The sequence below is a fragment of the Esox lucius genome, chromosome 23, assembly GCF_011004845.1.
Source record: "Esox lucius isolate fEsoLuc1 chromosome 23, fEsoLuc1.pri, whole genome shotgun sequence".
NCBI classification, from domain to species: Eukaryota; Metazoa; Chordata; class Actinopteri; order Esociformes; family Esocidae; genus Esox; species Esox lucius.
Window position 1 is genome coordinate 19757156 of NC_047591.1, and position 121896 is coordinate 19879051.

A 121896-nucleotide genomic window follows, 5' to 3' on the forward strand; every position below is an offset into this window, starting at 1 on the left:
TGGGGGATAGTACTGACTGGTATATTACTAGTTAGTCCAGGGTGGTTTAGGGTGGGGGGATAGTACTGACTGGTATATTACTAGTTAGTCCAGGGTGGTTTAGGGTGGGGGGATAGTACTGACTGGTATATTACTAGTTAGTCCAGGGTGGTTTAGGGTTGGTGGGGATAGTACTGACTGGTATATTACTAGTTAGTCCAGGGTGGTTTAGGGTTGGTGGGGATAGTACTGACTGGTATATTACTAGCTAGTCCAGGGTGGTTTAGGGTTGGTGGGGATAGTACTGACTGGTATATTACTAGTTAGTCCAGGGTGGTTTAGGGTTGGTGGGGATAGTACTGACTGGTATATTACTAGTTAGTCCAGGGTGGTTTAGGGTTGGCGGGGATAGTACTGACTGGTATATTACTAGCTAGTCCAGGGTGGTTTAGGGTTGGTGGGGATCGTACTAGGAGGGTTTAAAAATAGGAGACAAGTCAATGCAAACTGATAGACAGGCTGACAAGAATGTTTCTTTATGAAGAATATCTCAGGCACCAGGAAGAATTTTGCAGAAAAATAATATTTTAATAATAACTTTAACTTCAGATGTCTTCTGGTCATTTATGCTTATATTTATTGGAGTAGTACAGTAATCTTACTGTATGTACTACCTGTTTAATTAACCTGCCTCAAAAAAACACACACAGACACATAGAGGCCTTCATCACCTCAGATAATGTCTAGAAATGTATAAAGGTTAATGCATAATGTCATTCAAGTTTTTATATATGAATAATAATTGTGTCATAAATGTTTCATTTGGGACAATAACAGACAGAATTAAACGCTGCAAACAGAACAGGATAAGCAAGACCAGTGTTTCCACCCGTTTCGGTTCTGAGAGTAACTTTTCAGAGGCCCACATGGTTAACCGATTATGTCAAATACAAAGCATTAATATAGGTGCCGTTAAAACCTGTTTAGTCACATCCTGAGTGATATGCCATTTGAATATTTAAAAAGCTATACAATCTCCTCAGCAGACATGGAGTCCTGCAAACTAGAAGACACATGTAACCAGCCGGAAGCTTTGCAGAACCTCTGACTGATTGCTTAATGTTTTCTCTATTTCCACTGTTTATACACAAACACTGCAGCGGTTGAGGAGTGAGGACCACGGACCAACCCAACTGAAATCCTCATAGTCTGTGTGGAAAGACAGATTATCCCAAAACCAGTTAAATTCATGTGTGATGTGTAAAGAGAGTTTCGATGTGAACAGGTGGATCCCGCATGTGCCCGATACACACTGTTTGTTGATTACTGGAGACTCCTGTCCTGTAATATCACATAATGGCGTGTTTCTGACACCGGCCTAAGTCAAATGCAAACTAAGTGCTACGGTACTCACTAAAGAACGTTTTTGGGGGACTATTTTGGCGATTCCATTGTACCAGGCCAATGGGATGTAGATGTGTCTATAAACCCGAATACACATTCAATTGTGGCTGGGATTTAACAGCCCCCACCCCCACCGTTACCGGATGCTGCTGATGCTGATCTGTTTGCATAACACAGGTAGGATTTTTGTTCTGGAGGTAGATCTCCCCTGAAATCAGACATTATGTGATTAGGTGCGTGAGGACGTTGCGTGAGGACTTAAAATTTCAAATACACTGAATGCTCTGAGGATATTTCAGTAGTGTTTTCCTTAGCCTAAACCTGAACCCTAACCTGGAACCCCTGAATCTGAACACTCAGTACAGCCCCTATCCTTTACCAACCGAGGACATGGGATACATTTTGTTTGACTTTTATTTAACCAACTGAATATAAATTCACATTTTCAGTAATGACCAGGCTAAAAGCAAGATGGCTAGGCAACACACATGATTATATAAATAACGCAAAAAGATGTCATACATTACATTACACGGTAATGATCAAATTACACGAAGTACTGTAAGAAACATACAGATCAGTGATGGGTCGTTTGCAAACAAACAACTCTTTTTTTTTAATGGCTGTTTTTGGTGAACGTTGGAAAACAAATAGCGTTAGTGAAACGAGCCAATGGAAGGTGTTATGAAAGTGTCAAGCTTCTCTGACTGTTGGTCCATGGTGTCTGAATAGTGACAGTTACACATCGTTTCATTTGAAAATATAATTAGATATTTTTTAACACTTGAAATTTGATTGGCTGGGATATCCCACAGTGGGCGTGTCCGGGTCTGGGAATCAGGTGGGGGTAGAGTTCTCACACTGTTTCTGGGGGTTGTAGGAGTAGTGTGTGTGTGTGTGTGGACTAGGGACACTGTTGTTTAGCTCAGGTGGCTTCGTGTCCTCACTTGTTGCTGTACTCGTGCAACTTTGCTAACGTATGGCTCATGTTTATGTCACACACACACACACACCTTTCCCAGCTCAGTTGTTGACATACGGTCACTGGTCTCAGGGTATAAATGACAGTGTATATACTTTCTGTGGGAAGTAAGCTTTCTCATGAAAGTATCATGAGGGCATGTTGGGACAGGTCAGAGTGACTGGTTGAGTGGACATAACTCATACAATATTACAGCACTGTAGTTGACTCATCTCTAATCCCGGTCGCAGACACTTCCACCCAAATTTGCTCAAAGTCGGCTGGAACAATCAGGCAAAGTGGGCCCCCACTAACCAATGCGAAAGTTGCGAGAAAATCCTGGTGCTATTGGAACTGGCTAAATCGGCTTAGTCTACTAGCCAGTCATCTCCCACAACACCTTCTAAAACATGCATCCAAGCGCCATATACAGCCTTGTAAAGTTGCTGTGGCCCAGCTGAGCTCACAGCAGCTGCAGAACACAGAGCCACACAGTTAATTTGTCAATAGGACTTGCTCATTGCATTAAGTGCACAATATCTCACAGAAGTGAGTACACTCCTCATATTTTTGTAAATATTTGAGTATATCTTTTCATGTGAAGACACTGAAGAAATTACACTTTGGAACAATGTAAAGTAGTGAGTGTACAGCTTGTATAACAGTGTACATTTGCTGTCCCCTCAAAATAACAACACACAGCCATTAATATCTAAACCGTTGGCAACAAAAGTGAGTACACCCCTAAGTGCAAATGTTTAAATTGGGCCCAAAGTGTCAATATTTTGTGTGGCCACCATTATATTCCAGCACTGCCTTAACCCTCTTGGGCATGGAGTTCACCAGAGCTTCACAGGTTGCCACTGGAGTCCTATCCACTCCTCCATGAGGACATCACGGAACTAGGGGATGTTAGAGACCTTGTGCTCCTCCACCTTCCGTTTCAGGATGCCCCACAGATCAATAGGGTTTAGGTCTGCAGACATACTTGGCCAGTCCATCACCTTTACCCTCAGCTTCTTTAGCAAGGCAGTGGTCGTCTTGGAGGTGTGTTTGGGGTCGTTATCATGTTGGAATACTGCCCTGCGGCCAAGTCTCCGAAGATCATGCTCTGCTTCAGTATGTCACAGTACATGTTGGCATTCATGGTTCCCTCAATGAACTGTAGCTCCCCAGTGCCGGCAGCACTCATGCAGCCCCAGACCATGACACTCCCACCACCATGCTTGACTGTAGGCAAGACACAATTGTCTTTGTACTTCTCATCTGGCTGCCGCCACACACGCTTGTCATCATCTGAACCAAATAAGTTGATCTTGGTCTCAGCAGACCACAGCACATGGTTCCAGTAATCTATGTCCTTAGTCAGCAAACTGTTTGCGGGCTTTCTTGTGCATCATCTTTAGAAGCGGCTTCCTTCTGGGACGACAGTCATGCAGACCAATTTTCATGCAGTGTGCGGCGTATGGTCTGAGCACTGACAGGCTGACCCCCCACCCCTTCAACCTCTGCAGCAATGCTGGCAGCACTCATACGTCTATTTCCCAAAGACAACCTCTGGATATGACGCTGACCATGTGCGCTCAATTTCTTTGGTCGACCATGGCGAGGCCTGTTCTTAGTGGAACCTGTCCTGTTAAACCGCTGTATGGTCTTGGCCACCATGTTGCTGCTCAGTTTCACGGTCTTAGAAATCTTCGTATAGCCTAGGCAATCTTTACGTAGAGAAACAATTCTTCTTTTCAGATCCTCAGAGAGTTCTGTGCCACGAGGTGCCATGTTGAAATTCCAGTGACCAGTATGAGCGAGTGTGAGAGCGATGACACCAAATTTAACACACCTGCTCCCCATTCACACCTGAGACCTTGTAACACTAACGAGTCACATGACACCGGGGAGGGAAAATGGCTAATTGGGCCCAATTTGGACATTTTCACTTAGTGGTGTACTCACGTTTGATGCCAGCGGTTTAGACATTAATTGCTGGGCATTGAATTATTTTGAAGGGATAGCGAACGTACACTGTTATACAAGCTGTATACTCACTACTTTACATTGTAGCACAATGTCATTTCTTAATGTGTTGTCACACGAAAAGATACAATCAATATATCAATGTGAGGGGTGTACTCACATTTGTGAGATACTGTATGTTCATTTACATCCTGAATTGTCAGAAATGCCGCCCCCATTCGGAGCCTGGCATTGTGTTGACCCGCTCAAATCAAAAGACACCATACACTTTACTCAGACCGGTCACTCCTATACAAAGGTACGGTCCCTCATTAAGGGCAAGTTCAAGTAGTTGCTCTGCTTGGCCCTTATGAGATATGCACCATAGCCAGGGGCCAGATTACCTCATGTCTTACTGCAACGCCTGTCTGTCCCTGTCGTACAGGATTACATCATTTCTGTGGTGATAAAATCTAAAGCCTTCGGAATGGATCAGAGAATAAATCTACTGTTTTTCACAAACAGATCAGCAACTCATCTACAATACAGAACCTCTTCAGAACAGCACACACTACACACTTATTTTTGCACATTTTTAATCACAGATTTGGCCACAGTCAGTTCCAACTTTTAGTTATTACAGACAGTTATATTCAGTTAACACACACAGTGAATACAGACAGATACACTGTCAGCTATTAATCCGTTTATGCAGTAAAGTCGCATTACAGAAGTACTGAACAAAAGAAAGTAAAGTGTGAAAGTAACATTGTAGAATTACGGAAGAAAGTCTGTGAGAGCCTTTGCTAGAAGGACACTTATTTTTGCACATTTTTAATCACAGATTTGGCCACAGTCAGTTCCAACTTTTAGTTATTACAGACAGTTATATTCAGTTAACACACACAGTGAATACAGACAGATACACTGTCAGCTATTAATCCGTTTATGCAGTAAAGTCGCATTACAGAAGTACTGAACAAAAGAAAGTAAAGTGTGAAAGTAACATTGTAGAATTACGGAAGAAAGTCTGTGAGAGCCTTTGCTAGAAGGGCAAAGCTATAATGCTCTTGATTGATGTACATATAAACGGAGACAGGAACTGAGAAAGCCAGAGACAGGGACAGTAACAGTAAGACACAGGGAGACATGGACATAGCCAGAGATTCCACAAATCAGCCAAATGTACTGTGACTCAAGACTCTTCAAATGCAGTTTCTTTAATGTCGTCAAATACAGGAGCATTATTCCTTAAAATTGCTGCAATTTCAAAACGCTTTCTGTATGACGTTCATCCTCACACACTGCCAATCAGCTCCCCTCGGACTGCTCATAAAAAGACATTGTCGTTCCCAATGCAAAATTAAACCCCGGTGAAGTCATTCCAACCGGCCCTTGGCCTGTGAGTGTGGCTGTGTTTTCAGACATGGGAGCTGTATTCAAACACCCCCCATAGCACTGAAATACATCTCTGGCATCTGCTTTGGTGCATACCAGTGGTGCATACCTCACACGTGTTTCCAGTGACATCATTCAGCCGACAGTCGGAAAGACCAGGAGGCCACGGAATTTTTCAGACATCTCTGGAATTTCTGAAATAAGTCCACGGGCCGGGCTAGTGTGACTGTCAAGACATCTGTAGACCTCCTGCACGCAACTCGTTATGAATTAATTTACAAACAAACATGTACAAAGGCTGTAATCAGATGTGACTGATCATGAATACCGACGGAAAGAGTGATCAGAAATAAGAGTATTTATATCTTACTCTTATAAAACGATATGAGGCAATTGTGGAAATGGCCAGTGGCAACTTTCTTTTCAGCAGAGAATCCGAGGTCATCTGATAACAGAAAGGCTTTTTGAAGACGTCTGGTTTAGTCATGACCTGAGTAGGACTAACTACAAAACCAACCCAAAACATCTCCCTCTTATCAGCTGACCTCTTATCAGAGACCTCTGCCGATTGACCAGTCGCTCCTGGCAGTGACAGGTGTCTGAAGGTGAAGACAGGTGGACTGGCACCAAAAATACCAACCCATATCGGAACAGAACACAGCGTTTTGACTGGACACAGTGCTTGACATGATGGGGGCCTTTCCCTCCAGAGTGACTGGGAGGTTTGTGACTCAGTCTGTCCTGTATTCCCGGCTCATGTCAAACTTCTACAGGCAGCCCTCCTGGAGGCCCTCTTGAGATGTATGGTTACAGTGCTACTTTAAATCTTGTATCCTTAATGACACCACTGGAGGAAGAACAGAAGCCAAAACACGCGAACACATTTTATGACTATCTATTGTCACGGGACACAAAAGGGTATTCCCATACAAAATCCTATCTTTCCTGAGCCCAGTCTTAATCTAAAACAAAATCTAACTGCTAACCGTTAACCCTGTTGTAACTTTTTGCATAAAACCTAACCCCAAATGGTCATGCACAGATTGCTTCAGCTAGCCGGCAGGGGCATTGCAATTTAGCCTTCAGCCTCAGCGATAAAGAGAGACCGACGCTCTGTGTACGGGCCTGTTTCAGTGCACACTCATCTAACCAGCTCACCAGACTGGCTGGGCAGCCCGAAGAGTGTCATCCATCATCAGCCGGCAGAACAGAGACTCACAGGTGCCCCGTCATCCATTGTCATCCGTCTTCAGGTGCTCCGCGGCATCCAGTTAGACAGGTAAAGTACATTGTGCGTCTGTTAACTAGCCGGGAGCCAGGGGGGGTGGGGGGTGGAGTCCTGTAACTAAGGTTTTTTTTTTTACATTCAAATCTTACCGGTGGAACCCTGCAGGGCGAAATGGCGGCCAAAGACCCACAATTACATGGAGAGACAGGCACAAAATTTAGTGTCCTATCACAGCATGTTTCTGTCACACCCTCCATATCAGTTAATGAATGGCTAATACTGGGAAGTCTGACAGGGAGCGTTGTCTGGGTATGTCCACATCCGAGTTGACTGACTCATGAACATGTACTGAGTTTTGAAGCAGGGGACAGAAAGAGGCTACTGGCCTTCCCTTTCCAGGCTAAGTAAGTAAACCTGTCTCTGGGTAAACAGAGACTAAATCCCCCTGTCAACTCGCTAATCGTCAATCCAAAGCCGCCCTTGTTAAAACCAATATAATGTTTTTGTTCTGATGTAAGTTTTGGGGCTTGGAGAGTCACAGTAGCCTCGCACAGCCGGATGATCCCGCCAGCTCGCGTTTAAACGCCACACGTACATCAGCAACAACAACATCGTTTTTTCATCGAGTTTTTATCTAATCTTCAACATGGCTGACAAAAAGTACCAAGAGCAATGTTTATATAAAAAAAATTATTGTAACTGAGCCAGAGAAGAAATACTCTGCAGTTGCAAAATTCCCCAGAAACGCCTATACAGTAAACCACTACTACTTAAAAACAATCTCTTAATCACTGACAAAACATTGCATATGGCCCAATGTAACCAAGTGGGATTGAACAAAGACCTACTTTGCACCACAAAGCTAGCCTTGCCGACGCTGCTTAACTCCGTACTTCATGTACTGTACCGTCTGAGAACAATCATGTAAGCACCCTCACACGTTAATATTTAAAAAATAAAAATAATAAATCGGCCACATTCTGAAGCACCTCATCAATGTTATTACAGAAGACACTAGCAGAGGCTACGGTGATCGGGTGCGAACACGCCCTAATCTGGTCCTGGGCCGCGGCCAAGACGCTGGGCAGCAGTTGCTCCATTTGAATAAAGAGGATGTAGACACTTTTTGGGTGAGAGTTCAGTGTGCAACAGACACCACAGTGATGTAGGTGTAACCGAGAGCTGGGCAACCCTCTCTCACACACAGGACCGGAGGGCCATGAGAAGCACTTACTAACCCAGCTACTAGAGAAAGACTGAGGGTTGGGAGACAGGGAGGGAGCGAGAGACGCTGACAGTTCATTGTAGTAATTGAGCAGAACCTCACTGGTCCAAAGCTCTGAAGTGCTATCTGTCGCACAAATATACAAACACACACACACACACACACACACACAAGCGCACACAGAATTATTTTAAATCTAAAAACTAATTTTTATAGCATGGCTTTTACGAATATTTTATCCTTATATTTTGTTTATTCTTTTCACTTCCTTTACTTTAAAACAACAATATTTAATTTATTTATATATATATATACACACACACACACACACACACACACGTTTTTATTATTATTTTAATGTATTTCTATTTTTATTGCGTGTAAAGCACTTTGTGTAATTAGAAAAGTTCTATACAAATAAAGTTCTTAGAATAAAAAAAAAAAAGAAACAGTAACCTGAGTCCATACTGACATTCAGTGAAGCAGAGAGGCCGTACACAATACCCAGAGCTAAATCTCAAACTGCCATCCAGTTCCACCTGTTATGGGGAGGAGGGGGAAATGTTCCGTTTCCGTTTTAGGTTACGTGGTGTGCGACAACACGTTTCCAGGCGGTGTACCGTTGCTTTACACGGAACATAGAATTCTGCAGAAGTATCCTCAGAATACAACATAAAATGCCCAACCATATACCCAGGGAAGATTTTGGATCACACCTACCAGTTATCAAAAGCTTTCATTTATACGCCAACCTAAAGGAAAAGCTATTTTTAAAACCTTCTAAAAGGAAGTCCTCATTTCTGAACATTAACCACTAACCGCAATGACAATTGGGCACCGATGGAGCAAACAGCACTAGTAAACATAACCAGTATTTGATTTATTTTCCCCTACATGTTCACAACTATTTGCGTATAGTTGGGTACACTTTTGCATATTGTTAGGTACAGGTTCTGACATAAAAATTGTCATCATCCGTTTCAAACGTGTGTGTGTAGTGTTTACTTTGAATTTCGTACTTGCACATATGTTTTCGTGGAAAATAAGGACATTTCTACGTGACCCCAAACTTCTGAACAGTAGTGTATTACTCCATTATTATACATTTATCATTACCCATTTGATCATTTTCCAGGCCAATTTTAATTTAAACTAAGAGAGAAAAGTATGCAAAGAACAAATATATCACCTATGAGCAGGCTTTGTGTGATCTTTCCCTGTGATCTTTCTCTGGTCCTGGTAAAGTGACAGCAGATTTCATACCCTGTCACAGTCATGTTGCTCTGCTTAGCTCACAGCCATCCAATGTCACAGCGAGTGTGTGTCAAGAACAGGGGGGGCAAGTGTGTGTACTGTGTAGGGTGGGGCATGGTTATAGTGTGTGTGTGTGCGCGCGTGAGGAAGAACACCCGTGCTCTGTGTGGAATATTAAACCTCCCACCCAAACCCAACCCTGGGCTACTCACAGGAGGAGGCAGAGAGGTGTGAAGCGGCCAGGAATCAGAGAAGCCAGAGGGGGCAGCCAGGGAGTGACCAAGCAACACCTCCCCGCAACTAAGGCCACTCAACGGCAGGAGAAACCTAAGGACCCCCCCCCCCCCCCAACACCATCATCATAAATCGGGAGCAGCGGGGGGTTAGGACGGTTTGAGTCTGGGAGAGGAGAAGGGCCGGGTTTTTTCCCAAGCAGGAGGTGGATTAGACGGGCAGTGTCAGATATCAACTCACACTCTTCTGCTTGTTTTGACACCAGTGGAGCTGGGCCGGAGCAGGAGGAGGAGCAGGGCCGGAGTAGAGAAGTGACATGAGGGGGTGGGGTTCACAGGGCTGGTATGGTGGGGGGAGGTTGACCTGGGGGGATTGATGGTGAGAGCCCGAGAGCCTGAAGTGTTACGCAGGGGGAACATTGGGGGGGGTGTCCGGCATCACGGCCCTGAGGTTTCCCCAAATGGTCCTCAGAATGGAGGGGCAAGGGAGGGGACAGGGGAGAACAGGGGGGGGGGGAGCCCCTGCTGAGAAAGTTAATGAAGTTTGTGAACTATGACCTATGAGCGGTAGGGGATCAGGTCTATTCCTGTACGGACGTGCGACTGGGGATGATGTCATAGTTCGTATGAATTCTGTTAACATGCCTTCACACCACCAGTGTCTTTGTAAATGAAAGTTCAACTGAAAACATTATTCTCTCATTTAACAAGGACTGATGTAGAGCTGCTCTGATGAAGGGACGAACCTGACTCACCACGTTCACGGCACAAATTAAAGTAAACTGGACTGAGCTGTGAGGAAGTGAATGAGAGACAGAGAGAGAGTCAGAAAGAGAGGGAAAACACGCCAACAGGAAATGGCACAGCAATTGTCTTTGGGCTTCGGCATCATGAGACACTGGCGATAAACCAGGCCCAACGCTGATCCCCAAATGACATCCTATCACGTTTAGTGTACCACGTCTGTAGTCCACCACGTAGTCGTACTCCACTAACTAGAACTAAGTGAAACGGGTTCTATCAAGAGTTATATCCGCGAAATGGGTGTTTTTGGCATCCAGAACACTGCCAGGGGGTGATATGTTTGGGCAGGCACTATACTGTTTTACTACAGGATGTAGGGAACGCGAGAACTCTCCAGGAAAAAAGACCAGGAGAAGTAAGAGAAGGACATGGTAGCAGCAGATAGAAGTTTTTCTGATCTAGTGAAAAGCGGCATGCCCTGACCTCTGCTGGTGATGGAAATAATTACATCTAGTGGTGGTAACAATTTATTGTATCATTAAATAAATATTATAAACTCTTCAAATGGAATACAATTCTAATTTTAAATATACAGTTATATAAAAATACCTAAATACCTTGTTTCAACAGGAAATACCTGTTATTATGTTGATTATCAAGTAAAGACAGTTGCAAGTGAAAACTGTAAGTAGACAGAAATGAACAGAATACAATCACAAATACTAAGACATGAGGGACCGCTCTAAGACCTAGGCAAATAATAACAGATCACATTAAATGAGGGCTGACTTTTAAACTATTCTCTTAATGACAGTCAAATTGCTACAATATTGTTATGGGTTGACGTATTATAAAGCCAAAACCTGATTTTGCAACAACACTTAGAGAAAACTATAATGTATACGTTTTCACTAAGAATTCATAACGTGACATTATTCTAAACATGGTTCATGACTCATTATGTGCTGAAGTCAGCACGCACCTCCAGCATATGGTCAGTGGTAGGTTTAACATGTTACCAGGATGTTGTCGTCTTCAGCACTTTGCCAGAATCTCTTGGCAGCTCCTGTATACCTTGACCAGGCAGTTCAATCTTGGCTTTGAACTCTGACAGAGAAAGTAAAGACGGTTATAATTAAAAAGGCAGAACTTAGTAAGGCTACTGCGCTTGTATCCATACATCTCAGAGGAGGACCTAGAATGCCCATATAACTGTATTAATCAGGATCAAAAGAGCAAAACTGATTCCAGATAAGCATTTTATACAACGCCCCAATATAAAACATAATACGTTTAACCTAAAACATTTAACCTAAAAACGACCTACATTCAAAGTACAGTTTTTTATCTTCTTCGTACAGTAACTAATAAGGTCAGTATTAAATAGTAACGAAACCAGAAGGGAAACCGGAAGCGAAACCAGAAGGGAAAATGGAAGGGAAAGCGGAGCACACAACTAAGACAGGAGGTGTATGCTAGCGTTGCCCAAGAGAATGTCTTGTTTTTGCTTTTCCATTGGCAAAACGATTTTCAGGGCTGAAAAACATTTTAGAATGTACATTAACAAATCCCCCAGATCAATAATCACCCAATAAAACCCACCTGAAACAATGGCACCACACTGGACACCCCACTAGGGTCCGAAGGGTCCTTCAGGAGGATACACAGGTAGTAAATAACTCGTTGCTGAAACAAATTAATAGAGAGAAATCACCACAGGGTAATCATCGTAACAATGTTGACTTAAGATAACTGACAGTTACATCAGGCACAATCAGGGCAGCTCTCTCTAAAGTGAGGTATGTTTAACAGCAAGTAGAGTAAGACACAAACCAAATAACAGAACAAACAACCTCAGCTGGGGATTAAATAGTGTAGGAAACAAAATCACCTAACGTCTCACCATGTGTATAGCTTCATTGATGACGATGTCTTTGATTTTGTCCATCTCGATGAAGTCCGTGGACTCTCGTCCGGAGGCATAGCTGGAAGACACCTGGACACCAAGCGAACCGATGACAAGCAGGGTCTCGTGGTCCACCTTCACAAAGTGGATGTGAATCATCATTCCAACCAGTGTGATGATTATGGCACTGGACAGAACAGCAGTGTTCTGAAAAAGAAGAAGCTGCAATTGGCATTTAACTGATTTAATAACAAAACACCAGTAACAGATAAACAGGCATGTTTTACATATGTATGTATAATACATTTCTGAGTCACCTAGCAGAACAGTGCTGACCAACGATGGCCCCGGACTGATACACGGGCACACTTTTGTGCCAGCCCTGCTCTTACACGGCTGACTGAACCAAATGTTCCCAGTTGGTTAAAAGAGACGTGTCAAAGTTGGGCTAGAATAAAAGCCTACACTCGCAGTAGGTCTCTACGGCGGTAGATCCTTGATGGAGATGCCAGTTGGGTAACCAGTGCAGAAAGTCCCTAATGACACTTACGAACCATTTGCTAATATAGTGCATTGGCGTGCTTAAAAATGTTAACGTACAATATAACTAATTGGTTGTCGTTTGGGTTTGCTCTAAGAGTCCTCCTTACCTCAGTAAAAAAGAATATGATGTATGCAGTCATCCAGACTGCACAAGTGTACACCATGACTCTGCTTATAGAGACTTTAGCAGAGCTAACCGTGAACTCCCTACAAAAACCAGAATGACTTTGACACTCCAGAGAAATGGCCTTGCCGTCGATGTCTGTGTATGTTTCATCTTCCATACCGAAATGCTCACCGTTCTGCATAAGATATCTCGAATGTTGACTAAAAATAAGCTTCAGTGGGCTAGCTGGCCAGTGAAGACAAATGAAGCTAAATAATTACACAAAAAGCTGATCATCGCTTCCAAATCAGCAAATAAATAGATTCGAAACGTACTTCCTTTATGTATTGACTTTTTCAGTTGCCTACTCAAAATCAGGACAAATAGACAAGCAAACCCGTTTGACCTAGCTACCGAACTAGCAAGCTATACACATTGAGATGCAATCTGGGAAATGTAGTCCGATATGTAGCCATTTAAATCAATAACACGTAATACTACTACATTTACCAAAATGCTTTGCAGTTGGTAACGTTTGACCTGTGGATGAAAACAAGCCGATCAGCTGATGAATCTGGGAATAACATCTCCTTAAATCTAACTGTTGGGTAGCGACATTAACTTCATTAGCCATCAAAAAGAACTGCGTTTTTGTTCTAAATAAGTTGCCCTGCATACCATGGTTGTCTTTCTAAAGATTATACTGAGTATCTCTTTATGAAGCTACGTTTTTAGATTACGAAACAGCCGCTGTGTGCCGGACAATGTAGCTAGCTGCTCTCACTAAGCTATTGTACAGTACTAACGTAAAGTCGATCTCTCCTGACTTCACGAAGACTTTTGATAATAGGTGGTTTCTTAAGAATTACAATAATTGTAACTGACAAATATGTAAGTAATATTTTTTTAAATAAACGGATTGTTTATGTTTTGCGTAGTCACCGCTGCCTATTTCTGCTGTCAAATTGGCTGACCAAACAGCCATAAGAACAGCTAAACAAACAGAGAAGGTAGTTAATTAATTATTACAATGTTGTTGTTGATGGTTTACAGTTAACGATAGTTTACAGGTGGTGTTTCCAATTTAACTGCGTCTGGACGAGTACAGCAATTAGCAATTTGCTCATTATTTTCCAGTGTTTTAGGCAGATCTGAAACTTATTGACATAAAGAGATCTTAATCAAAGAGATCTGTCAAACGAAAACATTAAATATTGATCTGCTAAGAGTTTTTGGTAGTGTAAATATAGAAGAACAGAACATAGTACTAACAAAAGAAGACATTTATATCCATAACAAAAACATATTAGGCCTTACCATACGTGAAGTCATGAGTGGTCCGTTGGTGGATAAAGGCATAAACACCGTCCTGGTGTGTCAGGAGAGCTATGCCTGTGGCGGCTCGGACGAGGCTGCCTTCGAGTGCGATGAGTGCGGCAGCCTGCAGTGTCTTCGCTGCGAGCTTGAGCTCCATCGCCAGGAACGCATGAGGAACCACGACAGGGTGCGCATCGCCCCCGGGCACGTTCCCTTCTGTGACTCCTGCAAGGGGGATGGCAGCTGCGGGGGGAACAGGGGCCGGCTGAGGGCGGTGGTGCGTTGCCAAGGCTGTAAGATTAACCTCTGTCTGGACTGCCAGAAGAGGACCCATAGTGGGGTTAACAAGAGGAAACACCCCGTCACCCCCTATCCTCCTCCAGGGCAAGCCCAGGACAGGAGCCTGGAGGCTGAGGATGGAGGGGAGATGGAGGCCCTCAAGGCCACTCTGGAAAAGGTGTGCAGCTTCCTACTGGTGGATGAGAAGGAGGAGATGCAGGTGAGTGGTTTTCATACGACCAGGACTACATCTCACGTGGACCCCTGGCATATTATCTATTACACGGGTTAATGCTCCAGCACTGTGTGTTGGGACGGAACTAGCTCACCTCGGGCTGCTGTCTTTTCCCTGTAGTTGAGGAATGAGGAGGACTTTGTGAGTCGGCTGGGCTGCAGGCCTGAGGAACTCCTCAAGGTGGTGTCGATCTTCGGTAACACGGGGGAAGGGAAGTCCCACACTCTGAACCACACCTTCTTCCTGGGGAGGGAGGTGTTCAAGACGTCCCCCACCCAGGAGTCGTGCACCGTGGGGGTCTGGGCTGCCATGGACCCGATCCACAGAGTAGTTGTCATAGACACCGAGGGATTGTTGGGTTCAGGTGAGTACTGGGGAGGGAGGTTCGGGAAGCGAGCGCGGGAAGGGGCGAAATAGGATTAGAGCGAGAGAAATGACAGGAGGCGAGGAGGGTGTGGAGGGTGAGGGCTGTAGGGGTGACAGGTGAAGGAGCTGGGTGGATTTTTGGGATGTAAGGTGGGGTCAGAGTTGTGACCCGGGGGAGGTGGGTTAGGGTCAGCGTGTGGAGGATGTGTAATGGAGGTGAAGGGAGTGGGAGGTGTGGGGTTATTCAATAATCCCATATGTGGCAAAGGAGTTGAACAGAGATGAGGAATGAGAGGAATCTGATAGATGTTACTCTCTATCAAATCTTTACACAAGATGTCTACACTAATGGTCTAGGGTGGTCTATTTGTCTAGTGTGGTCTATTAGTCTAAGGTGGTCTATTAGTATAGAGTGATCCAGAGGTCTAGGGTGGTCTGGTGGTCTAGGGTAGTCCAGTAGTCTAGGTGGGCTGGCTTTCTAGGGTAGTCCAGTATTCTAGGTGGTCTGGTGGTCTAGGGTAGTCCAGAAGTCAAGGTGGTCTGGTGGTCTAGCGTAGTCCAGTAGTCAAGGTGGTCTGGTGGTCTAGGGTAGCCCAGTAGTCTAGGTGGGCTGGTGGTCTAGGGTAGTCCGGTGGTCTGGTGGTCCAGTAGTCTAGGTGGTCTGGTGGTCCAGTAGTCTAGGTGGTCTAGGGTAGTCCAGTAGTCAAGGTGGTCTTGTGATCTAGGGTAGTCCAGTTGTCTTGGTGGGCTGGCTTTCTAGGGTAGTCCAGTAGTCACAGTGGTCTGGTGGTTTAGGGTAGTCCAGTAGTCACAGTGGTCTGGTGGTTTAGGGTAGTCCAGTAGTCTTGGTGGGCTGGCTTTCTAGGGTAGTCCAGTAGTCTTGGTGGGCTGGTGGTCTAGGGTAGTCCAGTGGTCTGGTGGTCCAGTAGTCTAGGTGGTCTGGTGGTCCAGTCGTCTAGGATACTATTTCTGGTGCTCCGCCCTGCTGAGGCATCTTTTGAATCTGGCCTAATGCTTTTCAGCCAAAATGATTCCCTCTGTTTAACCCATTGTCTCTCTGTAATGAAACGTAGATATTTTTCAAATAAATCTGTCTAATATTGACCAAAGAAGCTGAGATATGCTGATCCCGTTGGGAGCAATAACCAGTTGGCAGACATCTTCTAAACCTCTATGTTCCTCTTTATTCCCCACCCCCAGGGTCCAATCAGGGCCAGCGTACCCGGCTGCTCCTCAAAGTCCTCGCCGTCTCTGACCTCGTCATCTACCGTACCCACGCGGACCGTCTCCATGACGACCTGTTCAAGTTCCTCGGCGACGCGTCGGACGCCTATCTGAAGCACTTCACCCGGGAGCTGAAGGCCACCACGGCGCGCTGCGGTCTGCACGTACCCCTGTCCACCCTGGGCCCGGCGGTCATCATCTTCCACGAGACCGTCCACACCAAACTACTGGGGTCAGGTACAGGGTTGGCTTGTACTCTTTGGACTGAGGGAAAATTTGGAATAGCAGCGTTAGCCCTAAACTCACCAGAATTGACCTCAACCCTGCATGGACGTAAACCTAGTTAGCTCATTGTGGCCTTTTTATTATCTATACATGATCTGTACATTTATGTAGAGAGAAAAACGGGTGTAAATCATGTATGTGGAGAGAGTCACAAACAGGGCCTGAGACATACAGGAGACGTAGTAGTCATTTTGCCTCTATTAAGTGTGTTGACCTTGACTTCCAATAACCCCTTTTAATGTCAGGAACTTGTTCCCCTCATATTTCTCCCTCCTCCAAACCCCTTTCCAGCCAAGCCAACAGAGTCTGCGGAGCGTTTGCTCCAGGAGCGTTTCAGAAAGCTGGGTCTGTTTCCCGAAGCCTTCAGCTCCATCCAGTACTGTGGCACTCGGACCTACAATCCTCCGACGGACTTCAGTGGTCTACTGCGTAGCTTGGAGCTGCAGCTGGATAACAACACCACCCGGTCGCCACGCTCTGCCACGGTCATCTACCGGGCCCTGCAGGTGTGGGATTCAAAGGGGAACACACCGGAAACAAAATGTTCAGCCGGGCGTTAGGGGTTAGGGAAGTGTGTGTTTACTGGTGCAACATTATCTGTCCTGACAGAGATAGGGGGAAAACACAAGTGTGTGTGTTTGTGCATGCGCTCGTTCACATCGACGTCTGTGTCCAACCTCTTCCCCTCTCTCTCCCCCGCCACCTCTCTCTCCATCCCCCCCCCACTCTCTCTTCCTCTCCAGGCTCTGAGTGAGCGTTTCAGTGGGGAAATCCCAGAGGAACACCTGGCCAGCAACTCCTTCTTCCCTGATGAGTACTTCACCTGCTCCAGTATCTGCCTCAGCTGCGGGTGAGTCTCTCTGGCTCTCTCCCTCGGTTTTTCTCTCTGACTGTCTTAGCCTCACACGAACGTGTTACCATATACAAAGTAGTATTTACAGTGGATATAAAAGTCTACACACACCCTGTTAAAATGCCAGGTTCTTGTGATGTAAAAGAATGAGACAAAGATAAATCATGTCAGACCTTTTTCCACCTTTAATGTGACCTATAACATGAACAATTCAATTGAAAAACAAACTGAAATCTTTGAGGGGTAAAAATGACCTTACCATAACCTGGTTGCATAAGTGTGCACACCCTCTTATAACTGGGGATGTGGCTGTGTTCAGAATTAACCAATCACAATCACATGATCCATCTTTGTCTCATTCTTTTACATTACAAAAACCTGGCATTTTAACAGGGGTGTGTACACTTTTTATATCCACTGTACCTGAAAGTGACACTTACCAAGACCAGGATATGAAAATATAATAGTAGCCTTCCATCTTAGTGATATAATTCCCATCCCATCAGCTCTGGCTGTAAGAACAGCATGAACCATCTGAAGGAGGGTGTGGACCATGAAGCTAAACACCGCTGTCGCTACTCTGCTCAGCAAGACAATCGAATCTACACCTGTAAGGTAGGAACCAACACACTGCTCAGTAAAACAACTTAATCTACACCTGTAGCTTAATGAACCTTTACTGAGTGTCTCAGAGGGTATTACTGAGTGTCTCCGAGGGTATTACTGAGTGTCTCCGAGGGTATTACGGAGTGTGTCTCCTAGGGTCCTACTGAGTGTGTCTCCTAGGGTCCGGCTGAGTGTGTCTCCTAGGGTCCGGCTGAGTGTGTCTCCTAGGGTCCTACTGAGTGTGTCTCCTAGGGTCCTGCTGAGTGTGTCTCCTAGGGTCCTGCTGAGTGTGTCTCCTAAGGTCCTACTGAGTGTGTCTCCTAAGGTCCTACTGAGTGTGTCTCCTAGGGTCCGGCTGAGTGTGTCTCCTAGGGTCCTGCTGAGTGTGTCTCCTAGGGTCCTACTGAGTGTGTCTCCTAAGGTCCTACTGAGTGTGTCTCCTAGGGTCCGGCTGAGTGTGTCTCCTAGGGTCCTACTGAGTGTGTCTCCTAGGGTCCGGCTGAGTGTGTCTCCTAGGGTCCTACTGAGTGTGTCTCCTAGGGTCCTGCTGAGTGTGTCTCCTAGGGTCCTACTGAGTGTGTCTCCTAAGGTCCTACTGAGTGTGTCTCCTAGGGTCCTACTGAGTGTGTCTCCTAGGGTCCTACTGAGTGTGTCTCCTAGGGTCCTACTGTACATGTCGTTGGGCTGTTGCTCTCATCAGTGTTTGTCTGACTCTTCAGTCTTGCTACGAAGGAGGAAAGGAGGTGATTGTGGTTCCCAAGACGACGGCCTCCTCTGACTCGCCGTGGTTTGGTCTGGCCATCTACGCCTGGTCCGGGTGAGTACTGGACCGGTGCCATGGTAGGATCCACTGAGGTGTGATGAAACGAACGGACATTGTGTTGTGGTTGTTCCAGCTTTGTCATAAAATGACGTTTTGCCGGCTGGATTTTCCAGGTACGTCATAGAGTGTCCTAACTGCGGGGTGATCTACCGTAGCAGACAGTACTGGTATGGAAACCAGGACCCAGTAGACACCGTGGTCAGGACCGAGATTCAACACATCTGGCCTGGGGTAAGAGACGCAACAATTTCCTTAAATTGGTAATTTTTCAAATAAATCTGCGGGTACAGGGACAGTTACTTTAAGGTCTGGATGAATACAGTGAGGGGGAAAAATATTTGGTCCCCTGCTGATTTTGTATGTTTTCCCACTGATAAACAAATGATCAGTCTATACTTTTAATGGTAGGTTTATTTGAACAGTGAGAGACAGAATAACAACAAAAAAATCCTGGAAAACGCAAGTCAAAAACGTTATAAATTGATTTGCATTTTAATGAGTGAAATAAGTATTTGATCCCCTCTCAATCAGAAAGATTTCTGGCTCTTAGGTGTCTTTTATACCGGTAATGAGCTGAGATTAGACGCACACTTAAAGGGAGTGCTCCTAATCTCATCTTGTTACCCGTATAAAAGACACCTGTCCACAGAAGCAATCCATCAATCAGATTCCAAACTCTCCACATTGGCCAAGACCAAAGAGCTGTCCAAGAATGTGAGGGACAAGATTGTAGAGCTGGAATGGGCTACAAGATCATCACCAAGCAGCGATTATTTGCAAATGGAAGAAACACAAAAGAACTGACAGTCCCCCTCGATCTGGGGCTCCATCCAAGATCTCACCATGTGGAGTTGCAATGATCATGAGATCGGTGAGGAATCAGCCCAGATCTACACGTGAGGATCTTCTCAATGATCTCAAGGCAGCTGGGACCATAGTCACCAAGAAAACAATTGGTAACACAGGACGCCGTGAAGGAAGTCCTGCAGTGCCAGCAAGGTCCCCCTGCTCAAGAAAGCACATGTACAGGTCCATCTGAAGTTTGCCAATGAACATCGGAATGATTCAGAGAAGAACTGGGTGAAAGTGTTGTGGTCAGATGAGGCCAAAATCAAGCTCCTTGACATCAACTCAACTTGCCTGGTTTGGAGGAGGAGGAATGCTGTGACCCCATGAACACCACCCCCACCGTCAAACATGGAGGTGGAAACATTATGCTTTCGGGGGGGGGGGGGTTTCTGCTAAGGGGACAAGACAACTTCACCGCATCAAAGGGACAATGGACGGGGCCACGTACCGTCAAATCTTTCCCTCAGCCAGGGCATTGAAAATGGATCATGGATGGGTATTCCAGCATAACAATGACCCAAAACACACAACCAAGGCAACAAAGGAGTGGCTCAAGAAGAAGCACATTAAGGTCCTGGAGTGGCCTAGCCAGTCTCCAGACCATAATCCCATAGAAAATCTGTGGAGGGAGCTGAAGGTCCGAGTTGCCAAACGTCAGCCTCGAAACTTTAATCACTTGGAGAAGATCTGCAAAGAGGAGTGGGACAAAATCCCTCCTGAGATGTGTGCAAACCTGGTGACCAACTACAAGAAACGTCTGACCTCTGTGATTGCCAACAAGGGTTTTCCCACCAAGTACTAAGTCATGTTTTACAGAGGGGTTGAATACTTATTTCACTCATTAAAATGCAAATCAATTTATAACATTTTCATTTTCCAGGATTTATTTGTTGTTATTCTGTCTCTCACTGTTCAAATAAACCTACCATTAAAATGACAGACCGATCATTTCTTTGTCAGCGGGAAAACGTACAAAATCAGCATGGGATGAAATAATGTTTTCCCTCACTGTAGATTACAAGGTTTGGCTGATTCTAATCACCAGGAAGGAAGTCTGACTTGTTGAGTCCTTACTCTCACTCTCTCCATCTTCCTTCTTCCCCACTGTCCCCTCTGTTCTTCTTTCTACCTGTCACTCCTTTTTCAACTCCCTCCCCTCTCTCCCCATTCTTCTGTCCCATCCCTCCCCTATCCCCTCTCCTCTCTCCACTCTTTTCCTCTCTCACTCCTCTGTTCTCTCTCTCCCTTCATCCTTCTGTCCAGTCGGATGGCTTCCTGAAGGACAACAACAATGCGGCCCAGAGACTGTTGGATGGTGTGAACTACATTTCCCAGAGTGTGTCAGAGCTCAGTGTGAAGCCCGCCAAGGCTGTCACGTCCTGGCTCACCGACCAGATTGCCCCAGCCTACTGGAAACCAAACTCGCTCATCTTGGTATGATACAGCCATCTGTTCATGCTGATTTAGACCCAACATGGATCCAAAATGTCCGCCTTATGTCAGAGCCAACTCTTAATGTAGGTGCAGTGACTCAGCGACAAAGCAGTTTATTGGAACGTGGTAGTTATGTGGGTTTGTCCATCTCTCAACTCTTTCTGCTATCTTTATCCTATCTTCTCTCTCTTTCTTGTCTCTTTTACTAACAGGTATAGGACAGGTCAGTGGGTGTCTTATGGCCTGGCAGTTGAGGCATCTGACCAGTCAGATGTACTCAGTTCCAAGCATCTATTCCTTTAGATTAGTTCTCATACATCAGCTGTGCAGTGAAAATATGTAGACAATGTCATATTCTCCTGGACTACTGCTTGTCTTGACAAATTCCCTGTATTCCATTTGTGATAGTTTTCTGTTGTTCATACGTTTGTGATGGGACCTCGCCTGTGCGTTCTCTTGTGTTCCGGCAACAGAAGTGTCACAAGTGCAGCGAGTTGTTCCAGGACAACGACACCAAGCACCACTGCCGGGCGTGTGGCGAAGGCTTCTGTGATGCCTGCTCCTCCAAGAACCGTCCCGTCCCAGAGAGAGGCTGGGGCCTTGCGCCCGTGCGGGTCTGTGACGCCTGCTTCCACAACAGGGGCATCTCAGAGGGTAAACGAGACGATTCAAACCCCAAGAACAATCGGGGAGGCGTTGGCGAAGCGTGGCAACACAATGCGTTGAGAGCTATTAATGTAGTAGATTTGGAAGACGCTATTTGTTCAGCTTTCACCTGCCCAGAGCAATGCTTCAGGAGTATACAGTGAAGTCACACTGTATTATATGTGGTCTTGTATGTAAGAAATGACGCTCAAGGGGCTGTGGCATGGCCAATATATCACGGCAAAGTGGTGGCCGTGGTGTATTGGCAATATATATCCCAAACCCCCAAGATGTCTTGTTGCTCTTATAAACCAGTTACCCATGCAGTTGGAGCAGTAAAAAAGTGATGTCACTTCATACCAGCCAATCAGGATTCAGACAGCCCGGTATATAAGAACGTGCTTCTCTTCCTGCGTGTTACAGAGCTGCTGGATGCAGCTTTGGAGGAGGAGGAGGGAGGAACTTTGAGCAGGCGGGTCGGAGAGGCGGTCCAGAATACATTGGGAGCTGTGGTCAGCGCCACGTACATCCCACTGGGTGAGCAGAGCGTCGTCACGTCCCAAGACTGTATACCACAAGGCTTTATTGCTTAATTCTAAACAGGGTTGGGTTGGACTGTGTGTGTGTGTGTGTGTGTGTGTGTGTGTATGTCTCTCCAGGTTTGGTGAAGGATGCAGCACGTCCTGCCTATTGGGTTCCTGACCAGGACATCCGGTGCTGCTGTGAGTGCCAGAGGGACTTCTCCAGCCCGCGCCTCTCCATTCACCACTGCAGAGCCTGTGGACAGGGCGTGTGTGACGACTGCTCCCCCGAACGCAGAGCGGTGCCCTCCAGAGGCTGGGACCACCCCGTACGAGTCTGCAACAGCTGTCACCAGAAACCAGGGGACCTCTAGCAGCAGACGGAGAACCTGCTGGCACCCTTTTCCCTCTGGGTCCTGATCAACCAAGTGTGCACTACTTAGGGTTAGGGTGTCAGTTGGGTCGAAGCCAGGGCGACAGCCTAGAGTTGTGTTGGTTAGGTTTGAAATGGAAGAAGGCGCTCTTGTGGGAAGTGTTTGTTTTTTGTTTGGCTACAGCGTACCTTAATGAACGCGACTCAGGTTCTAGCTGGACTGACGTGGAACTGGAACTCGTGGAACACCCCCACGCTGCAGCTGTGGTCCTCCCCAGGTGTGTTCCCGGGAGTTCCCATCTATTTTGATCTCATTTGTACTAAGGAGGGGATGTGACGTCAGATGACCTTTGGCCTAATCTTTCTTCCTCACACGTCACCTTCAAACTCTTTTCCTTGCAGTTTCACTTCAAAATACCTGCGTTTTCACACATGAACAGAATGAGAGGAATGTGCTTGCTTCTGAGGAAAGAACACTTCGTGTATGTAACATTTTGTCCTATCAGACCCTGATTATATGACGATGCACAAGACCCAGAGATCCTTGAATGACAATCTATCCAAATGAATGACCCCACACTAATATAGCACGTGCAAAGGAATGACTTGATACAGTGAGGTCAAGAAAGGCCAGGGCGCCTTGCTTCTATCTTTTCTTTTTTTTTTTCATTCTTCATCTTGTCGGAGGTAGTATTTGCTCACACCGTCCTTCTCATACTTGGCTTGAAGAAAAGGAATTGCAGCCTTTGATGTAGCGGCAGAGATGCATTCCGTGTTGATAATTATGATTAGCCCACATAACTACCTGTGTATTTAAGATCTTGGGTGCTGAGATGATGTATATGTGCATTTGAGCGGGCAGACATGACGATAGGATCGCCTAAATTCTACCCTTGTCAACTGGTTTTATTATATATGCTATATTTAAGGAAAGTTTACTATAATTGCGAATATAGCTGATTTTGATTTGTGTAAATGGCCTCTTTGTTTTTAAATAGTTCACACTTCAATAGTACTATCATTGAGTGATATCATTAGACTGATGATAGAGGTTATTGCTGGAAGAAATGAAATTATCTGAATTCTATCTGTTCTAATTCTTTTAAAGAGTGGCTGGTTCACAGTGTAGAATAGCAAGGACACGTGGGCTGGACCCTTAAAGACTATACATTTAGTAATGGAACATAATATCATGTCTCTAGTAATTCTTAATACATTGTCTGTGTCATAGCGAGCTTCGCTGCAGTTAACCCAGCCTGTTGCCGATAGTGGTTCGTGCCGTCTTGCCAGTTCTCATAGGGCCAACAACCACAGGAGTTTGCAAAGACACAGAAACAGATCTCCCGGGCGACCGATGACTGGGCAAGAGCAGAGCAACCGACTGAAACGGGCTGGTGGTCAACCGGGAAAAGTAGTAGTTCCAGAACCCTGGACGGAACCTTGGTAATGACTAGAGAATGGAAAGGTACCAGAGATTACTGACGTTAACGGACGGGATGTCATCACCATGTCTACTACTGTACCTGTGTACCTGCGTAATAAACTTGACAACATCAAAACGTGTCGGTGTGTGTGTGTGAGAGTTCATACTAAGAAAATTGTAATCGAGGTGACTGTCAATCCATCCCTTAAACCGGAAGTTTCTTTTTTATGATTACAATTATATTAATAATAATTACAAAGAAAACAATGAAATTGAATGAAATACTTTGAATGATATAAAGGTTGCATTGTTGCAAAAGTCTGCATTAACTTAATTATTGTAAAAATCTAATTTTTCTCTCACAAACATACTCCATGGTGAGCTCATGAATTGTCGTTCCTGTGGACATAATTCAGGATCCCTGGGAAACATTAAACAGGCAGCCGAGTACTTTGTGAGGCCCCTATTCAGCCAGTCCCTTATATTGCAGATATTCTCCTTGTCCCTTTTCCTTCTCATCTTCCAGTTCTTTCAGACCGGTGGTCAACAGCAACAGAGGAGTAAGTCAGACTCGTGACATCTTCCCCAATTAACCGAGGCCCAGTCAAGCCGTCCGCTGGCAGGCCACCTCCGCCACGACCCCTCCCTCCTGGTAGTCCGCGTTGTAAGGGAAGTAGTAGAGGTCGCGCCTCACAGCCATGAGGAGACCAGGCAGACCCCGCTGGCCTCCTAACTGGGAGGAGAACACCACACTGGGGATGAGGTCCTTCCCTGCGGGGTGGGGGGACGGGATGGTCCTTAGGAGCTGTCCGTCACCAAGCGACCAGATCCGCGTGTAGCAGTCCTGGCCCACTGAGCGGGACAAAATGAACAGGGTAAGTTGATGTTGAGATACCTGACCCAGTACTTGAATGGTCCCACTGATGTAAATATTGGCAATGTCGAACTTAGTTTATAATCAGTTCTAGGAATAACATCGCATTCTGCAAAATACCGGCCATCAGCAGCCCCTCAGCTTCGTTCACATGCAGCGGCAGGTAGGCGTGTTCGTTATGGTGACCTTTGAACTGCTGCACCGGCTTCGTAACGCGCACGTCCCACAGCTTAATCTGCAGAGAAGCACACAGATGAAGACCAGGTCGGGCCGCCTTCAGCGTGCGTGCGTGCGTGCGTGCGTGCTCGCCTGACCCACCTGGCCCAGCATGTCAGCAGCCAGTAGGTAGTTCTCGTCCTGCAGTATTCGCACGGACGTGATCGCCGAGTCGTGGTCGAATCGACACGCCTTCCAGCTGTGGTCCTTCCGTCCTTTCTGACGGAGGTCTATGCTGAAGACTTCCCCTGAACGACAGCCGTTAAACAGTACCGGAGCCTGGGAGAGATCGGGGGGGGGGGGGAAGAGATTTTAGGCGTCTGAAGTTCTTATCTGACAGGGGCCCTCGGGATCAGGAGAAGCTCCTTTCACTCACTCTGAGGGCAAACTGCTGCGCCAGCACGTCACTGCCGACGCCGTATGTCTGTCTCCTGCCCGTCACGGCGTCCGTCACGATCACCCTCCGGGACAGACCTGACGCAAAAAAGACCAACGGAGACGGAATCAGGTCGAGGTCCCGTTGTGTACTGCAGCGGCCCAGCGCCGTCACCAAAACCCCTCTGTCTTCCACCAACGCCTCCGTCCGATAAAGCGTTCGGTGACGAAAGCGAAAATGTACGGCGTGCATTTCTAGAAAGGTGTGAAACGGACCGGTGCTGAAGGTCTTGTCTGCCTGAGGGTTGAGACACCAAGCACAGGACCAGGCTGTAGAGATCTTAAAACTACACAGCATCCCTGGCTGGTCTGGAGAGGAGGGGAGAGCGTTGAGGCGGGGGGAGGGAGAGCGTTGAGGCGGGGGGAGGGAGAACGGTGAGGCGGGGGGAGGGAGAACAGAAGGGGGAAGAGGAGGAGGAGAGGAAGAAGGGAGAAATATACACCGTATTATCAACAGAAAATAATTATGATTGTGGTCAGTGTGAATTTTTTTTTACAGGTCATTAAAAGGAAACGGCTCTGAGAGCAGCTCCAGAGGAGGGTTACCTGGATTGGAGTTGCTGAAGAGGGAGGCAGGGAGTAAGCTAACACAACCTGGGGTCTCTGCCATGCCTACCAGACACAGGCTGGATGCTGGAGTCAAGGGAAACCCGGGCCGAATGCCAGCAGTCACTTAAAACACTAACGTGCAACCCCGAATGGTAACACCCATGACAAACCGACATGTAGTATGTGGCCGCCCCCCCTCGAAGTACATGTAGACAGTTGTATGTTAGCATTCCCTATTAACAATGTGCATTGTTGTCATAGCTCTGCCGCGAGAAGGATACAGGACGTGGGAGTCGTGGTGGGTGACAGACGCCCAGCAGATAGAGTTCACCTGAAACACAGGTCAAAGAACAAACAGTTACGACACAGTTTAAGTGGGTGACACACAGTCCAAGCTCTAAGCCGTTCAGATCAGTTTGCCTCTCAGCGCTCAGCCTCCCTGCCAGCCGTCCTCCTACTGTAGCCTCTGACAGGCCCCTATCATTACCTTACCCTCAGAGTCTGGTTCCTCTCTAGGTTTCTTCCTAACACCCTACTATAGGGAGTTTTTCATAGCCACATTGCTCTTTGGGGTTTCAGGCTGGGTGTCTGTAAAAGCCCTTTGCGACAACTGCTGTTTGTAAAAAGGGCTTTATAAAATTAATTTGATTGATTGAATTTTGCTGACCTTTCTGTTGGTGAAGTAAAGGTTGTCACACATCTCCACGGACAGGGAACCACGGCTACAGCCTCTGAAGTTCATGATGCCATACTTGCAGCCTCCGTGAGACACATCGTTGACCGTGAACACACGCTCACACGCAGAATCTCCCTGAGGAAGAGAACGGAGAGGAAGACGTTGGTTCGGTTCCCACATCGTCAGAGAGCGCAGGGGGGAGAGAGTGCGTGTGTGTTTGTGCGTCTCACCACTATGAGTCTGAAGTTGTCTGTGTTGGGACTGCTGGTGTCAGAGCTCTGAACCTCTAGTTTGTGACGTTTCATCCCACTCACTTTTACCTCATGGATCAGCCTGTAACACACACACACACACAAATAAATTAGTTCCACATAAGCCAATGTAAAGTCATGACAATACAGATACCAAATTGAATTGTGTCTGGTATTGATATCTCACCTACAGTAGGAGTTCCCAGGGAGCAAGCCCAGGTGTCTTTTCTGCAGCAGCAGAGCAGTGTTCAGACCTGCTCTCGGAGCTTTCTGAAGGGACAGAATACAGTACATATACTCTAAAAAGCCTGAATCAATGCGGCACCAAACAGAACCGATTCAACATTAGAGTTCCTGGCGACAGTAGCACCTTCCTGGGCTGCTCGTCCTCGGTGAGCATCCTCGCTCTGTGTTTCTCCTGCTCTCGCTCCTGCAGCAGCTCCCGGGTTAGTGGGTTGCAGTTGTTGTGGCCCGGCAGGAGGCGGAAGTACCGGTTCTTCTCAGCGTCAAAGTAGAACCCTGGCAGCTCTAGAGGTAGAAGGACAAAGTGGTGTAAATGAAAGTAAAGGACAAAGTGATGTGAAATGAGGGAGAGAGCAGGAACGCAGTATCTATGTATGTATGTATGTGTTTAACCTGGAATACTAGAACTAGATGAGGAGGAAGGGGTTGGTGCAGCAGTATCCAAACGAGGCCTGGATTCTGGCGTCCTGTCTCTGTAGGAAGGACGTGTCTCGCTACTGCCATACCTGGCGTGGAGATGAGAGATACATTGCCAACGAATAAACATGATACAACGGTCCACTTGCAAAAACGTAAGCCTCAGTCAACATGTGATCGACTAAAACACATTAATGACGAATACCTATTTAGTTACATTTTATGTTGGTTGCCTTACACAATTCAAAAGTATATTTGATAAACCAACCAAACTGCGGTTGTGACGGCCATAACTTAGTTCAACATCATCATCATCATCATCCAACCTTTGTTCCTGTGACAGTGTTCTGTGTCTCGCGCTGTCCCTCTGCCAGTCGGAGCGGTAACCGTGTCGTCTCCGGTCTCTGCCCCGGTCACGCCAATTCCCTCTCTTCATCCCTGCTATTACTGTGGACCCAAATACCGGACCGTAAGAAGCAATATGAAATCCCTTCTCTGGTGTTTACTTTTTAGCAAGTTAGCCAGTTAGCTCGGCTAGACATCTAGCTTGCTAACCATAACTTGAATTTAGTCATAAACACGGTAAAACTATAAGTGGAATGTAGATTATTTGAATTATATATATTTTATATTCAAATCAAATTCTATTGATCGTGTATTGATAAGATGTCACGTTGCTGAATAAATACATTATTGAACGTAGGCGTTCTACACAAAGTTCCTGTACCTGCTACAACGTTGCGTACATGTGACTGATTTAATACCACCTCCAAAATGTAATTGGCTTATCACTGACAACCGCAAAGACAGTTTGCTGCTTTACGATTGGCTGAGTGTGGTTTCAATCACTCCCTCGACCTCTTAAAGGGAATCGCAGCATATACGGTAATTCCTGTGAATGAAACATTGTAACATTAGGGTTTCGCGGACGCGTAAAGCCTTGTCTCGTGTATGCAAAACCAGCCCCTTATGTAGGCTAGTGGAAGAGATTACTCGTTGCCTGATGTGATAGGCATTATAGTTTGATTTACTGTGGATCCGTGGACGATGGATCTGTCTCTATCATCAGTAGAGGCCAGATTTTGTCGAAATGTGGGTTCAATTATCAAAGACACATCTTTTCTGCATATATTACAGTAATTGACGCTATAACATGCAAATATAATTGAAAACTTTGCAAGGCCACACCTCTTATCACACCCCTTAGAACGAAAGTCTACAAATTAGGTACATATAGCTCTCCTTAAATGTACCACATTTAACTAAACAACATTTGCAAACACTGTCAACACCTAATACATGTAAGAAAATGTATTTTGATTACAGTGGTGCTATAACAGATACATATTGGTATCCCTTGATCCATTTGACCAAGAATTCTGACATTTGGCACATATACTCAGGGATTTGAGTAGCTTACTCATGCCATCTCAGACACCATAGGCCAGATCTTGACAAAAGCGGGTGAGTGATGCATCTTGTCACATAATTGGGCATTTACAATTACACTGATTGGCAAAGGAAGTGCTGTGGTAATTAAATAGAAATGTCTTAGTTAATCACAACCGGAGGGGTTGGCTGCCTCGTTTCGGAGAGAAACCATGTTTACACATGGATTTTTTTTAGAAACACAAGCCATGGCTTGGATATGATTGCTACCCTAAGATAATTTTATTACCTGCACTTAGGAAGTGTATTTTGACGCTCAAGCCCACTTCATAGAATAATATTTATTATCTGATGACATCATATTTGCTGTTCGTATGGCTGGCGCCAGCTTAGGTCACGAATGTTGTGGGGAACTGAAAAGAAGAGAGTCGTCCATATGCTGAGAAAATAAAAGATGGTCTGTTTGGGACAAACACAAAGGACCATATGACCAGTGACCCTGTTATTTTCCCCAGCCAGAAATCGCAGCCCGTTCTTATAACTGTTTCAAGTCCGGGGGAAAATCCACACTAAGCAATGGACTTGTACTCACTAGCGCACTGGTAATGATTTGCATGTGTGCAATATAAAGTTGTACTGTAGCATAGCAAGGCCAGTGTATCAAGCTCACCGTCTTTCTGAAACGCTTTTGACAGTTTTCTCATAAACCACGCCTTTATTCTTGGATCCTGGTATGTTATTGGGTTAGAAGCGGGCGCCTAGTTCCTTATTGGTTCTTTTTTTCATAGGGGTCCCAAACAGCTCCGATATTTGGAATATTTTGTTACAGTCTCGCAGCAAAATGGCGACTGTCATTCAGAATCCTCTCAAATCGTAAGTAATCTTTGAAAATTACATTATCTTACAAAAAAAAAAACGGCGGTGCTTGAATATAACCGGTGTAATTAAGATTGTAAATTGATTGTAATATTATAATAACTCGTGTGATTTTCTTTTGATGTTTTATAAATATATCATTGCGTGTGCATATTTTAACAATTACATGTTAGGTACATTTTTGGTCGTATTTTTTTCTCGTAAGTGTTGTTCTATACTAGAATGTTTTCTGAGCTCAGCATGTGCACGTTTTTCGGAACGTATTTTTCTAGGCATATGAAACGTTCTCGTGCGCTCGGATTTACACTGCGTGGACAAGTGTGTGTGAATTTCTTTACAAAAGTTGGAGCAGGTTGTACTACTTTAATAGCATAACATTAATCTTAGATTTTTTTTCTCCAGTGTTTTTATGTCAAAGGTGCTGGTAGGTCTTTCTTGGAGTTAATGTCAACCAACCAACCATGCGTTTATGGTGCTCGCTCATTCATAGTCCGCCTGCCTGTTATTAAAACAAATTCATAATTTGTGTTCATTTTGATGAAAAACATGTAGCTCTGGTAGACACTCACAAGTGTTGCGGAGATGAAGAGCTAGGCTCTCATTTAAGCAGGACAGCTTTTTACTCTGCGACGTTTCGGGAGCGAGAGGTCTGACTGGCTGTCGCGTATTGAGCGCGCAGGAGCCGTGTCCGCGAAGGGAAAAGTAATATTTTCAGTGCCTTCAGGTTGTCTCGTAATCTTTTATAGAAGTTGTCTAATGTGGTAAAAAAAAAAACGCGTGTTGGCTTCTTTATTTAGCATGGGACTCCTACAGCCTATCCATGAGATGCACATTTTCCCCCAGTCCTGATTGATTTCTATGCAGCAAATAGATTTATCCGAATTCTTTGCTGCTCTTTTGTATTCACTGCTAACCGCTGCCCGGATATGGCTCACAACAACCTCGACTGTGTAGGACCCTGCACGGCATTCGCTGACTGCTCTTTCTGGGTATGAGAAGTGAAGGCAGTGTAAAGTGATGAATAACACGTCAGTCTTTTTGTTAATAGTGTGTCAAGGCTGTCCTTGAGCATTGGACATTCAAATGAGAGGTGTGTTAATTTTTGTAGTGTTTGAGTCCTTGGGAAGCAGCAAGTGACAGCTGCCTGGATATTGTTGACAACAGCCTTATCTCTGTGTGAATCCTTTTACAGCATTCTCCACTCTGACTTTTTACCCACATTCGAGGAATGCAGCAAAAGGGGTCACATAGTTATGACAACCTATTGTATTGTTGTGCAGCTAGTCATAAAAACCAACCGCATTCCTGGTCCTCACTAAACAAGACCTTGTTTGGTCTAACTGATGGGCCTGTACCGACGGCAGACCAGGGCAACCAATCAGACACAGTGCAGACAGCATGCTTGTGTCCGGTAAAAAAAAAACCCATTCAGTTAAACTATGAAGCTGCTCTCCTTACGGTGCTGTCTCCGACGGTCTTGACCTATAACCTCCGGTTGAGGAGCTGGCCCGTGCACACATGGTTATCTGCCCGTGCACACCGTATTGTCTGTGACGGAGAATTAACATCAAGTACAGGGTTATTTCTTCAAGCCTGGAACATGTTTTGAAACTGAAGTGAATCAACGATGAATGCTGTCCCTCCCAGCCCCTGAATGACTGGGGTAGGTGTAGTCGGTCTAGATCATATTATTTACCCTACCTCGGGGCAGTAGCCAAGTCTTTCAGAGTCTTATTATTTACCATTTTCCCTCTATAGGGAATTTGGTTTCAGCATGAAAAAAGGCATTTTGTTTTTTGGGTCGTGTCCCGGGGAAAGAAAGAGCCTGTTTTTACATGGGTGTACGTCAGATATTAGAATATATACCCTTTGTGCTGGGTCTGTAGGTTGGGTGGGGCACATCTCTTCTGTGTTTCCCAAATGACACCCTATATCGTCCACAACGTTGGACCTGAGCTTCATGGCCCTGATGAAAGTAGTGTGGTTTATAAGGAATAACATTTGGAACGGATCTGAGAGGTGTCGGTTTGCGCTTGGCTAGTAAAAACACTGCCCTGTTGTTAGAGCTTAAAAAAACAGTGTCTTGTTGTGTTCTGGTGATAAGAGCTCTTCTGGCCTTCTTCCTGGTTTGGGACAGTGGGAGGCTCCCCCCCCCCCCCCCCCCCCCCACTTTGTACTCAAAATAAAACAATTGTTATATTATTCAGGGCGCTCTCGTGTAAATAGTAAATCCGTCCACGGAGAGTGAATACATGTACACACGTTAATAATTCATAAGGAGTAAATAAATGCACTGATGTCCATGTTCAAAAGATGAGGAGATGAGAAGGAGGGATGTGTGGTTTTGGGAGAGGTGTGTGTATGTGTGAAAGAGATTCTTAAAACATCTGGGTGTGTGTGTAGTTAGAAAAGTTTTTTGAAAAACCTTCTTTGTTGTTAGCCTATACACAAATTGTGCACACATGAATATATTCAGAGATTTTAATCTGCAATGTTCCTGACGTCTTCATGCACTGTTGCACCCACTGCTGTTTAATAACTGATGGAACTCTGCCCTAGAAAGGTGTTCTCTATTGGGGACTTCCTGTAGCTTCCCACTCGAGGGTTTACAACAGTCCTAGGTGACTGTTAATGTCTAATGGCTTTTGTCCTGGTTGGGTTTAAATTATTTTTGCTTGTTGTTATTTTTTTGTAGTTTCATTCCTTACCTGCTTTGGAAATAAATTCCAGTTGAATGGGGGGGGGGGGGGGGGGGGGCGATGTTTGCAGATTAGTAATGTCCTACTGTCAATCCTCCTGGAACCATCTGTCTGTTCAGGAGAGCTGATGGAGATAAGAGCGGAGGAGAGGAGGGCTGGCACTGAAGAGGACTGGAGAGGAGGGCTGGCAGGGAGGATAGAGAGAGGAGAAGGAGGGAGGGATAGAGAGAGATATGAGGGCCGGTGAGGGAAGGAGAAAGCCCCATCTGCTCCCTATGACCTCGATTCTCCTCTATACACACACACACACACACACACACACACAGAGATGCTGATTGAATGTGTGCAGTATGTCATGGCTAAAGAGTGTTATTTTAAATTAATCTGAACATCGCTGTTATCTGGTTATTAGAAGGATTTAAATATGCATTCTCAGACTGTTGGCCGCTGTTTGCAAAGGTTGTGCGGTTAAGCCCAAGCGGGTCCCAGAACATTGTGTTCTATGAAATCTGTCGATTTCATCAGAACCACTCACTTTCATACTTGGCATTTCATTTATAACTGAGGTATGATAGTGATTCTACTTACATATTATGCACATACAAACAACATTGTACACATCCTGACCAAAAATGAAAAAAACTATTTTGTTATTCAAAAAAGTTCTGGAGTGCATCTTTAGAAACAAATGATGAACTCTCTCCTCACTATAACAACTGTCTCATCAATGACATTAATATAGAAGATAACTGCATTCTGCTAGAATGGCTCTCCCATCAATAACAATCAGCATATATATGTCATCATAAGCACATCATCTGGAGTCTTAAACTGCACCATTCACTGACCTTTATTTGAACTTTACAAGGTTTTAGCGGATTCAAAGCTGTGTTTGAATGAGAGCTGGCAACATGTCAGCTAGTAGAAAAGACTGCAGTTGAAGCCTACAAATCATTACATCTTAGTTTTGCTTCCTACAGTACGAAAATAGTCCTGTGGCAGTAGAAAATCTTTGGTAAGGATTGATACATTGTCCTTAAATGAAAATATCTAACTCGAAAATAGCAGCCCTAGAAGCTTTTTGTCCAAGCTTTATTTGACATTATAACGCTTAGGTCTTCAATTTCCTGGATTGAAGGAAGTACAGATTGTACGGTATTACACAGACCCTTCCTAAACGCAAAAAAAACAATTCATAACAACACTGACCTACATAAGTTCAGCCTGTTGTAACGGCCACATTGGCCACCGTTTTACTGTAATGCCTCTTGATATGGTCAAATATTACAGCGAAACTGTTACATAATAACTGTGTTTGCGTGTGTTCTGCCCAACAAAGACCATACGCAATTAGCTGACCTTCAGTAGGAGTGTGTCTCACTGTCAAGGGTTTGTTTCAGCAATTAAAACTGTGACGACGGAGGCGGGAACAGCCACAAGGGTTCTAGAATTAGGTAGCCCAGTTCTGGCTCTGTGTGTGGACCTGAGGGAGCGGTCGGCACAAGAGGAATGGGTTTATAAGAAGGGTGTTTGTGTGTGTGGCGGGATGTTGGGGGAAGTGGGGACTGTGTGGGTGTGTGACCCTTTCTTTGCCTGTGCGTCTCTGTATAATATGATATTGTGCGTGTATGTGTGTGTGCCTAGCCTACAGGAACCCTGCAAACCCTCCCCCATTTTGCCTGTGAGGTAGCGGGAGGGAGGGTGAGTGATGGGGGAACGGTGTGTCAGTCTGGGTGTTCTGCCTGTGAGGTTTCAGGCTAGCCACTCTGAACGGCCTCTCTGTCGCTCCCGGGGCCTTTGTGTTTCCCCGCTCTGCTTCGAGGATGACCGGGGATGCTGGGGTTGTTTTCCAGACGTCGGGAAACGCAACGGCCCTTAACAAGCTCTGCGACCCGTCTGGTACACCATTCCCGGCCCATAAGGCTAAGGTCAAAAGGTAGTGTACTGAATTGGGGAATAGGCCGCTTGGGCACTTTGACGTGATTTTTTCCTGGGGAAACTCATTTGACGGAGTGTCAATCCCTCTTCCTGTTCCGTAGAGGAACCTGGCGCGTTGGGAGGAGGGGGTGGGGGTGTGTGTCTGTGTGTGGAATGCATATTGGAGGATTGGAAGTACGGCAGACATTGATTTTCGTATGGAGTTGGTTTGGTTCGTTCATCCACACTGCTGTTGGTTTAATGGCTGTTTGCCTGGCCCATGGAACTAGAGCAGTTCCCTCTTTCTTTCCCTTTATTCTCTTTTTTCTTTCTCCCTCTCTTTATCTCTCTTTCCCTCCCTCTTAATCACCCTCTCTCTCCCTCTCCTTTTTCACCCTATCTTGTACTACCTCCCTTCTTTTCTCTTCATGCTGGTTAATTCTGTCTGGATGTGGGGGAACATGACCTTGTCTAAAGCCCCCTCTCCCCTCTCTTCCTTTGCAACTCCCTGCCCCCTTCCTAAAAACACTCACAAAGGCCTTCCCTTGCCCCACTAGCCCCCTTCCTTTCTTCCCTCTTCTCTACCCCTTTCTTACTTTCCTGCCCCCCTCCCTTCCCGACCCACCCTCTCCCAATCCAGAGGGGCCACACTCCCAGTTAGTCCTTGCCCAGATAGGAGACCCTGTCCTGGGTGTCTTTGTCCAGGCTGGTGGGGAGTCCCCTGTAGCAGACTGCTGATATCATAACCTTTCCACTAATCTGATTGAGCTCTATGGCTGGAGGATGGTTCTACACAGTCTGGAGGATGGTTCTACACAGTCTGGAGGATGGTTCTACACAGGCTGGAGGATGGTTCTACACAATCTGTAGGATGGTTCTCTACAGTCTGGAGGATGGTTCTACACAGTCTGGAGGATGGTTATCTAGAGTCTGACGGAGGGTTCTATGTAGTGGAGGAGGGTTATATACAGAGGAAGATGGTTCTACACTCGGGAGGATGGTTCTACACAGGCTGGAGGATGGTTCTACACAATCTGGAGGACGGTTCTACACAATCTGGAGGATGGAGCTGATTGTCCCTGAGGAGGCTAACTGAAGCTGATTGTCTCTAATGAGGCTAACCGAAGCTGAATGTCCCTGAGGAGGCTAACTGAAGCTGATTGTCTCCCCCAGAAGGGTCTCAGAGTGAGCGTGGACACGAGTGAGGCGGCAGGCGCAGAGGGAAGTGGTTCTGGATGGTTCAGAATTCACTGTTGAGCCTTCTGTAAATGTGGTGGGCTCATCAGCCCGAACATCTATGATGAAAGGAGCCCATTTCAAAAGCCAAATCGAACAACCGCCCTACCCCCTTGCCCTTGGAAACAACACCAAGCAAAACATTTTTGTTTGGCAACAGTTGGACAGTGTTCTCATTCATGCAGTCGTGCGCTGTGTATTTAAAATGAAGGTTAGGAGGGTTCTGTACAATAGAGTTAATCTTTGCGGATGGTTAGTCATTCCTGAGACCAGGCGTGGTAACTCAATGTTCCCAAAGGTTGTGAATGATGTTCGGTACGGTGGGAGTGTTTGTGAAAAGGCTCAGTAAATGAAAGCCTGGCAATGCAACAATCTATGTCACATCAAAGACGGTCAGCCCGTTTTCTAGTGTACATTGCGGTGCTGTGTACTTAACCAGTCGCCTGTCTCCAAACAAATTGCACTATGGTACACTGCATCCTACCCAAACAACACGTGGTAACGCAGGCCCACGCTCAGTCCGGACGTAACCGTAGAACCACAGCTAATTCTAGTCTGAGGTGGAACCATTTCTCTGATTGGTGTTTACCATTAAGGATTCAAATGACTGGACAGAGAGCTCTGGGCACGCGGGCCTGGAGATCTTCACAGTCGACTGGAGACAGAGAGAAGGTTTGAATTTTTTTTACAGAATTTAATGCATGTTTGTTTGTGTTTGTTTGTGTGTGTGTGATCAAAGGTCCCATACAAGGTTTCTTGTTGGGTCCTTATTTGGGGAAAATGATGTTTCCGGCTAAGTGGTTAGGATTAGGGTAAAACGTACAATTGAAGTCAGTGTTAGAATTGGAGCTACTATTGAGTTTAGGCGTAATGGGTTAAGGTTAGACATTAGGGCTGGGTTATGTCATTGTGGTTAAGAATAGGGTTGGGTTTAGGATTAGAGGATAGGGAACATGGATTTCTGGATAGAGAAACAAATGTGTGTGTGTGTGTGTGTGTACGCTGGAGATATAGTTATTACTGTAAGTCCTGACATAAATGTAATGTATTTCTGGAGGGAACACTGTAAACATTTCCTGTGACTGTCTTCAGAGTGACCCAAGGTTTTAAACTTATACAGATGTGTTGGCTAGTGATACTCTCTCTCTTTCTCTCCCTGTGTCTCCAACACTCCGTTGTGGCTGCAGTGAAAATTAATGAATGGTCAGTTGTAATTAGATATGAAATGAGACAGGTCTGTGGCTTGATGTCCTGGGGCCTCAGTGTCTCTTCTGTTTCACAGTCCCCCTCTTTATTTCTCCTCATCCTCTGTCCTTTCTGTTTCTTCCTTTCTGCGTTGTACAACAAGCCACAGGACTGATACAGGCCAGAAAAACCATCCCATAGAATCCCTGCCCTGCTCAGTCTCCAAGTGGTTTTGTTTAGGCGGTCTTGTTCACGAAGTAGACACTCCTTTGGTTTTGTGTTTTTAGGTGGTTTTGTTTGAGTGTGTGTGTGTGTTTTAAGTGTGTGTGTGTGTGTGTGTGTGTGTGTGTGTGTGTGTGTGTGTGCTAAGGCTGTGTATGATTGAGACTTTTATGGTACGCCTGCAAGTTCAACCAAATTCAATAGTAGTGTGTGGGTCAGATAAGGTTCTCCAAATCACACACACACACAGCACCAGGTGTGTTAAAGGGAGTAATGTCTTTAAGTAGCTGCCTTGACGACATGTTAAAGGTAAACAACAGTAAACTGAGGATGAGTGTAGATACGGGGAGACTGTACTGCTACCTCATTGACTGTACTGCTACCTCATTGACTGTACTGCTACCTCATTGACTGTACTGCTACCTCATTGACTGTACTGCTACCTCATTGACTGAAATGCACTTACTATTATTGGACTCACAACGAATGCAGTGACAGTTAGTCGCGGTGAGCGAGAGCGCCTGGTAAACGACTACAGCGAAAATGAAAGGCAGAATGATTGATGGTGATGGAAATTTCAGGTCTGGGCGGGTTTGGTGGATGAATGGAGGAGAGGTTGAGGGAGGGGGGAGTGTGACATCAGGAGCCGAGAAGGGAGAGTGAGACAGAGACCACTGGAAAGCATAGTGTTTGATATAATCCTGAACTATCTGTACTTTAAAACTGTAGTAACCTGTATCCACTATATTCACCTGTAGTTGTCCTTTAACATGTATCCAATATACTGGCTTGTATTTGTCTTTTAACATGTATCCAATATACTGGCCTGTATTTTTCCTTTAACATATATCCAATATACTGGCCTGTATTTTTCCTTTAACATATATCTAATATATTGGCCTGTATTTGTCCTTTAACATGTATCCATGTTACTGTTCTGTATGTCCCTCTTGATTTGAACACTCATGTTGTATTCATAAGCCCTTCATTGTTAGTGTGGGGGGGGCAACACATGGAAGACAATTAGAACCCCGGCAGTCCAATGCAAAACGGGAGGTCATGATTGTTCTCTAGACAAATGGGACTGGAGCGGGAGGGTGTCTGCAGAGGGCTGCAATATGGCCTTCAGGTAGAATAAAGAAATCACAGACATTAACACCTAACCCTAAACTTAACTGGTAATGCCTAAACCTGAATGTAAAGGCTAACGCAATGCCTGAATGTAAGTGTTATATTCAACCTAACCCCTGAGCTGGGACAATTTTCCTTGTGGGTTCTGGCAACCAAAAAAAACACAGATCTTTCATGTTCTTTCTCCACGTGGATCTCTCTCTCACACACACACACCACAGTCCAGTGATGTGCTCCTCTGTTACTTGGGCCTGGTTCTACGTCCGTATTAATTGGTGTGAGCCAGGGACTAGAGGGGGAGAGGGAACAGGTAACCTAGTTGACATAAATGGGACTTATAACTTCCGGCTCTTTCCACATGTGATGCACCTTATGGTTGTGACGCTGTGAAGCCACATCTTTGTCATGGGCAAGGCTTAAGGACCAGTAATGGTCTTCCTGGCAGGAGCCCTGCATTCCATCCAATATGTGACGCTAACCTTGTTTCCTAAACAACCATTTCATGCATAGGAATAACCTGAAGTAGTCACGTTTCCATCAGTCCAGATCCCGTTTCCATCAGTCCAGATCCCGTTTCCATCAGTCCAGATCCCGTTTCCATCAGTCCAGATCCCGTTTCCATCAGTCCAGATCCCGTTTCCATCAGTCCGGAATCCATGTTTCCATCAGTCCAGATCCCGTTTCCATCAGTCCAGATCCCGTTTCCATCAGTCCAGATCCCGTTTCCATCAGTCCAGATATAGTTTCCATGAGTCCAAATTCCTGACTGATGGAAACAGAATGCTGAAACATCCGTACATGTGGGCACTGAATTGTGTGAGAGATGTCAGTGGAAATGCTTTTATGTGGAAAGTTTGCTAGAATAACCATCAACATGCTGAAGCAAACTTGGTGTCACCAATGATTTTGTTGGTCCTCACAGACTGCGACTTGGGACAGCGTGCAGTTAATTAGGCTAAAGATTTTAAGCGTAGTAAAGTAATGATGAAATTCACGGTGTGGTGAAGGTGATGGTGATGAGCTTCATGCTCCTTTCGAATAAACATCAAGGGTCTTACTCTGACTACATGATTGTTTAGCCGGTCAGACCAGAGTGTTATCAAGTCATTGTACCCAAACTCTGGCACACACACAGGCAATTGATACATACTATTAAGGAGCATCATTCTATAGGGTCCTTTTCATTAAACTCTATGTAATTGTGGACGGTGGTGACAGAAAAGTAGCCTTGTGGTCATCCATGTAATGTCAGGGGTCAACAGAAGTGTAACAGATTGACATTCCCTGTTTAGCAAAACTTTGTTCTCCGGAACATTCCCTAACGTGAAGCCGAGCTATCTGCCCTCCAATAATGGGTACAGAACAAAACCCGCTGCTCGGACCAAGAGTTTTCCTAAGCATTAGACCTCGATATGTATTACATGTTCTCATGGACATGCTATGTCTCTTTTTTGTATGTAGCGTGTCCTTCTGTCTTCCTAATTATACTTTTACCAATACTGGAATTGGACTCAAAAAGAGTGACAGCTGCAAGTTAAGTACTTACATGACATGCTACTTGTATGTTAATGACACAGATGTGTTGGAGAACCTGTTATGTAGTTCCTCTGCTCCTGCACTCCAATGGGTACATAAAGCAGTTTATCTCTGACTGAAAAGGCTTTTTTCTATTGTGCCTGGATTGTTCTTGTGTAAATGAAACAGTTTGAGTAAAAAAAAACTAGCGACATTGCAGCGTCTGTGAGTTACTACTCATCGTTTCTCATCTGGGAGGAAGATGATCGGTAGATTTTCTGATGGGTGGCTTGTCAGTTGGTGATTGTTATATATTTATATATGTATTTTATATTACCACAACTTTCCCTGCTGGGATCTGTTGACTGCGCCAGTACTGACTGACAGTGTGTAATTATGCCCACTCATGTGTGGCCAGACATTGATTGCGATTGTCCTTCAAGCAAACTGAAGATAAAGGCTCACACCTGAAAACATTCATGCAGCTATAAAATAAAATGTATTGAAATCTATTTACCTCAACTCTGTCCATTTTCTCTTCTTTGGCGTGTCATTTAGGACTTTTTATTTGATGTTGCCCTGACTGCTCTGAAACAGCACATGCTGTATGGTCAGGAGGACAGGGCTATATATAAACTACACATTGATTTTGTGAGCAGTGGTCAATGCTGCGGCTCTCCCTCACCAACTGGTCAGCTCCTCCCTCCGTCTCCAACTTCCTCTCCCTCATCACAACCTCTCAATCTATAAATATACCCATCTAGCAGTCTCTATTTCTCTCTTTCCATCTCTCTGTCTCTCAAATCAACATATATCTATCTATAAATGCCTGATCTGTCTATATCCGATCTTTCTCCATCGTACTCTATATAACTATCTAGGAATGCACCCATGTAGAGATGGCAACAGTCTCTATTGCTCTCCCTTTCTTTCTCTGTCTCTTGCTTCCTCTCTGTCTTTCTCTCTCCCCTCTCTCCCCTCTCTCTCAATTAAATTATAAGGCGTCTAATGGAATGGGAAATCTTTGTTTACATTGCCCAAGTGGAAAAGAAAAGGTAAAAATAAAACATTTGTCTGCGTGCAAGGGGACATCCAAACATTGCCAAATGATTTTCTTTTGGGAAAGGCATCGGGTCCTCTGTGAAAGGAATACCTGTCTCCCTCCCTTCTCTCATTCTCTCCCTCCCTCCTCTCATTCTCTCTCTACATCCCCCTCAAACACACAGCCTGTCTGTCTCTGCCTTTCATTCTATATTTCTGTCTCTCTTGCAGTATGTTTACACATCTCCCTCTATCAGAACACTACCAGTCTTTGTGGCCTTGGTGTGACTACAGCCTGTCCTCTTTGTCCTGTCTGGCATTCCTCACATACTGATCTGTGTATCTTCTGTTTGAGAGTGGATTGGGTGGGTAAATATGTGATCTAATCAGGCTAAAAAAATAAACCCACAGAGAGACATCCTGAAAGGTCTGTGGAGATCGGCCTGGAAACACCGGTACTGAAACAGAGCTTACCAAGCTTTATGGACATTTACTGGTTCCCCCGTCTGCTGTGGCTGACCTTTTCGGTGATTGAGTGTGTGTCCGAGTGTGTGTGTGTGTGTTGGTTTGAGTGTCAAACAAAAAACCTGTTACTATGTACTGATTCAGTGAGTATGGGCTTTTTTTTTTTTACAGAGAAGGCTGCCATAAGCAGATCTGGCCACCGAGAGAAGACAGGTTATGTGTACACGGCCCAAAGAACGAGTTGGAAACCGAGCTGCACTTCCTAAACACCTGCCAAATATATGGCCCCATTGGAGATGTCAAATATGAAATAATGGCATGTGCAGTTATAAAAGCAAGATTTGTGACCAGAGACAATGAGAACCAGGCAACTGGTGCAGCACCTTAACATTGGAAACAACTAACATTAGTCTTTATTGTCCCAGGTCATGCATACTTTATTTGTACTTTGTTACAACTGCACACAGCTAACAGTCGACCATTTAAAATGCCTTTAACCTTTTGACGCTTTCCACTTGATTTGGTAGTGTAAACAGGTTCTACTGATTCTGATTCAGATCTGTCAGGTCAGGATCCCTTGATGTGTGTGTGTGTGTGTGTGTGTTAGTTGTGTTTGTGGCCTGGCATTAGAGAAAGTCTACCTGTTAGGACATTAAACAACTTCCCTTTAATTTGACAAGCAAAGCTGCCTGGAATAACTTTTCTTGTAGCCATGCCTGGTGTATCCTTTCTAGTTCTCAGTGCGCCCAATAGGATAATGCACCCAATAGGATATACACCCAATAGGATAATGCACCCAATAGGATAATGCCTCTTAATACAACACATTATAAAAAATCTAAACCCGGAACATTTTTGTGATGTTAGGGTTACATTTTGAATGTCTGTTAGCGTGACTAAAGCTACAAAACTGTCAGTTTCATCATAACATCTAATCCAGGTGAAATAATGTAATCCGGACGAGATATTTTAATCCAGGTTGAATATTGTAATCGAGGTGAAATTGCTTCAAAAAAATAGATTATGAAGCATGACTGTAAAACATGTTAGTTTTGAATGCATCGCTGCAGTGGTCATCAGCTTTCAAAATCGGTGGGCCAAGCTGGGTTCCATAATGTAAAAAAAATGCACGTTTCAAACTTTATGCACCTTTAGTCAATGTGCATAAAGTGTGGCAGAAACTACTAATCAATGCCTCAACTCAAGGGTTTTTTCAAGAACCCTTCAACTAAGCGAAAGACATAAATAATGGACAATTGATTAGCAACAGTTTCCTTGAGGATCTCCTGGACAGGCCGGCTAATGCATACAGAGCTTGTTTAAATCAAAGCAAACTAAACTCAGAGCTTGGTTCTCCATACGAATAAACGACCCAAAAAATGTTGGTGCTGCACAGCATATAGCGTTGACTAACTGAGATTATGGTAATATGCTACATTCAGAGGGATTGATCCGGCTAAATTAGTCTGAATGTGTTAAACTGAGGTAGATTGACCCTGCTGAACTATTCTGAATGTGCTAAGCAGCATTACACTGTAAAGTGGACTTTAGCAACTGAAACACTTTTTCTGATAAACAAGCTGAGTATGTTAACCTATTGAGTTTAACTTACTAATTATGTTAACCTATCCTTAGGTTAAGCTTAACAAAGCATGTTGACTTATCCTGAGTGAATTAAGTTAACGGAATAGGTTAACATATCCTGAGTTCAGCTAACCAAGTGTGTTCTTTTCGAAACACTTGACGATTACTTTAAGCAGGCTAGCTGACTAGTTCAAGAGAATGACAAGCTAAGCTAGCTTACAGCTTACCTATCAGACACCTTTCTTCTTGTCTCTTCAGGCTAGTAGACCAGTTACATTGTATGCTAAGATAACTTTGGCAAGCTAACAGAATACTTCTTATTTCCAAGTCATCGGACCAGTTACAGAGTATGCTAAACTAACCTAAACAATCTAAAACTATATGTCCTCTCTCTCTCTCTCGTCTCGCTGGGCTAGCTGACCAGATGCAGAGTATGCTAAGCTAGCTAACAGTTAACCTGTCTGTCTCCCGTTTTGCCTCCCCAGACTAGGCGACCAGTTTTACCGGGAGGCCATAGAGCACTGTCGCAGCTACAACGCCCGTTTGTGTGCCGAGCGGAGTGTACGCATGCCTTTCTTGGACAACCAGACCGGTGTCGCTCAGAATAATTGCTACATTTGGATGGAACAGCGGCACCGCAGGCCAGGTGGGTGTACTACAGGAGGAGGAAACGAATGATGACGATCCTTCATTACTGTACTGTTGCCCAGTGACAAATCTAACCTCAGTGTTGTCTGGCTTATAAATACATATATTGTAACTACTTTTGGTTACCATGTTGATATTTCAACAACATAAGAATCACCAAGATAGCTGTAAACTGCTCGTCAACTTTCTTTACTGGATGCAGTGTAAACTGCTCGTCAACTTACTTTACTGGATGCAGTATAAACTGGTCGTCAACTTACTTTACTGGATGTGGTGATCTCCTAAGCCAACGTTATTACGTCATTGGACTTTTTGGAACACATCACATTAGAAAATGTGAAATCCATTTGTTTTTCCACAAGGATAATAGAAGGAAGCATAAAAGGCATGGATGGAGTCCCCTTTTGAGAAACCTAACCAATTCCTACACCCTCAAGTATTCAAGCCTTTGTGCTTTGACCTGACACCAGAAACTATCAGACACATCTGCAGATCTAGGTCCTCCAAGCGGAGAGCACAATATGATGCTTACTAAAAGCTGAACACTAAAAGCCTCTCTCACTTCTTCTCGCATGCTAGGCCCCGAGGCTACACCCTATACTTTGTGGCGAGCCGTGTTTTATAATGTACTACTGCTGAGTTGGTCTCTCTCTCTCTTTCTATCTATCTCTCTGTCAGTCTGTCTGTCCGTACACTCTCTCTGTCTTTGTTTTTCTCTGTATGTTTCTTTCTGTCATTTTTCTAATCTGCGTTCTACATGTTGTCACGACTATAAACAGAGTCAGCTGTTTACAGTCGGGCTATTGGTCCGTTGAGCGTCGACAACCAGGGCATATTTTGGCTGTGTGTGTGTTTACACTGACACATGATGACTTCAGACACATGTTAATAAATCAACGTGGCTGTGTATGAGATGGACTGAGTCAGTGTGTATCTTAACAGTACATCAACGCCGTTTTGCGTAGGTATTTCAGCGGGTCAGATGTACACTTACCCTGCACGTTGCTGGAGGAAGAAGAGACGGCTTCACCCCCCTATGGACCCTCAGCTACGCCTCTGTGAACTACGACTGGGTGAGAATATAATGCACCTCCCTCTGCCCCCCCCCCACCCCCTTTCTTTGACTCTCCTTCCCTCCCTGTCTCTTTATTCTCTCTGCTCTACATAGTGGTGTTAGCAGTAGCCTAGTGGTGGTCGCTAGTTGACCTTTTGGTTTTCTCTCTCTCTTTTCCCTGCCTGTAACTTTCCATTTCTCAATTTAATTCATTTCAATTTAAATTACTTTCTCTGTTTCTCTGTCTCTCTCACTGTCTCTCTCTCTCGCTCTGTCTCTCTACCTGATACAATGCCTCCTCTCTTTTTCCTGACACACACACACACACACACACACACACACACACAGCACTCCACTTCACTTACACATTCTAATGCCGCATGGACAAATGATTAGAGGGGCCCAGCACAGGGTGCTTCTGTGCCTCAGCTAAGGAAAAGGTTGTCTGTCTGTTTGTGTGTCTGTCCATGTGTGTGTGTTGCATGCGTGTGGAGGAATGCCAGAGGAACCTGATAGAATGACTGCCAGTCTGTCTGTGTTCTGTCCTCAGTGCTATTGTTTCCCCAGTCCTCTATAGCAATATAATACACTGTGTTGTGTCACAAAAGGCTCACTGTTTGGAGCACATACAGTTTTTACCAAAAACATATTTAGCAGCCGATGAGAATCCTTCCCAAGAAGACATTTACAGAGATAGTTACAGTTCACACATTAAAGAGAGCGCTGTGCACAATGTGATTGTATTTTTTATCCATTTTTATCCATAAACTTTTTTCCTGGTTACCCAATTGTCTCATCTCCTTTTCTGATTACTTGTAATTGTATTTAATTATATTTTAGATCCTAAAACAACATTGAGACAGCACATTAGTTTGTACTTGGAAAATTGTCGAAAATTGCTAACTATTGTTAAAAGTTCTTACCTGTAAAAAAGGGAACAATGAAGAGAAGGTCTATGGTTGTATGCCATAATAAAGCAATACAATTTCTGCTCAAAGCATGAAAAATAAAAACCACTATTAATTATGAAATATTTAGCCTTGAAGTGACAAATCAGTTACTTGAATATTCCTTTTAACCTGTGTTTAGATTTGAGCTTGCCTTGTTACCACCCACCATTGTGGCAAAGCTTATTAATTGAAAACTCCTGCTTCCAGATCGCCATCTCAGCTGACAGCCAAAGAGCCTTTCACAACAGCCCACTTTTCAGCCCTAAATAAGTGGTGAAACACGTGTTTTTGCCCGGCCGGCTGGGATGGGTTTCATCACAGTCACCCTACATAAGGATATGGAAAGGAGGAGGAAGGGAAAATATCAGAGAGATGGACAGATGTGGGTTGATAAGGAGGAGTAGTTATCCTTGCTCTGCTTTCAGTTACAGAGGCAAAGTGCTACTCCCTCACAGTGTCATAAGCTTTTTGCTCCTGTCCTCTCTCGTCTTCATTAGATTCTAAACACGGGAGATCCCCTATCACTCCTGCTTTATCACTCCTGCTTTATCACTCCTGCTTTATCACTCCTCCCTTAATCTTTACAGATAAACGGTGGGAAACAATGGATATGGGGGGGGTCATAGCTAATGGAAAGAAAGAAAAAAGAGAGAAATAGAGAGACCAAGTCAGACGTAATGAGATGGCAGTATACAAACCTTTACCCCATGCTGCCCACCCCAGAATCCAACCCCACAACCCTGACTTTGGGGGCAAAAGGTGTCTGAGCCACTCTGTGCCTTGCTGAGGGTGATCTGGCTAGAGCAGGGGGAGGCAGGTCAAAGGTTAAAGGTTTGAAACCAGACCTCTCCCCTCCTTGTCCTTTCCTTCTCTTCTCATCCTTTTCTCCCCTCCTCTCATCCTTCTCTCCTTCTCCTCTAATCCTCTTCCTTTTCCCTCCTTCCCACAATCCCTCACTCGTCTCATCCCAGCTTTCATCCTTCTCTGCCCTCATCCTTCCTTCTCATCTTTCTCTTTCCTCATCCCTCCTTCTCTCCTGACATCCCTCCTTCTCTCATCCTTCTCTTTCATCCAGCCTTCTCCCTCATCCTTCTGTCCCCTCATCCCCCATTATCTTCTCACCCTTCTCTCCCCTCATCCCTCCTCTTATCATTCTCTCCTCTCATCCCTCCTTCTCCTCCCAGCATTCCGTCACTACATCTCACCATATCCTCTAATTCTTCTCTAATTCACTCACCCTACTAATATCACAGCATATTAGCCCCATGGTTTAAGCAATAAGAACCAGCACAGGGGAGAAGGAAGACATGTCTGCACGCACACGCTCACAGTATGCAATTTCATAGGCTGTCTATGATGATAAGCTGGTAGGGTTTCTCACTGGGGAGAATCAATCAGGTGGCTGTGGTATTGTAACTATGGTAATTGCCCTGTAACTGACAGCTGCTGGCAAACATCAGGCAGCATTAGCCGCACACAGAAAATGCTTAGGTCCCTTGTGGCTTGGCTGAAAGCTAACTGTCTAGTTGGCTAGCTGACAATCAGCTAAATGGCTAATAGGCTAAATGAATATCAGCTGACTGGTTAATAGGCTAACTGAATATCAGCTAACTGGCTAATAGGCTATCTGAATATCAGCTAACTGGCTTATAGGCTATCTGAATATCAGCTAACTGGCTTATAGGCTAACTGAATAGCAGATAATTGAATAGCTGGCTAACTGATTAGCTGCTGAATCACTAACTGGTCCCTACGCCCCTGTCTCCCTCCCTTCAGAGGCAGAGCTGGCTCCTAAAAGGGAGGCCCCCCCTGGAGAGGCCACAGCTCTGGAGGCGCTGCTCAGGGGAGAGGGGCTACTGGAAAAGAAGAAAGACATCAACAAGGAGGATGAGACAATGCTGGAGATACAGGTACATAATAAAGAAAATAGATTTACACACAGGGTGCTGGTCATAAAATTAGAATATTATCAGAAAGTTGATTTATTTCAGTAATTCCATTCAAAAAGTGAAACTTGTTTATTATATTCATTCATTACACACAGACTGATATATTTCAAATGGTTATTTCTTTTAATTGTGATGATTATAACTGACAACTAATGAAAATCCCAAATTCAGTATCTCAGAAAATTAGAATATTACTTAAGACCAATACAAAAAAATGATTTTTAGAAATGTTGGCCAACTGAACGGTATGAACATGAAAAGTATTAGCATGTACAGCACTCAATACTTAGTTGGGGCTCCTTTTGCCTGAATTACTGCAGCAATGCGGCGTGGCATGGAGTCGATCCGTCTGGGGCACTGCTCAGGTGTTACGAGAGCCCAGGTTGCTCAGATAGTGGCCTTCAGCTCTTCTGCATTGTTGGGTCTGGCGTATCGCATCTTCCTCTTCACAATACCCCATAGATTTTCTATAGGGTTAAGGTCAGGCGAGTTTGCTGGCCAATTAAGAACAGGGATACCATGGTCCTTAAACCAGGTACTGGTAGCTTTGGCACTGTGTGCAGGTGCCAAGTCCTGTTGGAAAATGAAATCTGCATCTCCATAAAGTTGGTCAGCAGCAGGAAGCATGAAGTGCTCTACAACTTCCTGGTAGACGGCTGCGTTGACCTTGGACATCAGAAAACACATTGGACCAACACCAGCAGATGACATGGCACCCCAAACCATCACTGACTGTGGAAACTTTACACTGGACTTCAAGCAACGTGGATTCTGTGCCTCTCCTCTCTTACTCCAGACTCAAGGACCTTGATTTCTAAAGGAAATGCAAAATTTTCAACAGAGAACATAACTCAGCAGCAGTCCAGTCCTTTTTGTCTTTAGCCCAGGCGAGACGCTTCTGACGCTGTGTCTTGTTCAAGAGTGGCTTGACACAAGGAATGTGACAGCTGAAACCCATGTCTTGCATACGTCTGTGTGTGTTGGTTCTTGAAGCACTGACTCCAGCTGCAGTCCACTCTTTGTGAATCTCCCCCACATTTTTGAATGGGTTTTGTTTCACAATCCTCTCCAGGGTGCGGTTATCCCTATTGCTTGTACACTTTTTTCTACCACATCTTTTCCTTCCCTTTGCCTCTCTATTAATGTGCTTGGACACAGAGCTCTGTGAACAGCCAGCCTCTTTAGCTATGACCTTTTGTGTCTTGCCCTCCTGGTTCAAGGTGTCAATGGTCGTCTTTTGGACAGCTGTCAAGTCAGCAGTCTTCTCCATGATTTTGTAGCCTACAGAACTAGACTGAGAGACCATTTAAAGGCCTTTGCAGGTGTTTTGGGTTAATTAGCTGATTAGAGTGTGGCACCAGGTGTCTTCAATATTGAACCTTTTCACAATATTCAAATTTTCTGAGAAACTGAATTTGGGGTTTTCATTAGTTGTCAGTTATAATCATTAAAATTTGAAGAAATAAACACTTGAAATATATCAGTCTGTGTGGAATGAATGTATACATTATACATGTTTCACTTTTTGAATGGAATTACGGAAATAAATCAAATTTTATGACCAGCACCTGTAGAAAAGTAGATAGATAGATAGATTTCCTGCCGTCTCTGATGTTATCGTCAGCCTGTCTGTAGTGTGTGATGTCAGGTGATGTTGAAAGCGACATGCTCACTTAAGCTTCTCTGTTGTCTGGACATCAGCTCCTCCACAGCCAGCCTATTACACCCACATGGATGACAACTCTATTGTCTCCATGGCACAAGAAGGCCGAGCGCACATCATTCCAGAGCAGTAGGACCTCACTACCAGCTCTCTGCAGTTTCCATAATGTAGTCGAGTCTGATCGAATGAAAAAGTATAAATGCTGAGATGCATCTTTTGTAATGCAACCATTAGCCAGCTAGCCAAACCAGAAAAGTAATTCTGCAATCAGTGCTGCAACTCTGTTGGTAAAAACAACCAGATTCATTTAATTCAAAACACAATTACTTTTATCTGAAAACATAGAAAATATGTATAGAATGTTTTTCTGAGCTTTACGCTTAGCTTGCAGTTGCCATGGCAACCAGGAAACCCTTGCACACACGCAGTCGGCCATACCCATGAGCACACTCACAACAACTGGGCAATATTGGCATAGCACAGGCTGTATCGTAACTCTAAAATCACAACTCTCACCATGGAAACACAGAGGACTTCCAGAAACGCTTATGTAAAATGTCAACCTCATCACCTCTCTTCCCCCTGCCTCCTCCGTCCGTCCTCTGTAGAGGGTTTTGGAGGCTGACGAGAATGGGGAAGGTTTCCAAGACGATGAGGACTTTGAAGTGGACACTCCGAAGAGAAAGCACAGGAAAGGAAGGGTGAGTGCAAACCAAGACAAACAAAAGTAATTGAGTTTTGGAAAGAGAGTATAAAAATTAAGAAAATGGAGGGTTTTATTTTGCTAATGCTACTGTTCTCGCTTCAGCAGGTCCGAACGTCTGGCCGCAGGAGAACAGAGGCTGTCTCCAACGATGATGTGGATAAACCTTACGTCTGTGACAGTAAGTAACAAAACAACAACTTGAGTTGCTCGTTAATAGAAGTTCTCCAGCCTCTCCATTGTTTTAGCCCTGAACTAGCACACCTTGTTCACCAATAAAGAGCCTGAGATTAGTAGAAGTAGCTTGCTAAAGAAAAGTTCAAATACGTGCAGTGCCCTGGGGAGACTATTTAAAATCACAGACGTTATAAATATTCAGTGTGTATAGTGTTCTCCTACCCATAACAGTATTAGAATGTTGACAGAATCTGCCCTCTTATCTTAACATTCCTGCTACATTTAAACATTGAGTAAAAAATTGCTTATATTCTGAATCTCATGTTTGACAGTGAAAAAAATAAATACTATATATATATATATATATATATATATATATATATATATATATTTCTCCTTTTAAATTCTCACCATTCTGTAGTATTTGACTTATCTCAAAGCAAAGGAATATCTGTATCTGGGCATGGTCAGCTCCAAAATTACTGATCAGTAATCCATTTACTTTCCTTGGGTGGAGAGCAGTCGTTAGCCCCCTAGACTGTAGAGCATGGATAAAACTGAGAATGTGGATCGTTCTGCTAGCTAGCATGCTGGACATTAGCCTAGCATGCTTCTTCTACCTATAGGATTACATTGGGAAAATTGGGTTAGCCTAGCATGCTACTTTTACTTTAAGAATTACAGTGAAGGAATGGGTTCTTCTTTAATGGGATGCAATGAAACTCACTCTTCTTATTGTTTCTTTCATTTGCTTTTGTCTCCTCTGTTCCTTCCAGACCGAAACAAACAAAAGCATAACTCAAAAACTGCCTCAGACTCAGGTATCTGGATTTGTCGCCATATTTGCGCTGAAATTTTGTTTGGCTTCTCTAACGACAAGATCAGGGGCTACTGGCGCCTGGCTGATTTGACCTAGCCTGGGTCGTGTTCAGATGGGTACAACATTCTCCGAATGTCCCAATAAGAAAAATATCATTTTTATCTAATTATCAATTGTGGGATTTTGTCAGTTCTATACATCTGATTGCCATGTTGCACCCTTCTGAGCATGATCGTTGTTGCTTTCCTTTTTCTGCTTTGGCTAACGATAGAATTGGCTACAGCAGAAATCCGTCTGGCGAGCCAAGCTTGAGCTAAAACAATTTTAAGCCGTCTATTGCCATTTCACAGTGTAGTTGCAGATGCGTTGATTCTTGATCGTGAGATCAAAGCAAGCTTGCATGGCACTAACCCTCTCCTGCAGTTTGGGCTGGATTCTCCCTGTATTGCTGGGTGACAAGAGTCTTTTGAGCATTAGCTAAGATGATGCATGTGCCTGTAGCAACGTGACAATGCTGTCACTGAAGCGTCAAGGTTATCACACCACCAACTAACTGGCTGTCACTGCAAAGTTACCGATCAAAGACTCCAAATAAAACCACAGTGTCACTTTTCCTACCCACGCTGTTTTGTTGCAGTACCTGTCTGAATGTCTTTGAACATTCGTTAGTATATGTGAACACATGCTACTGAACGACTAGTGATATTCCGGTCCATTTTAGGTCCTAGTTGTTATTGGTTATACCAAAAGCCCACATGGTTTTAGGAAGAAACATCCCTCGTTGTCAAGACAATAAATTCCGTATTAAAGGTTGGCCCTGAGAGCTTGTGTTTTCGTAGTTGTGTTTTGAAAAGGGACAATGCAAAGGACAGGTTTCTCATTAGACAAGGTCCGTCAGAACGTCCTTGTTACCCTCCATTTCAAAACCCGCTCCCCTGTGCTAACGGCCTGTTTCCAATGGTTCTGTGTCCTACAGTCTGTGGGAAGCGCTATAAGAACCGCCCGGGCCTGAGCTATCATTACGCCCACACACACCTGGCGGAGGAGGAGGGGGAGGAGGAGAGGGAGGAGGAGATCGCGCCGTCCCCACCTCCACAGCGACCAGACCCTGACCCTGACAACCACAAACGTACGTGGCTACCTACAGTCAGACCTTAGTTAAAACGATGCTATCAGTGTATCTGCCTGCTGTCCAAAGACAGACATACAGACAGAGGGATAGATGGCGCAGCGAGACTGAGGGACATCGACAGGTGGCGTTTATTAAGTCGTGGATCACGTGTGTTTAATTTTATAGCTCAGAGGGCGGCGGATGGCTCAATCATTCCCAACGACTACTGTGACTTCTGCCTGGGAGACTCTGACGCGAACAGGAAGACAGGGCATGCTGAGGAGCTGGTGTCTTGCTCTGACTGCGGACGCTCTGGTGAGTAATGGAGTGTACACTGAGTTTAACTGCCGTTACTCTGTCCTCCTGTCTGCAGCGCTGTAAACACACAGGAAATCCAAGCAGTGGTCAGGTTCACACCACGTTTTAGAGTAGGGTTGAGTGATGACTGTTGTGGACGAACTGGAGCTTTGTGTCCTTTGGAAGGAACGCTCTTTGGGTGCTGAAATCGTTTTTTTCAGATTCCCAGTCCACTGACAATAGTCCCCACTCAACTCTGTTGAACTTATCTCAGCTTGCCCTAGCGGTGTTGTTCAAAACTAGATAAGCATGAATGTGCCTCTCTTTAAACATGAACTCTTAAAATATATATATTCAGTAAGTTGTTAGTATACTAGTATAAATATGTTTTCTATAAACTAGTTTTAAACGCTGCTCGTGACTGTTTAGAAAACATTCTCAGTTTTCATTTGATTCCACTCATTTCATCTTTGGTTTTCTTCACTTGTTTTTGTGCCTTAATGAGTTTCTCTGTTATACTCTGACTATCTGCCTAGTTCTCGGCTGTCTTCCTAGATTCTAGAGGTTATAGATTCTGTCTGCCTAGGCCTAGATATACACTAGGGCTAGGCATCTAGGCTGTATCTGCTTAGCTTTAGACAGATTCTAGAGGTTATAGGTTCTGTCTGCCATGCTTCTTCTGCAGGACTGCTGTGCAGAAGAAATGCCGTCCCGCGCAGACCAGCAACTTCACTGAGTTTGCTCTACTAGTTGGCAGTGTAGAAAAGATAGGTGTAATTAATCTAATTAACATAATGTCAGAACCTGATATCACAAACAATAATAACCAATTTAAATGTACAAGATAGGTATGTGTTTTTGTTACAGGCAGAACAAGAATGCATCATTTTAACAGTGTTAGTTCTGGCCAAAGCAAAATGCACAACTTAATTTACTTAAAACATTTGTTAAGCCACACAACTCAGTGTTTTACTGGAAAAATGTAAGTTCCATGGTAGCCCTATAACATTTGAGAACGTACCAGTCCTGATGAAACAACTGTGAAAAGATTTCTCCCTCTGTATCTTGCATCAACTAAGCAAGAACCTCCAGTGTTTGGTAGTTTGTATCCATGTAGAGGTGATTTTTTTATTCTTTCCTGACCTGTAGTTGTAAGCCCTCCTTTTATCACTGTGTTGCGTAAACTTGACCTTAAATTTAATTTAGATCGTAATGTACATTTAGCATTGTTTATTCTCTGTATGGAAATTCATAATTTTAGTGGTTTATTTTATAAAGTGGTGGGCAAAGTACAAAATCATGAATAATGTCAGGCTTGGATATAAAAATGGTTAATTGAACGTTGAACACCACATAAAGGCTACTTTAGGCTACATCATTTAAATCAAATTTATTCTGGTGTGAAAATGCAACAGGATTTGCCCTACTGGTTTAGTTTTTAGGGCACTTTTAAGGGCCTAGATTATTATCAACTAGCCCGGCTACTGTCTGGAAGTGGGTTTAGCCCCTGAGTTCACTGAAACTGCAAATTCACACACCATTTACATTGGTGGTCACAGGCTCTATATCCCTAGCTCTAGACAGATTATGGTGGTTATATGTTCTATCTGCCCAGCTCTAGACCAATTACGGTGACCTAAAGTAGACTGTGTTTTCACATTCCACCATTCAACAATGTGTACCAAAAATATGCTATTTCCATTTTACTGTTTTAGTCATATAGCAGACACTCTTATCCAGAGATGTATCTTAAAGTAGCCATGAGAGACAATGCCAGTACTCAGTAAGATTAGTTCTACCACCTGTGATAATGCTGGTTTTCAAAATTTATTCTGTATTCTTTTCCCCCTCATTTGTCGTTTTCTGGACAAAATCTGCTTACTGTTGAATTTCTAACTGAACATGGGACTAGTGTTTGGTGGGTGATGGTTTGGACCATGTTAGATTGGCTTGCTCTAAATTATGACTGTGTGTGTGAGTTTGTTGGATTGGCTTGGATCATTATTGCTTCCCCAAATATTACCAAAATGGTTAGCTTCTAAACTGTAACGGTACAACGTAAAAGTGCTCAAAAAACAGATTACCTGTACCTGCTCAGTGTGTGTGCGTGTGTGTGTGCGTGTGTGTGTGCGTGTGTGTGTGTGTGTGTGTGTGTGTGTGTGTGTGTGTTTGGCGTGCATGCATATGTGCGTTGTAGGGAGAGTGGGGAGTATGGGTGAGTCTGTTTCTTGCTAGGTTTCCTTAAACCATGTGATCAGCATTGTATTGTCAATGAGATATCAATGAGCCTTATTTGGAAATTGTGTCAGTGAGTGAATTGGGTCGGCTGCTCTTTACCTTGGAGTGTGCTTCTCACTGTAAACGTGTCATCATATTCATCAACAAAATCTATTTGTAACTGCACAGTAGAAGACTGGTTTTTCACATGCATTAACTTTTTTGTTTCGCGCATTTCCTCATGAAGCATTCTGGCATGTTTGTTATTCATTGTTGTTAATCAGAGGCGCCCAGATCGTCTTCACCCATCATTTCATCAATTCAGGAGTGCTCTCTGCTAATTCCAACACATACTAGCTCAGGAGGGTGTTTTATTTTTGGTGATTTTTGCTTCTTGTCACTAGTGGTAAATGACATGGTTTCTGTGACAGGTTTAGAGAAGGCTGACAAATTGAGTGTCTCCCATGGCCCTGTATGAAGGGCTTTAAGCTGACAGTGTTGTCTGATTGTTGCTTTGCTGCTGATATATTCACGCTAGCTGGCGAAGTCCTGGGAGGAGTGAAGGATGAAGGGAGAAGGAGGACAAAAAAGAAGGCAAGCGTTCTCGAAGAGTTGTTCGGCGACACTTCGGAAAGTGAGGCTTCGACCTTTTATGGCTTCGAGGACGGCGAGCTGGAGGACATTTTGTTTTCCGACGAAGAAGACAATCTGAGCTGACAGAACTCTTCTTGAGAAGCTGAATTATTTTCATTGACAAGTGCTGGTTCCGTTTGTTATGTCCATTTGAATTTTTGTTAATTGTTTTGGGGAATGTTTTCTTTCTTCAAAACATAAGCTGTTTAAGAACAAACATTGACTTAAAAGAATGCATTGCTGTTTCAATGGCTTTTCTCCGAGTTTTCTCAGAGAGCTTTCTTATTTTCCCTGTGAAGGAGAAAGGGCAGTGCTGTTCTGTATAACAAACACTTTGACACATGGTTTTCATAATTTAATAAAGCCTAAATTGTTGAAGGATTGACTGTACGGGAATGAACTAAAGCCAAATATAGACTATATACCCCTTGGCCATAATACGGTAAACTGGACTATTTAGGGTGGGAAGGAGGGATGGGCCCGGATTCTGATGTGCTCCATTGGCCAGAGAGGACAGGTAGCCAAGAGGTAAGAGCCAATTGGCATCTCCTTGTCCCCATCTGTAGGGACCACAGGAATGGTCTGGTGTAGGAACACATGGAAAGAAGGTGATTGCTGTGGCAGGCGTTGTTTCACTCTCTAAGGTGGATCCCTTATGTACCCGAATACCCTAGACAACCACACATTCACTCTGGCTCTTGACAGGATGTACTGTTTTGTCTGGCAATTTACGCATCAAAAAGTCCACGCCATTCATTTCTCATTCAACTGCCCTTGCGTTAATGCATCGTCCCATTCCTGATTCCCTTTCCCCACAGTGTTTATTTACCTCCATTAACTTCCCCCAGCACAGAGTTGTTGTTGGCTTTCTGTCTAATTGGGTTCAGCAAAACACTGAGTTAGATGAACAGAAAGAGAACGGGGGAGAGGATGGGGGGCAGAAAGAGTCCTGTGGCTGGCTGTGTGCCCAGGTCAGTAAATGCCTCAGCCAGAACCTTTTTGTTTCTGATCGATGAGATGAGTGCTCAGGTCTCGTCTATGGCTCGTTGATATCCCATTGACACTCTGATGGGAACTCACTTGTGGTGTAATGAACTGGTAATATTTGTTATTGTCCAAACAGGTCATGTTTGTTATCCTCAGCATCTCAGATACCAGCCTGCTGTACTCCAGGGCTGAACTAGGTTGTATCTAATGTCTGCATTTCACCAGTGTCCCTCATACTCTTGTGTGACTTTAGCCAGGACCTTTCCGGGTCTTCCGAATGACCCAATGGGGCCCGCTAACAACAGCCGGATGCTGCTTTGTTTTTTGCAATGCTCATCTAACGTCTTGACTTCTTCACTGTTGATCCAGTTTATAGAACAGGGAGAAGCGGTTGTGTGTCGATGTTGTTGATTTGCCGTGTGAATGACGTGCCCTCCCTCCCTCCCTCCCTCTGAAGGCCACCCCACCTGCCTGCAGTTCACAGACAACATGATGACGGCAGTGAAGACCTACCAGTGGCAGTGCATCGAGTGCAAGTCCTGCAGCCTGTGTGGCACCTCTGAGAATGACGTGAGTTCCCCAGATGAGCCTGTCCCAGACCTGGGCTTGGGTTAACGTGCAGTGTCTGAATGTAGGAGTGCTGATTTTAGATCAGAATAATGATTTATAATAGGATATTGTTTATATGGGACTGGGATATATAGGGGTAGAAGCCCGTGGGTTTAATCTCACCACTCAGAGACTCTCTAACATCGGGTCCAGAAGGTTCCTTTAGAGCAAGACTCTTGTTAACTCCCAGGTTAATTCTGCTTTTGAATGCTTTGACGAGTCTGGTTGGCACCCACAACTGCCTAGGCTTTAGATTGGTGACCAACCATTGTTCTGAGAGTAGCATCAACCAATCAGTTCGTCTGTCACATATGCGTTTTACAGCAGGTGTAACATTGCAGGGAAATGAACTGAACTAGATAAAGCAGCATGCGTATTGATAATCAGCATTGTCTAAGTTGCATCATGTCAGTGATGTAACATCATGTCAGTAGTGTCATGTCAGTGATGTGACATCATGTCAGTAGTGTAATGTCAGTGATGTGATATTGTGTCGGTAATATGTCAGTGATTTGAAATTGTGTAAGTAGTGTCATGTCAGTGACTTGATATTGTGTCAGTACTACCATGTCAGTGATGTTATGTGGTGTACGTAGTCTTTGGCTCAGTGGGCCTGGTCTTGAGAAGGGTGTTAACTTGGTGCGTTGGTTCGTCGGCAGGACCAGCTTTTGTTCTGTGATGACTGTGACAGGGGCTACCACATGTACTGCCTGAAGCCTCCCATGACCGACCCTCCAGAAGGTAAGGACTACAAAACACTACCAGCTTAAGGCTCCATTCAGTCTGTACTGCTGAGGAGTTACAGACTGTGCAATGGACATGTAAAGGTCATTTCCAGTTGAGCTGGCAAGTATGCAGAGTACCAGGAATGCATTCTCAGCTAACACGGGTGCATTGCCTTTGAGCTTTGGTGACATGGATTAAATAGATCCCTTCACATCTACTATCAACGTATTACATAAAGAGATAAAGGGAGTTTCTGACCCAGCCGTCGGTAGGTAAGAAGACTATTGTGTAGTCTGTCTATATCTGTCTCAACTCAGAGGTTTTCTTTTCTTTTTGATTGCTATTTGCCTTCACCTGATCTAAATCAGTCCCTGATAAAAGCATGAGAATGAAAACCGTCAGTACTCCTGGTCTACGGGCCTGAGTACTTAACAAATAGACCAGAACCACTGGTCTATATGTTAAGTAGTGTGAGGTGCTACTGGAGTAAATACGTACCACAGACCACTCATTATAGCTCAGTGACATTATACAGGGGAGACTTGGAAGTGAAGCTTGTGATGCTGCACAGAGTATTGAAGTTGGATATATTACACAGAGGTACAACACACTGCTCAGAACTCTCAAACTAATACACATCCAAAAGAGGAACTTAGAATTCACAACGAGTGAATGTCAAATGTTTTGACTAACCTTTGTCTCTTTCTCACTCTCTCTGTCTCCCTTCCACTCTTCCACCAACCCCGCCCCCTTCTCTCCCTCCCTCTCTTTTTCTCTCTGTCTCTGCTCTCTCTCTCCTTTCTCTCGTCTCTCTGTAGGGAGTTGGAGTTGTCATCTGTGTCTGGATCTGTTGAAGGACAAGGCATCAGCCTACGAAGAGCCATAGTGACACACACAGAAACACAATGAATTCAGAGACTCATGCCGCATTTAGGTCTCACCTCATTCATTTTCTCTATTTCCTGTGCGCAGAGAAAGTACTTTTCCTCTGAAATGAAAATGCGTTCCCTAAAGATGGACCACTGCTCAATGCAAACAGTCCTCTTCCTAAAAACGTCTTATCTGCAATTATTTCTCTACCTCACTACTCAAAATCCTACCACATAGCAGATACACAAATCAGGGCTTACATGCAATGCCTTCTAGATTGCTAAAGATATAAAACAGCAGATCTACCGCATGGACATTTTGTAGCATTATCTTGATTCCGGTTGTTGAATAGGTACAGACATATCTGCGGTAAATCATTAATTCAAAAGATTAGATCTGTTTTTAGTTTGCTCTAAGGAGAGAAAAACAAGTTAACGTTTTCTCTCTCAACCCAGTGACATTTTACCTACTCAACATTTGGAAACACTGTAACCAGCAATGTTGTCAGCGTTTGCTTGTGGAAAATGAATGGACGTTTTTCTTTCCAAACCAGAATCTTGGAAAGTGGAGGCAGAACTAGTCAGTAATTCCTAAAAGGCAAAGCCTTTCAACCTGTGTCATCGTAGCTACACAACAAAGGTCAGGAGCATTTGAACCAAAGGGTGTGTCCATGTGTCATCTTTCTCTACAAATGTCGCGGCGTTAGATTGGTGGACTCTGACGCTAATCATGTGTGTTGATTCCATATCTGTTATACTAGCCATTTTGCTGTCAAATCTGTGAACAGAGGTGATCAATCTGAAGTTTGAAGGAAGGAGACACTTGGGGCCACGAAAGAAGCAAAAAAAAAAAAAAACAACAGCATCTTTGTCTTGCTGTTGATTTTTCACAGCTATGATACCGTCTCTACAGCTTAGGTCAGAAATACCTCTGGTACCAGACAAATATATTGTGTCCATTTGACTGTTTGTTGAGATTCCAGTTTTCCAGCTCCCCTGTGTTTACATTTCACAGTGAAGCTACTTTCTGTAACACCAAGACAAAAAACGTTGAAAACAGATCCTCGGCGGTCAAGCACATTTCTATTTATGTATAATGTTAAAGGGACTGAGGGGTCATTGAAGACATTATTTATTTTTAATTGGATCTTGTGATGTATTTAGTCCCTGTTTATCTGCTCTATCTGTGGTTACTAGGATACTAATGGTACTCGAGACAACGGTTGTGTACAGAAACACTAAACACGTGTTCATTTTAAACTGGTCTTATTTATACCTTTCTCGTTTTAGTCACTCTGGATGGACGCTTTGTAAGAATAAGCAAGGCCACGTGCTCTAAATCAGATGTCTCTTAATAAGCCATGCCACATCATAGGATGTCGGGCCACACAAGAGAGCTTCGATGTGTTGTTTGGTGACCTTTAGTTGAAATGTAGGTTGATGTCGAAAACATTGGACTTCATAGGACAGCATAGAGCACGCACAGAGAACATTATTGAATCCGCTTACACATACAGGGCCAGCTACACAAACTACATACCTCGTTATCTCGGCAACACATTTCAGGCGGACCTTGAATGGTACTTAGCTGTCATCCTACTGATGGTTAAGGACACCACATATTCTAAATTTGTGATGTATCAGTTTTTGTACATTTGTATTTTATGTATCAGTAAATGTCAACATGTTTTATAAGCTTTCCGTCAAGTTTGTATAGCATCCTAAACTTTTAATGTAAAACAAAGTAATGATTATGTAATGATTCAAGCTTTTCCATGTGAACTTAATGGCAATAGATTTGCACTGAACACAGGTCTGATCGATACATAATGGTCTGGTTTTCCGTACATTTGAAAAGCCCAGAAAAAGATTACCATAGTCAGAAGAAGTCCTGAAGAGTTTTTAGCGATGATAAAAAAAAAAGCAAAAGTTATTTAGTGTATTTGACTGGAAATGTCTTACAGAAGTGTATTTCCCTAACCTTTTTGTTTTTAATAGTGTTTCTTCACAGACAATCATGAAGCATTAGACAAGTGTGATGTCCAAAACGGCACCCTATTCCCTTTATAATGAACTACTTTGAATAAAGGTCTATGGGCCCTGGTCAAAAGTAGTGCTCAACCGACTAGGGTTTGAATCCTACATACAAATTAGCCCAAGGCGTCCAACAAGTGGTGCAAGTGGTCAGCGCTGCCAGGATTGAGGGGTTAATAAAAAATGTCTTCCTTGTCTCGTCGCGCTGTTTTGGCCCCCTTGTGTAGAGGTAGAAAGCCGGGGAATGCTGTAAGGATTCCTTCATGGTTGAGCGAGCAGTTCGATAAGATCCAGAACGACATTGGATATGATTTGGGAGACACATACATACTTCCTAATCCACTGTTCTGAGTGCTGTGATGAAGCAAGGCCTTAATCATGGATTGGCTATCATGACTGTTGTGGGAGTACAGGTATAAGTAGAAAACAAGGTAGTGTACTATACAAGGAATAAGGTGCCATTTGAAGATGCACCCATGATGTGAACAACATTTTAATGGTTTCCTTATTATTGGCCCTCATGTTGGCACCTCTTCATCATGTCTTCCTGTGTATCACTATCCCAGCTTCCAACTCTGAGAAAGTATTGGAGACCATCAATTATGCATGGATATAATTTTGTGTCGCTTTTCGGGTACTTTGTTAAGTTTCTATGTGAGTATTTTGTGTTAAAATAAACATTTTCCTCAAGTCTTTTCGTTTTTCCTTAACAAATAAATTTGCGCCTGTTTTCATTATGATGAGTTTATTTTCTTATTTTAGTGAATGCACATATTTTTAAGGCTCTGGTTAAAAGCATCTGCTAAATGACTTCTAATGGGTATACACTGCTGATTGCAAATTTTTACAGAATTTGATCAAAATGTACCAGCTGCCCCCCCCCCCCCCCCAACGCTTCAAGGCGTTCCACGAACTCAGAATTTATTTATTGAACCCTTGTCACCGTGGTCATTAAATCCACGAATTCTAGAGCACATTTTGCAGAAGAGAGCCTCCGAAACGTGAGGCAAAAACAAATGCAGTATGCAAAGTCTCTCGTGCTGAGGTTGGATGCAGTTCTAACACTTGGTTGTCACTGACTGTCCCAACAGCAGGCGAGGACCACCATTTACCGGTGAGTACTACTAACGTATGAGATCGTCTAGCTACTAGGGCTAGCTCTATAATGTGTGGTGTTTTTATGTAAATATTGGTCTAGCTAGCTAACTGTGTGTATGACGGATCGGAATCATAACTAAGCTTAAGAAACGTGAATATTTATAACATTATCCCCACGCTCATTCCATTCGGCTAGTGCGTTTAGGAGAGATTCTGGCTTTAAAGTTCTATTCGACACGTAACCGCTTATAGACGTTACCTCAGCAGTTCATTTCTATGAGGGGTTTACCATATAAATAGCTGACCAGATGCTTTGTGTGTGCAATGTGGCTGCAGTTTTATCTGAGCGCAATGCAGGTGATAAAGGCAATGCAACAGCGTTTGCAGGCAAATTCTGAAAAAAATACCATTATATCAAGAGCACGGTAAGGCTGTCCCGCCCTATTTGAAATGTATTCACATCAGTTTCCCTTTGTGATTGGTCACAAGAACAGCGAGCAAAAGGTGAGCTGCTGACTGGATGGTCTAATCTCAACCTGTAGATGGCAGCACGTCTATAGCCAATTTCCTGGGTTCCACACGTTCGCCGCGTGCGACATTTAAAGGTGGTTTCCGATTGGGCCACGCACGTTGCGTTTACGCTGAACATTGTATACGAAAATCGCCTGTTGTCCAAACTAAGCATAAATGAAAATGGTCATTGTCTGTATTTTTGTCATTGTGATTTCGCTCTTTAATATCATTACATCTTTTACATTCACAGTGTAAAATATTCATATGTACTGTACAACGGTCACACTGGGCCCTGACAGGGGAACTCGAATGGAATGTTGGGGACACTATCCTCTATTTTGTGCACTACATTTGACCTATTGTGGTCTAAAGTAGTGCCCTATATAGAATATATAGAATGTCATTTGGGAGCCACACCTTGGAATGTTCTTAAAGGCTGTGTTCCTTAATTGAGCTTTAAGAAAAATTATTAAATCAGGATAACTTTTATTCAAATCAAGGTGAAAAAACTCAATAACAATGATCATAACAGATTTTCAGAACATTTTCATTCCAGATTTTCAGAACATTTTCATTCCTCATCCCGTTCAGGGCTATGGTAATCCGGTGAATGAAAGACGAGGTCGGTACATGTTCTAAATTAGTCAAGGATTTAACAATTTTCATGTTTATATAATTTCTTTTTTTTTTTAATAATTGATATAATATGATATACTGTTATAACGATACTAGAAAGAAGAATTCTGACATTCCATTTGGTTCTAGAACCTAAGAGAGCGAGAGAGTAGAGGGCAAAGTTTATTTGTGGATAAACCACGCCAAGTGTGTCCAGAATGTCTCCCATTTCCCTATAGAGCGCACTTCTTTTGACTAGGCCCGACACATAATCTGTTTTTGGTATCCTACTAGCACACTATTCCCTTTATAATGCACTCATCTTTTAAAAATGTTTTATGCTTCATTAAATAGAGACGGGAAAGAGCTGTGATTCTGACCCACACTGAGTCAGTACATAGATTACGGGACCTTGGACCTGGCCTCCATAACGAACTACTTTTGACCCATTGGTGTCTGGTCCGAAGTAGTGCCTTATAAAAGGATTACAGAGTGCATCTGTGTAGGGAATAGGACGCTGTTTGGAACTCAACAGAGAACCACACTGTCATATCCGTGTCATATCTAAGTGATTTATTGCATGCTGTTTGTCCTCTGCTGGATCTCAGGAAACTGATCTGCAGTCAGTCGCGTGGTCATTGTGTTCAGGACAGGCCTCTGCTGGGCCTCTAATCCTCCAACCCCAGGCTCTCTGGGTCAGCCTCTCCGAACTGGCACCTCTGGGCATGGCTGTTATACTCAAGCCCCTGGTCTTGTCAGGATGACTGCATCAGGCCCGTCAGCCGCTTGCCTGTCAGTGACTTGCCCTGTCGAAACAGAAGATTACTTTTTTTAAATTTAGGTTAAGGATTTGTTCGCAGTGTATACAGAGTATGCACGACTGAATGTGTGTATGACACGAGAGAGACAGACAGAGAGAGAGAGAGAGACAAACAAACAGTATGGAGAGCCAGACAGATAGAGGAATGTGAAAGAGGACAAGAGAGACCAACGCTAATATAAAGAGAGAGAGCCACTAACCACGCTACGTGTGAACTTCTCGAGCGACGTGCGTCGGCCCTGCTGCTCTGTCTCAGGCTGAGGCACACAGCATCATGGGAAAAGGAGGGAGAGTAGAGGTGAAACAAAAACAGGGGGGAATTTGGTTCAAAACAAAGTAAAGCTGAGTTACTGACAAAGGCAGTTATATCACTGTTGGAAGCTGCTGTGTAGTTGACTGACTGCATGACCTGGGAATCTCCAAGAGAGGGCAGCATTCCCATATGTATTTATCTTTTCATGTTTCCAACATGAAACAGGAAATGTAAAAAAAAAAAAAAAAAAAAAAAAGAGACAACTATAAAAACACGTTTTAGTTCTGCTTGTTTTAGAACATATAGTTACAGACACCAGGACATAGGAGTCAGAGCAGTGTAGAAAGACCTTCCTATATATTCCACAGTGCAGTACATGCACACATCCACACCTTCTTCCTGGCCAACAGGAGGTCCTGGTAAGCACTGGAGCGCAAGTAGCGTGTGTAGCTGTCACTCTTCATCAGTTTATAGATGTGGTCCTGAAACGAGGGGGGGGGGGGGGGGGTGAGGGCAATAATAGCGAGAGAAGGATGAAGGGAACACCTCACTGCAACATTATTCCCGGAGACCTTACCCAGAGTAAGGGCGTACATGCTAATACTTTTCCATAATGGTCTCCTTGGGAATCAAACCCACAACCCTGGCCAGGAAGTGTTCTTACCAAGTTAGCTACATTGGAAAAGAAGGAGGACAGGGGGGAGAGCAGAGAGGAGGACAGAGAGACGGAGCGAGGGAGGGAGAGGGGGATGATGGCTGAGGGGGAGTGGGGTGTGGGTGTGTCTGTGTGTATGTCTGCAGCATCACAGTATTGTGTGTCTCTTCACTTGACAGTGGTGGCTGTATCTCTTTGTCCACCCTTTCCCTCTCTGTCTCTCTCTCTCCCTCGCTCTTCCCCTCCTCCTCTCTTCTCTTTCTATCTCTCTTTCCTCCCTCCCCTTCTCTCCGGCCCCCTCTGTACCTGTGCGTCCTCATAGCTGTATCGTCCGGGGTCTTTGAGGTTGTGACTGGTGCGCTCGTAGCTGTGTGAGTCCAGGTTGATGGAGCTGGGAGCGCCCTCGGCCAGAAACTCTGCCCAGATCTCCTGAGCCCGGTCCGCTACTTTCTCCAGGGGCAGCCTCTTCAGATCCTGGACCGCCAGCCAGAACCTGCAGGGGAACACCGCAGAACCCTAACAACCCTGCTACACGTCACATCGTTATGTACATATGTACATTATTATTCATTAGAATAATGTTGTAGGGGTTGGGTTTTCATATTTCGTAATGGAAAATCAAGTTGGACATTCAGTGGAGGAAATAATTAAACATTAGACCATTTTTATTTAACCTCACGCATACTACAAGTTCAAACGTCCTACCCAACAAGTAGTGATTTTAGGCAACAACACATTTACCAAACACCTTAGAGAGTCTCAGAGATGTCTAATACAACAGTCCTACGCACCTGTACCAAACCAGACTCTAGCAGTTGTCCAATCAGAGCCAACCATAGAGCTGACAGTAACCATCCACAATATTTCTCTCTGTGTATCACAGATATCTGGTCTGACCCTGCTTTGTACAAACACATCTGGGGAAAGACTCCCTCTCTCTATGGATCTCTTTTTCCCTCTGTCTGTCTCTCTCTGGCTCTGTCTCTTTCTCTCTCTCGTCAGTATTTCCAGTCCTGAGGAGCCATGAAAACAATTCAAAATGGTTTATTGGCGAGTAGGTGAGATAGTGGAGAGAGGGAGATTGGTAGCTGAAGGCTAGACAAGAGATAAGGGTGCTGTCAGCAGCCATAAGACTCTACTGGCCTTTATCAGTATATTCCCCTCCAAGACCTTGTTATCTTCAGTATCCATCTTCATGAACACACACACACTTATATTTTTCCTGTTTCACACACACATTTAACCTGGTTGTGCAAATGTGTTGCTGTGAATATATCAATGTTTTTGGCACACCCTCAGACAGTAACTCAGGAAAAGACACACGCACTCCACTTCCCATCACCTTTTAACATGACAGTGTGTTTAGCGTAGCCAGTGGCTACAGGGGACAGTTCTCATGACTCCCCCCCCAGAAGCAAGTGCTGAAGGGGTGAGAAGATAGGTTATTGGGGTGGGCTGCTGGACGATTAGCCTGGCTTTCTCATTTCTGATTTCAGGGAGGAGGTAGTCAGATTGAATTCAGACAGGGGGCATGGCGAGGTGGAAGAAGAGAGCTTGCAGATGAAGAGAGGATAAAGAAAATGGGACAAAGGGAAAAGGCCGGGGTAGGGGAAGAGAATGGGGGATATTAGGAAGGGATGGCAGAAGGGGGGAGACTGGGACCAGGAGACGGGAGAGTAAGGGGGAGAGGAAGGACAGGATTAGGGTGAGGAGAGAATGGAGAGATCCGTTCAGAGGAGATTTGAGGGTTGAGAATGAAAGGATAACATGTAAGGACAGGTTTTCTGTGAATGAATAGAATATCAGGGAACGCCTTACTGCAGGTTCTCCGAACTGAACTCTGATTCGAGGAACTTGAGGAACTGGTCTCGCCCGGCCGGGTCCTTCAGCGTTTCTTCTAGAGAGAACCCCCACTTCCTCACCCTCTGTTGACCAGGGTCATTACTGGGGGGGTTGGAGAGAGGGAGACAGACACAGACAGCACTTGAATAGGATTTCCCGTCCCGGAAATGATTCGGCGTGTTAAATGCATAGTTTTCTATGTCGTGGTCACACCATCACATGTAACGTCACTGTGATCCACCGTGTGCTCTGCAGCAGACCACCACGTCCTCAAGCTCCGGGGCAGCTGGACAAAAGCAGACCAGCTGGCGCATGCAAACGACGTTCTCTTCATCTCTGCTCAGTGTTCATTGGTTGCATAATTTAGCCTCCAAGACAAACATTCATCCCTGCCTTGTGTCAGTTTGATGTCGAGTGGACGACAGTAGGCCTTGGCCGTGGTTAGTTTGGAACAGCGAGGATTACAATATGAAATGAGGCAAAGTCCTCCCCTGAGATTGGATGGCTGTCTTCAGTGAAGGTTCTCTATGAAAGCCTTTTAAGGAGCATGAGACAATGTCGTAAAGTGAGTGGCTGTGGTAACATAGAGACGAGACCGACCAACATGCCTTATTTAAGGTAGCCTGACTGATTGATTGACGACGATAGATGGATTAACCGTGGATTCACTGTCGGATTGATCGTTGATTTGAAAGCCGGCTAGGGCGGTCCTAAAGGAGATTGAAACTGACTACATCCTGTTCACCGTGAGGACACGCCCTGGCGTTCCTCACCTGGCCTCCAGCTCCCAGAAGGACGTGTCATCAGTGGTCCAGGGGTTGGAGGGTTCTGGTGACACCACAAAGGGATCGTACTCCTGGTACTGCTCCGTGTAACTCATGAGACTGACAAAACACAAGCACACACAAAGATCCATTTCACTGGCTTTGTCCATAGATTAACCACAAATCAACTGAAGCTCTTTGGCGAGGGTCAGTGGTCGACCACACGGTACTGTTGTTACTGTGTCTGTGCTGCAGACTGATGACCTCGGCAACAATTCAACTCAGAGCCATGATTACCTGGAGAGCTATTTGGTCAACTGGATCGGTTCTGACCACTGGGTCTGTTCTGACAAACTGGGTTTGTCCTGACATCTGGGTCTGTTCTGACAAATTGGGTCTGTCCTGACAAACTGGGTCTGTTCTGACATCTGGGTCTGTTCTGACAAATTGAGTCTGTTCTGACAAATTGAGTCTGTTCTGACAAACTGGGTGTGTTCTGTCAGCTGGGTCTGTTCTGACAACTGGGTCTGTTGTTAGTGTCCATGGCATTGTGTTTATAGTTGTTAAGAAACACCAGAAGACTGGTTGTAGCAGTAAAGAGGAGGTTGATATCTGTATTTAATTATTCATGTCTTGATAAACAGTGTTTATAGCTTATTGCAACCTACCTTTCTGCAACTTTAGACATTTTCATACAGTGTCGGTCTAGCTGGGTGTTTAGAAACACAATCTAAATAGGAAGAAAAAAGAAGAACAAAAGAAGGAACAAAGCATCGATATTAATTGCATCCGATAAAAATTGTTTTCAACTATGAAATGGAAGCTGTAAATATTGCATGGAGACACTAACACAGTTGGCAGTGGATTTGCTTGTTTTCGTGAAGAGCAATAAATGTTATGGAACCCATTGATATCCATAACATGTTATCATATTATACACAGATGCTATGTCTTCATTCTGTGACAGGTTATGACCCAGACATACCTCTTTCTCTATGGCCTCTTTGGTGCCCTTCCTCGCTAGTGAGGACGTGTGCACTGGACTGTGGGACTGCGCCTCCTCTATCAGACCATACACGGACTGGACCACGGCCAAGGGGGGAAGAACAGTGCGTTACCATGCGCCAGTAGGCCTCCCAAAGTAAAGCCGAGTATGCCGTGACCCGCCCGCTAAACCAGTGATCTTCAAACCTCTACCCGGGGACTCCCTGACAGTTTGGCTGTGGCTCGTTCGCCAGTCCAAGGCCTGGACTAGTTGACACGTTGCTAGCTCAGGGATGGCGTCAACGGTTGGGGGTCCCCGGGTAGGGGTCCGAGAGCACCTGCCCTACGCGGCTAGGCTTCGGTTCCTACTGTCCATACCTTCTTGGCTCTCTGCGTGTTCTTCATGCGTCTGCATTTCCGGATGTCCACCTCTGTCGTGTTGACACAGCCTGGCTGTTTTGAAACAGGAAGACACAGTTAATGCGGTTGGTGCATACAGCCCCGGTGGGAGTCGCCGGCGTTCAGTGCCTGGCGTTCAGTGCCTGGCGTTCAGTGCCTGGCGTTCAGTGCCTGGCGTTCAGTGCCTGGCGTTCAGTGCCTGGCGTTCAGTGCCTGATACGTACGCACCGCTGGTCTGTGGACGTCCCAGAAGGCTCTTTCCTGACTGTCTAGAATCTTCCTCTCCACTCGGTCCTTTTTTCTGTCAATCCTGGAGGTCCAGGAGGAGAAGAAGAGAGGGAAAGAATACAGGCAAGAGGAGAGGGAAAGAAGAGAGGAGGGAGGAGAGATTTAGAAGGAGACAGTAAGAGGAGAAGAGGGAAAGGTGTTAGATATAGCCTCTGTTATGGAAAAAAAAACGCCCACATGAATTCCAACCCACTAATATAGGAGAGAAAATGTTCACACACACACTCACACACAGACAGAGACACAGCTAGAACATTTGAAAGTTTCAGCCAGCCTCCCTGCCTCAGAGCACAGGCACAACAAATGAATTTCCATCAGTGCCACTTTCCTGTTATGTAACAGCTATTTCCACAGACACACACGCCCCACTCTCTTCAGATACCCTGGGAGAGTCATAAATCACATTCTATTACCTACTGTGTCTTACTTTGGCGGAATAGGGACTAGGAACTAGGTTTCTATTTGGGACGCTGACCTTTCTCTCCTACCATTATACATTATTCCTTTGTTGTATGTTCCTAATTAAACCGTTCAAAATGGAGTGAACCTGATGAAAACAGATTTTCAAGCCTAATCAAATTACGATACAAGCTGTGTGTGTGTGTGTGTGTGTATATTGACACCGCAGTTGGACACAAAGCAATGATTCAAAATGCAATTATACTGTGGATGAAATAACAATCAGGGAATCACAATTGTGTGTGTATGTTTTTGTGGGTGTGTGTGTGTGTGTTTGTGTGTGTATGTGTTTGTGGGCGTATTTGTATGTGTTAGTGGATGTGTGTTTGTGTGTCAATCACGATACTAATCAGTGTGTCAGGCTGACTGTTTGGCCTTCGAGATTCAGGTCAGGATTCACGTCGATCTCCACTCTTGAGTCTGTGCACCATTTAAAGACATCACAGAGTCAATGTAAAGCACAGATGTCAGCTCAATCCTCAATGATCTCTTAAAGTCAACCGCTCTCGAAGATGAGGTCTGTTGCCATCCAGATTTAATCCTGACATTGTCACCATGTGTCTGTTTCTGACTCTCAAACGTCTACCCTGGTGCTCCAGTATGGTGCACAAACATTTCCTATGGGTGTTATAGTATTGACCAAACTCTTCCAATGGTTTTTGATCAGTTAGTCTAACTTGGGATTATTTCACGTGTGGTGACGTGGGTGTTCAGAGCTGGGGTCTCTACTGGCCTTGGAGCTGCTCCGTCGCAAGATACAACTGTTATTTTCTTTTAATTAGCTCTTATCTCCTGCAACTTCTCTCTCGGTCCTTGGTGCACCAGAGAGAGTAGTTTCTGTCAAAATAAGGTTTTAGTAAACAACTCCAAGAGCGTCCTATGAAATCCGTTTTACAGATTTCTGTTTTCTCTCTTTCTCTAAAAATGGCAATTATTCAAAGAAAAAATGCTAAATTGGACGTTCTCACTCCATTAGATAGGAGCTGTGGTGTCTGACATCAGCAACACGAGACCTGTTGGAGATCACTGGTATACACCCGGCTGTTACTATGACAACAACAACACATGCATACATACATACACACACTCTCTCTCACACACACACACACACACACACACAATCGCCACCACACTTACTTGACCTGAGCCTCGGCCTGCATGAAAATAAACTCCCACTTCCTGGCGAAGGCCCTCTGTAGCCTGGCTAGGTTCTCCTGAGGGACGGAGAGGGAGGCGGGGGGGGGGGGGGACAGGGGAGGAATAGGAGAGAGAGAGAGAGAGAGAGAAAAAGGGAGGGGTTAAAAGTGCTCCACAAACGGAGGTATTGACTGGAACATTCCACACCACCTAAAACGTGCTTTTATCGGGGCTGTTTTAACTTCCCGTACAGGACACGCACGTTCCAGTCAGGTGGACCAAACCATTACTCAGTGGGAGAGAGCAGGTGTGCGTCCTCAGATGGCAGTGCCCTGTAGAGGGCATAGTGTGTAATTTAGGTCTGTACCTACCGCCTCATAGTCTGCCAGCTCCAGACGAGTCTTGTTCTGCATTGTCCTCTTGCACAGATAGATAGCTGCACGAAAAAGCAATGGCGAGGGGGGGTGAAGGTAAAAAGAGGGGTGGTTTGGGGGGGGGGTGATGAGGGGAGGAAAATAAGGCAGGGTTGATGGAAACAGACACCTTATTAGTTGCTCTGTTGTTTTCCCTTCAGAGAATTTACTGCCGACGCGGCAAAGACGTCAGTGTGATGTGGAGTTGCTCCTGCTCAGGTTTAGAAGAGTCGACCGCTAAATGCCAACTCTAGTTCCTTTTTAGCTGGTCGCATAGCTAGCAATACAGAAGGTGGTGGTAAAAATGTACATTTTGTGATTAGGAGACTGTATTATAAACAAACGTTAAATTGATCACCTTCACCAAGGCAGAAAGCACTGGGGACTGTATTTTCTGGGCACTGTATTTTCTGATATTTACATTTCTATAGACTCACCGTAGTCTGTGTTCTCTGGCTCCCAACAGTTAGAAGGCCAGAAATATGGAGCCTAGGGGTCAAAGAGGAAAGAAAGGTCAACGGTCAAATTAATCATTTGTAATTATTGTCTGCTTTACAGTGTAGAAGTGTGGAATACAGAATGAGGAACCCTGGGAGAGTGGGGTCATGACCAGGGTTCGACCATTATTGACAGCAGCCCTGAAGCAGTTAGGGTGAAGTGCCTTACACAAGGGCAGGTCAACAGATTTGCCCTTTGGCATTCCAACTAGTAACCAGTTACAGGCCCTGTGCTTTAACCTCTGGGCTTCCTGTTCCTGATAACTGGACAGTGGAGGGATGGAGAAGATTGAGGATAATGGGAGCCGGTGTTGAGAGATTAGGGGTTAACTTTAACATAAGGGATTTCTCGTTTTGACGTTTCTTAAGTCTCCAGTTTCATACTGCAGGTTAATAGTCCTGTGGGCAGAGCAAATGCGAACTGTCATGTGTTTTTTAAATAACAGACATCTGCTGTAGGGGTTGATATGTATTCAGTTACAGGTGTCTTGTAAAAAAATACTAAAACTCAGAAGTCGTTAATACATCAACACATAATGCATGTTCTGCATTGAAAATTATGTTCCTGCGACAACAGGACGATCATATCGTGGGAAGCTCGGTATCGAGACAGGAGACCGTTTTCCTGGAGCACACGTTAGTCAGTTCTCTGATTGGCCTCCGACAGACAGCATCGTTGCACGACGGGAAAAATGTTTCGGATAAAAACGTTGCCCCTGAAAATGAAAATACATGTATTGTAGGTCATCATTTAGGCTTTCTATGATTCCATACACACTAAGGGGGAATTGCTCGGGGCAGCAAGGAGTGGAAAACCGCTGAAGAGTGGGATGCTCTCGCCATCCCCCGGTTTTGTTTAATTTATCGGTTAAATTTGGTTACTTCCTTTCCCCCGTGTCTCTGTTACACAGGAAACTGAGCTATTCATTTTTAATGGGGTTACAGGAAGGACCTCTGCATAGCAGGGGGGTATTTGTGAATCACCCCGGGCTGGAGCCAGGTGAGTGCCGACTCAGGAGGGACTGGCCGGGCGCGGCATTCCTCACGTTAGCCGACGTTGTGTCACGTGGATCATCGGCTTTCATTTAACTCTCTGACCGAGCGTGAAGGAATCCCGTTCGTGTCAGATAAGTCCTCACTTGTCAGATCAATTGAGGACTTATGTTGAAGAAGCCGTATTTCCCTCAGTGGATCCAGATAAACTCTTTTCGCGTTGTGTCAAGAAATGGGATTGAAGGTGGCCCGGACCGGAGGAAGGGGCTGGCAGGACTGTGTATTCAGCGTACCTTGCGAAGAATCTTGACAGGTGAGGGGATGTTGACATCCCCTCAACTTATGTTAGTTCTCCTGTGCCGCTCACCTGGAAGCGGTAGAAGGTTCCGTCATCTTTCAGCGACAGGACATGATCAGAGATGGGGAAGAAATATCCTTGAGCGGCAATCAGGCTTCCGATGTGCATCGCCTCGCCTACAGGGGAACAATGGCAGTGTGCAGAGCAGACGGGGTTAAACGCACGTTGTTTCAAACATTCGGTACCAAGTGTTTTACAGGGAGTCTATGAAGGGAGTAGAGCTATCGAACAGTCCTCAGACAGGCCGCCACAGGCTACAGTACAGCAGAGGGACAGGAACATGGGCGATCACTAACGGATGAGTGGCGTTTGCTTCAGTACACACCTGGGTCCTCGATGGCCAGGTTTTTCATCATCCATTGGACGATGTCTGTTCCTGGTGGGACGGAGAGACAGAGGGATGAAGGGGGTGTCAACCGGCTCCAGGATGTGAGCTGGTCTTTTGTTTGTCAGAGCACGACACAGTGAATATAGTGATGGTAGAACAGTGTGAAATGTGGACAGAGAGACATTGAGAGGGAGAGGGATGGAGAGAGAGAGACTGACAGATGGGGAGAGAGAGAGACTGACAGATGGGGAGAGAGAGAGACTGACAGATGGGGAGAGAGAGAGACTGACAGATGGGGAGAGAGAGAGACTGACAGATGGGGAGAGAGAGAGACTGACAGATGGGGAGAGAGAAAGACAATGAGAGAGACTTCTGAGGGGTCTGAGTCACTTCCTTGCTTGACAACTGTGTCATGACGGCCAGGAGAACTAAGTCTGGTATCTTGTTGAGCTCTGGTTTCTATATGCCTGTGTGTGTTTGTGTGTGGTCTCTCTGGATCTGTGTGTGTGTTTGTGTGTGGTCTCTCTGGATCTGTGTGTGTGTTTGTGTGTGGTCTCTCTGGATTTGTGTGTGTGTGTGTGTGTGTTTGTGTGTGGTCTCTCTGGATCTGTGTGTGTGTGTGTTTGTGTGTGGTCTCTCTGGATCTGTGTGTGTGTGTGTGTGTGTTTGTGTGTGGTCTCTCTGGATCTGTGTGTGTGTGTTTGTGTGTGGTCTCTCTGGATCTGTGTGTGTATTTGTGTGTGGTCTCTCTGGATCTGTGTGTTTGTGTGTGGTCTCTCTGGATCTGTGTGTGTGTGTGTTTGTTTGTGGTCTCTCTGGATCTGTGTGTGTGTGTGTGTGTTTGTGTGTGGTCTCTCTGGATCTGTGTGTGTGTGTGTTTGTGTGTGGTCTCTCTGGATCTGTGTGTGTATTTGTGTGTGGTCTCTCTGGATCTGTGTGTTTGTGTGTGGTCTCTCTGGATCTGTGTGTGTGTGTGTGGTCTCTCTGGATCTGTGTGTGTGTGTGTTTGTTTGTGGTCTCTCTGGATCTGTGTGTGTGTGTGTGTGTGTGTGTTTGTGTGTGGTCTCTCTGGATCTGTGTGTGTGTGTGTTTGTGTGTGGTCTCTCTGGATCTGTGTTTGTGTGTGTTTGTTTGTGGTCTCTCTGGATCTGTGTGTGTGTGTGTGTGTGTGTGTGTGTGTGTTTGTGTGTGGTCTCTCTGGATCTGTGTGTGTGTGTGTGTTTGTGTGTGGTCTCTCTGGATCTGTGTGTGTGTGTGTGTGTGTTTGTGTGTGGTCTCTCTGGATCTGTGTGTGTGTGTGTGTGTGTGTGGTCTCTCTGGATCTGTGTGTGTGTGTGTTTGTTTGTGGTCTCTCTGGATCTGTGTGTGTGTGTGTGTGTGTTTGTGTGTGGTCTCTCTGGATCTGTGTGTGTGTGTGTTTGTTTGTGGTCTCTCTGGATCTGTGTGTGTGTGTGTGTGTGTGTTTGTGTGTGGTCTCTCTGGATCTGTGTGTGTGTGTGTGTGTGTTTGTGTGTGGTCTCTCTGGATCTGTGTGTGTGTGTGTGTGTTTGTGTGTGGTCTCTCTGGATCTGTGTGTGTGTGTGTGTGTTTGTGTGTGGTCTCTCTGGATCTGTGTGTGTGTGTGTGTGTGTGTGTTTGTGTGTGGTCTCTCTGGATCTGTGTGTGTGTGTGTGTGTGTGTGTGTTTGTGTGTGGTCTCTCTGGATCTGTGTGTGTGTGTGTTTGTTTGTGGTCTCTCTGGATCTGTGTGTGTGTGTGTGTGTGTGTGTGGTCTCTCTGGATCTGTGTGTGTGTGTGTGTGTTTGTGTGTGGTCTCTCTGGATCTGTGTTTGTGTGTGTTTGTTTGTGGTCTCTCTGGATCTGTGTGTGTGTGTGTGTGTGTGTGTGTTTGTGTGTGGTCTCTCTGGATCTGTGTGTGTGTGTGTGTGTGTGTGTTTGTGTGTGGTCTCTCTGGATCTGTGTGTGTGTGTGTGTGTGTTTGTGTGTGGTCTCTCTGGATCTGTGTGTGTGTGTGTGTTTGTGTGTGGTCTCTCTGGATCTGTGTGTGTGTGTGTGTGTGTGTTTGTGTGTGGTCTCTCTGGATCTGTGTGTATGGGTGCGTGTGCGTGTGTGTGCGTGTGCGCCTCTAAGCACGGGCAGCAGCCCAGTACTAATACTGTTTATTGATACACTGCTGTGCTCATCACCCTCTGTGGTGTTGTGTATGTGGTGTGTTCCTGTGTGTTTGGTGTGTATATGTGTAGAATTTTTTTTATTGCCTACCCTGCTCTGCTCATTACTCTCTGTGGTGTTGTGTGTGGTGTGTTTGTGTGTGTGTATGTGTGTGTATGTGTGTGTGTGTGTGTGTGTGTGTGGTGTGTTTGGTGTGTTGGTGTGTGTGTATGTGTGTGTTGTGTGCTCTGCTCATGACAGTATTGTGGTGATTTATCCTGAGAGGCTGGTATTAATAACAAACCATCCACACACTCGGACACTGACACACTTGGACACACACACACACACACTCGGACACACACACTTGGACACACACACACACACTCGGACACACGACAGCCGCAGAGCTAAAGTCATTTCGGCCCTTCGTCCGCCAGCCTCGCCACACCTGTGACCACGCTGGGTATCTTGGTCAGGAAGCTCTTGACCGTTCTGACTGGAACGCCCTCAGTCTCATCCTGGACACGGGTCACAATCTGTTCAATCTGCAAAGGAGGGGATGAGAGGGGATGAGAGGAGAGCGGGGATGAGAGGCGAGAGTAGGGGATGAAAGGAGAGAGGATGACAGGAGCGATTAGGGGATGAAAGGAGAGGGGATGACAGGAGAGAATAGGGGATGAAAAGAGAAGAGAGGAGATGAAAGAATAGGGATGAGAGGAGAAGAGGTAGACCGTGAGTGGTTGGAAATGTACTTGTCTAATCTTAATTAATATCACAAATGAACAGAATGACTCAAACGGTCACAATCGGTTACATCACACCTGTAGAGTTATTGCATGTCATTAGTTATGTAGCTGATGGTCCTTTAGTTCCAGAGAATTAAAGACAAGACAGCTGAATTCAGTGCTAACAGAGAGTGATGTGTAGATGGGGGTAATAATAAATCATCAATTAACAGTGAAGACATGAGACCTAAAATCCAGTTGCGAGCACGCACACACACACACACACACACACATAATCTTAGCTATGTAAATAAGGACATCAAAATGTATTTGACTAATCTTTACACTAACCGTTATCAGACTAGAGAGATCTCCACCCACTCCAACTACTGTAGTCTGGAGCTATTTTAAAATAGAGTGGCAATCAGCCCACAAGCAACCAACAGCAACAAGCCTAACGCCTGCTGCATTCAGGAACCAAACCACAGCTAGTGGGCAAAACTGATTGCTACCATGCCAATATGAAGAATGGCTCCTAACCTCAATTTGCAAATCTTACCCTGAAGCCAAATCACTAGCCCTTTTCAAAAGGGACCAGGGAAGATGTACCTGTTAAACATATTTCCTTGGTTAAATCCTACTTTAAGCCCAAACACCCACATTCACAGTTCAGGCAATGTTAATAACCTGTGGTGAGTGATGAAACACTTTTCAGCTGCGTAATTTCACTGTAATACATTCCATATTACATTGTTTGTTGTTGTTTGGATTACATGACTGTGTGCGTGTGTGTGTGAACGTGTGTGTGTGTGAACATGTGTGTGTGTGAACATGTGTGTGTGTGTGTTTGCGTGAACATGTGTGTGTGTGTGTGTGCCTAGGAAATGAGTCCTCCGTCACTGTAGAGACACATGAGTCATAGCAAACAGCTATATATAGTGGGAAAGAAAAACAGAGAGTGGGAGAGAGAGAAGGACAGAGAGAAAGGAAGATGGAGAGAGAAAGAAAAGAAGCGAAACACAACTCTGAAACCAATTGAGGACAATAGCAAGCCCTCACACACACACACGCACACACACACAGACCTACTCAGTGAATAATGTCAGAAATGACATACTCACGCTCAACACTCAGGCATCTCAAATGTGGAGTGGAAGACATGATGAAACCACAGTACTGCTAGATTTGCCAAGTGTCCGTCTATATCCCGTACAGTACCGTTTTACTAGACCATTACAGCACCAGGGACACAATCCTGACTCAGTGATACCTGCCGTTCTGACACACGCCCGCCCACGCAGAATGTATGATATTACCGTGTAGCGTAGTTCTTTGTGCAAGCCGTACCTGGTATCAGCTTTTTTTCTAACCTTAAGTGCTACAATAACATGTCACCCCGCCGTGAATTATGTACTGTTAGTGCCTACATCCATGCTAGTAAAACACTCGTTGTTTTATATGTATATTACCAACTGATTAATGAAAAGTTCTGTGAAGCTCGGTTGGTCAAGGCACTTTGCAACGCCAGGGTTCTGGCTGTGATCCCATGAGGCTTGCAGTATGTACCAACTACTGTGAACTGTTCTGTAAGAGAAGTGATCATGATGCTGTATGCTACAGCAGCAAATTAAGCCTGCAGCAACAAGAAATGTCAAGTAGTTAATCTACTATGTGCCACTTACACGATTCGGGAAAATACAGATTTGATTTTAAAATATGAAGACAATTATTATGTCAATCAGTGATTTTACTGTGCTGAGATGTAATTGCTACCTTCCATGCTGCATTTAATCTAATGCATTCTGGGTGATGGACATTTTTAAACAGACTTTAAAGGGGACATTCACCCAAAACTCATACAAATACCAGATGACATTACACCGAACTTCTAAATCTTCACATGCCTTATAAAAGGCCATATACCGGTGTTAGCAGACAGCTTTCATTGTAAGTGGTGGGGGGACTGAACAATTTTGGATACGTTGCAGAATCAAGGCAAACTTGACAGTCCAGACTTTCACAAATGAATGGGAGAAGAGGATAAAAGGTGTCCTTAGATAACTTTCTTAAGATCCAAACACAAAAGAAATTGAATTTTACTAATGTTTTCTAATGTAAAGAAACCGTCATTACAAGGACCAGGTGAAAGACAAACTGACAGGTTTCTACAGTTGTTTCGTAGTTCGTTAGACCCAATTTCAAAAGGTCAGGCAATACAACCACCAGCTGAATTAAACTGCACACATAATGCATTCAGTATTACTCTGCATTTTCTGTGGATCCCTGTTAACCAAAGCCAAACCACTGACTAGTCTTCCTGGGGTCCGAACATAAGTTAAAACACAACAAAATACATAGTATACAGCGCACAAATAAAGTACCTTTATGATAAAAAAACAATTTATACATGTTTTTTCTCTCAGTGCCTCAGAGTATCATACGTTTTTATGAAGATTTCCCGCTCCACCTTTCTGCACAAGTTACTCCATAGGTAGGTAGGTCTGTTGGGGTAAGTCTGTTGGGGTCAGTGTGTTGGGGTCAGTGTGTTGGGGTCAGTGTGTTGGGGTCAGTCTGTTGGGGTCAGTCTGTTGGGGTAGGTCTCTTAAGTTAAGTGTGTTGGGTTAAGGGCTTTTGGGTAAGTGTGTTAATTATCGATAGGGATGCACCGATACCAGTACCGGGTATCGGTCGATATTGAGCTCATTGTACTCGTACTCGTAGAAATATTCCGATACCGTCATGGAAACATTAAGGAAAACTCGATGGTTGTGATGCCTCTGGCCGTGTAAGTATAGAATATAGAACTCAGATTAGTAGAGCGGGAAGACGGAGATGTCAGCAATGACACAAGTAAAGTTCAAGCTCTGCTCTGCTAAATTGTCAAGGGGAGGAAAGGAAAAACACTAATTTAAAAGCAATTTGATAAAATATCGTTAGACAACACAGAGCAGAGTTCAAGGAGTATGCTAATGCTAGCAGTGCAGAAACACAACAACAGCTATCACAACACTGGAAAAGCAAAATAAAATGTCCAGAGAAAGCCCACGGGCAGAAATAAATGAAAGAGCAGAGCATGAAAAGTTCCAATGAAGGGCGCACCGTAAACTATCGCACGAGCATCAGAGCAGAGCAACAATGTCCAGTCCTGCTCGGTCAGAGTATCAAACTAGTGAGGCTAGAGAAAAGTTACTGTCTGTGTCTGTGCACGCACACGTTTGGGATGAACGGTCAGTAAGTGGTTGTCACTGATATAAAGGTAGCCACCTTTATCTTTCACCGTCTGAAAGGTAAGAAGCTAACTGTCACAACTCTATAGCTACAATGGATTAGCGTCACGCAGGCAACAATGCAGATTTGGCAGCATCAATAAGACCTCCGGTTTTGTATTTTGCCTTCAAAATAAATGTCTGCGGTGAAACATTATATGAATTCGTCAGCAACATTAAGACTTCAGAATTTCGATGTGTTCCTTCAAAATTAAGGCCTGCGATGGGTCATCTGTATTGCTTATATTTTCAAAGGAAAACGATTTGGGGTAAAATATAAATTAAACAAATTAATTATTTAAATAATACATTACTTAAGGTAAATAATATTATAAGGTGGAGCACATTGAGAAATGGTTAGAGCTTATGTAAGTTAAGTTGTACAGAACTACAACATGTTTATAGGGGACAAAATATTAGTTTTTTTTACTGAAAAACTCCTACCTAATGCAGGCACTTGGTATCGGCTAGTACCCAAATATAAGTACTCGTACTCGGTCTGTAAAAAAGTGGTATCGGGAAGTGTAGATTGGCTTCCAGTCATGCCTCCCATTTTCAATTGGATTCTGGTTGGGTTTCGGTCTGGGCCAAGGATATTTACCTTTTATTTAGCCACTACATCGTAGCTTTGGCTGTGTGCCTTGTGTCATGGTCATCCTGAAAGGTGAACCTCCCAGTTTCAGCTTTCTTGCACTGGGCAGCAGGTTTTCCTCAAGGACTTTTCGGTAAATTGCTGCATTCACTTTCCCTCCTATCCTGACAAATGCATCAGTACCTGACAGGAAAATCCCCCAACGTCCAGGTATTCTCTGGGTAATCTTGAGTTTCACCTAAACATAAATGCTAGTTGTGTCATCAAAACCTATTGCCACATGGCTAATGAATGTCCTGAGTGTTTTGGCTTCAACATGGGTTTGGCATGCCACCTTACAGTACCATGCATGCTGAGAAGGTGGAAGGCTTGGCTTATTCTTGTCTCATGCACATTTTGACCAGTCTTAACCATAAAATGTATGACTCAGTTGCTGTCGGCCTCTTGGAAGCCTCTCTGAATATCCAGTTTTGAGTTTATAATATACATGATCATTTTGTTTAGAAATAATCATTTTTAAAAAGACCCCCCTGCAAGTGTGGAGTATGGAGTGGAGATAGGTGTAAAAAAAAAAAAAAGATAAGATAATGAAAAATTGAAAAGCATGAAATTCTGAGACAACAAATTGTTCATGTTCAAGGGAGGTGTGGAATTCATACAGGCAATGTACAAAGCAAGTTGCACAGCTGTGAATTGTGAAGCATTTCCTAGCAATGCATTTAAAATTTCACTCAGCTCTTCCAAGAAGTCGATTTGATTTTTATTCCCAGCATCAGCTGTGAGTAATGGACCGTATGAGGTTCCGTCAAACTGAAACACCGGACACACACACACACACACACACTAATCTTTGACCAATAGGCAGGTCATTGACCAACAAACCTTAGCGTGGGCATGTTATGGCACGTGAATGCATGTTGCATCGTCTTCTACAGTCTATATGCTGCTACTATGTATATCGCATTGCCATTAGAAAAGGGCTTAAAGATCACACGTGTGCACAGGGCATGTCGAGAACTCGACTGGGGAACGGAGACCTACGACATTGAGCACTAACTGGGCTTGGCACAGACATTACACCTCTAGTCTGATGATCAGAAAGCTGAAAATCATTGTTGAATGCAGTAACAAGCAGAGTCGAAGCGTTCATCAAAGACAAAACACTGTGCTCTGTGGTGTCAGGTCGGGGACTTTGGGTCTTCAGCCAAGTGACCACGTGCTTCCAATGCAATAAAACCACAGTGAAGAAAAAGCAATTCCTTTAAATGTGGTCAGTTATCTTTCAAATGTCAGTTCAACACTGACTGGGCAATAACCTGTTTTTTCAATAAAAAAAGAATCAATCAATATCAGGTTTCAATTGCCACTGCGTCTCAGTTTAGATACTTGAGATGTTAGTCTAGGCCAGTGTTGATTTGGCTTCACATTTGTGTGCCTTTGTGTATGTCCATTCATTGTCAAGAGAGTGAAAGACCTAGAAAGAGATAAAAACAAGAGCGAGGATGGAGGGGGAGACACACACAGGAAGAGACAGAGAGAGTAAGAATATCTGATGAATGACACTCAATACAGCCTCTGCCCACAAACACTCGTCCACGAAATGTGCCCTCACACACACACACACACACACACACAATCTTGGATGTCTTAGTCCAGGTGGCCAGTGACCAGGTCAAAGTGCGTAATTTTATTTTGAATTACACCACCTGGGATCCACAGTTTTGAGTGTGTGTGTGTGTGTGTGTGTGTTTACACCACACCTGTACACCTGGAGTGTGTGTTGAGAAGAGAGTCGCTTTACTTCTGAGGCCAGGTTGTCCATCAAAGACCACCTTTACTCGCCCGACAGGCCGACAGACCATCCAGTCAGTTTCAGACAGTTCAGTGGGCCCCACAGCTGGTGCCATAACAGGCTTGACGCCTCCAGCTGGGTCTACCTAGCCGAGCGGGACCGCCAGCTTCCCCAATGCCACCCTGTGAAGTGCTTAAAGTCATTGAGACGACTCTCCTACCCGCTGTTCTGTACTTAATCATTAACTGAATCATATTGATTCCGGAACAAGGTAATCGTGTGGACGAACAGGAGACGTTTTATAGTTTTGGAAGCACAATAATCATGAGGTGACGATGCATTTTATTTTAATGTTCAGATTTGACTGAATCCCAAACGATTCCTATGTCGGGCTTTGAGCCGACATCCTGTGACACACACAGGCGGAGGCAGTTTTTCTCGTAACAGTCACCGTCCTGTTGCAGCAGGGATCAGGGTCAAGTGCTGCACTTCCAGTTTGTGCTGAAATTACACTCCGGCGTAACTCGGTGGCGTCGGACCACACGCACCGTCAGCGTTGTCCAAATGGGACCCTACCCGTGTTCCCTTCCATAGTGCGTTGCTTTAAACCAGGACACAGGGAGTTCACTTCCGTGCAGGGTTTAGGGCGCTGTTTGGGACACAGACTGAGTAATAGAGCTCAGAGTCACTCGATCACACTCTCATAGCAGATATTACACCAGAGAAGGTCAGGGACGACTGTCGTCAACGGCAACAAAATCACATCTGGGTCTCAGATTTGATACACCGCTTGAGAGAGACTAAATTATTTTCTTATGAATGGCAATGAGAGCTGCTTCCAAAAGGAAGATTGTGCATCCCAAAACGCAGTCCCCGCCCAAGCTTGTGTACTACTTCTGACCAGAGCCCTCAGGACACATGGCTTTTAGGACCCATCCTCAGGACACATGGCTTTTAGGACCCATCCTCAGGACACATGGCTTTAAGGACCCATCCTCAGGACACATTGCTTTAAGGACCCATCCTCAGGACACATGGCTTTAAGGACCCATCCTCAGGACACATGGCTTTTAGGACCCATCCTCAGGACACATGGCTTTTAGGACCCATCCTCAGGACACATGGCTTTTAGGACCCATCCACAGGACTCATGGCTTTAAGGACCCATCCTCAGGACACATGCCTTTTAGGACCCTTCCTCAGGACACATGGCTTTAAGGACCCATCCACAGGACACATGGCTTTAAGGACCCATCCTCAGGACTCATGGCTTTAAGGACCCATCCTCAGGACACCTGGCTTTTAGGACCCATCCACAGGACACATGCCTTTTAGGACCCATCCACAGGACACATGCCTTTTAGGACCCATCCTCAGGACACATGGCTTTAAGGACCCATCCTCAGGACACATGGCTTTAAGGACCCATCCTCAGAACACATGGCTTTAAGGACCCCTCCTCAGAACACATGGCTTTAAGGACCCATCCTCAGGACACATGCCTTTTAGGACCCATCCTCAGGACTCATGGCTTTAAGGACCCATCCTCAGGACACCTGCCTTTTAGGACCCATCCATAGCTCCAGCCTCACTACGAGGAGGAGGTGTTTATTGACAGCATTCCCTCCATCTCCTTCTTTCTCTGTCATCTCTCTCCCTCGGCGGAACTGAATACGAAATGTGTCGACATGAGGTTGGCTGGGATAAACGTCTAGCGCAGCAGTTTGTTAGAGAGGAGCCCGGGTGCTGAGAGATGACAGGGAGAGGCTGGAACACAGGAAGTGGCTCCACGTCCCACAGTGGTACAATGCATCAAAATGTCCTCCAATGAAAGTAACAAACATCTATGGTAGTATAAAATGAGAAGCTAATTCTGGCATTTAGATTTCTAACAGTTTTATAGGTATTCGTTGCCCATGAGCATACTGTATCACTATGTGGGAAGAGCACTGACTCATTTGTTCTGTCAGTGTTTCAATCCAACGTCTTGAGACCTTTATTCTTCGACATAACATTGAGGATTACCATACGTTACGTATAGACATTCCAGAGGTGGCCTATTGAACAATGACCGTTGCATTTCCATCTCAACACATATAGCAGTGAGCATTAATGGCTGGCGGCCACTTCATCAGCCTTGTAGAAGCCTCATCTCTGAGCTTTGTCATCATTACTTCATTTAAACAGGGCAGTATGTGCATGGCGTAGCAAGGAGAGACACAGGGAAATGACATGGCGCCGGTGTTCTGGGCCTTGGGGGGCACTTAATAACAAACAGTGCAATCGAAATCGAACACCAAGCAAGGCACAGCATCTCTACTTTCCCTCCTGTTTCCTGCCTGTTTTTCTTGTGGCAGCTGGGCTGCGTTCAAGGCTAGCAGCTGGGCTGCGTTCAAGGCCCCCACTTTGCAGAACTGGACCATGTGGTTCTCCCTGGGGCTGATGCCGGAGAGGGTGTGTTAATATCTAGTTTTCTGTGTTCCAGAACTCAAATGTTCAGCTGAGGATGTAACTTAAACGGGAATAACAACATCTAAGAGTTGTCCAATTTCATAAATCGAGAGCAGGCTCAAGCTAGCAAGAGCGCGCAGCATCATCTGGTAATATTGCTCAGCCCCAACTAATGCAATTTGATAGAACTGTCAATGGTTATCAATCAATCAATCAATCAATCAAAAAATGGTTATCTATGTGAAAACCATAGATAGTTTCTGTCACAGTGAAAACACAAAATCGGGCTACCCTAATCGAACGTGGTACATACCTTATATGCTACATTTTATGTGATGAATGTCAGTCATAGATTTTGTAGTCTACCTTTTCTAAAATGTCCCCCAATGATGGCTCATTGGCTTGCGCAGTTAGCCCACAAGCCGTCTTTTGTGGAGAAAGCCAAATAACTAGTATTTGTTTTCCTTTATGTACCCTTAATTGTTTGACCTAGTCAAAGACCAGACTAGCTCGATAAAGACCCCGCGTTGGGTCAGTAAGCATGGAGAAGCAAGAGACCAAGATATTGAAGAATGAGGAACAAATTTTGTGTGAATATCCCCTATCCTTTTCTAAATCCTTTCTAAAGTCCCCTATCCTAAATTCTAAAGGTGCGAACACGTGTGAGAAGTCCAGAAATGTGTTTACAAAAACCCCAGTGGAGCTAGTGTTGCTCTCTTTCTACAAACATCCCGTTCAGTCCTTAGTCACAAGGGATTCTTTCTGTTTACATGAATAATTTTTCCGTGAGAGATTATTAGTGATTTTCCCCCAAACAAATTAATCCTCTGTTATTTCAGTGTCCTCAATGACACAACCCAGTGGAGCTCAACAGGCCAGCAGCTTTACTCCGCCACACACAGACGCCATCGGCGCTGCCAGTGAAACAGCAGCACTATACCACAAGGCTGCTTGTGTTATGCTAATAGTACCACACAGCACCACAACACAATAGCCTGCAAACGTTATGGTTACACAACCAAGCAATTCAATAACACAACAGACATACAAGTTTTTGCTACCACAATTACACAAGACGGCCAGGGCTGTTGGCATCATGCTAACGCTAGCAAACAATACAATAACACTCCAGATTGCAAGTGTTATGCTACTACTATCACACAACATGATGCCAGGCTGTTAGCGTTATGCTAAAACTGCCACACAGTGCACCATAGCATGGTAATCCAATCATCATGTTTTTATTTGAACCCACAACAAAACAGAGATAAAACAGATTTCTCCCTGGTCTTCCCTATCCTCTGTTCAGAGTCATTTCTTTGTGTTCTAGCCAAGACCTGGCACACTTTCAATCCAAATTATTTTTTTGCCTCACTTTGGACAGGTAATGCTGTCTATGTTGTTCTCAAAAAGGGATGGCAGAATGTTTTCCAGGTCACTTGTTGTAATTTTTGTGCTGAAAGGGTTAAAAAAAAAAGTATGCACTTAAGCAAGGCACTTAAACCCTAACTGCTCCTGTAAGCCACTCAGGATAAGAGCGATCGCAAAATTCATGTTTTTTTTTTTTTACCTCATTCTCAATAAAGCCCTTCTGACAAGTGTCCTTGCTAAACCGTTCTCCTTTTTTCTATACTGTTCATCCAACCAAGCAGTCACGCGGTTCAGCGTGTGTAAGGGCACCATCAGTTAGCTTTCCAGAACATTATACAGCCATGAAATCCATGCTGACGCTGCCTCCCCACTCCCTAGGCAACGCTGGCTTGACTGGAGTTCGGCGCGGTGCTATGAAACAGCGCCTGAGACCACAACGCCACCTTGAGGACCCATAACGTAGCGTTTTTCAACATCCCTCTCTCCACTCTCCTCTTTCTGGCTCAGACCACTCTGCTCCTTACCAGACACTGCCAGTCATTAGCAACACTTAGCGGTTGTTTGCATCAGTAGTGTTGGCAGGACTCTCAGTCTGCAAGTCCCGAATGGCATCCTGATCCCTTCGTAGGGTTCTGCGTGGTCTACAGGACAGGGTGCCATTTGGGACGCGCCCGTTGGCATCAAGTGTTGGCAAGACCAAGTCTCGCGCTCACCACTGCGTTCAGGCAGCACCTGCTTCCTCTCTGAAACACAGCCAGTCGATCTGTTTACACGGTGCTTCTGGAACCAGAACAAAGCGTTACCGCAAACAACACCAATAATAATGTAGCGTGAACCAGAAGACTTTATTCAGTGAATAGGTTGTGAGACTAACAGACATGTGGATTTAGGTATTGGATTTATAGTACTGGAATAGTAATAGCAAACTAACTTCAAAACCTGCTAATGATGAAAAGCATCGACTTAGAAATAACATTTCCCCTAATTCTGTTTATATGTTTATTTTGTTTACACAATGTTGGTAATCAATATGGGGTTTCGAAGTTAAAGATGCATTCTGGGGACTTTACCAAACAACACAGTACACTTAGTTTGGGGACGTTTCTGCGTCGTTAAGATTGTTTAAGACTACTGAGATGAACATTGGACCGATCCTATTTTAATGATCTTAGTGGTACGGTAATACATAAAATGACAGTACCTCTTCTCACTGAAGCGTTTCATAGAACTTTGTGTAAATCAATGGGGGAAAAAAGTCAACTTGTGCCTAAGCAACAATGCACATTTACTGAAGTCCAATTGATTGTGATGTGGAAACATTCGATGTGAAAAATAGACGTAGACAAGAGACGAGGAAATGGCCCGTGTTCCATTTTCCCGAGTCGGTCTAACGATGGTAGCTATCGCTAAACATAATGTTGTGCCACATCATCACCTACGTGTTTTTTAAGGATGACTGAGCAGATCCATCGTTGGTTCTGATCCACCACACTATGGACAGGGTGTACAAAGAGCTGCTGTTTCCTCATGTCTTGGTAGTGTTGTGAGAAAAGGTTTGAGATTGAACCCGCTACTCAAGCATCTCACATAAAATGTATGTACGTGCCATGTTTCATGATCGATTTGGCTTCATTGATTTGTTACCTTTGCTGTGACAGAATGTCACTAGCTCTTCAGTGAAGAGTCCCATTTCATGTACGCCTCACTGTGGCTCTACCTCACTCTTTGACAAGGACTTTAAAGGAATTTATAAATCTAGATATTTTCTATATTTCCTTAAAAATGCCTTACAAATCCTTAGATCCTACTGATTTACCTTACATTTTTAGTTTCTATTAACTCCCAAGCTGTCGGGTCTGTAAACAAAATGTAATCTACTAATCTCAAACAAGGTCTATTTGTAGAATAGGAGAAATTAGTGATTTACTGCCCCCATTTGAAGAGAGAGCACACGCTTCCCTCTGTAGTTCGCTGTATTTGGAAAAGGCCCAGGGTCTTGGTGCCCTAAAATACTGCCGGCACTGGGGTGCCTTTTGGCACGTTTCGCTCTCCAGAGGAAGTTAGGGATTACCTAACCATCATGCCTGTTGTTTCCTGACACAGCTGAGCATGCTGAGATGGGCCTTCTGCCAGAGACGCTCAGGGGAGGTGGGGCACCAGAGGAGATGAGGAGGTGTTGTAGGTGACGAGGAGGAGACAGGTAATGCTTATTCTTTCTCGTAGACCAAGACAGAACGCTTACTCAGGTAGCCAAATTACAGGACCCAGTCAGATCATCTCTGAAGAATACCTCACGTGAGATTGTTTACTGTGACCGGTGAAAAGAACAAATGGAGAAAAAATATAAGGACAGGCTTCATGTGTATGGGCTTCATGTGTATGGACTTCATGTGTATGGGCTTCATGTGCCTGGGCTTCATGTGTATGGGCTTCAAATGTTACCTGAGGCTAGAACCAGATTTTTGGAGAGAGAGAAAATGAGAGAGGAAGAACAAAGGGAGAGAGGAGGTGTGACTTGGTCCTGTGTTGGCGAACGCTGACATTTCATTCCTCCGTGGTGAGAGATGCAGCTGGGGGAAGACAGAGGAAGACCGCAAGCTGGACCTGGACGGCGCAGTGTGAACGTTCGCTAATTGCCAATCTGCCAAATTATCAGTGCCACCGTTGAAGGTGACAAACCAGCAGAGTTATCTAATCGGGTGCTTTTCCCTCAGAGAGTAGTACTTTAGACCAGGGCCCATCGGACCATCCCACAGAGCTTTGGTCAAAAGTAGTGCCTTGTAAATGCAATAGGGTGCCATTTGGCAAGCCTACAGTCGCATTAAATGAGTCCCAGACAGACCAGGCCACTGGTGATGAGGATGGCCTGAGAGAACAAGAGAAAACATTATTCTGTTATGTCGAGGGGATGCCGCCCACATCGGGCCAGTCGGACGGCCTGTGAACGTCTTCTTAGTTTCTGTATATTCCCCTCTGGTACTTGGCCAGTGGTTTGGTCTGACACAATGTCATTATCCTATCATCTCCCAATTAGAGCCGTGCCAGGGGGTGATGGAGAGGGGAATTAGATCAGGCCTGGATGACCGCAGACCCTGGCCGCCTCCCAACGGCACACTAATCCCCCATGCAGCGAACTGCTTCTGAAGAGGGCCAACGGGCAGACCGTGGGGACCTGGTGTGCCGCGCAGGGAACAGGGAACCATTTGGCACGTGGAGAGTGTTGACTCTTGCCGTAGGAGGGGACGGACTGTGCCAGAATGCGGCCAGGCCACATCACAAGGCACATCGATGTCAATTCACTGGAGGAAACGGCTCTCTGGTCCTAACTATAAATAACATTGGTAAAATAAAATATGTTTAAGTTGCTCTTTGAACTTAAGGCTGGCCTTCACCATCAAACCAGGCTCTAAGGCTTCTGAAATTTGTCAATCAGCCTCAGACATTCAGAGATCTGAGGGCAGTAGAGGACAGAGATCTGAGGATTGTAGAAGCGCAAAAAGTTTAACCGTGAGCTAAGAGGAAAGATGCCATGAGGGAAATACCTGAAGACCCACTCTGATGAACTATGCTGTCGAGAGTAGTTCTGCCGTGACTGGACTGACAGTCATCAGAAACACAGGGGCGGATCTGAACAGAGGGCAAAGTGAGCACAGAGACACTGGGAGAAGGTGAAGACACTCTTTGGGTATCTCCTGCAGAGGGGTCACACCAGGTCACCACAGCAGTGATCAGAGGGGGTTGGCGACAGTGTGGAACCATAGCCCAGGGGCAATATGGTTTTAAGTCCTTTTAAAGTTGATCCACACTGCCAGGTCTGGAGCGGCCAAAGCATTAATCAGAGACAGACAGGTGTCACGTACAGGTCTTTGGGGGGGGGGGTAGCGCATAAATGTTGGGTAAAAGTGACTGGGAGTGAAAAGGAGAGTGAGGTTCAGAGAGAGGGAGAGAGCAGAAATGAGGGAAAGAGAGAAAGGCCAATCGGAGTCCCAGACAGGGATCACTGGGTCAGAACTTAATAAAGGATAAAGGGAGAGAGGCGTCATGAAAAAAGGGATTGGCTGACAAGGTTCACAGGATGGAACACAGGGGCCTTGAAATACGGCGAGCAATTTAATGGAGGGTAAAGTCCTGAGGTGGTGGACAGTGGTAGACGTCTGGGCCAGGTTAGCGGGACCATGACGTGTCTGTAAGGCTGTCCTGGAGAGATTTGGTCTGGCGTGGGTAACCTTTTCCTGCCTCTTGACCATACATTCTCATACTGGAGAACTGCATAATGAGAAGAGTCACATTTAAACGTCAAGCGCCCGGTACCTCAGACTGAATATTTCAACCCCAATTACGGCATGTTGAAGTGTGGCTGTGGAAAGCCCAATGTGGACGCGTAGGTTACGCCGAGTTATCTTAAGGACAAATGCATAAATGACTTCGGCCACCGTGACCTGCATTGCCACTGACCTTTTCATGGACGGGAGGTTTTATCCCTTGTGAGGGAGAAAGACTTAAGGGACAGAGGGCAAAGTTGAGAGGGTTACTGAGAGATAAAGAGGGAAGGGGAGGGGGATGGACAAAAGAGGGAAGGGGATGGGGATGGACTGAAAATCAATGGCGATAAAGGGAGGGGTGAAGAGAGGAAAATATTTCCAGAAGAGAGAGAGAAGGGGAGGACAGGACCCTCGCCCAGTTTACCCACCAGACATAAGAGCTTGACCCTTTTTAGCCCCCTCCCTTAGCCCCTGACCTTTCTTAGCCCCCTCCCTTAGCCCCTGACCCTTTTTAGACTCCTCCCCTAGCCCCTGACCCTTCTTAGACCCCTCCCCTAGCCCCTGACCCTTCTTAGACTCCTCCCCTAGCCCCTGACCCTACTTAGACCCCTCCCCTAGCCCCTGACCCTTCTTAGACCCCTCCCCTAGCCCCTGACCCTTCTTAGACTCCTCCCCTAGCCCCTGACCCTTCTTAGAGAGACAGGTGGAAAGTCAGGTGGATGCTGTGTGTTGGTATTCAGCAAGAGCAACCCCACTCCTCCTGAGGCAGAATGGTCACCATATCTCAGCCCTGTACCCATGCTCCGTGACGATACCTTCGACTTGAACAGAGACCTCCGTTAGGCCTTATGGGTAATAAATAACCTTTCTCTCCCTTGTGTCGTTCCAGTTGACCACCACTTAAAACGTGGGTTTAATGATCCTTCCAGCCTGTCTTGAAGGTGCCAGGTGCGAAGATTCCTGGGTCGGACCTCTGTCACATGGTCGTGTTGGTGCCGTTTCTATCAACATTCCCCAAAGCTCAAAACCATCCCAAAACAACACAGAGCGATTCATGCATCAAATACACAATCTAGAAGGTGACACATCGCAGCATTTTATGCTCATAACACAAAAAGAGAGGGTTTGCCGGATCTTATCACATTTTAATAGACTGTTACTCAACACTCTGAATTCACTAATTGTATTCCAACTCCGGTGTTAGACCCACGAGGATCCAGTCAGTCTGAAAGCCCTGTGGCTGTTATCTATTGATGGCTGTGCCATTGCTTCTGTCCACAGCCATCGAGCCGAGGGATGTTGTACACATCCATCTTGTAAAGCAATGGGTATCACAAAGCTTTGGGAAATAGATATAGCCAGTGGTTTTCCATAGTCCAATGCAACGCTGTACCCTGCATGCCTCCATTACTTGTTTTCTGTCTTCGGCTCTTGGAAGTCATTATTATGTGCGAAGGTGGGATCTTAATCTGACCTAATTGTTGCAGGAAGATTGAATCTTTTAGTCTTAAAGGAGATTTAAAAAGTCTTCAAAAAGCTTGTCATTTCCTCTTTTAGAATATTACTGAAAAGTAACCAACAGCTAGAAAAATGTATGTTAAATTATAATATTTATAATAAATCAAAGTTCCTATTATCTACAGCCAATGGTGGCATACAGTATTAAATCCCTTGGTTTTGGTTTGGGGGTGAGGGTGCCAGGTAATCCTGCATTCAGAACATCTAACTAGTAATGGCAAGGTTGATGTGATAGATTGAATCTCCTAGCCTGAACGGTGAAAAATATGTCATTGAGCAAGAGAGTTAAGGCTATTCAGGGTCGCTCCAAGGCTGCCTTATTGGAATGTGCCCCCCCCCCCCCCCCCCCCAAAGAAAGTATAATGGTGTATAAAACAGAATCAACCATGTAATTATAATTAGTGTTATCCCTGGGCTTGGGAGTTGAGACAGTACAAATATGTATTGTACGGTGGAGAAATCACCCAGTCCTCATTTAGAGATGTTAATTAGTTCTCCCCAGTGGAGGCAATTATGTTATTCGTGCCACCTCAACACGCGGTCTGTCCACCGCCCCCTTAGCCTCCAGCTTGGAAGTATTCAAACAACCTAGATGACTAGTAAACAGCAGGGTTTGAAAGCACTGCCTCGCGGTGGGGGTTGCGCAGTGATTGTCCGTGAAGGGTTTTGAATGAGGCAATGCCTAAAACAAGTTCTCATCAGAACGGAAGAGCATCAGGAGTAGGGGGGGGGGGGGGGCTTATGGCTCCACACAGACACTGGCTCGACCGTGCGTCAGTCAGCCTGGTAACCCAGAGCATGTCGGCAAACACTGGGATTATCTAACTCTCTATGGCGCTATGGCAGGAATTCTTGGCTTTACCCTCAACGGATTCATAAAATTACCTCCTTCACAGTCATTATTTAATAACAAACTGTAATTATTATTGTGGCCAAAATAAGAATTGAGTAAGTCCTCCTCGGGCTTCGCGGTACAGTCAGCACCTTGCAGGACACCAGGAAGTGCACATTGGTTGGTGGCGTCGGGCGAGTTTGCCTCACTTCGCCCGCGTTCTAGCGGTCCGCTCTAGCAACTCGCTCTGATAGGTCAGGCGCATGCAAGCTCCATTATGTTGTTAGCTGTGCTCACCTCCATGAGCGTAGGTGCTGGCAAACACTTCCTGGTTGAGCCAGTAGTGTGTGGCAAACACTTCCTGGTTGAGCCAGTAGTGTGTGACAATCTTTAGTCTCCCGAGTCTGGCGATAAGCTCAAATTTCACTTTGCCAGATCATTTTATGGGACCAACTAATAATGTACAAGTGAAATCCTCCATTATGAAGACAAGGGGAGATACATTGTTCTGCATGAAGACAACTAAATTTAAGGGGAAAAAATAGTTCCAATTTGCTTACGTTACTGTTGGACTGGCTGAACCAAAACAAATGTATGATTTCCCTTTTTTGCAACCCAATCGGCACCTTATGCCCATAGTAAACTGTACATGAAATGGGATGCCATTTGGCGTGCATAGATGGAGGACACCGGTTCATTCATTAAACTTGAATTAGAAGGAGGGAGCAGGAGGAGTCACAGAGAGGCTAAGTGCCATAAGAAAGTAATTTATTTTCAGTGCTGCGCTGAACAGACGGAGATAGGATGGGGCGGAATGTTACCACAGGAAACAGCTGTGGCTAGCTGGTCCCGCGGGACAACGGAGTTGAGAGCGAGGGACGGGAGGGAGCGTATTAGCAGAGGGAGAATAATGGTGGAGACCAACTGGAGAGGATTTCTGGTCTTGTAGCCTTGGTATTTTAGTGTCATATGTGAATCATGGCTCATTCTGGAGGTGTGGAGGGAACACAGCAGGTCAGTAAGAGCAATGGGAGGAAAGGCCTGTTTGTCAGAGAAAAACTGTTGATTTTGAGCTAGTAGTTGATTTCCTGTGAAGGCATCTTCCTGTTCCTGAAAAACAAACAAATGACCACTCAGTACTGATTCACAACTGTGATGGGTGTTAGTTACTGTCAATATGTCTGGTCATTTGTGGCCGGTCTCCTTTCTTTTAGTAAGCATTATTATCTATTGGGATATTCTTGTGGTCAGGACAGCATCTAGTCTTGTGGGTCCACGCAGAGATTAGTAATTTGCAGTTCACAAATTACATTATGCAAAATAAGACATTTTTAGAAATGTTCCATACACCACAGAATGTTTTAGTGGGCAACGGTGTGTTTACCAGAGCATACCACTTTGTATGTCTCTGTTTTTCTGTGTGTGTATCTGTGTGTGTGTGTGTGTGTGTGTGTGTGTATCTGTGTGTGTGTAGCCGCATGCTCGCCTGTGAGTGGACTTCAAATTAAATGCTCAACCTGATGAATCTGATTTTCCTGATCAATAACAAAATATCGCAACAGCCATACTGACCAAACCCTGAGAAATTAAACGCGGTAGGTCAATCCACGCTACTGTCAGAAAAAGGAATTCATAGAGGATTTAAAAACCATTGATCTATTGATCCCTGTCTTCTAACTAATAGCAATGCCTCAGACTTGATTGGAAATGGAAGCTACATCTGCTTCGGGCCACACTTTCCACACTAGAAAACATTAATGGCAGAAATCTGTTTTGAACAGACTGTTGAGTCAGTTACCTAGAGTTCAGTTAATCAGGCATGAGGCCCTCTAAATATAAAATATTGCAATACCACAATTCTTTTTAATCTCATCCCTGTTTCCAGTTAATGTCACATCAAATACTCGTTATGTTCGGGATAAATAAGAGCAGCCTTTTCTAACAAATCAATGAAATCCCACAAAAATGCTGTCACTGCAGAGATAGTCTATGCGCTTAGTGACTGCAAAATGCAATAATAACAATGACTTTCAGGACCATTTCCCAGTCTCGTCTTGTCTTTTCATGGTTGAATGAATGAGCGAAATGAGTTTGAAATCAGAGAACGACATTAAATCCTCATCTGTTTATCCAAGACAGCGTTTCATAGGCAATTAGAGGTAAACTCCATTCAACAAGAAAAATAACTATTAGACTCGCTATCCCTCTCCCAACTGTCTCCATACGTTTAATGGCCACAGTGAGTCTGGCACTGGGGGGGGGGGGGACGTTCAAACGCCAAATGATTGGTTGACTTTGAAAAAGAACAGAAACCGTCATAGTGCCAGAAAGGAAACGGTTTTCAAAAGACACCAGCGACGGAGAGTTCTTTCTAACCACAGGCACAGGACAGTCACCTTTTTGAAGAAAGCACTCTAAATTCTGTTCCACCGGTTCCACCCCCGCCCCCCGGAAAGACCGCAGTGCTTTTCCAATCACACAGCCTCCATAGACTCCCCATGTCCAGTGAAAGCCACTAACAGCCTGGCCACCACAGCAGGATAGCAGGGCCCCGCCGACCTCCGATCCATCACACTTACTCTTCTGACCACTCCCTCCTGGCAAGACAACTTCCAGTTGGGAAGCAGCGGTGAGAAAATGCCACATTGTCTGGTACGCCAAGACATAATACACTTTGAGTATGTGACAGAAATGTGATGGGTTCTGTCAGAAGTAAAGATGGGAAGGGGTTCACCACTCAGGGAAAGACTGCAGGCAAATAGTGCAACAATTTAAGAATAACGTTTCTCGACGTAAAATTGCAAACACTTTGGGGATCTCATTGTCAACAGTACATGATATAATTAAAAGTAATCTCTGCACACAAGGGACAAGGGCGATAACCAATATTGGATGACTGTGATCTTCGGGTCCTCAGGCGGCACTGCATTACAAACAGTCACATTCTGTGGTGGAAATGACTGCATGGGCTCAGAAACACTTCCAAAAACCATTGTCTATGAACACAGTATGTCAAAGCATCCATAAATGCAAGTTAAAACTCTACCGTGCAAAGAAGAAACCATATATAAACAAGATTCAGAACCGCCGCCTTCTCTGGGTCTAAGGTTATTTAAGATGGAAAACTGTCTTTGAAAACGACAGCAATTGGTGTCCCCAGTTCCCAAAGGCTTACAGAGTGTTGTTAAAAGAATAGGTGATGCAACACAGTGATAAATGTGTCCCTGTCCTGACTTATTTGAAACGTGTTGCTGGCATCAAATTTCGAAATGGATGTGTATTTTTCCAAAAACTATATAATTTCTCAGTTTCAACATGTGATATCTTGTCTTATACAATTTTCAAATAAATGTAGGAATAAATGATTTGCATATCATTGCATTCTGTATTTATTTACATTTTGCGCAACGTCCCAACTTTTTGGAGACAGAGATGTAATTGGTAGACCCTGTGATGTAGGCACAGTGTATGTAACCCCTTGTTTCTGTGTTTCAGGCAGCCGAGGGCATAGCGGGCCAATGAAAATGTACGGTTTTAATTCAACAGTTTTCGCTTGTTAAGACTCCTGGACTAAGCTGCTAACTATGCCACTTTCTGATGGTTAGTCAATTAGTTTCCCCTCACCGTGAGGGAAATATGAATCAATTAATGAATTCCAATATTGCATCAGTGTCAGTGAGATATTTAACTGTCTTGAGATCAGCCTCTCATATCGGTGACACGTCAACATTGCCCGTCGGTGTCCTCCTCTCGCTGATCTGTCGTCTCGATGTTGAGCTCCTCCCTTAGTTCTTCTAATGGGTTGAAATTACAGTGAATTAACGACAAGCCGATGCAACGCGGGCAGGCGGAGGTGGGTAAAGTGTGTGTATTTGTGTGAAAGGGCGTGTTGTTGGCCCCTCTGGGGAGTTCATGGCTCTTCATGACCCATCTGAATCAGCGTCGCTCTGGGAGAGGTAGAGGGGTAGGAGGTTGATGCAGGAGAAACACTTTACTGCTTCAATCAGAACGGCAAGGAAAAGCTCCAGCAGGTCTCCTTTATTGCTCCTCGAGACATGTTATAAAAATAGCACTGCCTGTCTTTTTTTTTTTCATGAGGGTATGTGTTTGTGTGTTCTACTAACATTGCATAAATGGTTCTAGACTTTTCTAGAGTGTCTTTTTTCAAGTTGTGAATGTCAATTAACAGGAATTTCCTGGATATGCAGAAACGACATCCTGTATATTCCTTTATTATGTCTCTAATATCTACTGCCATTTAATAATTCATTCAACTCTATGGGCAAACAAAATCTCCTCCTGAAGGCAAGGTGAGTAGAATTTCATGAAATATGTAATACTAATAATAAAATGCTAAATCGTATCTCCAGCCTGAGCCAACATTTGTGGAGTTTTGTATGGTCAAACGTAGTGCGCTAAGGAGGGAATAGTGTACGGTTTGGGCACCCATTGTTCATTGACATGTCACTGAAATTGATCATCTTTGTGCCATTGATTCTCTATCAGGTTCCTCCCTCTTTTGAGACTTTGAATCCGCTCAAGCCTGTCTTGATTTCAGACAGCCTCACAACGGCTGTAATGCAGACGGACATGATTCTGGCCGAGTCCGGCCCGGTTTTAAGAGAGCTACTGTCTATGTCCCGTATCGACAGTTCTGAGAGTGGTTTAGTTAGAGCACTGGGAATTAGCCATGGTATGAAACTTTGGTTGCAAGGTTGTGGATTCCTGACAGTCCACAATGATCCCTACTGCTGCACATGTCAACAGACAGTGAGCCCATACTAAAGAAGGTACTGATGTCAAGCACTTGGCCACGCCTCCACGAAATGCTTCTGAAAAACTGGTTTCCTTACAAACGACGGTCACGTCGCTTTCCTTTTCCGAAAGCCTGAATCAAACAAGCCGAGGCTCTTACTGCCACTGCGGTGTGTTCAGGGTTTCTGGGAAAGCAACGCTAAGTCCCCTCAGGACCTGTTGGGTTACAAATTAATTATTCATACCAGACAGGGAAAAAAGGATTTTGGCAGTGTTTACGCTGGTTCCATTGTAAAGGCACGACACACCCGGTTATTGCACCCTGGTGCCATGGTGATGGCCACTGCGGTGTAAGTCGTGAGCTCCAACTAGCTAGCGTCAGCCTGCTAACAGCCTTCTACGACATTCCAAACACATCCTGTGTGGCGCAGGGGAAGACACACACACACACACACACACACAGTGAATAATGCAGCATCTTTTACGACCTCGGCGTCAAGCTGAAACTTTATTACTTCAGTTTGTGAATTAACGGACGCATTCAGCCTGGGGACTAAAGAAAAGCAAAGGTTTTTGGGCGAGGGGGAGGGTGGGAGAGTGAGATAAATGAAATAGGGAGGGACAGAGGGAAGGATAGAGATGGAGGCTGTCATTCTTAATACACAAAATAAATCCTGACTCATCAGTTCTTTTCAAATGTATGTCAGGTGATGTTTACTTTTCTCCTACCTTCCCCTGTTTTAGGTTGCCGCGAGAAATGACGTCTCATCAAAGGAGCTAAGAGCTAAATATTGACGAGTCTGCCTTCAGAATTATCTGGATCTATACTGATGGACTGACGACACAATGATTAATGCCTCTCACTTTTCCTCAGAATGTCTTGTGAGCCTTCCAGGGTTTTGTTCCAAATGGAACCCTAGTTTGTAATTTAGCTCCCTACTTTGTGACCAGGGCAATGAACAAGGAACAGGGTGGCATTTGGAGCGAATCCAAGGTCAGTCAGTAAAACCTCATTACTGGCCAAGAAGCCAGGCCGTCGTCCCCATTGAGCACAGCAGGGCTATTGGTCATATGGGATGGGTATCGATCAGAAGGGAGATGCTCTGGGAAAGCTGTCCGTCAGTCACACATCCTTGTAAACTGTTAATACAGGCCTGGTGCGGCTGTACTCTGAACTGACAGGAAGAATGATAACTTGCTCACGAAGATTAATGTGTTTGTCTTTTCCATACATTACATTTCAGTAATTTACCACATGCTCATATTGGGAGCTACTTCCAAGAGCAATTTGGTTTGCTCAAGGCCAAAATGACAAATTATCCCTCTTGTCGGCTTGGAATACAAACCAGATACCTTTTCATTACTGGACCAGGACTCTAACAACTGGCCTATCTGCCATACAAGAAGGCATAGTGTAATGAATAAATACTGACTGCTGTATCTTCTGAGTAATATTCCGGAGCCCAATAAAGCTTGGGAATAAGGTGGCCTTTCCCACACAGAATCTGTGTTCCAAATGGCACACTCTTCCCTACATAGAACTCTACTAGCCTTAAGAGTCCCGGTGAAAAGAAGTGCACTATGTGAGGAATGGGGTGCCATTTTGGACATGGCCTCGGTTTAAACAGGCATGTCGTTGATTAGCTGGGAACAAAGGGTCTGGAGGCAGAAAAGGTTCACCTGTGAAAATGCAATAATGAAATTCTCTCCGCCCCCTCAAAAGAGAAGAGGGCAGGGGGGAGGACGGTTCCATTTCCTGAGCCCCCTCCCCCTCTGCCCTCTCCTCCTCCTAAGACAGTCTCGTCCCATCTCGTTGTTCAGCCGGCACAAACAGAGAGGCAAGCAAGAGTTCAAATAAAACTTGTGTGTACACAGGCAAACACTCATCCACATGCGCGCGCACAGCGATAACAGCAGCCAGTCTGCCACCAGGCTGGACATCTGACTAATTGTCTGACTGGCTGGCAGTCTGACTGCCTTGCTGACTAATGCTGGTGGGCTGGCCGGCTGTTTGGCTGGCTGGCTGAGGTTGCTCTGGTGGGCGCACAGCTGAAACGTCACAGGCTGAGCTGTAATCACCTTAGTCTAATCCCCCTCCAGACGAGCAGACCAACAGGTTAGACCCTCACACCTGGTCCGTGTAAACACCCTTCAGCTGCAGCCTATCCTCCACACACGCACACACACACACACACACCCATGCACACACACTCTCACACACCCACCACAGGTTTGTGTATGGGCTAAGTGCAGACCAGAACTTCTGAGACTGGCAAAATCACACATCAACCATGTAATTAGAGAGGCTCTGAGTCCAGAGCTACGGGGGGGTGTCTGCTTGGCTCACTCTCTCTCACGCGCTCACGCTCTCTCTTTTTATATGTCTCTGTCTTTGCCTCATACCATTGCATTTCCCTGTGCTCTCGTTTCTCTGTCGCTTTCTCGTTTTTGGTTCTGTCTCTCATTCAACCATCCATTTCTCACACAGCTTTGCAAGAGGAATGGAACTCAAATGTTCCTCCGTGTCTATCAAAAATAGATAGGACCTGTACTTAATCTCAGGAACATTTATTCTTTCATGAACGGTGTACTCAGGGAAGAGGCAGAGAATACGGGTCAATCCATGTGATCGAACCGAGAACAGGAGAGAGGAAGCGTTGTGAGAGAGAAAGCCAGAGGGGAGAAGGGGTCATTGGCAGAGCAGTGATGACGTGTGTGCCCCAGCAAAGTTCCCATTTATTAATCACAACCAGAAGAGCAGCGCCGTGTGGCCTTCTGGACCTCTCTGACACACGCGCACACACACACACGAACACACACACACGCCTCCCCCCAGCTACTAGATCCTAACCAACGCCTTTCTGTGTTCACATACGTTCTTGCATGCGGCCAATGTCTGCAACTAGTTGGTAGACCTCAGGGGACGTGACCCGGACTGGCAACCAACCCTCAATGTGGGTAATGACCGCATTTCAAACAAATTCCGTATAATAATTGGATTATAAGGCTCTTTATGATCCAATTATTGATGTTAAATAAACACAGTGTTCGACCACGCCGCAAACCAAGTGCTTTGCACTTGTAAAAACACTTTGGTTGCATCAAATGTCTGTGTTCATTCACGTTCTAACTGCGTTTGGGAAGATCACAGCCAAACACAATGTTTTTCGCATGGTAGCATTCTGGATGGAGACACACAGGTGTTGTCGTGACAGGCTGCATTCGGCGCATTAGCACAACAATGCGTGCAGGTGAATGTGTCCACGGCCTGGTAGTGTTTCTCATCCAGATATTAACACCTCACTGGTGAGTGCAGGCTGCCAATTAGCTGACCGGCTGAGACTGACAAGGGCCACAGCTCCTCTGTGTGGTTTATTCTCTGGATGTCTTTGTCTTAACCCCGTGGTGATGTAAACGAGGCGGTCGGTGCTTCCCTTTGAAGTTGGGACCTTTGTAATGTTTGCCAAAAATCAGAGGTGTCGAAAGAGGAGTAATTATTTGTATTGGGGGTATGCAACTGAATACAAGCATACAGACACAAACTCACACAAACACAGAGGCTATATCCTAAAATGTATTTGTAAAAATTGACATGATGTTGCACTGAATTGGGTATATTACCCTGCAAATACAAGAACGTTTTATTGGTCACACCAAATGTACAGAAGCAAATGTTGCAGCTGTCACACAGTGCATGTCTCGGCTCCTAAATCAAGGCAGTCTTTTCAATAAAGTGATACTTTATATATATGTATATATGGGACCAAAGAATTGTCAGCGCAAGTCTACCTGACCGCCGTGACGCCTGATTAATGAGAATAAATCGATTGGAGACAGAACCAAAACATTAGACGTGGCATGATTAGCTGGTACATTAAGAAAAAGAAAGAAAACAAAATATCTGTGTGACCAAGGAAGACCTCTACAGTGGATTACCACAGAATGCTATCCATATTGAAGAAAATTAGAAAATAACTGTCTGACAAATCAGATACCGTCTCCAGAAGGCATGTGGGTGTTGAGGTGACACTTCACCAGCCAAACTACATAGACTGGACTGCAAGGTGCAAAAAATAATTAGTCAGCTTTAAAAGCAGGATGGCCTACAATGTATCTAAAATAGTCTGGTAAAATGAATTGTGGACAGACATGACAACTCTGAACACGTAGCAAAGTGATGGCAAGAGGACAGGGCAGAGAGAACAAGGAACGGGCATACCGCCTCATCTCTAAAATATGTTTGTTGAAGGGTTGTTATGTTTTGTGTGCCTCTTGAAAGGGCTCACTTGTCTTCGTTGATGATGTAAGTGATTAAAGCATCAGCAGCAGAATGATGAATTCAGACGTTTACAGAAATATCTTGTCTGCCCAGGACCAACCAAATCCCTTTAAGTTTGTTGGTTGGCGCTTCATCGTACATTATCACACTGTCATAAATATTAAATTTTTTCTCAGTCGCTTTGGTGCATTTTTCACATCATCCCTAACATGTGCATAATGGTAAATGCATTTCTCAGAACAATTTGTACAAACTGCAATGTACAATAGCTAGTTAGTCACTAAAAATCCTTAGTACATCTCTCAAAAGGAAATATTCATGCCAATGATCATGTCAGTGTCATCAGAATGATTAGTCATTGAGTCATTGTTCACGAACAAGGTCGTCAAAATGTTTAGGCATGTTGTCAATGTAACTGTGTACTTTGACAGTATTACCTGATGTAAACTTAGGCTACAGTTTGGATGACAGTTACTGTATTGAAAATGCACAAGGCTGCACTTTTATGGCATATATAAATTTCAACAGTACTATTTACATATTACTGTATGTGGGTTATTGATTGAAAGAGACTGGACAGGATTTTGTTTGTCACAGCTTTTACTATTGCTACTTTATGGGGGAAAAAAGAATACAGTAAGAAAAAGACAAGGGGCACAAAGGAAAAAAAACGAAATTAGAAAGAAACTGTTCCAGTGCTGTCTCTACACATCCAGACGTTCCTGTCTGTTGGCCCACATATTCTCATCCACATCACACCGGATATTGTCCCTTGCAATGCAACGTAGAAATAATTTTTTGGAATGCGTTATCCATCCTCTGCAGGTGTCTACTGTGATGTCCTCACATGCTGCATCCATTGCAGCCAGCAGGGTCATCTGTGTGTGGCTGACGATCGTATATGTATACCTTCCATGCTGAAAATAACTCCTCATTTGGGTTTAGGAATGGTGAATAAGGTGGGAGGAATTCTATGAGCATCCTCGGGTGGATCACACACCATTGCCTTATGATGTTTGATCGATGGAAACTCACAAAGGACCGCATGCTTTGGCAAATCCTCTTTAAACAGACCCCTCTCATCATCAGGGATGAGAGCCCTGTAGAGAGTCTCTAAAAAGTTGAGTAGATGCTGGGTGTTGTTTGGCCCTATAAGGGGAATATGGGTTAGGACACCATGCTCCGAAATAGCAGCACACATGGTGATCTATCCTCCCCGCCTGGCAAATCCACAGTAGCTCTGTGACCGATGATATTCCGACCCCGCCTTCTGCATTTGGTCAGGTTGAGGCCAGCCTCATCCACGTATACAAAGTTGTGAGAGGGTTCACTTGATCCCAACTCCATTATACGCTATATCCCAGAACACACAGTTGAATTTGGTTTGGTAAGGAAGAGTGACATAAAATGTACATATACTGCATGTTCCTTCCACAGCAATGGAAATGAGTGCAGTTTATGCTTACTGTACTATGTATCACTATAACATGTTGCTGTAAAGTAGTTATATATGTTTTACCTGGACATACTGGTACCATAGCAAAAGGTCTAATAGAAATGTGTAAAACTATGCTTGACTGTTCATGACAAATAGTTCAACAATTTTGCATGTAATGACTTATGCAAGGAACTGATGCCTAGATGTTTTGAGGGCTAAGACTATTCAACAGAGAACCATCTACTATATTTTGATCAACATGACATGAGCAATTGAAAATGCGGAAAAAAGCTGACACTTGTACATTATCAATTGCAATATGTACAAAAGCAATTGCAATTTGTTCAAAGGAATAAGAAATTGCTTTAATGATGTGCACAAGTGACTAGATTATTTGGAATTTGTACAAGTAGTATCAAGAATTGCACTTTTTTTTTATCTAAGAAATGCACCAAAGCGACTGAGAAAAACTGTAAGGAGTTCTTAGTATTTATGAGAACTTAATATTTATGATGGTTGGAGCGGACAAATAGAGAATGTCTGCTCCTACCGAATGGTAAAAATAAAAGCCAGACATTTATAGTCATAGGCGTGTGCAATTGTATTTAGGACACCTCATGAGCTGTTGAAAGCAGTTTAGAGCTACCAGCGGGTGTCTTGATGATGGAGAAAGACAGTACGTGAGTGAATTCCTGTGCCACACACAAAAAACACCATTGGAGTTTGTTTGAAAATAATATAACCTCACATTGCAACACACATCTTCCACTTGCATTGGTGATTTCACAGCTGGCTTTATTACTGCTATGCCTAAACACTTTGAACCACTAGGACAATACAAAGGCACCGAATTGTGCATTGTCTGTGTGCCATCACAGCGGAAGCCCACAGCCTACTAATAGAAACACTTGGGAGGCCGTTCTGTTTCCATTTCTGTTTTCTTATTATGTTTTCATTTGAGTGTTTGTTTTTATGCTTTGTATTGGTATATTTTTTTAATTTTTCTATCGTAAAGCACATTGAATTGCTTCTATGTATGAATTGTGTCATACAAAATAAACGTGCTTGCTTGCTAGAAGATGAAAGCTACGGATCACCATTAAAAAAAAATACCATTAAAAGATATTTATGCATGTCAAGCAATTCGAAACACACCATTCACATGGGAAAAATTCCAGACTCCTTCCAATCGACATAAGCCAGCTATTTGTGGGCTATATCCTATTACTACGTGGAAGAAGTCACATTACATCTACACATTTATTGGCTGCGCTAGAGGTTGTAAGTCAGGACATGATTAACAATCCACAATTTGCAGTACAGGAATATTTTACATATATTAAACATATATTGTTTGTATGCAATAAATGTAGATTTCAGCAGATATTAGTTGGGTGGCGTCAGCTGGACTTTCCTTTTCAACGGAAAACGTTAGATTGGCAGAAGCAAATTGCAGAGATGGAACAAGGGTTTTAATTGGTTTTCCAGATATGACCACATCCACATCGTAGCTCTGATGACGTGGCCTAATTGGACGATAACCTGTAGGCCTACGAGCCAGTTATTTTATGATTGTTTGTTATTGTTTAAACGGAAAAGCGGGTAACAAATATGCAATTTTAAACGTTAGGGAAACTTGTCACATCGGTAATATGTTTATAGTTCACTATTTAGTTAAATGGATGGCAAGAGAATATCTGGCTACTCAATTGAAGATGGAATTAAAATCACAGATCTAAAAGAAAAATGAGACGGACATGCTACTGCACCAAACAGGTAGGGTTGCTATTTATCTTACTATCTGCTTGGAGTTTAAGCGTTTAAGATGTACGTTTTGTAGCCTATATTCTCAATTGGCTTAGCGTTTGCTAGCTTGGCCATCTTAAATCATCTTTCGGTTTGGTACTGTCAGAGATGATAATTAAGCAACGTTGGTTTGTGTTTTCCTGGATGTGGCTCTGCTTCAGCTCTGTTAGATTACAGTACTGTACTGTTGTTGCGTTAGCTAGTATAGGCGTGATGACAACTTTTTATGATGATGATGGTGACCGGTTGTAGTTCTATAAAAACCTGTACTGTTATTCTGAAATGTGCGGAAGCGGTGTTATTGTTTATTCACCCCCTTAATTGTTTTTTTTCTAAATGGAAGTGTGAACGGGATGGAAGTGATTTTCATTGGGACAGAATAGGAAAGTTCCGAAATTACATAACATTTGCGGGATAGGGATGGTCCGGGAGAATATATTTGTAGGACAGGAAGAGGGGCCAGGAAGGAACATTCACTCCCGTGGTAAGCTGTAGGCTACACCTTCAATGCAACTAATAGATGTATTTATTTTAATACGTATGAGTGAAACAAAACTCTTCTGTCAAACAGGTCGATGAGTGTCACCTAAGTATTGAATGAACACTAAACTCAATCAGCAACTAGCAGAACAATAACTGCTAACAGTTGTATATAAATAGTTGGTAACTCTGAGACTTGGAAGATTCATCACTATCCCTCTGTTCTGTCCTCTCTACCCATGTAATAAAAGTATGTTCTAGAATGATCAACATTGGTCAACTCAACTCAGTCTGTGTTGAGCTACTTTTGGGATGTCAGATTTCCTTTTCCTACCTGCTGAGACTGTCTAGTATTTATACCTGCTTTCTAGATGTATAGTTTACGGTAACTGTATCAATAGCTGTGTGTGTGTATGTGTATGTGTGTGTGTGTGTGTGTGTGTGTGTGAGAAAAACAAACTGATGTTCTCATTGTAGGAAATAAACAGAAGATCTAAGTAACGGATTAAGTTAGAGGATGGAGTTACATCAAGATGGCAGGATGTTTAATTAGTGAGAACTGAGTGGAGATGCATTACAGTAGCTCATGATTAGTTTAATGAAGATTTAATCGCAGAGAGAAATGCCACTAAGTTTCAGCGTTGGTCTGCAGAGAATTGAATAGGGCCTAGTCAAAACAACTGCTCTATAGACCAACAGGGAGCCGTTCGGTACACACCCAGAGAGAAGACTTGAACAGAATCAGAAGCGTTGATCAGGATTAGAATCAGAAGACTTGAACAGAATCAGAAGCGTTGATCAGGATTAGAATCAGAAGACCTGAACAGAATCAGAAGCGTTGATCAGGATTAGAATCAGAAGACCTGAACAGAATCAGAAGCGTTGATCAGGATTAGAATCAGAAGACTTGATTAGGAATCAATCAGAAGACCTGAACAGAATCCAGGGTTCCGAGTTGATTCGCACACCTCCAGCATTTTAAATATAATTTTTTTTGCTAATATAAATTGTCCACAAGTTCCGTTTTGGGGCTCACACCAAACAGCCAGACACTTGCTACTCACCTTGCCTGGACCAAGAAAGCCAAAGCAGATCACAATGGAGGGAGAACTGGAGAACGATGGCATCAAACTGTGAATTGTTATCTAGAGGATAGCAATAAAACCACAGTGGTCCCAGATCCTCGGTGCAGCATGGTTGAGTTTGAGAGGATGTTCCCTGTACTTCAAGCTGACACATCGCTTTAAATAGCAGGAACCAAACGTGAAAGTCTTCTGGTGAAAATGTGTCACCTCCTATGGGATACGCCTCCCCAGCACCTTGTCTCCCCACTCTGAAAGAACACCTGGCTGAACAACAGAGAGACTGCTCCATCCTCACCAAAAGAAGTGTCGCTTCAGCATTATCAGCATCACCAGACCGGACCCACAGACCTGATCAGTGGCACCAGTGTTGTCTTGCACCAATAGATTCTGAACTGCAAGAAGTAGAAACTCACATTGACAGCTATACACTAAGGACACCATGGGCGTGCATTTAAAACAATGCATTTTTTTTTGTGACACACAAAGGATCACTCCTGGGACTGCAGAGCAGACCTCACCATCACCCCACTTGACTCCAGTGGAAAATACTTTCACGGGAGGCAACTGTCCCCAAGGGGAAGATTTGGTGCCCAACTCCTAAGTCTGCCTTTGGATTCCAGGCAGGAGAGACACTGTGGTCACCACCCCACAAGATCTTTCGTAGAGGGACAAATAATCTTACAGGATTGGTTACAGGAAGGGTGGATGAGGTCATGGGTGGTGTCCAGGTGGCTACAGCAGCTACAGGGCCTGTCCCTCCGAGAGAAATCCACCAGGTTAATGCTGACGCGTCGCGAACACATCGTCGCGAACACACATGAACACATCCGCACCAACCGAGAAGGGATGAAAGCCTTTGCTGAGGTTCTGAAGGACAGAGGGAAAATGCGCTGTGCTTGAAACGCCAGGCCTCTGGGTTTGATTCCCCTCGTTGGCCAGTAGAAAAAAGCTTGACATTCTATGCAGTGCCACCACCGTAAGCTGCTCTGACTAAAAGGGTCTATTAAAATGCTCAAGTGTAAAAATTATGAAACGCAAGACCAACCCAGACATCAGAAGACCAACCAAACTACCTCAAAGGGCTTTTAAGATATCAGAAGCAGCTTGAGGAAAGCAAGAGCCAAGCCCAGTTGTCTACCCAGAGGAACCGTTCCAGAAGCATCCGGGGCAGCACCCACGGGTCCAATTCAACAGAATTACAAACAGAGCTCCAGAATAATCCTCCTTGCCGGTCCCAGGAGTCCAGCTGGAGAGCCGTGCTGATATAAGCATGAAGGTCTCCAAACCCGGCAGCGTCTGAACCTAATGAGAGAAGACATCATTCGCAGTCGAGCGTTGCATTAATTTGTTTTTATTACTTTTGTTTATGTTTATTAAAAAAAAAGAAATCGTAGCCGGCTTCCGAAAACAAACATGCTCCGGGTATGGCTAGGAGCTCGTGATTCTCACATTAACAATATCCGGGACATGGTTGAATAGCAACACTTCAGACATGGAGTTAAAAATCCAGGGTACCGTGTTATAAATTAACTGTAGAATTGATACTGTATCCTTGATGTGAGAGAGTAGCGACCTGTGTCTTGGATGAATTACTTCCTATGCGGATATTACCTCCGATTGTCCCATTCATTAGTGAATGTTATTTTCTTAAAATAACTACATGAGAAAAGGAATTAATGATTGGAAACAAACCACCCAATGCCCCAGAAGACTCCTTAAGCAATATTATTGTCAGTGTTAATTCAGTGCTTTCAAATGAATGCATCTTTTTAGATTTTCGAGTTTGCTTGGTACTGAATATCCTCTGTTACTTGCACTATAAATGTTCACTTATTTCTAAACGATACAGTCCCTGTAAACCAGGTTGTAGTATTTTCAGGTAAAATGAATGTTGATGATCTGCTTGTAAAACTAAAACGGTTCCTTGCCTTGAATTTGCTCTTAAATTAAAAATGTATTCAAGTGATGGATTAGTACATTTAAGTACATACCCTCCATTGATGGCCCATGGGCTGACTGCACGAGCCAATGAGCTGCCTTCAGAGATGTTAGAAAAGGCCCACTTTAAAACGAGCGGCTAACAATTATCCATATGACATGTACCACAATCTATTGGGATTCCCCAATTTTGAGTTTTTGTTGTGAAAGAGTATTTGTTGTATGCATAGATAATTGTTATTTGAATGAGTGGCGATAGCTCCACCCTCCTCTCTGAGAGTTGGATGTGCATAGAAAGACAGTCTTACAGTTAAAGCATTTATGAACTTTAACAAATTGTACTTATTTGTCATTATTCCCCTTTAAGTTATTAGTTAAATTACCACCCTTGCTTGTACAGAAAAGTAGTTAAGTTGCTTGTTAAACTACATGTAGTTCACTTCATCCTGACAACCTCTGAGTCTGTCCACAGTCTCATTATCACAGTCCTTGCTTGACCCACTTTAGTGTGTGTGTGTGTGTGTGTGCGCGCGCAAGCAGACAAGTGCTGCTGACAAGTGCAGCCTAACATGAGGTAAGCAGAAAACTAGTCCTTTAAATGCTCAGAGAGAACATAACTAGACAAGACAGTTGATAAGGGAAGATGACAGCTGAGCAGAAGCTGAGATCCTAGGTCTGAGTCTCAAATGTCACCCTCCAGAAATATACTCTTCTCTACTTAGTTTGCTACATTTTACCTGGGCCCCAATAGGTAGGGAAGGGACTAGGTAGAGAACATGGAGACATTTGGTAGGACAAGAATTCTGCCTGGCAGTGTTTTATAGAACTAACGACTATGTCACTCAGCAACAAGGTTCTCTCAGAGCTTGAGAGAGCCAGTGAGAGAGAGAGCGAGAGAGATTCAGTACTGACAGACCAGGGCCATGGACCTGCTATGACAGACCTGGGCCCTGGACCCGCTATAACAGTACTGACAGACCTGGGCCCTGAACCCGCTAGAACAGTACTGACAGGCATGGACCCACTATAGCAGTACTGACATGCCTGGGCCATGGACCTGCCAGTAAACCCCTAAAAGACTAAAACAAGGATTTCCAGAGAAAATCCAGAAAACTAGACCCCAACAGAGTCCTGCAGAATCAACAGTAAGTACACCATTTTGAAACAAATTAAAATAGTAAAATGTGTCTCTCAAGGCAGTGGTGGGCAAACTAAGGCCTGTGGGCTGAATCCAGTCTGTCAGTACTGTTATAGTGGGTCCAGGCCTGTCAGTACTGTTATAGTGGGTCCAGGCCTGTCAGTACTGTTCTAGCGGGTCCATGGCCCAGGTCTGTCAGTACTGTTTTAGCAGGTTCAGGGCCCAGGCCTGTCAGTACTGTTATAGTGGGTCCAGGCCTGTCAGTACTGTTATAGTGGGTCCAGGCCTGTCAGTACTGTTCTAGTGGGTCCATGGCCCAGGTCTGTCAGTACTGTTTTAGCAGGTTCAGGGCCCAGGCCTGTCAGCAACGGCCTGCGGTAGGCAATAAAACAGTTTTGAGGGAATGTAACACACAACTCACCAGCCCATTCTTTTACAATCTGTGTTTTAATTATTTACACATTATGGCCCTACTGTATAAATGTTTTAATCAATGCCCTTTTCTGGCCCACAAAACATTTATGATTAGGCTAACAAATTACAAAAATGTCCCTCCATTTAATTTCAAAATCCTGATGTAAAAAGTCTTCCCTCCACTGCTCTAAGGCATGTAATATTCATAATATAACTGATTGCACATCATGACAGTGAGGAGTGGGGTCCACTTGAAAAACAACATTTCATTGTATGGAAAAATAGATTATCCTACCTATCCAGAGGAAAACTATAAGCAATCCTTTCAGGGTGGAATCAGAATAATTATATTACTAATAAAAATTCTACCAAGAAAAACATCACCTTTCAGCAAACATGTAAAATACCGTGACCACATTTGATATCATTACCAAGCTCTAAAATACCTTTAAGGGGGCAGTGGGTCTTTGGGTAACAAAATAAAGCCATCCAGAACATCCAGTTAGTCAGAATTAATCAAATGACAAAACAATTAAGACAAAATGGCTGCTTATTGGGAAAGACAAAGGAAAAATCCAGTGCTTATTTGGCCCTAAATCAACAAGGACATCAATTATATATTTTTGTTTACCATGGATACTGATCAAAATCCAAGAAAAGCCTTGACCATGTGCAGTTTTTCCATTGAGAAAGGAAAACATGGGGTCCTTGTAGAGGAAAGGCTGTGTGTTCACTGATCAATGAAAGAGACCGGGCTGCACTTCCTCTATAACTGAGAGGATATTACGGCTCAAAATGCTAACCTGTAATCAAAATAAAAATAAAAACGTAGAAAAAAAACTGCCAATCCTATTAGAAGGGAACCAATCGAGATTTAGGCTTAAATAAGGGCAGGAACTGACAAATAGCATATTAGATTTTCATCAAAATGTATGTGTTAACAAGGCTTGTTACATTTAAATTGCCTCTCCCAAAAGTCCCAGGCGACTCTTTTGCCTATAAAAGGAACCAGAACTCTGTTTGCCTAAAATTAGAAGAACCAGAACGCCGTCCCAGACTGTTCTGGCCCAAGTCAAGCACTGACGCTATAACGGTCTATCATGAGAAGAGACGAAGTGACTGAAATTGGTGTTGTTTTCTTTTATTGATACAGTATACTGTTGTTGCCATGAAAGGCGTTAACGCCCCCAACCCCCCCCCCCCCCCCCCACCCCCTTTTCTATAAGCTGTTTGAATTTTTTCCATTTTATTGTTCAAAACCTATTATATTGTAATCTCCTGCTTTGGCAATATGATTTCAAATGACATGCCAGTAAAGCAAAATTGAATTTAATTGAAAGAGAGAGAGAGAGAGAGAGAGAGAGAGACAACAAAGAGAGACAACGAGAAAAAGAGAAGAGACCGGGGAGGAATATACAATCAGTCTATCATCAAGTCTTGACGAATACACACAGGGAGGAGGAGTGGGGGGTTTGAGGAGTAAGAAATGGGAGTAGAGATCAGACTAATGGCTCCCTGGGTCTGTAGCTAAAAGAGGAGAGGATCCTTCATTCCCTTTCACCATCAATCTCTCTCTCCCTCTCATGGGTAATTTATTTTCATGGCTAGCATTTCTTTACACTGCTAAGGCAAGTGAAAAATTGAAAAGATATATAATAATACCAACAGAAAGAAAAGCTACACATGCAAAAGTTTCAAACCATCAAGGTGTTTTAAATGTCATAAGCCATGAACAGATTTTCGACAATGTGCCGTGAGTTTAAGTGTGAATGACAAGGGAAACCAAACGCAGGGATGAATACTGGCAAGGTTGAGAATGCTGCTTGTGCTCCACAATTGCCATTTCCCACCCTCACTCCCTCTCCTCCTGGTCCTAATGGTTCTGTGAGGGCAGAGATATCATCCTCAATGGAGGGATTAATGGATGCATGGCTGGGTGGATAAATGGAAGGATGGTTACATTTCTTGGTGGGTGTATGTAGGAGGGATGGATTGTTTGATAAATGGAAGGCTGGATGGATAAATGGAAGGATGAATGGATGGATAAATGGATGAATGGATAAATGGAAGGCTGGATGGATGGATAAATGGATGGATAGATAAATGGAAGGCTGGATGGATGGAAGGATGAATAGATGGATAAATGGATGGATGTGGAAATGGCTGGCTAATGTTTGGCTGCATGGATTGTTAAATGGAAGGCAGGATGGATGGGTAAATGGATGGAAAGATGGATGGATGGGTAAATGGATGGAAAGATGGATGGATGGGTAAATGGATGGAAAGATGGATGGATGGGTAAATGGATGGAAGGATGGATGGATGGGTAAATGGATGGAAGGATGGATGGATGGGTAAATGGATGGAAGGATGGATGGATGGGTAAATGGATGGAAGGATGGATGGATGGGTAAATGGATGGAAGGATGGATGGATGGGTAAATGGATGGAAGATGGATGGATGGGTAAATGGATGGAAGATGGACAAGCGGTTGGATAAACGTTTGGCTGAATAGATGGAGGGATAAAGAGATTAGCAGACTGGGCCTTTTTAAAGAGTATGAGGCCAGTGAATGAAGGTTGATGGTTGTAATCCGAAATGAACAAATATGTTGCTGTGCCCTTGAGCAAGGCAATTAACATTAAGTGCCCCCGTGTGTAGCTCTGGATTAAAGTGTCTACAAAAGGACTAAAGTGTAAATTAAATGGATTGTTGGATGAGAAAGAGGTCCCCTTGTGTGCTGATCTACCATCAGCTTCTTTAGCAAAACTGTAACATAAAAATATAGTGTTTTTTTAGGTCAGTGGTGACATTTCCAACCTCTTACTCAGAGATGAAGCAGTTGTTATGACCAACCGCATCTAAGAGAATTTAGGTGTAGAAATCGTGTGTGTGTGTGTGTGTGTGTGTGTTAGAGTTGTCCAGGTGTAGCCTGTCCTCTGCTTAATGCTCTATATCCCTGGAGCATCAACACCAACTCTTCTTAATGGGCAGATACATCAACGTCAGCCTTGTCTCTGCGCTTCGCAACACTAATTGTCTCTCCTTCCTTCCTTTTTCTTTTTCGGCCCCTCCCTGTTATATATTTTCTTCCTTTCCTCCTCTCTCGTTATCAGTCCTTCCTTTTTTTTTTTAACCCACTGTCCAGTTGTGGCTCCTTTTCCTGTTCCTTCTCTTATGTTACTCGTCAGTTCTTTTTTTTTTTTTTTTTTGAACCAACAGAAGTAGCTGCCCAGGTACCCATTATTAGTTAGTTCCATTGCCCTTGGAATTGGTGTGCAATAATGTTCATGCTTGTTTATGTCCTGCCAACTGTGGAAGAGGGGATGTAAACGTGCCTGTGTGCATGTGAGCGCTGGTTCTGGGTGCTGAGATTATCTTCTGTATTAAAGGACAGCCTGATAGTAAGAGAGAAGTGAGTCTCTCAGCCAGAACTGGACCTCCCCAGGTGCAGGAGTTTGAGTGTTATGTGTGTATGTGTAATATGTTTGTGCACCTGGATACGCTTTCTGTTTTAAGGCTGTGAATTGCCAGGGACTTCGTGTTCCAGTGTTGTAACCACACTTAACTGTCAGTATGATATGTTTTGGGATTTTGATTCCCTTGATTCGGTTATGCATTGGGATTCTCGCAATATGTTTATGTATTGGGATTCTCATGATTCGTTTATGTACTGGGATTATGATTCTCACGATTCGTTTATGTATTGGGATTATGATTCTCACGATTTGGTTATGTATTGGGATTATGATTCTCACGATTTGTTTATGTATTGGGATTCTCGTGATTCGTTTATGTATTGGGATTATGATTCTCATGATTCGGTTATGTATTGGTATTCTCGCGACTCATTTATGTATAGGGATTATGATTCTCACGATTCTGTTATGTGTTGGGATTATTAGGATTCTGTAATGTGTTAGGATTATAATGATTCTCACGATTTGGTTATGTATTGGGACATCTTACTACGTTGAAGACACGTTTTCTGTTTATGAGGGGAAATCTATAATAACCCCGTCAAAATCAGTCGTCAAATAGTTTGCTTAAATCGAGAGAGGAAACGTCCTGTGAAGCGAGGTGGATTAGGTTACCCGGCTTGTATTATCTTAATTGTCCCAGGTTGGTCAATGAGAAAAAATTATTTACTAGCCATTTCAGACCAATTGTTTGAAATGGTTTTACTAAAAGTTTACAACCATGCCTTTCACCTGTGCTGCCCCAGCCATCTCCTATGAGCTGCAGGCACAGTGTTTCATTGGAATGAGAGAGACTGAACACACTCAGTTATTTTTTCCCAGCTTACATAACAGTACATGATGTGGAGTACAAGCCTAGAGATTATATTCACATCCTTTCCTAAATTGGTATCTGCATTTTTTGGTTTGTCATTAGTGTAGCACATCAACCCACTCTCTTCCCTTTGCCTACATATAACACGGGTTCACACTTCACAATTTCGTGCTATGCATACGCCAAAGTCCCTTTTTGCGTGCCGTGCAGACGCGATCTCCTCCCATTAAGAACTATGGTGAATAAACGCGATATTAAAGTTTTTCCCTTTACCCTTTGACGTTCTTTCAAGAAAAAAGTCAATCTACGCCTTTTAAACGATTGGGAAATCCATGCCTCAATGATGGTGACGTCAAATAGGTTTCAGTTGGTGCGTGTCAATGAAACGATTTTATTGACCACCATTATTATTAATGGGAGGAGATCGCGTCTCAACTGCACGCAAAAAAGGACTTTGGCGTATGCATAGCACTGCATTGTGTGAACCCGTGTTAGATGTACGCAAAAGGAAGAGAGTGGGTTGAGCGCACAGTGCATGTACCCCGATGACACTAGTCAGTGTCTTTCAAAAACCCTGTGAAAACCCTGTTCAGTTTTGATTTGTTTGTCCAAGTGATTTTGTTCCTTTTCTGTTTCACCTATTATTATCAGTATATTATTGGTCCATTTCTTGCCGTTCAACCATGACCATTACTTAAAGGTTTGCTACATGTTTTGTCCTGATGACGCTCTGTCTATTTCATGTTCCATCTGCATGTCAAACAAGGATTAGTAGTGAATTAGTAGTGAGCTGTCAGGGTATTAAGAGGCATGACTTCCTCTCCGTTATGTTAGTGTGTTTGTTGACACTCGGGATAAATGTGTGTTTGTGTGTGTGTGTGTGTTTGTGTGTGTGTACCAGCCGGTCACAATACACAACCACAGACACTACATTCAAAGCAACTGTTGTGCCAAACAATCCCACCAGACCTACACACACACGCACGCGCAACTACTCTGCTTACCCCCTGCTACAATGATATTGACACTTTGGGGGGTACAGCAGCACCTGAATAGATGTTCCTTTATAGTTAGGAAAGGAGCTTTTTTATAGTAAAAGAAATACATGGTTGTCCTATGTTTCTGTAATATAGTGACACAAACTATGCATGTTTCCTTCTAATGACTATGTACCACAATGATATAAAGGCCATTAGACCGTTGAACAACATTATTACAACATTGTTACAACATTGTTATAATGACCATTATAAACCATTGTGCAGCATTACTGCAACATGTTCAAATAATGTTTTATAGCAGTGGTTCTCAACTCCAGGCCTTGGGACCCAAAGTACTGCTGGTTTTAATTCTAGCCCTCTAAATATTGACTAATTTAGACTTGTAACACCAGGTGAACGCAATGAACTATCAGGCGGAGTAGATAACAAGCAGTAGTCTGATATGACATGATATAAGGATGCCATGAACCAGTACACCGTGATGTTTTCTGGATCATCACAAACTTGTCACACGACGTCACTGCAACATGATCGAAGACCATTATGAACTGTCTGAAAGCAGTGGAACGTCAGGCCCTACTGGTACCAACAGTGGCCAATGTGCCGCTCCACCAGTGAGGTCTGCATCCAGGTACCGTGTTGTATGTGAGAGTTGCCCACAGCCGCTGTATATTGGCCTCGTACCACGCCCCCTCTGTGTATCCTACCTTCCTGTAGAGGATCATGTTGGGGGAGTCCTCGTCAGGGTCTGCTGTCCCCACTCCACTCTGGTCCTGGCTGGTCTGGGCCATGTTGTACCTGGATGAGGACTTCTCAGACTGTTTTCCGGTCTGGATCAGTATATCAGTCTTTCCTCTGGTCTGGATCAGTATATCAGTCTTTCCTCTGGTCTGGATCAGTATATCAGTCTTTCCTCTGGTCTGGATCAGTCTTTCCTCTGGTCTGGATCAGTATATCAGTCTTTCCTCTGGTCTGGATCAGTATATCAGTCTTTCCTCTGGTCTGGATCAGTATATCAGTCTTTCCTCTGGTCTGGATCAGTATATCAGTCTTTCCTCTGGTCTGGATCAGTATATCAGCCTTTCCTCTGGTCTGGATCAATATATCAGTCTTTCTGCTTTCTCTCTCGGTCGGCCTCTGCCTCCTTCGATCGTTCCCTCCTCGCTCTGCTTCTCCTTTGATTTATCTGTAGTTTCTTTCTCTACCCTTCGATTTCTGTTTCTTTCTTCTTTTACCCTTTCTTTCTTTGTCAATCAGAGCTGCGGAGGGAAGGGAAAAAAACATATTAGATCCATCTGTCTGGTTATCTTCATTGTTCATTTTTCATCTATCTTTGTTCCATCACTTTTTCTCCTGTCACAGGATGGGTGGTTGGGGGAGGGTGTGTGGCGGGTAGACACATTACATTCTACTGTAGCGGTCTCCACAGTTTTTCACCATATTCCTCTATTGCTCTGTCTGAGAAGATGGGGAGCATTAGACCCACCTCACATATTGTCTCCTAACAATGAGCTTTTATATAAGTCATTCTTCCCAAAGGGGACAGGGCAGTTAAACTCACATCAAGGACAAAAGCAATCCATTGTTATGTATTGATACAGTACACGAGTGAACGAATTGCACAGCTGAGGTGAGAATATTCTGTGACCATTATGAGGCTCTGAACAAAGGACCAGCTGACCTAGTTTAAAATTCATTTTAAATAGGACTGTGGTGGGGAAAATACAGAAGACAGAATGTTTATGTTCTTGAATGTGCGACCAAACTGGCTGAAGCGACCAATTGAAAACCCATTGCCACATTTTCAACTGGATAAGGGGCAGAAGCTCATATCCAAATGACCGTCAAATTACCATAATAGGCGGTATTGTTAGTAACGGCACACTCCAGGCATTATACATGACATTTATCATAATACGGATCTGAATGCACGGCTGACGCATTTACAGGCGACAGCATTCCAGAACCGGAACGCGGCAGGCAGCTCTCTGAGGATCTGATAAGGCCGGTTTCATTCCATTTTCCCTCCTGGAATTCCAGGTATTCCGACTCCCTCCGTGCCGCTGCCGTCTGACAGGCTGACATCTGTCACAGTATTGGCGGCAGTAGCGAGCCGAGGTGAGACGAGGAATCGGCGGGATGATTTGGCAAACCGATCCCTGCTCTCAGGGTCTAGCTTTCACTGTATGAGGATTACACTCAGATCTGGGATCAGTGTTACAACAATTCCCACTATAATAATTATGGAGATGATACAGTATTTGTCCCAGGATCAAAATCATTCAGCCCTGCTCTGTGAAGATTCTGGAGATGGGTTTGGGTTGGGATGGGTTTCTGTCAGACCTGAGGCTTTGAGACGGTCACTGACTAGTTGCTGAACAGTCTGTCGCTCTCCATTTTAATGTTACTGAATCGCTGATCACTGAGGGATTTTTTTGTTTTGTTTTAACACCATTGTGACTATTTGCTATAAATAGCCTTGTTTTGTCCTAATCTTGTTCACTTTCAGAAAGTGGTCTCTTTTTTTTTTGAAAAAAAATCTGTCACATCATCCAAAATCTCCTAGAAACCAAACAGTTCCACCGCGCAAACGATTTGTATAGAAAACAAAATAAGACAACCAATTCCTTCCCATTGAAACCGACAAAGCAGTACATTCTCCTCGCCAAACAACCTGCTACACACCTGGAAAACATTAGGATTTGAGGTAATTCTTGGTTAAATGTCTGAGACAGGCTGATGTTCTTTTTGACAAGGGTTAGACTTGAATGGGCTGATCATGTGACTGTGTTTTCAAATGTTTTATCTCCCTGAACCAAACCAGTTAGCATGAAAGACAATCTATTCAACCGACACTGATTTCCACTGTGTCACCAAAGCTTCTTGCACAGCCCAATCCATCAAGGCCATATTGCATACACAGAGGAGCAAGGGGATTCACCCCTCCTGAACCTTCTGGCAATGGTCAAACTCTCCATCCCGACCCAGGCTCTTTGTTCTGCTTCCCCTGGTCTCTTGGCTGACCCAACCCTCAGCCCAGTCAAGGCTCTTGTATGTCATGGCATCCCAATGGGGAAAACAGATTCGTTGGAGCTCCAAGACTCTGGGACATCAAAGTAACTGCTCATCTTTTGGGAAAACCTCAGAAATCTGCTTTTTTTATGTAAAAATAACTCCTCTTCGCAAAGAATCCAAGGAAATAAAATACAGTGGGAGCAATCCTGGGCTGACCACTTAGTCTTCTATTCCATAAAATCACCCTACTATTGCCAAGAAAACTCTCACCTTCCCTGCTAAGCCAAGGTTACAGATTTCCCGTCTTGTACATATTCGGACATGACCAACTCGTCAACCAGATAACCAGTGAGATAAGACGGGTTGTCTCGTCAGAAACGCTCGTGACTATTTAACCCTCACATACGCCTGAACAGCCTTGACCATCAGTACAAACTGTAGTCCTACGAATATCAGCTGTCTGGGCCACGTTCAATAGAAGATGGTGGTGGTCTTCAAATGGCAAGTCTACATTGTACGGGCGTTGTACGGTGGCAGGCAATGTTCCTGTTCAGCCCTCAGGGTCAGATGTATTGTAATGTGAAGATGTGATTTATACCCCTGGAGTCTCTTTGTGGCGCACTGTTCTAAGTAACTGTCTGTTAGTGGAGCAGCATCAGTTGTTCAAGTCACTGCCTAGCGATGCTAGTAGTAGAGTGGCGTCAGTGGTCTAAATCACTGCTAGTAGTAGAGTGGCGTCAGTGGTCTAAATCACTGCTAGTAGTAGAGTGGCGTCAGTGGTCTAAATCACTGCTAGTAGTAGAGTGGCGTCAGTGGTCTAAATCACTGCTAGTAGTAGAGTGGCGTCAGTGGTCTAAAACACTGCTAGTAGTAGAGTGGCGTCAGTGGTCTAAATTACCGCCTTGTAGTAGAGTGGCGTCAGTGGTCTAAATCACCGCCTTGTAGTAGAGTGGCGTCAGTGGTCTAAATCACTGCTAGTAGTAGAGTGGCGTCAGTGGTCTAAATCACTGCCTTGTAGTAGAGTGGCGTCAGTGGTCTAAATCACTGCCTTGTAGTAGAGTAGCGTCAGTGGTCTAAATCACTGCCTTGTAGTAGAGTGGCGTCAGTGGTCTAAAACACAAAATATAAATTTTAATGAGATAGTGAAATTAAAGTGTGTGTGTGTGTGTGTGTGTGTGTGGGTTTGTTTGCATGTGTCTGAGATGAATCCTCTAAACAGAGATAAATGTCTACTAGAGAGGAGCAGAGAAGATGTCTTGATGTCACAATTGCAGGCCCATCAACACACCGAAACCCCATACCTAATCCCAACACAATGTGACATTTATTATTATAATATAGCAAGTGTTTGGTAGAATGCGTTTGCAGAATTTTGCACCCCAGGACAGTCTGACAGGAAGTGTGTCCCCTTAGCAGAAAGCCGGTGAAAAGTAAGATACATTCCTGACAACAACAGCTGTTTAAATGGTCTTTGTTGTGCTGCCATCTAGGAACTATACAGCTGCTTCCAACCACAACATGCACACGCCCGCACACACACACACACACACACACACACACACACACAGAATCATATCACATGCGCACGCTTGCACACTTGTGTGCACACGCGCACACACAATCTCTAACGCACACACAGCAGTGCTGGCGTATCTTGTCCCAATAGACACTTCACTGCTTACAACACGCTAGCCACATAGGCGTGCACTCGCAACGCAACACACTCACAACCTACATCAGAAACACACCATCTTAAAGATCTCTTACTAACACACACCTAGATCCACTAACACACAGCTACAGTATAACCTCACATACGCAAACACACACACCATCTTAAATATCTATCATAGTGAAGATCAAAACTGAGCACCATGAAAACCTTTTTTTTTTTTACCGTAACCCCTTACACATACCACTTATTAAATCAAAACCTACGCACTGAACCTAACCTCTTAGCCCTAAAGCCCAAGACTACATTTTTTTCTACGACTACAGTCTACCCACAAACACACCTATACCAACTAACACACACCTATACCAACTAACACACACCTAGACCCATTAACACACACCTAGACCCACAAACACACAGCTACAGTATAACCATAAACACACATCTAGACCCACAAACACACCTAGACCCACAAACACACAGCTACAGTATAACCATAAACACACATCTAGACCCACAAACACACACCTAGACCCACAAACACACAGCTACATTATAACCACAAACACACACCTACAGTATAACCTCACACACACACACACACACACACACACACACACACACACACCTAGACCCACAAAAGCACTCACACACGCGTACCTAGACCCACAAAACAAGAACACACATGCATATTAACCACAAAATTTATATTCTCCTGTTCAAACTGCAGTTTTTAGATAAACACACTTATTGTGTCACACACTTTCATACAAAGAGACACGCACACACAGATTTATTCAAATCCTAACCCCAAATGCCCTTTTGCCCTAAACCTAAAACTTAATCCAAAAAATTGCCTTTTTCAAAATAGGGACAGAAACTATTTCTCTATTACTCACCTTTTTTTCTGATTCAACTACTGTTTGTGGACAAATGTGTCCCTGTTATATGGTTAAATCTGAAACACAAACACACACACACACACACACACACACACACCCTTTGACAAGACTCTAATATTGTCTTTCACACCTGACAAGCTCTGATTACAGTACCTTAGCAACAAAGTATCGGCAGGTTCTCTCAGTCTGGTCGTCTTCCCCCTTAGCAACAAGCATGAGACAGGTTCATGATCTAATTGGCTTGAGGAGAGAAAGTATCAGTCCAAAAGATGGATGGAAGGATGGAGAGAACTGGAGAAGAGAAAGAAGTGACACAGACATCTGCAGACGTCTCTTTTTACTCCTCTCATGCTTTCTTTCTCTACTGTTCCTCGCTCTCCTCTTCCCTAGTTTCACCAGCCTTTGTCTTATCTCGTTCTCTCCCCGAGCATTTGGCTAAGGAGTGGGTAGTCTGTCCGGAGTGCTGTGGTCAGGTGTGGAGAGAGATACTGAGTGTGGGAGCCGCTGAGTGTGGAAGTGTATCTGTGTGTGTGTGTGTGAGGGAGAGAGACTGGGAGTGGGAGGGGAAGAGAGAGAGTGCAGCGGGAGTGTAGATGGGGGTTGGGTTTATCTCCAAGGGGGGGGGGGGGGGGGGGGGGGGGGGGGGGGTGTATTCAGTGAGCTATTAAAAAACACGTATGGACATTTACATATGACGTAGAGAGACGGACCGTGCCAAATATAGGACAACATCACGATTCCAATGGAACACGCGTGCAAACGGAACGTCTGCAACCCCATGAGCCGAGGCATTTGTGACCCGTTACCATGACAAAAAAGGTCAACTGATGGAACGCCACGATGTATCAAAGCAAGGAAAATTGTAGATGGTGTAGAAAGTGAAAACCGTTGTATGTAACTTTAGGTTCTTACAATGAACATAAAATATAACTATTGGCATTACTTTGTGCAATGCAGTATCTTCCCTGAATACTGTACCATCACCATAATAAAGCACACCTCGTTGTAAGAATTGAAGAGCTCAGAAGACAAAACGGAATTAGATTGGTTTGCTGTACTGGCCACATTTAAATCAGTTGAATTCACCCAGATGTCAGCCATAAACATGAGTCTATTTTTCCATCTTCACTCCATTTTGTCCGAACAGTGAGTGTTTGTGTGCGTGCGCATCTATTTGTGTGAAGTGGAGGAAATTGCCCTTATATCCTTTGTCTACAGCATCCGTGATGGGACTGGAATGGAAAGTGACTTGAATGTTTTTCAATTTTAATTACTTTCCAAGTCGATTGAGGTATTTACATGCAATGAGCCAAACTAACATAGATGCCCACACACACACACACACACACACACACACACCTGGAACTGGATTCAAAGTCAGGACTGGAAACACTAAATGTCAGATTTACTCTAACCCTGGCCTCAAACATAACCTAACCCTAAAGTTACGTCAGTAAATTTACCTTAATGCCGAAAGTGAACCTAATTGTAAACCTATTTCCAACCCTAAACTTAATTCTAACACTAACCTAATCTGCAAGCCTAAGAAATTCTGTTGTCTATTTGAGGACCGACCAAAAGGTCTTCTGTTAAATAGTGTACAGTAACTCAAACCGGTCCCCACTTTGATAACAATTTGAGTACACACACACACTCGTGAAAAAAGTCGCTTGCACACACAAACGAAGAAACAAAGTCACACTGATACGTGGGGTGTTCTTATGTCCCTTCCTCGATCCCTCTATTTAATTGGTTTAAACACA

The 121896-nt window shown here is 44.3% G+C and overlaps 5 protein-coding genes across 15 annotated transcripts; 2 read left to right on the forward strand and 3 right to left on the reverse strand.

Annotated features, from left to right (window-relative positions):
• Positions 1–10893: 10893 nt before the first annotated feature.
• Positions 10894–13393, reverse strand: pigh (phosphatidylinositol glycan anchor biosynthesis, class H). 2 transcript variants are annotated; one of them, XM_010894234.4, is made up of 4 exons: positions 12936–13393; positions 12283–12492; positions 11982–12065; positions 10894–11486 (listed from the first exon to the last, which is right to left on the reverse strand). In XM_010894234.4, the coding sequence occupies exons 1-4, from the start codon at positions 13134–13136 to the stop codon at positions 11415–11417; spliced, it is 567 nt and encodes a 188-aa protein (XP_010892536.1). In that variant the 5' UTR covers positions 13137–13393; the 3' UTR covers positions 10894–11414.
• A 67-nt stretch (positions 13394–13460) lies between these two features.
• Positions 13461–23411, forward strand: zfyve1 (zinc finger, FYVE domain containing 1). Its single transcript, XM_010894224.5, has 12 exons — positions 13461–14750; positions 14886–15129; positions 16332–16592; positions 16932–17146; positions 17384–17490; positions 18000–18108; positions 18819–18916; positions 19036–19153; positions 21035–21205; positions 21679–21859; positions 22274–22387; positions 22510–23411. Exons 1-12 carry the CDS (start codon positions 14265–14267, stop codon positions 22743–22745), a joined length of 2340 nt encoding a protein of 779 aa, XP_010892526.1. The 5' UTR covers positions 13461–14264; the 3' UTR covers positions 22746–23411.
• A 780-nt stretch (positions 23412–24191) lies between these two features.
• wdr21 (WD repeat domain 21) lies at positions 24192–31032 on the reverse strand. Of its 3 annotated transcripts, none has more exons than XM_010894226.5 (13): positions 30663–31032; positions 28155–28275; positions 27805–27917; positions 27539–27696; positions 27356–27438; positions 27148–27250; positions 26909–27052; positions 26523–26572; positions 26239–26318; positions 25634–26001; positions 25360–25536; positions 25162–25276; positions 24192–25019 (listed from the first exon to the last, which is right to left on the reverse strand). In XM_010894226.5, the coding sequence occupies exons 2-13, from the start codon at positions 28262–28264 to the stop codon at positions 24772–24774; spliced, it is 1749 nt and encodes a 582-aa protein (XP_010892528.2). In that variant the 5' UTR covers positions 28265–28275; positions 30663–31032; the 3' UTR covers positions 24192–24771. The 3 variants fall into 3 exon arrangements, with proteins under 3 accessions (XP_010892528.2, XP_010892527.2, XP_010892530.2); XM_010894225.5 differs by lacking the exon at positions 30663–31032 and adding an exon at positions 28556–28647; XM_010894228.5 differs by lacking the exon at positions 30663–31032 and having other exon boundaries at positions 25634–25731; positions 25909–26001; positions 28155–28511.
• On the forward strand, positions 29085–61228 carry dpf3 (D4, zinc and double PHD fingers, family 3). 8 transcript variants are annotated; one of them, XM_013140292.4, is made up of 12 exons: positions 29085–29292; positions 43574–43734; positions 44702–44809; positions 47517–47650; positions 49961–50053; positions 50161–50236; positions 51009–51053; positions 52029–52181; positions 52350–52478; positions 56755–56867; positions 57566–57647; positions 58451–61228. In XM_013140292.4, the coding sequence occupies exons 2-12, from the start codon at positions 43656–43658 to the stop codon at positions 58516–58518; spliced, it is 1080 nt and encodes a 359-aa protein (XP_012995746.1). In that variant the 5' UTR covers positions 29085–29292; positions 43574–43655; the 3' UTR covers positions 58519–61228. The 8 variants fall into 8 exon arrangements, with proteins under 8 accessions (XP_012995746.1, XP_019898407.1, XP_019898408.1 ...); XM_010894229.5 differs by lacking the exon at positions 29085–29292 and adding an exon at positions 29534–30090; XM_010894230.5 differs by lacking the exon at positions 29085–29292 and adding an exon at positions 29534–30090 and having other exon boundaries at positions 50164–50236.
• A 1112-nt stretch (positions 61229–62340) lies between these two features.
• rgs6 (regulator of G protein signaling 6) lies at positions 62341–120660 on the reverse strand. The gene is made up of 18 exons (XM_020042639.3): positions 120287–120660; positions 115249–115800; positions 75553–75649; positions 72949–72999; positions 72633–72739; positions 71213–71264; positions 70734–70798; positions 70363–70439; positions 68707–68788; positions 68458–68532; positions 68081–68176; positions 67764–67825; positions 67105–67215; positions 66308–66433; positions 64796–64982; positions 64227–64316; positions 63782–63838; positions 62341–63567 (listed from the first exon to the last, which is right to left on the reverse strand). Exons 2-18 carry the CDS (start codon positions 115330–115332, stop codon positions 63517–63519), a joined length of 1470 nt encoding a protein of 489 aa, XP_019898198.1. The 5' UTR covers positions 115333–115800; positions 120287–120660; the 3' UTR covers positions 62341–63516.
• Between the last annotated feature and the right edge of the window lie 1236 nt (positions 120661–121896).

Coding starts and splice junctions, on each gene's coding strand:
- pigh (XM_010894234.4), bottom strand. CDS start 13,136: ATGCAGAACGGTGAGCATTTCGGTATGGAAGATGAAACATACACAGAC. Junction 12,066..12,282: donor TCAATGAAGCTATACACATG/GTGAGACGTTAG, acceptor AATTTGTTTCAG/CAACGAGTTATTTACTACCT. Junction 11,487..11,981: donor GTGTGGTGCCATTGTTTCAG/GTGGGTTTTATT, acceptor TTTCTCTGTCAG/AGTTCAAAGCCAAGATTGAA.
- zfyve1 (XM_010894224.5), top strand. CDS start 14,265: ATGAGTGGTCCGTTGGTGGATAAAGGCATAAACACCGTCCTGGTGTGT. Junction 19,154..21,034: donor TTCAACACATCTGGCCTGGG/GTAAGAGACGCA, acceptor CCTTCTGTCCAG/TCGGATGGCTTCCTGAAGGA. Junction 21,860..22,273: donor CAACAGGGGCATCTCAGAGG/GTAAACGAGACG, acceptor TGCGTGTTACAG/AGCTGCTGGATGCAGCTTTG.
- wdr21 (XM_010894226.5), bottom strand. CDS start 28,264: ATGAAGAGAGGGAATTGGCGTGACCGGGGCAGAGACCGGAGACGACAC. Junction 27,251..27,355: donor CCTGGGAACTCCTACTGTAG/GTGAGATATCAA, acceptor TGTGTGTTACAG/GCTGATCCATGAGGTAAAAG. Junction 25,537..25,633: donor CGCAGCAGTTTGCCCTCAGA/GTGAGTGAAAGG, acceptor GATCTCTCCCAG/GCTCCGGTACTGTTTAACGG.
- dpf3 (XM_010894229.5), top strand. CDS start 30,059: ATGGCGACTGTCATTCAGAATCCTCTCAAATC. Junction 56,868..57,565: donor GTGGCACCTCTGAGAATGAC/GTGAGTTCCCCA, acceptor GTTCGTCGGCAG/GACCAGCTTTTGTTCTGTGA. Junction 57,648..58,450: donor CATGACCGACCCTCCAGAAG/GTAAGGACTACA, acceptor GTCTCTCTGTAG/GGAGTTGGAGTTGTCATCTG.
- rgs6 (XM_020042639.3), bottom strand. CDS start 115,332: ATGGCCCAGACCAGCCAGGACCAGAGTGGAGTGGGGACAGCAGACCCT. Junction 70,799..71,212: donor GCCAGAGAACACAGACTACG/GTGAGTCTATAG, acceptor TTTTTCGTGCAG/CTATCTATCTGTGCAAGAGG. Junction 67,216..67,763: donor ATGTCTAAAGTTGCAGAAAG/GTAGGTTGCAAT, acceptor GTGTTTTGTCAG/TCTCATGAGTTACACGGAGC.